General features: G+C 47.9%; 1 protein-coding gene and 1 pseudogene across 6 annotated transcripts; both read left to right on the plus strand.

Annotated features, from left to right (window-relative positions):
• The first annotated feature begins 22,809 nt into the window (after positions 1–22,809).
• On the plus strand, positions 22,810–120,695 carry Pli (E3 ubiquitin-protein ligase pellino). Of its 6 annotated transcripts, none has more exons than XM_084583032.1 (8): positions 22,810–22,914; positions 89,790–90,005; positions 92,418–92,547; positions 93,583–93,684; positions 96,941–97,321; positions 98,532–98,849; positions 100,850–100,965; positions 111,559–120,695. In XM_084583032.1, the coding sequence occupies exons 1-8, from the start codon at positions 22,892–22,894 to the stop codon at positions 111,683–111,685; spliced, it is 1,413 nt and encodes a 470-aa protein (XP_084439158.1). In that variant the 5' UTR covers positions 22,810–22,891; the 3' UTR covers positions 111,686–120,695. The 6 variants fall into 6 exon arrangements, with proteins under 6 accessions (XP_084439158.1, XP_084439161.1, XP_084439159.1 ...); XM_084583035.1 differs by lacking the exon at positions 22,810–22,914 and adding an exon at positions 24,395–24,413; XM_084583033.1 differs by lacking the exon at positions 22,810–22,914 and adding an exon at positions 32,512–32,531.
• Positions 108,186–110,933, plus strand: LOC146176913 (uncharacterized; annotated as a pseudogene).
• Positions 120,696–122,885: the final 2,190 nt, after the last annotated feature.

The following is a 122,885-nucleotide window of genomic DNA, read 5'->3' on the forward strand; positions in this document are numbered from 1 at the left end:
GCACAAGTAAATAAATTAAATGGCAAGTACTCCCCGTTTACAGTTCCTCTCCTTACAGACCCAAATACCCAGACAAGCATTCAAGAGCAAGCGGAAATTTTAGGTGAACATTTTTTCATGGTATCTAGCTCATCACATTATTCAGAATCATTTTTAAAGTATAAAAGCCAAGCAGAAAGACAGACATTACCTACTACTGGCAGCGTTCACGAATCATACAACAGTCCCCTTACACTACAAGAAATAAACACAGTTCTCTCTTCTGGCAAACGTACAGCACCAGGCCCAGATGAAATACACTATCAAATGCTAGCCCATCTTTCTGAATCCTCAGTTGAAGCACTCTTAATATTTTTTAACAAGGTATGGATGTCAGGAGAAATACCGCAGGCCTGGAAGAAAGCCATTATTGTTCCGTTACTGAAACATGGAAAGCCACCAACATCCCCAAGCAGTTATAGGCCCATAGCACTAACGAGTTGTATCGCTAAATCGTTTGAAAGTGTTCTAAATATCAGGCTTATGTTTACACTTAAATCTCGCAAACTTCTCGACACCCGCCAATGTGGATTTAGAAAAGGATGTTCGTCAACTGATCATCTTGTGCGCTTGGAAAATACGGTACGAGAAGCATTTATACGCAGACAACACTGCCTTGCCGTATTTTTTGATTTAGAAAAAGCTTATGACACGACGTGGAGGTATGGAATCCTACCTGACCTGGGAGACCTTGGCATCCGCGGCAGAATGTTAAAATGCTTGAAAGAGTTTTTGTCCGACCGTTCTTTCCAAGTTCGTCTCGGTGCTACTCTGTCAAAACGTTTCACTCAGGAGAATGGTGTCCCTCAGGGGTGCATCTTGAGTACCACGCTGTTTATAGTAAAAATGAACTCCATAGTAAAAATAATCCCCACGACCATCATGCATTCAGTCTATGTCGATGACCTACAAATAGCATGTACATCCTCTAATGTATCAACGTGTGAGAGACAAATTCAATTAACAGTGAATAAACTAGCGACATGGGCAGATAGAAATGGTTTCAAGTTCTCTGCACAGAAATCAATAGCCGTTTTATTCTCACTTAGACGAGGTTTGCAAGTGGACCCTACAGTTTACCTCAATGACATTGCTCTCCCAGTAAAACAAGAACATAATTTTCTAGGCATTACTTTCGACAGAAAGCTTACTTTCCTCCCCCACATAAACACCCTTAAAAAGAAAGCCTCCCAATCTTTAAATATACTTAAAGTGCTGTCACGTAAACACTGGGGATCCGACAGGACATGCCTTCTGCAGATTTATCGTTCAGTTGTACGTTCGAGCTTGGACTACGGTTGCATAGTCTACGGTTCCGCAAGACCCTCATACCTAAAACGACTAGACCCAGTCCACAACCTAGGTCTGCGTCTTTCGACCGGGGCATACAGGACGTCGCCTGTGCGAAGTCTGTATGTAGAAACCAACGAACCATCTCTTGAGGACAGAAGAACCATGCTAACTTGTTCATACATTCTTAAGATCCGTTCGCTACCAACACACCTCTGCTACCCCATAGTAACAAAGTGCCCGTCCAGAACCCTGTTTAACAACAAACCGCAAGCAGTCAGACCCCTCCTCCTCCGCTTTGAACAGATGTGCGAAGAAATAAAAATACTCGATACACTCCCCGACATTGCACAATGCCCTGATCCATTACCCCCTTGGTATAAATTTCCCTGTGTATGCGACCTTACTTTAACACAGTTTGACAAACAACAAACTCCACACGAACACATATTACAAGAATTCCTGACATTAGAGGAAAAATACAAAGACCACAATACATTTTATACCGATGGTTCTAAAACGACCTCATATGTTGGTAGTGGTGTCGTAGAAAACAATCGCCAGAAAACAGTTAGGTTGCCCAATTGTGCATCAGTGTTCACTGCAGGAAGTTATGCCATATCCATAGCTGTGCAAAAAATAATAAAATGCAATATTGAAAAGAGTATAATCTACACTGACTCCCTCAGCTTAATCACAGCATTACACTCTAAAAATGAAACAGAACCTTTAGTGGGAAAAATAATACATTGTATAACATCAGCCGAAACACGAGGTTACAAAATTAAATTCTGCTGGGTACCTAGCCATGTCGGAATCGTAGGTAACGAGACAGCTGACGAATGTGCAGCAGCTGCCCGAAAAGCAAAAATAGAAAAAGTAAATGTACCACGCGCAGATGTTTTGAAGTTCATACAAAAAAAGCTCAGGGAGAAATGGCAAGCCTCATGGAAAAATGAAATAAACAACAAACTACACGTCGTGAAACCAGTTGTCGAAGAATGGAAGTCATGCAGTCACCAGAAACGCTTCATGGAGGTAATATTATGTCGCCTTCGAATAGGACACACGCATCTTACTCATAGTTTCATTCTCAAAAAAGAAGGTGAACCCATATGTGAAGACTGTGGACATGGACTGACGATAAACCACATTTTAATTTCATGTAAAAAACTCGAAAAGCTACGGAAAAAGCATTTCACTCAATTTTACACCGAACAGATACCATTCCATCCATCACTTCTCCTAGGAGAGAATGCAATTGTAGACATTTCATGTGTTTTTAGTTTCTTAGAAGAAACATCTTTCCTGAACAAGCTATGATATCTTAACACTTCATTCCTTCTCAAAAAAAAAAAAAACATAATATACCTTGTGCTTGGCGCATGATAGCCTGAGTTGCTTATGCGCCATAAAACACAACACAACAGAACACAACACAACACATGATGACGATAACAACTTTATTCTTCCACTAGATAAGGAGGCCGACAATCCCCGCTCCGGCGCGCAGGCCTAAGGGACGGGAACCGAAACCTCCGCGTTCAGAAGCGGGCAAAGAGGTCTTGGTTCTTCGCGGCTTCTTCCGCCAGGCGGATGGCTTGTTGCTGTGGAGCAGGGACCTCGCTCCGCAGCAGGGCTTCCTCGGCTTCTCTACAATTTATATTATCTTTAACCCCTGGGGAGCTAGCACATTCCCAGATTATATAGTCGAGGGTCCCATTCTCCCCACCGTGCTTACATTATCGTTTTTTTTTTTTTTTTTTTTATCGTCCATCTGCACATATGCCTAGACCGGGTTTACAAAGTTCCCAGCTTGCAGGCGCCGCCATGCGACTGCCTCCCTATTATTTAGACTTTTATCCGGTGGTGGCACCAGTGTCCTGCTTAACCTGCAATATTCAAGAATCTCCGTATAATTTTGCAGACGCTCGTTCATGTTCCGGCAGTCGGGCGGCTCCATAGTTACCCGGAAGTAGAGAGCTCGGGCTAACTCGTGGGCCGCTTCGTTGCCATGAAGGGAAGCGTGTGCAGGGGTCCATATTAGGCGAATTTTTCTGTTTAGTCGTCTACTGGCCAGAATCCTTGCCGCTTCCGGCGAGACCCTACCTTTTCCAAAATTACAAATGGCCGTTTTGCTATCGCTGATTATGAAATTGGCTTGCGTTCCGACGCAAGCGAGCACTATTGCAACTTCTTCAGCCGTTTCCGTTTGGCTACTTCTATAATGGTGGCGGCTGATACCGGGGCACCTCGACCGTCGACCACCGAGGCGACCGCCGCCCCCGTTTTGCCACTTGCCGCATCCACGTACGCAACCGACTTGCTGTCCATCGAATCGAAGCGTCTGATTAGTGCTTCTGCTCTCTTCTCCCTCCTCTCTGTGTTGAATATGGGATGCATGCTACGAGAAGGGAGATTTTCTTAGCTGTCCTGTGGGATGCTTGATTTTCCTCGTAGTCCCCAATCTGTCTGCAGGCCTACCATTTCGAGAATAGTTCTGCCCGTGGTCGTTCGACTTAATCTTTCCAGCTGCGAAACTCTGACACTCTGCGCTATTTCGTCCCAGCTATTTGTTGATGTAATAATTGGTAAGCCCAGGGCCCTCTTTATGCACCGTCGAATGAGAGAGTCTAGTCTCCTCTTCTCCTCCGACCTGATATTTAAGAACGGCGTGGAATAGCTCACGCGACTTAGTACGTAAGCTTGGGTTAGTTTAAGCAAGCTTCTTTCCTTTAGGCCCCGTCCTTTCAACGCGATCCCTCTAAATATGCCGATGTCTTGCGTGGCGAATCCCTGTAGTTGCTTGATTGTCCCATCATTATATCCATTCTCCTGAATTATTAGTCCTAAGATTCTGATTTGATCTACCTTTGGAACTGCTTTCCCTTCTACTTTAATGTCAGATTTCCAGCTGCGCTTGCATCGGATTGACTTTTGAGTTATAGATGAATAATTCCGATTTTCGCGGCGAGCATGATAGACCCCTAGTGGCAGCGTAGTCTACGACAGTGTCCGCCGCCGCCTGCAGGCGCTCCTCAATGCTCGCATCACTACCCTGGTTAATCCAGAGATTGATGTCATCCGCATAAATATTGAAATTTAGCCCCTTTATGCTCATCAGAGCTTCTGGAAGGCCCCTCATCTCCACTTTGAAAAGGAAAGGGGAGAGAACCGAGCCCTGCGGCGTCCCCCTGCTCCCATGTCTTGGAACTTCATGCAGGCAGTTCTGTTTGACAAAACGTCCTTGATGCACTCGTATGTTCATGCACCTACTCCGATTTCTTTAAGACCGCGGAAGATCGCTTCGTGTTTAATTTTAAGCCTTTGTCAATTCCAGGCCGAGAATCACTTTGGCGTCTCTAGAACGCGAGTCGATTATGTCGTATTTTAGTCGGAGCATCAGGTCCTGCATGCACAAATCCCAAAGCCGGGAAAATCCTTGAAGCTAGAAGAATCTAAGACCTATTTCTTTAACCTCATGCATGGGAAAATTGATGGAGCATGTAGTCCAGACACGATTTGAGCGCTTTATGGAGAAAAACGACCTGTGGCAGCTCAGGAGTAGCTACGATTGAGTGACGTAATGGCTGTCACGTGACTAGGCAGAGGCGAGTGCGCGGTAACCTCGGTTTCGGCGGTGGCGCTCGGGTGACGTCACAGCTACCACGTGGTTTCTCCTCAGTTCAAGGTCAAACACGCGAACACGACGAAGAAGTTGCGGAGGGGAGTAATAAAAGGTTTCCCTTTAAAAAAAGGAGGCATATGTCAGTGGGCCTGGTTCGAACCAATTCACTTTAAAAGTAATTCGCCAAGGTAAATAAAAGTGTCCTGAAAACATGACCGACGAAAAATGAGCTGGTATGCGCGTTGTCAATTAAAGATATAGAACACTGGCTAAAATATGTCTTGAGATTGTGGTGGAAATGAAAAGATCATGTCTCATAGTAATGTCGAGCACGACAATATCAAAGAAAAGAGGCTTTAAAATTTTAATTTGGCATTGAAAATCGCATAAAAACAACCGAGGTGCCATCTTGCGGAGAATCCCTATTAGTGTCGCTGTAGTATCCCACGTGACTACACACTGTTTTATATGAGTGTTTGTGACGTGTTATTACATTATGCGCTCTCTCCAGTACGCCCTTAAAAAAAAGCTACCTTTCCTTTCATTCATTCATTCATTCATAAACCTTTATTGATGAGGATGACCTGAGGCCTAGAGGGGGAGGGGGTGGGTTAGGTGAGGTTGAGGGCGCCAGACTCCGACATGAAGTCTAGCAGGGCACTAAGCTTGCGCTTGGCGTTGGTATTGGGGGCTGTCCAGTCTTCGTAGCTCTGAATGTGGTGGGCAGATGTGTAGCGTGCGCGGAGGCCAGCCGTGCCAGGACACGTCCAGACCAAGTGCTGCAGGTCAACGGAGTCAGCAGGGCAGTTGGGGCAGCTGATCTTGGTTCGGCGCCATTGACTCAGCATGTCCGGTGTGTACGCTGCACCGGCTCGCGCCTTGTGAGTTAGAACTTGGGCTGGACGAGAGAGGCCGGAAGGGATCGGAGGATTAATACCGGGGACAAGGTCCCGCAACAAACCCCTCCGCTCATGTTTAAGCCGCGTGATGACAGAGTCCGGTATGATGAAGGAGACGGGAGAACAGTAAGGGTGGTCCGAGTTGGACGGGCCCACATCAAGGCTATGCCGGCGGTCTTCCTCTAGCTGCGCGCCAGCGGCCTCGTGGGCCATTCTGTTCCCGGTTCCTTGTGCGTGATGTCCAGGTGTCCAATGTATTCGTACCGAGACTTGTGAGGTCTCTCGCAGGTATCGGCAGCGCTCTTTGATGCTGTGTTGTACCGAGGTCTTGTAAGAACGGGCTTTCAGGGTTTTTATAGCCTCTTGACTGTCGGTGTAGATGTGGATGAAACGATCTGTTCCTTTGGTGCAGTGTTGAAGGGCCTCGTCGATGGCTGTTAATTCGAGTTCAGTTGCGGACCAGTACCTGCGACCACTGTGGCTAGTGGCGTGCAGCTGTGAACCCTCTTGGTAGCAAGCAGTGCTTGCAAACGTGATGCCGGTGTCATCGTCATGATATAGGGCGGCGTCGGTATAAATGCGGAGACCGATGTGCTGGTCTTGTGTATCAATTATGTGGCGTTGTCGGTGATCTCTTCCTGGTCCTTTGGTGTTGGTTGGAATGGGTTTTGGATCTGTTACCAATGTTTCTGTCCATGGTGCTGTAAGGTGGTCCAATATGGGCAAGTGTAGGTTAGCTTCGTCAAAGATTCGAGTGAGGAGGCGATGCCCGTTGGGTGTGTGACGCAGGCGAGTTTCGTGATTGGCTCGGTGCGTAGCAATAATTGCATCCACTGGTGGGAGCTGAGCGAATCTGTGGAGCTCCGTGATGCGCGTGTGTACGGGTAGACCAGTTATAACCCTCAAGGCAGAGTTATAAAGTAAGCCAAGTGTCTTGTAATTGGCTGCGGTTAAGTCAAAGTAAGGGGCACCGTAGCGGAGCTTAGCGAGCAGAATAGCGACGGTGAGGCGACGCGCTACCTCCGTCCCTGCGCCCCCATTCTTGCTGCTGAGCCGTTTGATTAAGTGGAGCGTTGGCCTCCATTGAGATTTTAGCTGAAGGATCCAATCCTTAGCAGTACCATGCTGATTAATGGGAACGCCAAGTATCCGGAGATAACCTTCGGGGGGTTGTGCGATGTTTTGACCGCCGAAGTGAAGGTTGACGTCCACGCCGCCAGGCGGTGGATGTATGACCAGAAATTTAGTTTTTTCTGGGGATGGACGCATGCCTGTAGAATGAAGTTCAATCTCGATTGTATGTAGTGCTCGTTGCAGCGTCTCCGTTTGTTCTCGAGCCGTATTACGGTACGTGGTCCAGAGCGTGATGTCGTCCGCATATATTGTGAACCATAGGCCATCGATTTTGTCTAGTTGCCATGCGATTTTCGCCATGACGATGTTAAATAAGGTGGGGGAAATGACTGAGCCCTGAGGCACACCCGTGCGGTTTGTAAAATGTTGTGCCGTGTGATTGGTATCGATTTGAATTTCATAGGTTCTATTACTCAGAAAGGACTTCACAAAGTTGATGACGCGGGCTCCAACTCCAGTGTGGATTAGCGCGTCGACAATGGCTTGATGGCTGATGGTATCGAACGCCTTGTGTAAATCGACAGCTACGAGTATGTCAGGGCGGCCTTTGCACCATCGGCGTGCTCTGTTCAGGTTGGTGTGTAGAAGATAAAGGCTGTCCTGTGTTCCTAGCTGAGGGCGGAAGCCAGTCTGGAACGGGTGAAAGTAATTTGAGGTCTCAAGGTAATGTGTAAGTCGATTGGTGACCATGCGTTCCATTAGCTTACAGACGGTTGATGTTAGAGAGATCGGTCGCAAGTTGGCAAGTTGCGTGGGGTGTTTCCCAGGCTTGGGAATGGGGACGACTACCGAGTGTTTCCAATGTGGTGGTAGGCAGCCCGTATCCCAGTGCTGGTTGATGAGGTCAAGCAATTTTTCCTTAGTAGGTGTGCTGGAGTTCCGGAGCATGCTCCAAGTGATGCCATCTTTGCCGGGAGCGCTGTTCTTTTTAACTTGTGAAAGAGCATATTCGAATTCAAATGTGTTAAAGGGGGCGTTAATGCCAGTAGAGTCTGTGGATGGAACAGGTGCATAGATGTCAGGTGGGGGTGGTGAGGCGGGTTGCGGAAAGAAAGTGCGGGCTGCCTCCTGTTCAAGCTCGGTAGCAGTCTGACTAGTGCGGAGGAGAAGGGTTTCTCCGGTATTTGCGGATTTGCTCTTGCCGTTCATGGCCCGGAATACTCTCCACAGCTTGCTGGTGTTGGTCCTATAGGATAAAGTGCTACAAAAGTCAAGCCATCGACTTCTGCTAAGGCGTTTGCTATAGCGGCGTGCCTCAGCAGTGAGGCTACGAAGTTTTAGAAGCTTTTTGTATTCTCTTCCAGATTGGAGATAATCGACCTTTCCTTTCGCATCGCGAGTGGAATGCCTTCAGCTTTTGTCACTAGATGGCGCCACAGTATTTTGAATTCCGTGGATAAAGCGGCGATAGTGCCCCATAAAACTTTCGTCGACGAGGCGTACGTTAATGTGCCTTAAGAGCCTTGAGTGGAAACTGAAAGGACGCTACTCTACGCTAAAATGTCTAATTACTGTCTGGCAAGTGAAATTATTATTTGTTTTCGATACGTCTTTTTTGTCGACCGCCAGTCGTCATCGCAGTTGCTGATCATGATTTGCAGCATAAGACTACAAAAAAAAAAAAAAATCGGGCGCAAGCACTGATTGAAAAACTCGGGAAAACTTTTGTGCAGCGTTTCTACCAAGCCCGCCATGGAATCGAACACTTTAGAAAGCAATCTTTCCCTTGCACCAGAAAAAAAAAAATAAACGCAGAAATTCAAGTGATCTGTCCTTTTAAATGGTCGGCTTCGTGCACACGTTGGTTGGTTGGTTCAGAATAACGGCCTGGGGGGCGAGTTGGTGCATGATGGAATTGAACGGCGGCGCAACACGGAAACGGACACAGACAAGAAGAGGACACCACATGCGCACTAGAACACATAAAAGGGTCCACTGTAGAAGAAAGGTACTTCAGAATAACGGCCTGGGGGGCGAGTTGGTGCATGATGGAATCGAACGGCGGCGCAACACGGAAACGGGCACAGACAAGAAGGGGACACCACATGCGCACCACATGTGCGCATGTGGTGTCCCCTTCTTGTCTGTGTCCGTTTCCGTGTTGCGCCGCCGTTCAATTCCGTTGGTTGGTTGGTTGGTTGGTCGGTCGGTCGGTCGGTCGGTCGGTCGGTCGGTCGGTCGGTCGGTCGGTCGGTCGGTCGGTCGGTCGATCGATCGGTCGGTCGGTCGGTCGGTCGGTCGGTCGGTCGGTCGGCTGGCTGGCTGGCTGGCTGGCTGGCTGGCTGGCTGGCTGGCTGGCTGGCTGGCTGGCTGGCTGGCTGGCTGGTTGGTTGGCTGGCTGGCTGGCTGGCTGGTTCATAGGAAGGGAAAGGCGCAGTATCTGTCACACTTGCTCTGTGGACACCTGAACCGCGCCGTAAGGGAAGGGAGGAAGGTGGGAGTGAAAGTGGAAAGAGGAGCCGTAGTGAAGGGCTACGGAGTAATTTCGACCGCCTGGGGATCTTTAACGTGCGCTGACATCGCACAGCACACGGACGCCACTCACGCACACGTGAGACCAATGTGCTGCGTTTCGTGACAGGGGTGGCACTGATGAGTGCACCTGGGGCAGGTGGGTAACCACCGCTTGCGGCGGAGGCTTGCCTGCCACCGAATTTTTATCTGTTGCAGGCCGTCATTGCACCCGCCACCGCTTCGGTGGTGGACGACGGTTGTTGTTGCGGCGCGCGTCTTTCTCTCCCTCTTCCTTTTCTTACTCCTCTATTTTCTATTCTGTCTGCATGAGGCAGCGGGTGTGGCTCAGCTACAGAGCCAGTAGCAGACCGCGCATTTTCTTTTCGGTCTTCCTACAGCCACAACAACAAGAGCTTTTTTTATGGGATGTAAGCAGTGTTCTTGAACAGCTCCTTGGCATTTCCGTATGTATCCTATAGTTTATACAAAGCGTAGTTAAATTGGTTCACAGGAAGGGAAAGGCGCAGTAACTGTCACACTTGCACTGTGGACACCCGAACCGCGCCGTAAGGGAAGGGAGGAAGGTGGGAATGAAAGTGGAAAGAGAGAAAGAGGAGCCGTAGTGGAGGGCTACGGAGTAATTTCGACCTCCTGGGGATCTTTAACGTGCGCTGACATCGCACAGCACACGACGCCTCTCCGTTTCGCCTCCATCGAAACGCAGCCGCCGTGGTCGGGTTCGAACCCGGGAACTCCGGCACAGTAGTCGGGCGTCTTACCACTGCACCACCCCGGCGGGGCGAAAGCGTAGGCAATTTAGATTTGCAAAATCTGATTACTGCACATATCTTCGTAGAACGCCGCGTAGTGCAATTCCTGTCCAGGATCGCACCAAGGGCAGCAAAAAAGCTTTCGCCTTGGTACACGTGAGGCGACTTAAGTGGGGCCCTAACATTTTTATCATACCCACCTGCTTTTTTTTGCGGTCCAACAAAGCCGACTATTGTATATCACCGCTCTATCACCCGCAACACTTGCAGGCCATAATCAAAGAACCAGACCGTGCCGCCGTTGCCACTGATAAACCAGCGACGTCCACGCCTAGCCGGGCCCCGAAGTCTTGGTGGACAGACGAGATGCGCGAAAAGCGCAACCGGTCGATTTCCTGCCTGCAGGAACTGCGGCAACGCCTGGGCTCTGCGACGTCACCAGACAATTCGTCAATGAGTACGCCCGACGAAGATGCCACTCTGTTTGCCTGGGCGTCGGGACTGCAGCTCGCGTACCACACCATGCGCAAACGATTTGAGGAGGTTGCCGGCGAAGAGGTGCGTCGCCCGAAATTGCTTTAAAGGACATTAGAAAGGTTCGGCATAGCGCTATTAGAGAGATTTAGCTTACCGTGATCCGCGATCCGCCACCGTGACCCTCTAATACGCGTGGGCGGGGCGCACAAGCTGGTTGGTCCCGACGCGGCAGGTCAATGTGCCTACATCAAGTATGTGGCGCCAATCTATCAGCATAAGGGAACCTTAGCACGCGCAGTGGAACGCGCAGTGGAACGCGCGGTGGCGGATCACGGTAGCGGATCGCGGATTACGGTAAACTAAAGCTCTCTATTAGCGGTTCGCTAGCGTGATCCCTTGCCATGGACCCCCAGTGCGCATGTGCAGATCACTTTCAGGGTTCCGAATGGCCACTTGCTGGCAGCGCTCATGCTTGCCACGTCGGGACGAATCAGCGCGTGCGTACTGACGGCACGTGGTAGCTGATCACCGTAGCAGATCGCTGACCAGGCTGTGCTATAACTCTTTATGGGGACGATCAGTGGTGTCGTGTGATCGCGGTAATATCGCGGTAATGTTCCTGCTCCTATTTTAACAAGTGTAAAACTTAAACCTGCCTGAAAGAACAGACCGCATCCGGACCAAATGCTCTACAAAAGAAAGTCCAATAAACTGAACACTGGTGTCGCCATCCACCGGCCGATTTCGCAAGTAAACTGGAGCATGTCAGGAATTAAGTGCAGATCCGGAGGGAAGCTTATCCTCCTCCTTTGACTACGAGACGGTAATTACGGGGCCATATTTGCTGCAAGAAAGGTGTTAGGCAAGAAAAGTGTTTCCCATAAAGAAAGGTGTTAGGCAAGGAGACACAATCTCCCGAGTACTATTAACAGCTTGCTTAGAGGAAGTATTCAGACTTGGAATGGGAGCAGTTAGGGATAAGGGTAGATGGAAAACAGATCAGTAATCTGCGATTTGCTGATGACATTGCCTTTTAAGCAACTTGGGGGATGAACTGCTAATAATGATTGATGACCTAGACAGGAAAAGTAGAAAGGTAGGCTTAAAAATCAATATGCAGTGGACTAAGGTAATGTTCAACAGCCTCGGGAAGAAACAGCAGTTTACATTAGGTAGCGAAGTACTGGAAGTAGCAGGCGATTATGTCTACTTAGGACAGGTAGTAACCGCAGATCCGGACCATGAAAAGGAAATAACAAGAATAAGATTGGGATGGAGTGCATTTGGCTAGCACTCGCAGATTATGACTACAGGTTACCGGTATCGCTCAAGAGGAAAGTATACAACAGTTGCATCTTACCTGTACTCACCTATGGGACTGAAACGTGTAGGCTAACCAAGAGAGTTCTACTTAAGTTGAGGACAACCCAGAGGGCTATGGAACGAAAAATGGTAGGGGTATACCCCTACCATACATTAAGAGATAGGAAGCGTGCAGAGTGGGTTAGAGGAATGACTCAAGTTACCGACATTCTAGTGGAAATTAAGAAGAAGAAATGGGCATGGGCAGGACATGTAGTGCGAAGAGAGGATAAGCGATGGTCGCTTATGGTAACAAACTGGATTCCAAGCGAAGGAGCGTAGCAGGGGGCGGCAGAAAGTTAGGTGGGCGGATGAGGATAAGAAGTTCGCGGGGGTCAAGTGGATGTAGCTAGCACAGAACCGGGTTAAGTGGAGAAATATAGCAGAGGCCTTAGCCCTGCAGTGGGTATAGTCAGGCTGATGATGATGATGATGATGATGATGATTTGCTGCAAAAGTTACGAATTTAGGTCGAGGGGCGGGAAAATGTTGAAGTGAATTTTTTCTCAGCAGTGCCTTAGTCTAATGTCCAAACGTGAGCATGCTCAGAAACAGCCATTTGTGTCCCCAATTTGTTGGCGGAGAACACTTTGACTCTTTGTGGCTACGCTGATGCGCGCGGCAAAAGACGAATTTATTGCCAATAAAACTAATGTAAGGAGGAGGTGGGAGGTCATTTTGATAAGCTTGCAAACGGGATTAGGGAAAACAGCAGTCCGAGGTTAGCGAGCCCTGCCTGGAGCGTGCGATCGGCGTTCACCAGGCCGCTCATACGTACATCTGTCATCTTTACAATGGCCCTTGGCAGAAGAGGAGCCCCCCTGGCGGCTGAAGTGGCGGACGAGACAACGGGTTTATATTAAGTCTTGTGGCGCTAAACATTCAGAGGCTAAAGGCTGCGTCGACAACAGTGGCTCAGCAACATATATAGGCCACAGGAGATGTCCGCTTCAAGACATGATAGGGACCTTGATATCTTGCAAGAAGTTTTCTGAAGAGACGGGGTGCAGTAGGAAGGAGCCAAGGAGGTTATAAAGTTCTATTATAATCTCCTTAGACGAAGCCACGGCCAGACAAAGAAGCCAGGCGGAATATGTGGGGCAGACGTATGCAGGCCTGTTGGGTGCATTGGATAGCTACTGCGAGGGGCCGTGCTACCTGGCGGTAACATTCGGCGTGCCTGGCAGCTTGACAGACTGTGGTGCACTGAGATGTGTCAGGGGGGTAGGGCAGCACAGTGTCGGTTGGAATTAAGGGATGTCGACCGTAAAAAAAATTCAATGACAAAAACCAATATTACAGCTGCATTCTAGGTGAACGTATTATAAGGGAAAACTATTAAGGTTCCAGTTCGTGGGGCTTAGGCCGTTATGTCTGAGGGTGGTCCGAGAAGTTGCGTTGCACTCGCGGAGCGGAGCTTGGATCACATCAGATAAGAGGACGTGGCATCTGGCGCTGAGCAATTCACGAGGTGCACCATGTCTAAGGACGAACCGCCGCAGAAGAAAGAATGCCACATCGCTAGCTGTAGCAACAGGGAGCGTGTGCGTTTCAGCATATACGTGATCATATGATCAACTGCAACAATAACCCATCGTTTGCAAAAAGCAGTACACGGGAAGGGCCGACATAAATCGGTGTCAACGTGGTCGATACGACGAGACCGACAAGGTAGCGGTGTAGCTCGTAAGCAGTACGGCAAGTTGTCGTTTTAAGGCGTAGGTAGTCGAAGCAGGAACGCACTTACTTGAAAACAAAGTTGTACAGCCACGCCAGGGCCGTATTCCGAGTTTGCGTCGTTATCGAAGTGTCGCTATCCCACGTGACCTCGAGTCATCTAATTGGTCGAAACGCCGGAACTGGGTGTTGCCAATACGGAACCGGAAAAGGTGGACACATCATATTCCGGGGTTTCCTCCAATCAGATAACTCGAGGTCGGGGAGATAGCGACACTTTCGATAACGACGCAAACTCGGAATACGGCCCTAGTGGTATCCAAAACGGAAGCTCGCATGTTCACCTTGAAAAGACATAAAAAAAAACAGTATACGAAGAAAAGAGGACGCATCTAAAATATATTGCTAAAGACGTTATTGCTCGGATTCTGAAGGGCAAACCGGTAATTGGTTGCGCGGGAAATATTAAACGTCAAAGAGTAGACAGAATATTAGAAGCTTTTTTTTTCTTACTAAACTGAAGTTTATAGCAGATTTTGGTTGGATTTAAACGATGTATGCATAATTTTCGTGTCCTTCTGTATTTCGTAAAAATCAGGGTTACATACGTCGTTCGGTGCATCACGGTATCGTGTTTCTTTTAAGGCAAGCGAAAAATAATTTCCGCGGGCAAATTCTTTCTGAATGCTTGATGGCGGAGGCATATATGCAGTGATGCTGGAAACGCACTAATCAAAACCACTGTGGCATGTGGACTTTAGGACAGATTGGATACTATGGTTTTTCTATGGCTGGAAGAACTGGCAGCTGCTGAAAATGTGCAGTGCAGAGCAGGAAATTCCTTAGTGAAACGTCCTATATAAGGACTGCCGTGTTGGCCGCACGGCTCGTATGGAAATAGTAAGAAACATACGGAGTCCTGAAATGGCTTACACCCTATAGAAAGCATATAGAGACGTGATTGTATCATGTAGAAACCAAAAGAAACGTGCACTTTCGTAACGTGGCCCATATGAAATCCATAAAAGACATTAAGGCATCCTAAAATGCCTCACATTAAAAAAAAAAAAAAGACATGCAAAGTGTTTACAGTTTCTCTTGTTCTGCATATCAAATTCCTGAAATTCTGTGATGGTTTGTGGTACGTTTTGTTGTCAGGCACATATATTGTCATTTATGCGTACAGTTCCGCACTTCAGTTCCTTCTGATAATTATGGTTTTTGTACTATCGGCAAGCATTTAGATAATTTAGCAACATGGCACGTTTCCGGTATTCGTTTATATCGTGCATTGAGATTGCGTTTTCTCTGTATTTCCCTTTCTGCGTGGGCCTACGTTTCGGTCTACAGTGTCAATAAATACCTACGCATAAAACGTAGCTGAAAATGGGACTTCCTATTGTCGCACTGTGACTCAATGAACTATTATAGAATTTATCCGAAAAAATATACCGAAAAGCGTAGAAATGACACGCTAAACAATACGGAGCATATGGATTTCTTTTCTTTATATCTACATATCAGAGGAGTTTCACTTTAACATGTCAACTCCTAAAGTAATATAGAAAGTTTTATTGCAGGGCCGCAGTTGGCGCTTTGCTTGCTCATTGTTAACTCTCATGTCTCTCTCATGACTACGACTCAAATTCTCCTTGTCCGCGCAGACGGGCTATTGGCACCAGGCTCAGCGCACATTCTTCGTGCGCTCCTGCATGCTCTGGTGCAGCTCCGTTGGCGCGAAGGGGCCACTCTCTGCACGCGAGCACTGCCTCCTGCCGCTGCACGACTCTGCGGAGTTTGCCGACGTGTACAGCTGCTTCGTACAAACTGACTACGTGCAGGGCAAGTGCAGCGTGTAGGAGCCCCCAGCACAGCGACAGGGAACTCCTACTACGGTGCTGTCGCGTGCGGCCTATACGTTTAAAGAGGTTGCACGCAACGACTGGTGATCAAGACGTGGTGCTAGCCTCGTATCAGCAGCACAAACTACAGTGACACGGGGCGTTATTTTTTTGGCGTTCCGCAAGTTTTAAAAGACTATCTTTAGAGACTCTGTTCAATTTCTGCTTTCATCCTTCTGCCCTTCTCTTGCGTTTCTGTTGCATTGTTTATGTTAATATGTGCGAATCTGCGCGGTTCTGTGTTAAAAACCGCGCCCTGTGTATTGGACGTTTACCGGCGCGCAAATCTTAGCGCTAAACATTGGGAACTTCGTAGTGCCTCAAGTGCCTTTATAATCTACCTAATGCGTATATTTAACCTTTTTAAAGAACCCACTAGGATTTCACTTGGTTTCTCTGGCCTCCCTTACTGTCTTTTTCGCTCCCGTTTCTTTCTAATTTCGTTTGGAGTAGAATTTTCAATGCATCCATGTAGTTTGCTCTTTAACCTTGTTCAGAGACGTTCACGGGAAAAGTTTTATGAGTGCCTTTGTCTTTTTCTTTTTCATGAGTATCTTAATCGCTCGAGCTTACAATCTTTTGACTTACAATCTTGGTATAACTGGTGGGAGCACTGTAGCCGCATGGAAGTCCGCCTGCGGTGAGTACTTCCGACCCATGATGGCCTTAGTCGTGGGAAATGCTGGCCAATTTTAAGTTATTTAGGCATCGAATTGAAAATAAACGTCCGAAGATGTAGAGCATGACCCACTTGCATGACGCACGCACACACGCACGCGCGCGCGCACACACACACACGGGCACGCGCGAATTTTCTATAGCTGACCATAGAAAATGCTAAAGACTGCAATACATTAGGACGCAAGAATTTGCCCACAGGTTATAGACATCTATAGTAGGCATAACTTTTTGGGCCAGATATTTATAGCCAGCCATACAAGGAATTTTCTATAGCTGACCATAAAAGTTTTTACGCGAACATAGAAAATGCTAAAGACTAGAGTATATAGCCAACTATAAGTCTATAGAAACGGTTAAAGACTTGTATAGCGCAGCCTTTAGCAAAACCTAAAGACTGCCATAGGAACGGCTATAGCTTTTTGGGCCAAATATCTATAGCCGGCCACACACAGGATTTTCTATAGCTGACCATAAGAGTTTATACCTGACCATAGAAAATGCTAAACATTGCAGTACATAGGGAACCATAAGTCTATACAATAGGCTATCTACTTGTGTAGAACAGGCTATAGAAAAACTTAGACAACCATAGAAGCGTCTATAGATATTTGGGCCAAATATCTATAGCCGACCATACAAAGGATAGCTGACCATATGAAATTTTTGTATGGGAGCTCCTGTCTGTAGCGATCGCAGCAGCTGAACATCTATGGAACGGCGCAGCTGGTTGCCATTGTTACGGCGTATGCGCAGTAGCGGCTTGTGCCACACACGGCGACCTTGGCTTACAAAGGGTAGTGATGCTATAGCCTAATAAAAAATAAACCTTTAAATGGCGCAGTAGCAGGAAATCACACCCGATGTAAAAATAGCGATTGCAGCGCCCCCCCCCCCCCAAAGAAAAAAAAAGAAAAGAAAAAAAAAAGAAAAAAGAAAGATGCAATTCACCATTTCCCACTTTCAAAACCCACGAGACCGAATGGCCTTGCAAATACAAAACACCTTGTCCTACTTAAAATTCGTTACACAAATATTCAGTACACGAAAAAAAAAAAAGTCTTCAAACAGTGCAGTAGCAGGAACACAGTAGCAGGTCCGACGTAAAATGGCCAAAAGTTCAAAGATGCAATTTATCATCATAATCATCACCAGCCTGACTATATCCACTGCAGGGTGAAGGCCTCTCCCTCATTTCTCCAATTAATCCGGTTTTGTGCTAGCTGCATCCACTTGACCCCTGCGAACTTCTTAACCTCATCCACCCACCTAACTTTCTGCCGCGCCCTGCTACGCTTTCCTTCCCTTGGAATCCAGTTTGTTACCCTAAGCGACCATCGGTTATCCTCTCTTCACACTACATGTCCTGCCCATGTCCATTTCTTCTTAATTTCCACTAGAATCTCAGTTACATGAGTTATTTCTCTGACCCCCTCTGCACGCTTCCTATCTCTTAATGTTACCTCTGTCATTTTTCGTTCCATAGCCCTCTGCGTTGTCCTCAACTTAAGTAGAACCCTTTTGGTTACCCTCCACGTTTCAGTCCCATGGGTGAGTACAGGTAAGATGCAACTGTTGTATACTTTCCTCTTGAGCGATACCGGTAAGCTGATAGTTATAATTTGTGAGTGCTTGCCAAATGCGCTTCATCCCAATCTTATTCATGTTATTTCCTTTTCGTGGTCCGGATCTACGGTTGCTACCTGTCCTAAATAGACATATTCGCTTACCACTTCCAGTTCTTCGCCACCTAACGTAAACTGCTGTTCCTTCACGAGGCTGTTGAACATTACCTTAGTATTCTGCATATTGATTTTCAATCCTACCTTTCTACTCTTCCTGTCTAGGTCACCAATCATTCTTTGCAGTTTATCTCCTGAGTTACTTAGCAAGGCAGTGTCATCAGCAAATCGCAGATTACTTAGGTATTCTCCATCTACCCTTATCCCTAACTGCTCCCATTCCAAGTCTGAATATTTCCTCTAAGCAAGCTGTGAATAGTACTGGGGGAAATCGTGTCTCCTCGCCTAACACCTTTCCTTATAGGAATTTTGTTACTTTCTTTATGCAGAACTATGGTTGCTGTGCAGCCACTATATATATCTTCCAGCACTTTCACGTACGGCTCGTCTACCCCCTGATTTCGCAATGCCTGCATCACCGCCGAGGTTTCAACTGAGTCAAATGCTTTTTCGTAATCAATGAATGCTATGTATAAGCGCTGGTTATATTCCGAGCATTTTTCTATCACCTGATTGATGGCATGGATATGATCGATAGTAGAGTACCGTTTCCGAAACCCTGCTTGATCCTTTGCTTGATTGCAGTCTAAGGTTGTCCTGATTCTATTAGCGATTACCTTAGTAAATACCTTATATGTAACAGACAGTAAGCTGATTGGTCTGTAATTTTTAAGGTCCTTAGAGTCCCCTTTCTTATGAATGAGGATAATGTTTGCATTCTCCCATGGTTCCGGTACCGTCGATGACACCAGGCACTGCGTATACAGGATGGCCAGTTTTTCTAGCATGATATCCCCCCCCCCCCCGTCCTTCAGCAAATCTGTAGTTATCAGTGGCGTCCGTGTGCTGTGCGATGTCAGCGCACGTTAAAGAACCCCAGGTGGTCGAAATTTCCGGAGTCCTCCACTACGGCGTCTCTCATAGCCCGAGTCGCTTTGGGACGTTAAACCCCACAAACCAACCAACCAACCAGCTGATTTCCCCCTTTTCATAGTTTCTAGTGCTTTCTTGACCTCGTCCTTCGTCACTGATGGAACTTCTGTTTTTCCCTACCGCCAATCTCATTACGGCCCTGACTACTTTGGCTACTGTATAGATCTGTATAGACCTCCTCGGCTACTTTGACTATCTTTTCCATATTAGTGATGACGTTGCCCGCCTTGGCCCTTAGCGCATACATCTGATTTTACTATGCCCAGTTTCTTCTTCACCGCTTTAAGACTTCCGCCGTTCTTTACAGCATGCTCAATTTTCTCCATGTTATACTTCCTTATATCGGCCACTTTGCGCTTATTGATTAGCTTTGATATCTCTGCCAATTCTATCTGGTCTGTTGGATTGGATGGTTTCATACTCTGGCTTTTCTTAATCATGTCTTTCGTCTTCTTAGACTGCTTACCGGTATCCTCTCTAACTATCCTACCGCCTGCTTCTACAGCGCACTCAGTAATGACATCTCTGAAATTATTTATTGCTCCTAGGGTAATGTCGCCATCCTCGGTTAGAGCAGAATATCTATTCTGTAGCGAGATCCTGAACTCTTCTGCCCTCCCCCTCACATCTAATTCATTGATAGACTCCTTTCCTACTAATCTGTTGCGTTCCTTCTTCAAATTTAGACTAATTCGGGGCCTCACCATCCTGTGGTAACTGCATCGTACTTTCCCGATTACCTCTACGTCTTGCATAATGGCTGGTGTTGAATACAGTATGAAGTCCACTTCATTTTTAGTCTCCCCAATAGAACTTTTCTATATCCATTTCCGGTTCTTCTGTTTGCTGAAGAAGGTATTCATGATTCTTCAGTTACTGCGCTCTGCAAACGCAACTAGTAACTCCCCCCTGCTATTCCTAGAACCAATGCTATAGCCAACTACTGCCTGGACTCCTACCTGCTTTTTCCCTGCCTTGGCATTGAAGTCTCCTATTAGTACAGTATAATGCGTCCTTACTTTTTGCGTTGCCAATTGTACATCTTCGTAGAAGCTTTCAACTGCCTGGTGATCATTCCTACATGTAGATGCATAGGCCTGTACAACCCTCAGTTTATATCGCTTATTAAGCTTAATTGCGATGCCTGCATCACCCTCACATTAATACTATAGAATTCATCTATATTACCCGCTGTATACTATAATTGACAAGGAAGCCTACGTCTAGTTCTCGCCTCTCTGGTAAACCTCGATAACACAGTATATACCCATCCTTCGACATTCAGGCCTCCTAGCCTCACTAAGGACTCTGACATCCCGTTTCATACCCTCTAGTTCCTCTAACAGCACTGCTAAACTAGCTTCACTAGCTAGGGCTCTAGCTTTAGACGTTTCCAGGGTCAGTTTCCAATGGCGGCCTGTCCAGCGGAGCCAGGCTTTCTTAGCACCCCCTGCTGCGTCACAGGTCTGACCGCCGCCGTTGTCAGTTGTTCCGCAGCCACTGGTGATTGTGGGCCGGGGTTTTATAGGACTAATGATGGGAGGTTGCGGCCAATTACTGCACCACGGTGGCCATCTCCTGTTCTGGTGAGGGAGTGCGTTGCCAGAGGTGTTCACCGCCATCAGGTCGCAGCCTGTATTTGCAATTCCATCGACACGCGAATTTTTTGTTTCCTTATTCGGTGGAGAATTGCGCGGCACCGGGATTCGAGCCCCGGTCCTCTTGCATGCTAGGCGGATGCTCTACCGCTACGTCACCGCTGCACTAAAAAAACTAATCAACTGCAACTGCAACTTTCCAACCAACTACAACTTTAGAAGACCCCGAGGCCTGACGGTCTTGCAAACAAATTTTACAAAACATTTAAATCGGTTTTATACCCTGTCCTACTTCAAATTTTATTGGTTAGAATTGGAGTTTCCCCACGCTCATTAATATATATATATATATATATATATATATATATATATATATATATATATATATATATATATAACCAGTTTATGGACAGCTACCGACCTATCATGCTTTCGACTGTCGATCAGTCTGCGTTTATTGGAACTCGTAAGGAATGTGGCTTGAGGTATTGGTCAATAAAAACTAATTTACATGGGATCACTGGAGGAAAACGCTGAAACATGTGAAATGTAAATTGGGTTATAGGCAAGGGAAGACACAGTGGCTGTCACACTTTCTCCTTGGACAGTTGAACAGAGCCGTATGGAAAGGTCGGAAGGTAGAAGACAGAAATAAAGAGGTGCCGAAGTGTACGGCTCCGGAATAATTTATACCACGTTTGAATCTTTAATAAGCACTGACATCGCACAGCACACGGGCGCCTTTGGGTGCGCCTCCATCAAAACGCGGCCGCCGCAGTCGGGCTCGAATACGGGTACTTCGGCTCAACAGCCGAGCTTCTTATCCATTGAACAACCTCAAGGCATGCAAATGACGTCCGGTTGAGGCCGGAGGATGTTTCATAATTATTCAGGTAAAACTACAGAACACTGTATATGTATCATACCAAGCATTAGGAGATTTTCTTGCTATTTTCTCGTTATAATGCCACTTTTATCCCACCCTTAAAGACAAGCTAAAGGGAAAACCATATGGGCTCGACAGTATTGGGTTCAATCATCTACCTTGCAATGATTACTGCGGCAGTGTCCATACTACTCGTACTGTGCAAGTTTCCTTCGTTGTCATATTTTTGCACATGTGAGAGAAATTGAGCGGAGGAAGTTAAGCACGCAGCTTTCTATCTTCGGTAAGCAACGAATGGTGCTAAACAAAAGTGTGTTTTTTTTTAGCTAAAAGTATGTTGAAGTCTGAAACACCACAAATTGCTTTATAATGCCGGCCGGACACAAGAAAGAGAGAGAGGGGGGAGAGAGAGAGGGGAGGGAGAGAGAGAGAGCCCTTTTGAATGACGTTCTGATCATTTTCTGCAACTTCTCTACTTCACCAGGATCGAGATTAATAAAGGTAAAGGCATAAGCGATTCTGCTGATTATGGCACGAATCAGTCTTATTAGGCAGTGTTCACTGAAGCATTTGTTCCTGAGAGAGATTCGCCTGAATATCCCCGTTACCTGGTCGACATACGTCTGAAGCTTTTTAAAGATGTTGGTGTTTTTTCTATTTAGGAAATACCCCAGGATCCTAATGGTGCTGATTCTCGATACCTTGCTCCCTCCCACGTATATCTCCACTGGTTTGTGTAGGTGCGGTAGGTGGCATTCTCGGGTTGTGCTTTTTTTAGGTCCATCAGTACTGGGGGCAAAGGAACGCCCCAGGATTCTGTCCTCTCCCCTGTACTTTCAAATTTGCAATGAAATATCTTTCGTCCCATCTTAATAAGATAGCATCTATGCAGACGATATCACAATATGGACTGATGGAGCCTCAAGCGCCGGCCGGACACAAAAGTGCGCACGTGCATACTATTCGAATTTGCCGCCTTTAGAAGACAATGATGAGCGTTGTAAGTGAAACGACTAATTTATCACAAGGAACGTGGGAAAGTCATCTTTTAAACGAAACGTCTAATTATCACAGATACTTTACAAATGCCTTGTAAAGACTGCGGCAGTAACGTTGGTTCAGACGGTTCAGAGATCTGTCATGGTAGAAGGATCTGTCGTGTTCTCTTAAACAAAGATAAACTAAGCCTTATTAAACGATGACTCCTAGGTGTGCATGTGTTGCATTCTGCACAACATTAACACTTTGAGAGACTGAACTTTTTAATTCGCCGAGTTTCTTCTTCGGCAATCATTTTTCAAAAATTTAGAATGCGATCGTGGCGCGCCACCAAGCGGCTGTATGACGCGCTCTCTGGCAGCTGTTACAAAACATAGGTGGCGGCACTCGTAACAGCGTACGCAGACATTTGTGTTGATAATGGATGATGCCTGACCACCAGAAACTGTAAGTTATCGCCTCGTGCGTTTTTTACCTGCTTCGAATCGCACGCATTTCGTCGCCGTGAGCTTGCGCAAACGTCCGAGCACTCGGTGCAACGCGCGACACTGCCAATCCGCGCTCGACCGGTGCCGTAGCAACGGCTTTGCACGCGAACAACGACTCTGCTTGGGCTGCTAGCAGCAGCCGCGGCGGCACAGTCGTTTGATAATAAACCGCTCCTCGCTGCGTTATTCACCTCTGCTTGTTTCGTTTCCGCTGGAAACACCGCCGTATCTCCCTTCATGTGAATGTGGTAGTGAGCTCTAATTCAACAAAGTGAGCAGTGCAATCCCTGGCCGTCCTTTCTTTTTTTTTTCGGTCTCGTGTGGCAACAAACAAAAACATTCTCACTCCCCCGTGGCACATCGTTTGGCACGGTCGTTTCGACGCGCGCACAGCTCTCAGCTCGGTTTCTCACTTGGCGTTGTATTTCACTCCGCGGTTGCTCTTCAGCCAGAGATTTTTCTTTCGCCGCGAAGTGATATCGGAGCTGTCGTTTTTCTGTATAGTCTCGCGACCCACGTTTTTGTCGGGGTCCCCCGAAAAACGCGTGTGGGAGACGTCGGTTGTCGGGGCACGCGGGCGCGTTGAACAGGTTTGTATAATAGTCTGGCGAAGGCAGGCTGGAGATCGCAAGCCGCCGCCGCTGTGTTGCTCGCAGTCAACGACAGGTCTTGTGGCTGCTGCTCCGAAAAAATCAGTCAAGGCTGTCCTGACCGGCTCACTTTTTTTCTTTGTATTTTTCGCCGTTCCGAGCTCGCTGTGAGAAAAAAAGAAAAACGCGGGCACTACTCTGAGGCGTGTTTAGCACTCAGCACGACGCTGTGGAGTTGCTAACAAAGCACCTTTCTCGGAGCCGCGGGATCCCTCTCGCGAAGGTGTTTTCATGTGTCGGCGGTGTTGTGTACGCGTGTTTTTTCCCACGAGCAGCACCAGTGTTCCAAAGTCCGTACCCGACCCTGGCGTGTTTAGAACATGCGCGCCGACTGCGACAAGAACAGCTTACATTGCGTCCATATATCTTGCTGTGGGCCTTGTTCGGCGTCGCTACTCGGTTTGGGGCGTGTGTTTTGGTCATCGAACTTGGCTCCACGCCGAAACGTCGGCCTTGCATGTTCGCCCGCCCTCCAGTCGTGACGGGAAAAGTAACGGCCTCGGAAAAACGACGACGACGCTGTCGCCTTTGTTTCATTTTATTTTTTTTTTTTATTTTACGTTCGGGCGTTCCTACTTTCTCGTGGGACGGGTGTAGATGCGCCCCTGGAAGCCTTTCCTTTCGTGCTTTGTGTTTTTCATATGTCTGTTTCGTACCTTGTGGGGAGGGAATTTCCGAGAGTTATCACACGGTTCTCGGTAACTGCATGTCTCGGCATGGCTGGGCACGTTATCACTTTGTAGACCGCGCTGCCAACGACCAGGTTTTTTTGAACCGAGATGCTTGAAATTGTATCGTAGGAGGATATGTAATATGTGCCGCCGTCTTCCAGCTTATTCACGATTCTTGTGATTTTACACTTGTTGCTGCCCTTTGTAGAAAAAAATACAAGCAGAGCGAAAAAGAAAAGCAAGACAATTCGCCCACGTTTGTCTGCTCCAAAGGCGAGGCTTTGTGTTTAAAGAAAAAAAAAAAAGACAGTCAAATTTAACCTAGAGTCAAATTGTTTGCCTTCCTTTGAAATCTTTAGTGTGTCTGTAGCTGACTGGACACTTTGTTAGAAGAAAACAGACAGTGTAAAACCATTCTACTGTGTGCAGGCTGTCATGGCTGTAGCAAGATCTGTGTATACTAGCATCGCTCATGAGACCTTTCTGGCAGCAATTTTGAACATTGCCATTTTTAGTAGCTCTCCGACAAGTCATCTAAATGTTAGACTTCTCAGTTGATGTTTCTCAGCCACAGGCAACGTCTATTTCATATGCTGCAGCTGCTGAGATATATGCAGCTGTTGACCTTTGCTAGGGTCATTGATATGGTGGGACTTGGGCAGTGTCAAATATGCTCTGGTAATTTATGGATAAAAGGTCTGCAATGCACAGCCGTCTCACTTTACTTGGAGTCATTTGTGGCTGGCCCAGATACCTTTATGTTAAATCCTTAATTTATTTGTTCACAGTATGTTGTAGCCTTAAGGGTAAGCAAAGCAGGGAAGCCAAGGCCTGATCTGAAAGCAGTAACAAGGTGCAGCCACAATTGATTCCCAGGTATGATCCATCTGAGAAATGTAGAAAATATTTGTACAGTATACAGCTGCCCGCAGGTTGAGCAAAGCCTCAACTTCTAAAGAGTCACAGAGGACAATTCTGTCAAATTAATTGTTTGGAATAAAGATTGATTCTCAGGCTCCTTAAAGATCTGTTAACGATTTAATAGCAGCAAGAGACTGTGCCTGAGAAAATTGTTGCACTCCATTCAAAACATCCACCGAAAATGCAGATAAGGGCTAGGGATTTAAGGTAATGTGGAACAGCGTCTTTGATTTGTGGAAAAAAGAATGCTCCCAGTACACAGAGTTTACTCTCGAAATCTTTTGATGCGCCTGGCAACAGCTATGTTTCATATTTTCGTCTTCCTCTATTTTAGATTAGAGCGGTCTCTCTTTTTGTTAGAATGCTGCCATGTGTCGATACAGGCAATGTTCCTGTTTTCAGTGGTCCTTTACGCGTAAGTCTCACTTTGACCCCTGCTCGTCCGGTCATGTAGTTGCTGTGACATGTATTTGCAACAGCACAGCTGCTTTGGCACCCTTATTGGGGCTGCATCAATTGTGCTGAAGCGCAATCTAACGGCTCTGCTTTTTGATGGAGGCGAAAAGCAAGGTGCCAGTGTGTTGCGCGATGTCAGTGCACGTTAAAGAATCCCAGGTGGTTGACATTTACGGAGCCTTTTACTACGGCGCCTCTCATAGCCCGAGCCACTTTGGGGCGTTAAACCTCATACACCAAGCCAAACCAACCAACTTCTCGACAAGTTAAGTGCGTTAAGGGACGATGTGACACGTGCATGTGTGCTGCTGATAATGTTGGCAAGATTGCATGAGGGTTTTTGTGAGAGGTTTGAAAAGTTAGTGTCAGCCTTTGTAGCCGGTAAATATTTTCTACACAGATATATTAGATTTTATTGACCTTCTCCATGTCCTGTGGCTCATTTATGGCATCCACATTTTTTTTACATTTCATGAAGATTTTTTACGTTATTGGAGATTAGGCATGTAGGGCTTCAGTGTCCCGTTTTTGCTTGAGGAGGCTCCGAGAAATTTCAGTATGGGTGCACAAATTTGAACATTTCTTTTTAGCAAAGATGTGTGAGAAAGTCACTGTTACAGAACAGGCTGAGTTCACCATTAATAACGCAGGGCTGAGTTAGGGTTGTATAGATTGCAGACATATTTAGAGCGATACAAATTCTGCAGATGTGATTCTCATTCTGAAGCTGTAGCGCGCAGTCATGATAATACAAGCGTGTGTAATAGGAGTGCATGACTGCTCTGCTGGGAAGTTGAGTGGTGCACTATGTAAAACATTCCATAAGCTGGTTATATATACATAGCTCTGCTAGCTTGGGTTGCTATGTGGCACTGGTTACACTTTGGCGCACTTCTGTCGTGGGTTGAGTTAACCCCAGCTGTGTCCCGTTGAAGCGCTTGCACTGAGGTGTCATGGAAGGAAAAGAATGTTCCTAATGCCTTGTTTCAAGCATGTGCTTGTGGTAGTGGCGACTAAAAACTTGCAGTTTTATGTTCGTGACCTCCGAAGGTTGCGTAACAGTGCACAGAAAAACCCTGATATGTGATGACTACACTTGTGTCTCAGTGCCTAAAATCTCCCTATTCTCATTAGTGTGAAAAATTGTGCCAGAGTTTTTTCATAAGCCACTACTATATGTGTAGTTTCTTGGAATGGCCCTGTGCCCTTTGCCTCGTAAGTGTTGTAGGAGAGTTAAAATGTGCACTTTTGCCTTCCTTTTTTTTTTTTCTTTTTGCAAAATTAAATGATGTGTTCTGAGGCAATGGGGATGAAATGAACACCACAAGCAAAAAGGTTTGATTTTATAGCTGTGCAATTGCAAGCTTGTTCAGCTGCAATGGTACGATGGGCACAATAATAAAGTCACTCTCTTAATTCCTTTTTGTTAAGGCTATAGAGAACAGAAGTTAAAGCTTTAACCTGCTTCATTTGTACGCGCTCTTCAACATCATTGGTCTTTTCATCAGCACATGGTCTAGGCTGGAAAGCCTCAATCCTCCACACTGCTGCGGTTAAGGCTGCTCAAACTACATCTTTGCCTGCTCCCATCTCCTTTTCTCTGCCTCTGTGCGCTCATTCGGTTTCAAGAGTTGCTCACTGTCAGTCTTGTCGCATGAATACCTGGGATGCTTGGCAAGAATGGAGCACTCCTGTGACACGTTCTGTCACATTATGTGCTTGTGCTCTGGAGACTAAGTTTGCAGTGTTCACATCCCCAGCCTGTGTGAGAACTTGTGCAGCTATCTCGTTAGACTTTGCACGATTGTTGAACTGAAATCTTCCGTTCGGTATTGTTTTCTTGCAGTACACTTTGTCTCCTTTCACTGGCAGTGCGCTGCATAGATTTTTCGTGTTTCATTCTGAAGTCTTGTGGGAGGGTTGCCGTTTCAAATGGAGGTATATACTTGGTTGCTATCCCTCGAACAATGTTTCTCATCATCATCAGCGTAACTATGTCCACTCTAGTCCGATGTCCTCTCAGTGTCCCTGCAAACAATCGTGTTTGATGCCGGCAGTGGCCATCTTATTTCCCCATACTTCTGATCCCATCTGCCCAACTGAATCACTGCCGTTGCCTGCTTTGCATGCCTTCTATCGTTACTTTTATTAATTGATAAAAGACATGCCTATAACTAGTAGCACCTCACCAGAGACAATCAGGTGGAGATCCACGGCTCACCTTACCTGTGCCAACTGTCCGAAATCGATTGGGAGGCTTCCGATTTTCTTTCTTTTTTTTTTTTTTTTTTACTGAACTCTCCGATTGTGTGGCCTGCACCGTGAATCTCCCGATAAGTTGCCTCTGCCCTCACAAGAATTTCCTTTGTGGAAGAGGCACCGGGGGGGGGGCCGCCTGTGTGCAGTACACAGAGTGATATTGGAATTCTCGTTTGCTTGAAGCCATGGCGCTATCAAATCCAAATAAAAAATATTTGTAGAAAATCATAGGGAAAAGCGGAACACTTTGCATTACTGTTCTGAAATCTAGCAAAGGTCTGCTACTGCAAGGCTTATGCAGGAGGACTGATTGGACGCAGATTGAAAATTTGATTGTATTACATCCCCCTCCCCCCAAGTGGATGGAAGGAAAAAAATTCTGATTTCTGATCTTGCCACGTTGCCAGGTAGGGGATTGTATTCACAGAATCTGATGGATGGGGTTGATGCGATGAAAATGACATCTTATTGAGTGCATTCTGCATATTGAATGCATGCATGCTCAAGCTCTAAGGAAGTTCAGAGACTTCTGTGAAGTGACAGGACTTCCAAGATCCTTTCCAGTATTGTGCTGATGAAACGGAGAACACTCATGTCCATTGCTAAGGTGCTGTGTTCGTGGGCACTCAGAAGAGAGATGTACCATACCAGCTGCCATCATCTAGGCAGCATGACAATAATGAGGCACTTTTTTTGTTCCCCTTATTCTGCTCCGTACATCGCAAACATTTATACTTATCTGCCATTTCTTTCACATTGCACTTACGCATTTGTTCTTGATATTCTGCTTTTGTCGGGCTCTTGGCATTGCGAAATGATTGGTGTTGCCACTCTAGAAAGCAAACTCTGTCGTGATATGCGGTCCGTCACCTTTGTACATAATGCTCGGGCAGTATGTGCAATCAGTGGAAACCTAAAAGCATCTGATACTATTTCTAAATTTTGCACAAATGGGCTCGTACCCACCTGTCTTACTCTTTGTAGCTTTAACCCTCTAACCTGCCTGTAAAACCTAACAGGTGGGGCTGGGAGGCATCAGTGTTTTCAGAGTAGTGCTCTGCTTGTGCACATACACAAGGGTGGTTGTAGTTTTACATGTCAAGTGTTTTTAGGTGAGCTTGAGGTGAGGGCGCTATTGCCACCCATAATTTCATTCCCTTTTTAGATCCAGATGTGCATTTTAGAGCCCTTGTGCAAGATTTTCACTCCCTTTCATGTCTTCGTTTTGTCACAAAATTTTTGCATCAACGCCTTGTAGCTAGCCTGGATATCAGTTTTAATCAGAGCTCACCTGATGGCAGTAAAGAGTGTAAAAGCACTCATGGTGTGCCTGCCCACATATTGTGGCTGTTTAGTGCTCTTTTTTTTCTGTGTTTCATTTCCCCAGGTATATGGGCTGTAAATCAGCTCAGTTTCTTTAGCAGGAATTAACATACAGATAGTAAAGATTTCTATAACTTTCTTTTTTCCCTGGTCACTTTGCAGCATAAGGCCATTTACTATATATACGTTCCTTTTTTCTGTTGCTTAGACTACCATTCTTTTTATTAATTATACACATTACGGAAGCAGCAGGTTGCACTAATGAACTTTACATAGTCAGATAATTCTTGTTCATATTTTGTAATTTGTTACTGTTTCATTGCGTGTATAATTACAGTCTCCAATGCAGCTTCTTTGTATTTGTGCAAGACCTGCATGCCTTTTTTTTTCCTTTTTTAGTGCAAAGACTTACACTCTGCATCACTGTGACCTCTGTTAATTGTGCTATAGCCTTGCAGCGGTATGTCGTGTACATGCATACCACATTATAAAGTGAAAACCTCAGTACTTCTGTATTTACCTTCAATCGCCTCTGAAGCATACTTTTTGAGCTTCTACTCAAGTTAAGTCACATTCATAGAGGCTCAAAGCCAGAAAATGCTCCCTGTAATATGTTAAGCATATTAGGAAATGCTTGTGCAGCTTTTTTTGCTACCTTCTTTAGAAGGTGAGGTTTGGGGTGAAAGTTTTAACCCAGCAAATCTGTTCGGGGGTGCAAGGCCTGGGTAAAGCCACGAAAATATCAATGTGCAGTCATCCGCAGTATGACCTGCAGGCCTCTTATCCAAGTTTGTGCTTAATAGCGATTGAACACACCATGCTACACAGCACCAGAGGAGTGGGCTCACTTCTAGGCAGCTATGTATAGAACTCTGCAGCAGCTCCTGGCTTGTCTTTGCTTTGTGACATGAGCTGGTATAACCTGCTGTGTGTTCCATGTTGTACTGAGTGCAGTAGTGCATTGCATACATGACTGTTTCTTTTTACATTGTGCATGTTTGCATAAGTGAGAGGCTAGGTTGTCTGTAGTATGCAGGTGAGCTTGCAACACTGGGAAATATGAGGAGTTTTTTTTTTTTTTTTTTTTCGAGAAGTTGTGTTAATGTGTGTCATAGCATTCGCTTGAATGTTATGCGGATTGCGAGCATGGCCGCAAATCCCATGCATGCGCACAGGACATGGGTACTTTGAACAGAGCAGATGTATGGACTGAGTTATCTGGCATGTGAGTCGAACGGCCTTAAGCTGTTTAAGGGCAGTGAGAGAGTCGGTATAAAGATGAACTGCATTGAATGTAGGAACGGGTGGAAGGGAATAAATGGCATTGTAAATGGCTTGAAGTTCCAGTGCCAGAGGGGTGCACTTATCCGCGGTATATGTCATGTGAGAGTTCAGACGTGGATGGGAAGGGCTATACACAGAAGTAACTGCTGTGCATTATGTGATGCATCGGTATACAATATGCACCCTTCAGGCCAGTGAGCTGGCAGTACAACCATGGAGGCAGAGAACAAGAAAGCCTCTATAGAATGTAGCGACTTCTGTAGAAGTTGATTTCAGCAGTTGGCCAGAGCGTTTCATGTCGATAGCTGTATGATTTCCTTATTACTTTTTCATATTTGTTCACAGACTAACAAAGGGTATACGTTGAGCACTTAAAGGGATATAGTTCTGTACTTCAAACGTACAATTTTTTCAGTGGAACACAAAGCTTGCTGTTTGTGAGGATGGTTCCACTACGGTTTTTATTAGAAATACTGTAGAAATACTGTAGTCGCTACTGGGTTTTCTTAGTGTGGACGTCTTAAGTTCTAGTTCAATGGTGGGGAAAATATTGTGTTCAGTTTTCTCAGCCTTAACTATCTTTTTTGCCAGGCTTTTACGTTGACACAGTGAAGAGCAGCCAGAGAATCGTTTTTTTTTTTTTTTTTTTTTTTTTATTGAGAACAATAATCGGATACAGAACAGGATTGCACTCTTCCTGTTCTTGTGCCCTTCTCTTGTTTGTCGAGTTTTTTTAGCACATTTTCTCCATGGCTTTGCAGACGAGCACAGACTAGCTCGACAAAACGTATTGTTAAATAATCTGATTTTTTTTTTTCTTGCTGTCCCTCTGATGTCAACAGGTTGGCAGTTCAGTTCTTTGCTACAAACTGCCAGTGAACGTTTTTATTTGCTTGTCACAGGGTGACTGGTGAAGGGTAATGTTCTGGGGAGGCCGACTGTCATGCTTCGCTAGATTGCAGCAGAATCTGAGGCCTTTTCTTGAAGCCCTCATCTCTGCTGGAGGTGCAGCAACCGGCCTGGGCGCTTTAACGGTTTGTTTAGGAGAGCAGGAATTTTATTTGTAGTTCTCGGGTGGATTACGCTGCCGACTTGGCTAACCGCGCTTTAGCTCAGCAGATTTTTTTTTTTTTTTTTTGCAGATTTTATGCGAAGCTGTTATTGCATGTTAACACTGCGCCCGTCTTAGTGTGATCATTATCATTTTCTTTTTTCTCAGCGCATATGTGCACTGTAACCTAGTGTGGCGCGACAGTTGTTCGGGCCTACGAGCGGATGTAGAACCGCTTTATTATTATTATTATTAGGCCGACCGTTGAAGTATAAATCTGTTTGAAATAAAGCACGATGTCGTTGACATGCGATTCGATTAGAAAAAAAAAAAGTATAAAGATTGCACCAGAAAAGTATTACACGACCTTGGGCTCGGTCTGACATCATGTTAGGCGCATGCGGTGACATCTGTCGCGGCTTGCGTGTGTCGTCTCGTAGCGTGCTGTCTGTAAACGCAGCGAGCACCTGCATTGTGACGCACTCGGCCAGCAGCAACGAGTCGGTAACCTGTACACTTTACGGTGATAGCTCGCTGAAACACGACGCAATTTTGTTGGTCATTCTGCAATTCTTCTCTTTTTTTGTTACCTATTGATTTGCGTACCGCAGCTGCTCCGAGCTTTTGTTGGCTTGGGAGAAAGGACGGTGTATATGTAAGCGGTTCACGTTATGCGCGCGAAACGCATGGGCAGTCACGGGAAGGGCAAACGCAAGTGCCACATCGCCTTGCATTATTGTATGGGGCCTTGCATTCTGTGTACGTGGGGACAAATCTTACTGAGAACGTCGGCGCTCAGCTCTTCCGGACGAAATCCTTGCTGTTTGAGGTCGTTGCCAGGAATGACGTCATTCGTTTGACGCAGTCTGGTATCGTTGGTCTGGTCGTCGTCTTGGCCGCCTACCGCTGAACGCTACACTCCTGGCCGCTGCACCACCTGATTAGTTCGGCGCACAATGACGTAAGATCCGTTCAACTTTTCGTACGCATCATCGCGGGGCAGCTCACATACGTGATGCGGGAGAAGGCGGGGACACATGTGCCAGTTTCGGAAACGTGCCTGTGGTCCTGATTGTCTCGGCGTACGATACCCGGACACCTTTTAAAGCACTGCGCAGTTTTAGAATTGGGTCGAAGCGTATGGGGGACGCTAACCACACTTAGTCACACCATTTGCCTTTTCAGCGCATTGTGTGCATGCGCCATAGCGCACTGCTGTTCCCCTGTGCCCCTAGCCGATAGATATATATATGCAGAGTCACCCTATTCCAAAGCGCGATGTTATGTGCAGGTGGTGTGACGCCAGCCTCACGAGAGTTTACCGATTTGTTCCTTGATATGCTAGCGTGTATTGTATATGACAGGGTTAAATTAATACAGTTGTAGGTTAGTCGCCTTTGTGGTGTGGGGGACGTTGATGACGTGACCTAGTAACTTAAAGTCTGACGAGGACGTTGCTGCTGCTTACGCGCCGAAAGGCCAGAATACTGAGCCAACGTTGTGTCTTGTCGCTACCCAGGGGTGATCTATAATGAAGCACTCGAAATGCGCTGAACCGGGCTGCTTGATTTTCCTGTCTATTGCGGTGGATAACGCAAGATACCGACTGTTCTTTTATAACGTCGTAAACGGTCGATCCGACGGGTGGTAGAGTGCAAAAGTGCGCGAAATGCTTTAACTAGCAGCCGATGAAACAGATCTCAGATGTAACGGTTTCCGCTTTGGGTAGTCTTCGGCGTAAGTTGCACAGACTGTACTAAGAGAAGCGGGGCCGCTTCTGCAGTGTAAGTGTACGCTGAGTTGGCACGAATGGATATCAACTCGCCTGATTATCCATGCTATTGAATCGTAACGGCGCCTATTATCAACATTGTCCCTCAGTTCAGTTCAGTGCAGTCGTTCAGTCGTGTCCGACTCTTCGTGACCCTATGGACCATGTCACGCTGCGCTTTCCGGTCTCTCACTATCTTCCTAACATCACATAACTTCATCTGCAGTGCCTCGAGGATGCCATCTAGCCATCGCGTTCGCTGCCTACCCCTTCTACGGCGACCCTCAACCTTTCCCAACATCAAATCTTTCTCCAGCGACTCCTCATCAGATGACCAAAGTAGCTGAGCTTTAACTTTAGAATTTTACCCTCCAATGAGCAGTCAGGATTTATGGTCGACAATATCGACTGATTTGATCTTCTAGCCGTCCAAGGAACTCTCAAGAGTCTCCGCCAGCACCACAATTCAAACGCGTCAATTCTTCGGCGGTCAGCCTTCTTCACAGTCCAACATTGTCCCTGGGGCATTATAAAACGCTGTGTCGATGTTTCGGCGAAAATGAGCAAGACTTTTTAAATATTGGCTTTTTTTTTAATATCGAGTTTGCTTTAATCGGCATTGAGAATACCACGTGCTGACTGGTATGAGAAAAACAGACGAATCGTACTTGGTTATCTAAATTATACTTGACTTGGCCACCCTTTGGTGCTTGAGAATGTGATTCGAGTTTTGTAGCTGGCTATATTAGTATTAGTTGGTAGGTGTAACGTCAAGAGATAGGAAGCGCGCAGATTGGGTCAGAGAAATAACTCGTGTTAATGACATTCTAGTAGAAATCAGAAAGAAGCAATGGGCAGGACATGTAGTGCGAAGAGAAAATAACCGATGGTCGCTTAGGGTAACAATTGGATTCCGAGCGAAGGAAAGAGTTAGGTGGGCGGATGAGGTTAAGAAGTTCGCAGGGGTCAAGTGGATGCAGCTAGCACAGGACCGTGCTAATTGCAGGAATATGGGAGAGGCCTTCGCCCTGCAGTGGGTACAGTCCGGCTGATGATGATTAGTATCAGCCATATCACATCACGCTTTAAAATTTCGAAACCGCGGCTTCTGTCGACGCACGTCCTTTTCGAAAAGTGCGCTCCGCCAAGCGACTGCGCCTCTCTCCGTGAAGTACTTGCTACGCGATCTGCCCTGTCCCGCCCGCGATGCAGTGCTCGTCGTCGCAATCTTCGATGGCGCGCGTCTCCTGCAAAAAGTGCGTAGCGGAGAAAAGGTGTCGCGTTATGTCGCCCGGGAAAACCGCATTCTTGACAAAAAAAAAAAAAAAGAAAGAGAGAAGATACGACTCTGGCGCCTAACTGCAATAGGTAAAAAAAAAGTTACCTCCTATAAATCAGTTAACCGACCTACAAGTTAGCAGAATTAGCAAGTCTGATGTCCGCCGATACTGCAATTGCAACGCTAGAGAATCCACTTTATATCTGAAAAAAGTCCAGTAGTTCGGGTTCACTTTCGCTGGAACAGTGCCTAGAGGAAAAAACGTAAGGCGTCGCATTAGAGCCGACGGGGTGTTGCGTAAACGACGGCAATAGCTGCGCACTGTGTTCCAGAGTACTCGCCTCGTCGGTGCTCTCGGCGAGCGACCCACTGTGCGCCCGCGAAAGCGAATGTGGGCCAAGGAAAGCGAAAGCGTCCGGCCCGTTGGCGTTGAACCGGTGGGAGGCGCCGCACTGAGCGCGCAGCCGCCGCTTCTCGTGCTACGACGATATACGTCACTGTGGAGGATGACAGTGAGTTTGATCCCGGAACGAGTGGAGCCTGGTGTTGGCCATTTTATATTGTTCCTCTCCAGCAGAACACACGCTTTCATTAGCGACGTATTATTATTTTTTTTTTTTGGCGTTCATAAAGTCTTGTTTCTCGCCCAGCCGATGTGGCCCTGCTACTTTCGAACGTGAGTGCATCGATGCTCTTGTTCCTTGAAAAACCCCGCGTAGGCGTTGTCCGCGGAAGGTAGCGAGCCTCCCTGTGGCAGGTCTTAGTTCATTAAACGGCCTGGCCTGGCGCTGATTGGTTGATCATGATGATGATAACTTTATTTTCCACCAGATTAGGAGGCCCCCAATTCCCGCCCCCGGCACGCAGGCCTAAGGGACGGGAGCAGAGACCTCCGCGATCAGAAACAGGCAAAGAGGTCTTGGCTCTTGGTTAATCGACTACGTGACGTCACGCGGCCACGTGATAAGGGCTGTACTTGGCAGGAGTTGGGAATCGAACCCTCCAGGACCCTTGAGTCCCCGGTCAGACTTGCTACCCCATTAGGAAATTGGTTGTGTATGACCGATGGTTTTGATCCTCTGCCATGCGCAAACTTGCATGTGACGAAAAAAATGTGAAATTATAATACCGGCTCTAAGTTTTTTACGCATAATTCTTTATCATTTTATAAATGTTCTCCAAAATTTAGAACACTTTTTTTTTTTTTTTGGGGGGGGGGGGGGGGGGGGGTTGATGGTTTGCGGGGTTTAACGTCCCAAAGCGACTCTGTTTTAAGAGACGCCGTAGTGGAGGGAGGACTCCGGAAATTTCGACCACCTGGGGTTCTTTAACGTGCACTGACATCGCACAGCACACGAGAGCCTTGCTTTTCGCCTCCACCGAAAAGCGGCCGCCGAGGCCGGGATTCGATCCCGCGTCCTTGGACACAGTCGTCGAGCGCCCTAACCACTGCGCCATCCCGGCGGAGCAAAGCTTACAACTGAGAATTTTTTCCATGCTCTGTGAGATTAAGTAAACGTGCATATGTGGAGGAGAGCATTAAAATAGCTGGATTTTGGTACATGCTACTCTGGGATTGGTTAAAGCTTGCATATTAAAAAGTTTTTTTTCCAAGACCCCTCAGAACCACCTCTTTTTCACGGGTCCCAAAATAAAGCGGGACCTTAAATTTATTTCGTGTGGCATTTCTCATAAAGAGGTAGCTTGCTACTGTGCGGAATAATAGTTGAACATAGAATAATAGTTGAACTATAGTTGGTTTGGTTTGGTTTGGTTTGTGGGGTTTAACGTCCCAAAGCGACTCAGGCTATGAGAGACGCCGTAGTGGAGGACTCCGGAAATTTCGACCTCCTGGGGTTCTTTAACATGCAGTTAAACCAGTAACAAAGTGTGTGTATGCTAACGTGCATCCGCAACGGGAGCCGGCAGACAGGAGCATTTGACGCTCTCTCGTCATACACTTAAAGACGGAGCTGAAGTTTCGCTAATTTTTTTTTCTAGTTTTCGTTTTTCTTTTCGTATTAGTTGTGGGGTTCAAGTACGTTAGCGATTGCGAAATAGTATTCAAATGTTCATTTTTCTCTCCTAGGCAAAGAGTAATAAAATTGTGAGGGTTTAAGCATGGCTTGAATCTTGTGATAGAGCAAAAGCTGTGTGGGTTGCAGCGATAGCCCCCGCAACATCGCCTTTTCAATCCTCGATTTTTTTCATTATATTTCATTAGTTTGGGTTTTGAGGAAAGGAGGGCGCATAATACTTTCGGGTGGACAGAACGGAATTTTGAATACGTTCACTTAATTAGGTCAAGGTCATAGCACCTTTTTGAAGGTCAAGTGGCCAGACAGGTTGACCTTGGCTGACATGTCATAGGGAAGAAAATCTTTCGACCCCCCTTTCTCAGTGTTTCTTTGGGGCTTTAAACTCCTCACTTCTGCTGTTATGACCTCATTGTGTTCTGGCCCGCCACGGTGTCTCGCAGTGGATAGGGCGCGGGACTACTGTGCCCAAGGATCGAAACGTACTCGAACAACTCGAATCCCAACCCTGCGGCCCCTTTTCGACGGAGACGAAAAGCAGGGCACCCGTGCGCTGTGCGATGTCAATGCGCGATATGAATCCGAGGTGGTCGAAATTTCCGCAGCCCTTCACTATACGGCATCTCATATAGCCTGAGATGCTTTAGGACGTTAAACCTCACAAACTAAACCAAGCCTTCTTGTGTTCTGACCCATTCTATGTATTGCCAATCTGGTTAACTCAGTTTGAGCTGTCATCGCGTCGTGAGGGACGTCACACTATTCTAATCAATCAGAGTCCCGCGCTGTCATGAAGCCGTCGGTGAAGTGCCTGCTCTGACCAATAAGCATGCCGGCTTTTATGACGTTCTGTGTGATGACGCTGCATCATGTCGAATCATCGTGCCGCTTTGCAGCTGATGGGGCTGCGCAGCGCTCCAGTGACGCGCAGAGCCAGAAAATGTGCCACGGGTAGTTCGACAGAATGCGTGAAGGCTCTCGTGAGAGCTTCAGCAGGAAGAAAAAAAATTAGGTGGTGGTTTAATTTTGGTTAACCCTGGAGGAGGTGAAATCTTTTGGTACATGGCACCGCTCATTGCCAAGCTCGGATTAAACACATTGTGCGTTTCTGCAAACGTGAAGCCCGTTTTTCATTGGTCTCTTTGGCATGCCGCCATTTCAGGGCACCATTCCGACGTGCCTTCTCGTTCAGACGTGCTACTGTAGCTGGATGTCCGTCTTCCTCCATATCGCGCAGTGATGTAACCTAGACAGCAGCCCGGTATTTGTGCACGTAGCGCCCTCTACTCCCACGTCACGCTGACGTCGCCTCACGTGACCTTGACAGTGGTCATGGGCTATTGATGGCTTACTTGACTATGCCCAAAGCCACATGACGACCACCAGGCAAGTTTGACCTTTATATCTCGTGACCTTGACAGTGGTCACGGGCCACTTGGGGGCCAATGCCCGTCACATGGCGACTACTAGGCTTAGCACAGAATTTCGACCTTTAAATCTCAGTGACCGTGACAGAGGTCACGGGCTACTTGAGGGCCTACGCTCCAAAGTCACATGGAGACCACCAGGCTCAACGGAGAAGTTTGACCTCTATATCTCGCGACCTTGACAGTGGTCACGGGCCACTTTGCCTACGTGACTATGTCCCAGTCACATGGCGACTACCAGGCTTACCCTACTAAAAAATCCTGTATAAAATTTAATAAGGAAATTGTATATAGGTTTACTGTACAGGATCTGGGATACAAGATTGTGGGCTGTGTCAGGAAATTCCTGTAATGCCCTGGAAAGTCCGGAATGAAACCGCGTGGAGCCCTTGATTGGAATGTACTCCACGTCGGGTTGTGGTTACAGTGGTTATGATTCTGTATATGTAGCTAATTTTGTTTTTTCGTACTTTGTATATTTTCCTTGGCTGTAGAATTTGTGGCCGTAATTAACCGATCGCCCTTTAAACACGCTGAATCTTTTAAAAGGCTATCATGAGGGTACACAAATGTCCCGTATCTTTGTAATGCGTCGCTTTATTGCAGGCAAACCAAGATATAATTTACTAGTGCTGATGTGTTTTTCATTGTCTACGAATGCTTATAAGTTTTCCTACATACAGAGATATCCGGTGCACTAATACTGGTCATGCTGAGCGTTTTAGCTTCACGTGCTACCAGCGGAGCAGCGACGTCAATAAATGCACTTACTACTGAGTGGTTTCAATATGTGTACATTCGAGAAAGCGTCGCCCGGTGTGCGGCTATCTGTGCATCTTTCGATGGTCAGTGATGTTTATTTTTTTTCTCGAGCATATTTTTTGTCATCGCTAGCAGAGATATGCGGTGTACCAACACTTGTAATACTGCTTGTTTTAGCTTCACCTGCTGCCAGCGGAGCAGCGACGTCAATGAATTTGCTTCCGACCAAGTGTTTTGCATACGTAAACACTCGAGGAAGCGACTCCCGACGTCCGGCTGACCTGTGCATATTTCGATGGACAGCGAAGTATTTCATTTATTCTCGAGTGTATTTTTATCCTAGCTAACGAAACGCTACGTTCTTGGTTTCACTTTCGCGTTGAAGATGGCATATCTTCAGTCGCAGATATGAAGATGCACAAGCTGGAGCGACTGTTGCACACGCAAAAGAACGCGATGCGCATATTTACTTGGTAGCGCGCACATCCATGGCTTCATATCTTCTAGGTATTTGTGAAGCAACGCGTACTCCACATATGCAGAAAGGTGGTAACGTATAACATGTATGGTTTCATGCTTGTTTAGAGCGCAGGCATGTTCCGCTGTGGTCAATCTGGTTGAGCTTCACGATCCGCCCGAATTGTGTTGTGAAGCGGAAATACTGTCCCGTATCAGTTGCATTCATGTCTAGTTTGTCCGGTTTCAGTTAAACCCGACATGACCTGTCCTGTATATGAGCTCAATACAGGACTGGTCCTCCCTTTTCATATCCATACCGGTATGGGATATCCTGTTTGAGATTGAGATTGATACTTGAAATGGTCTGTCCTGTAATAACTTTACCGGTCGAGACCGTCCGGATTGAGATTCATACTGGACATGACCTGTCCGATATAAACCTGTTTACTCTTATACAGGACTGGTCACACCGGTATAAAATTTATACGGGATAATACAGGACCGATTCAAACCCGTTCGGCGCGATACGGGATTTTTTCACTAGAGTAACATAGAAGTTTTACCTCTACATCTCCCTCAAGGGGAAAACCGTGCATACCCGATGGCTCGAACCACCTGTCTTAGTGAGGCTTTCGCTTCAAAAAAAAAAAAAAAAAAGGAACGCGCGGAAGGCGTAGTTGCCCGTCATTGAGTATGTTGCTAATGCGTTTCTGCAGCACTTGCACGCCCGGCGTTTTCACAGGTGTGAACGCTTTCTTTGCTGTTCGGCTTGCTGAATTTGTCTTTATTGTGTACCTCGGTCAGCCTGGCTGACAGCAGTGACTTTCGCGCCGGCGCCTTGCTTCAGGAGCCTGCGTCGACGTTCGTCAGGGATTTGGAAAAAAATCCAGGTTTGGGGGGGGGGGGGGGGTCGCTTGACCGACTGCCCTGAACTTCTTGAGTGCTTCGCGGGCCGCCGTTTTCGCTTTGCTGGCGTCCGTCGAGCGACGACGCGGTCGCGTCCGAGGCGCTCAGCTGCTGTTTCTGAACGGCCCACGTTTGAGGGGGAATAACGGTTTCAAACGAACGGCGGTAAAAGAATAAAGCCCCGTTGTTGTCCCCAGCTGGCCCGTATCTCGGTCGTCGTGTGCGTAACGGAAGATTGCGGCGCTTGAGCTGTTCCGCGCTGACGGACCGCTGTTGTAAGGCAGCCTTGCGAATCGCGCGTGGTCGCTGACTCGTGTGTCCATTTGCGCGCCTTTATTCATGTCCGAGGAAGCGAGACTCGGACACCGGTGCTCGCGTCCACGTTGTCGGACCGAACCGGTGCGACACGGGCTCGCAAGCAGGGCCTGTTTCGTGAAGCTCTTAAAGTGGACGACGACGACACCGGGTTCCTTCTCTAAAGGGAGATAGATGGGAGTGCGTCGCCACTCTCAACGAGGTAGAGTTAGTGCGCACGATCTTCCAAAACCACCGCGGTCTCTTGATTCCCTGATTGGTCACTGTAGCTATGGCGTCAGAGGTCGGTACGTCATTAATTCTGCTGAGAAACACCTGCGGAAAATATTGCCAACGTACTATTCCATTCAGCGGGGCCCTCGCGGAACATACCTCGATACTTCGGACTGACGCTGTTCAGCTTGCTAAAGGAAGGCGTCGGAAGTCGAAGGCATTTTTCCTCTGTAATCTGCATTTTTTGCATACTCTCCAGTTTTTCCGTCTCTGCTTTTTATTCCCTAGGAAAGTGGTCTTTGTGTGTGTAAGTGTGCGGCCATACGGAATGCCGTCGCCGTTGACTCAGTGACCCGAAGTGCGCATACTTTGTGCTCGCATGCCTTACCTTTTCTACCATTTATTTTTTCGTCGCGTTATATTTTGCTTGCGTCTGCGTCTCTTTTCCAGTTTCTCCATCGCCGAGCACTTCCATGTCTTTCGTTATTTATTGTTTTGGTTTTCTTTGTAGTTGGGGGGCGGGGAGGGGGGGTATTTCGTTCCGCCGCGCAGCACTTCGTGGTCCGCAGGATCATGATGACTCGGTGTGCTGCGTGCCGCGCCAAGCACTGATCATCGCGCCGGTTTGGAGGCTAAGGAGGAGGAGGAAGAGGGATATGACCGTGGGGCTGACACCGGACGCCGATGGCAAATGGTCTGCTAAGAAAGTTTGGAGAAAACGCGACCGCTCACATTACCCCGCTCTCTTCCGGCGAATGGCTGTTATGAGAGGCTGCTGTACTGCCCGAGTCCATTTAAACATTGTTTAAAACTGAGAAAGCGAAGAGGGTGCCGGGGAATGTAGATCGTCTGTTTGCTCTCTCTCTGCTCACTGTCTCTCTCTCTCTCTCTGTCTCGAATGCAGTGCGAGCGTCTTTCACATGCATGAGCCGTTTACGGTGGTAATGGACGCCAATTTCCTGGCGCGAATATTTCGCTGTGTGGGTCTTCCGGCCACAGAGCGAGGAAAGAGAGGCGCTTGGAACGCGGAGGATGCGATATGGAATGTCTAAACATTCTGCCAAGCGCGCTGCGGTACTGCCTATGTACTAGTCACAGTCGTGGCTAATTTTCAACCGCCATTCGAACCAGCGGCGTCGAAAAGTCACGCCTTATAGACCCACCATTCGGTCACTGCCACAGCAAGGAGCGCTGCATGCTGAAGCACACGGACGGACGCCTCTTCGTTTGCTGTGCGATGTCACCTGAGATATGGCCCCGCCGCAGTGGTGCAGTGTTTAAGATGCCCGACTACTATGCCGGAGTACCTGGGTTCAATCCCGACCGCTAGCGGCTACGGAGGCATCTGTGGGTGATGCCAGTGCAAGTTGTTGTGGCTGCGGGGAGAAGGAAAAGAAAATGCTCGGGCCTACTACTGGCATGGCGCTGTACTGGCTAGCTGAGCCACCTCCGCTGCCTCGTGCGGACAGAGAGAGAAACTGATTGATTGATTTATAGGGAGAGAAATTTATAAAAGAGGGAGAGAAAGACGCGCGCCGCAACAGCCATCGTCCACCACCTAAGTGGTGGCGGGTGCAATTACGGCCTACAACAGATAAAAAATTCGGTGGCTGGCAAGCCCCCGCCGCAAGCAGCGTTGACCTAACTCCCAGCCCCGTAGGGCCAGGAATCCGAACCCCAGTGCACGTTGAAGATCCCCAGGTGGTGGTAAATTACTCCGGAGCCCTCCACTACGGCTGCTCTTTCTCTCTTCCCACTTTCACTCCCACTTTTTTCATCCCCTCACACAGAACAAGTGTTGAGAGATACTACGCCTTTCGTTTTTGTGAACAAATTATTATTAATCCCCTGAGGTACGAGGCATTCACCGCTTAATTCGCTGTTGGGCGCACAAGAGTTATTTCTTGTGTGGAAAATGGTTGTTCCCTATCTTGTTGGAGATATGCCGAGCTTTACTGTGGTGGCAGGAAATTCTCTCAAATTGAACGCTGTTTCACTGTGGGACTGGTGACCGGCGGAAAAAAAAAAAAAAGTCCGAGAGCTTACGAACGCGCACATGCGCATGCGTGTTTCTTGTACGACCGTGCTATGGGCCTCTATACGTAGGAAGCGGAAGGCGGCCGCGGTCCGTCCGCCGGGCTGTCTCTCTTCTTGGCCAGAGGTCAGTTATTTTAGTGATTCGCTCAGGGATGTATGCGGCTTGGTGCGCGGTGTGTTAAGTTCTTCCGTTTCGCCAGCACTTTTGCTGCGAACGAACTCTGTTCCCTCTTGTTTTTCGCGAGAATTTTCGCCTTCCCAGAAGACGTCTCCGCCCCCGGCCGTCTTTCGCGCGCGATGCGCCGTGGCGCACGCCCATTTGGACGCTCCGGCGTTGCGGAAGGACGCGAGAAGCACGAATTTTCCTTTTCCGCCTGGCTACGCTTCGTCCAAATTTAAGCTTCATGAGTGGGGACAGGATTTGTGCGTTCGCGGACGGTGTCGCACTGTCACTGCCAGGAAGGGAATTGATGAGTAAAAAGATGGTCGTGCGTGAGGTAAAAGGGGAACAAATGTGTCTGCGTGCGAAATTTCATTCATGTGGAGTAATTAATCACAGCCAAAAATTCAGACGTCAAAATAACCAAGGATGTCGAATAGGGTGCAGTGCAGACATCAAAACAGCCACGAACGTCGAAATTATGTAAAATGCATCAAAATCACGGTGATCAAAATTGTGCAAAGGAAAAAGGAACAAACAAAAAAAAAAAGTTAAAAAGCGGGAAATGAGTGCCTTAGAGTCGCAGGAAAGTCCTTCGCCTTATCGCACTTAAGAGAGATCTAACTTATATAATTCGCATCTCTGTAACCGCTGGTAACGGCCACAGGGGCCTATATTTTGGAACTGTCCTCAATGCGGGCATGCGTGGTGGAGAGTGGGTGCGTTCTTTTCTTTCGAGAAAATTGGTTGAACGCAAGAACTTCAATGCTCACCAAGGAGATTCATCAAAGCGTAATCCCCAACTGCCATGGCGATCCAGTTCAGCGAAGCGCCAACTGCGTATGCGCACTCTCGGAACCATCTGCGCATGTTCAGATATATCCGCATGGTAGGGTTGCTCTCCGCGGATTGTGGTTGCGGATCACGTATTTGCGCTGTGCTCTAAAGCTGCATAGGAGGAGGAGGATAAACATTTATTTGACGAGGAAGAAGTCGGGCAGCAGGGGCTACCGCTCTAGGTGGCCAGGAATCCTTGGGCTCTGGCGACCTGGGTTGCACGCTCGATGGCGCGGAGTTGGATTTGCGGGTCAGAGCTGAGCATAGCGGCCTCCCACTGCTCGCATGTGGAGAGCTGCAGATCCCGCGGAGGGCTATCTTGTGGACAGGCCCACAGTATGTGGTCTAGGTTGGCCCTCTGTTGGCATAATTTGCAATATGGGTTGTATAATGCAGGATATGCATGGGCGTATGACAGGATTTGGGAAGGAATGTGTCTGTAATTTTCGCCAAGTGACCTCCTGCGCCTTCGAGAGCTGATCTGAAGCCATACGGTCTCTCGCCGACCTCATGAGGGGTTGTCCCACTGCCCGGCTGACGAGTCCTGAATCTGCCAGCGCGCCTGAATCGGGTGAAGCCGCCGATTCGTGCTTTGGAACGCTTCAACGCCAGCCGTAATCAGATACAAGCTCATATTCCATGCTCGCTATTCACTTCTGCTTTACAATCGTTGACGCGTCCGAGTTGACGCAACTGAGAAAACGAGTCTGATGCTGTCACGCAGACGGGACACTTCGGTCCTCGAGGTTGCAGGCGAACGTACAGTCTTTGCCAAAAGTGTAGAGCCCGTGAGGTCTTCTTCGGAGCCACTTCGTGTGACTCGAAATGCATTTTCAGTGCTCTTAAATTCTTTATGGTAAGATTTTTTTGGCCTACCCTCTCCAATGGGAAGGACCTTCACTATTGCTAAAGCAGCGCCACTGCACGTCTCAGAAGCACATCCCCTGGACTCTACACCTTTGACAAAAACTGTACATGCATTCACACAATGGGCGCTTACGGAATGAGGGCTTCGGCCTCGCGTAATAGCCACGTCGTATCCGAAGTCTGCTTGTGGCTAGGCCCACAGCGGTGGCGCAGTGATTAGGACACTCGGCTGGCTCAAGGTTCCGGGATCGAATCCCGGCCGCGGCGGCCGCGTTTCGATCGAGGCGAAACGGAGAGGCGCCAGTGTGCTAGTAGGAGGAGGAGGAGGAGGAGGAAACAACTTTAATAAAACTGCGTATTAAGCTTGGCTTTTGGTTTTGGTTTTAGGGTATTTAACGTCCCAAAGCGACTCAGGCTATGAGAGATGCCGTAATGGAGGACTGCGAAAATTGCTACCACCTGGGGTTCTTTAACGTGCACTAGACATCGCATAGCACACGGGCGCTTTGCTTTCCGCCCCCATCGAAAGGCGGCCGCCGCGGCAAGGACTAGATCCCGCATCCTTGGGCAGTCGAGAGCACTAACCATTACACCACCACGGCGGTGTCGAGAACGACCTGGGCTAGGGTCACCATGGCCAACTCGTCTTTCAGCTGGTCCGAGGCTAACCAAGCCCGCTACATTGGGGGAGAATGGAGTGAAAAGTAAGGTGACTGAATTGCTACAGGGCAGGAAAACATGCAGTGTTCTAAGTTAGCATAGAGTTCGGAACAATTAGGGCATGTGGAAGAACGTTTGATGCGGTAGTGAAACGATTGGGCTGGAGTGTAGGAGTGTGTTAGGCGTATGCGTCAAAGAATGCGTATTTGCGTGGTGGTGAGGGATTTATGCGGAAGAGTAAGTGTATGAAGAATGTCTAATGAAATATTTGTAGGATTATCTGTGCGTGTTAAAGAACCCCAAATTTCCGGAGCCCTCCACTACGGCATCTCCCATAGCTTGAGTCGCTTTGGGGCGCTAAACCCCATAAACCTAACGTGTGCATATGCCTGAGAGAGTAAAAGGGTGATGGTGTTGTTACGTGCCTAATGGCCTGATGTCAAACGCACGCGTCACGTTCTCTTGCGCTAGCGTGCGTGGTGTTGTTGGCTGACAGCATATTGTTTAAATTTGTGGAGTAAGAAATGGGATGCTTATTTCTCTCCACTCGGCGCCTAATCGAGTGCAAGCAGGAAATGATGGAAACGTGATACCGTCTTTAGTGCCCTTCAGACCAAGTATAGTAGCAGAGGTCGCTTAACCTCCTGTGCCATTGGTGAATGAAACCGAGGTCTCGATCTCCTCTCCACAGCGGTTGGGGGCCCAGTTGAACTCGAGAGGTGTACGGGGCCCGGTGTTGAACGTTGAAGCGAGGACAGGCGCGGAATATATGTTCTATGGATAGCGTCCGCACTTGTATGTTCGTAGTGGGCCTATCGGCCGTGCCCGGTCAGTCGCGTGCAGGAATAGTAGAGTAGATCTCCACCTGGTTAGCGGCACATTGTAGCGGGAGAGAGCGAGTAGAGGTGTTCTCCTTAATCGCATGTAATGAGGTCCTACATGTGCCAGAGTAACACTGGTCTTTGAGACGTCGGGGGTAATGATTACGGATTACTTTCTTTGACGTGCCGCACCCATAATGCACATCACCAACCGCGGTGGGTCAGTGGCTGGAACGCTTGACTGCTGATCCGGAGGGCGCGGGTACAAAACACGTGCAGCTGTTTCAAGCGTACGTATAAGAAAAAGGAAATTGCAAAGGTTTGACGCGGCTAAATTGAGCATAACTTGCGAAAGCACTACGTAGTTTATCTTGGTAGGCGATATGATGTATTTGAAGCTGTCGCTGTTTTCTTGCCATCACCGGACAGAGGTCGTGAAGGAGAACCGCGGTATATGTACCATATAGTGCATATACCGCGGTTGGAACCCTGGGCTCTGAACACGTGCTCTTCGACGATTTCGAACGCGAGAACAACGCATTCGCACTTCGTGCTGCGGCCACGTGCCCGCTGCAGCCCGAATGCGAAACTACGGCGGCGCACTGAGGGCGCTTCGCGGTAACGTGCGCCAAAGTCGCTGGTTCTCTTTAAGGTGTGCAGTCGGCGACCACGCTTGCACGTTGGCCTCTGCTTCGCACCCTGCCCGTTTGTTGTCTTGCTGCGTCGGCGTCGCGTACCCTCCACGCGCCCTCTTGCCTGTCGTGTCTGTGTGGCGGCGTAAACAGAAATGTCTCGGGTGTTTATGCAACACGAGGGATGGTCGCGTGCGCGCACTCGGCGTAGGCCTAGTCACGAGGCTGAGACGAAGACCCACGGCGTGAGCGCTCTTGCAGACCACGCCCATCCCTCCATCGGCGCATGGAGAATGGGGGCCGCGCAGATGCGCGCCTGCCTTGTACGCGGCTTCGCCGAGCGTGAATCGCTTTGCGTGTGAGTAAGCTTGTTAACTCGCCGCGCCCGAAAGCGTGAGCAAGATATTGCTTGCGCGTGAACTGTGCCGACGAAAAAAAGAAAGCGAAGTCGTGGGCCCGTTTGGTTACGGAGGTCCTGTCCTGGTACAAGCCTGCTGGCTTTTGTTGAACCACGAACATCTCGTGTTTTCTCCCGTCTCGCGACCGAGCCGTTTCCATGTCCCCTCTTTCTCTCTGCCTCCTTGCCTTCGAGTACTGTGGCGTGTTTATAAAGCGCCGATTAGCCCGAGGCGGCGCGGTTCTTTTGTTTGTCTCGGCTGGCGGCGTGGGCAGGAACCTCGGCTGTGATCATGTCTGGTGTCCCGGGACATTTGGCGTGAGCGGCCGGTGTTCGGCGAAGTGGCAAGTGACTTGATTGACGAGCCCCACTTGTCGGAAGGATCTCGTTTCGGTAGCATACAGCAGCAGCGGGGTTGCCGGCGCTGAAGCGGAAGTCGTGTGGCTGGCTGAGGCTGTCCAGGACAGAGGGACATCGGCCAATTGAACAAGGTTCTGCGCTATCGGCGTCGATCTTCGCTTCCAACTTGTCACGGAGCTCGGTGGAAGTTGACAGAGTATTTGCCTTGCGGTTTTTCTGTCTTCCTAAGCAGACACATCCGCGGATGCTGCCATAGCTTGCGTTTGCTACTGTTTCCTCGAGTCAGACTTCCTGTCGCCAATAAACTTGGTCTGCATCATCGTTGGTTCGCCAAGGCTGACTAACCGACAGGCCGCCTAAATCCAAGGAGCTGTGCAGGAGCGAGCGCGACGCTTTTGAAGACGGACAGCAGCGCTTTGATTCTTCAGTACTTCGTGCTGTGTGGGACGGACAAGGTTAGACGCGTGCTGTCTTTTTTGTGCTGAACGAGGACCGCCTTGAGAACTCCGTGCGCCGGGCTGCTGCATAGACGTCGGTGCCCTTTGGATAGTGCGTTTCATGGACCACTTCACCTTGACTGCTTTTACATAGATGTAGTGCTGCCACCAGCAAAGGATAATTCCCAACCCCACTAATTCCGCAGCGGTCCCTCAGCCCCTTTAAGCTGTGCGCCACCGAAAAAGGATACGTAAGCCGTCTTGGTGCCTGTAGGACTGTGTTGGACCGCTAAACAGTGTCATTTACTGTCGTCGTAACATTTATATTGTTCAAGTCTTTGCTGGCTCCAGAGCTGCGTCACTTGGAACGATAAGTTGATCCTGCTGGCGCATATATGGATTAGAGGTTCTTGGCACTGTTAAAATGGCGTTGCCTCACTAGCCAGCTGCGTTTGAACTGGCCGGATATCTTTCGTGCGTGTGTATTCGGGGCGTTGTGGACAGCCGGACAACCTTCCGTGCTTCTAGCCGCTGTCGCTCAGCGCTGGAAGTGAAGCAGACGTACACATCAAGCTGTGGGCGCCACGAGGCAAGGCCGCCGCCACGTCGCAGCCGCTCCGGAAGACCTCGGACCGCAGTCCTAGCATCTCCGCCGCGTGTTCCAGGTCGGACCGGCACCATCACCACCAGCGCCGCTGCAGGCCGTACTGGAATCCGAGCACGTCGCCCAATTCTACGGGCGCCGGCGGCGCCAGAGGTGGGCGCCAGTCCCGCACCCTGGCTGCTCTGGATCGCCAAGCTCCGACCGAGCCGTCAGCGGCCGCGGAACTGCGCGCCGCCGCCTTGCCCATGTGGGAAGAGCTAGTCGCGCTGGTCGCCAGCGTCTTCATCTTCCTCGGCGCCGTGGTGCGGATCATCTGGAGGCGCGTTGTGCAGAGAAGCCGCCGCCCCGCCCAGGGACCTGCTACCGCTGGTGACTCGTCAGCCTCTGCCGGCTCGAAGGCGGCGTCGTCCTCGTCTTCGCCGGCTGCGGAGAAGGTCCGGTCTTCTGGCGGCGGGGGTCCCTTCGGCAACTCCGAAGAGACTGGTAGCGGTGGAAGCGCGGGGTCTTCCCCGACGCCGAGGCAGCTCGCAGCGTCGTCCGACCTGGGAGAGGAGGTGGGCCTGGGCGACATTCCTCCGGGGGACTATCCCGAAGACGTCCTCGAAGGCGGCGGCGACGGCAGTCGCGTCGTGCGTCGCGGTTCCCTCCGGCCCACTTACAAGGACCCGCCGCCTGTCTACAAGGAGCCGGTAAGGCGCGGCCGACGCTATAGTTACCTTATACTACGCGCCCTGGCCTGTTGGGTTGTTATAGTTAGCGAGAATTTCAAGTTTCGAGGCGTTGAGCTCACAGAATTGGTCTCCTTAGCAGAACCGCCTTTATCGGATGGTGCAGTCAAGCATGCTGGGCTGTTTTACCGATGTGCGATGAACCATCGTGTGGGGGCTTGTCCTGGTCGTAAGTGATCCCTATAATGCCGCTCGGTAATGATACCTAGGCGTGTCTGTTAACGAAGTGGATGTTGCGCGGGATGCTGTTCTATTGCTTCAACTCATTTTAGGCATCCTTGTGTATAATAGATAGAGTAAAGCATGTCGGCTGCCTACGTCAGTCAACGACCGCGCGTCATTGTCCCTTTGCGACGGATAACGCGGTGCGACGTCAAACGAATCGTGATTGGATACGAGGGCGTTCAGTTGTTGGAAGTAGGGGATGTCGCTGGTTCCTCTCGCGAGTTACGTTTGAGCTGCTGGCGCCCTGTGCATCCACCCGGCGAGCTCGGTTTCGCGCACGGTTTTCTCTAAATTCTTCGCGCGCAGTCTGTTCATACGCGAAAGAAAGGTAATCATGCACTCTATCGGGCCAACCGCACTTCCCAACCTAATTGCCCTCGATGTGTGCCACCACCGATTGTATTTCATCTACCTCGGCATCTTTGGATTACGTATAATATAGTAGGTGCCTTTGCGTGGGTTCTGAAAGAACGCCTGCGCAGTGTGTCTCACGACAAAGCATGGATGAGGATGGTATTCTGCGCGCAACACAGTCTCCTTCAAAGGTCCCGCGGATTTGCTTTGCGCGCAGAATTGGTGCTGCGTGCGTCTGTCCGAAGATGCTGGGAAAGATTTCTGTCTTTTTTTTTTTTTTTTTACTTCAAGTAGGCTTCTGCATCGTCTCTAAAAGACACCCCTTCTCTCCCGCCTTCATCATTTTGGTCTAAGAGTTGCTTGTGTTAAAAAAAAAAAAGAAAAAAGAAACATAGTGTACGTTTAGTCACTGTCTAGAATTGCGCGTTGAATGGAGAACGGGCGTGGGCGCAAAAAAAAAAAAAAAATCAGTTATTCTGTCGCGTGGCGTTTTTTCGTACACGCATAGCCTCCCTCAAAAGTAAAGAGGCCATGGAGTTTGGTTCTAAGTCCTGCAGCATTTCTCTTTTTGCGTTCTCGGGTACAATAAAAGCGGAAAAGCCTCGTGACCCGAATCCACCCGGGCTTTCGACTGCCAGATATAAGTGAACCCCTTGGCACTTTTGACGTGGCCTATAGTACACTACTCCGGTGTCACTTGTTAGTACTGGCGATCGTCGGTGGCCTCACAACAGCCGCGCACGCACGGTCACGTCGAAATGCGGCATTGCTGTCCGCGACCACACCGCGACATGCAGCACGAACCATTGGCCAAATAGCAGTACTGTGTTGGCGATGTGCGTCCCAACATTAGACCAGTACATTGCCAGTGCAGTGCCAATGCTGGGCCGATGTTTTGTGCCGCCTAGGGCGCCTGAAGCGTGCAGAGGGCGACGGCGCGGTACAGCAACAGCGAGGAAGAAAGAACACGTTGGGAGACTGATACTTTCCGCGGACACCGCAGCTCCCTTCCCTCGAGTCGGATCAGGGTCACGCACGCTCAAATTATGCACACGCGTACAGTTGCGCAAGCAAGCACCCTTCGAGGTTGGGACGTGTCCTTCTTCCCCTCCCCGGCGGCGTTGTCTCTGCTCCTTCGGCCGTCGTGTGTATCGGTGTCGGCATGTGGGGGATCGCTTGGTTTCTCGGCGTGCAGTGTAGTGTGTCGCGACGCGTGTTTGCTCGCGTGGTCGCGCCCGTAATCAGGCTAATAAGCGTTGCATTGGCCCCGGCATTGCCGCTGCGTGCAGTGCTGCGCCTCTCGCTCCCCTGCACCCCCCCCCCCCCCTTCCCCCCTCCTTCGGGGGAACATTGCGCGGCGAAAGTGGCGGCGCGCTGACACGGCACGTGCGTGTACCGGGTTGAGCAAACATGGCTTATAATCGATTGCAGCTGTTGCGTGTTCCGGCGCGCGAGCATTTTCCCGTCCTCGCGCGTGGACCTATGCGGCAGGACTCCTTGTGACGAATATGTGTACTTGCGTTTTGGTATACATGTTCGCTTATTTCTTAATTTTGAGGTTTCAGTTCAAACTCACGACGTGGGCGCGGGAGATCAACACAACTGACTTGGGAACGAAGTGCAGTCCTGCGGGACAGTAAAGAAGGAAGGACGGAACACGGGGTGGGGTTGCTTCCTGTTTTTGTTTGTTTGTTTGTTTGTTTTTGTTCGAACGCTGCACTGCATGCATACGTGCATGTATCGGCAATGTTCTTTTTTTTTAATCCCTGCGTAGTAGTAGTAAATAAATTCAGTCAAGTTCGCGAGGATTCCCCCCCCCCCCCCCCCTTCCACTTTTTTTGTTAATTGCTGGCTGTCATGTAATGCGCCCGCGAATGTTGAGGCGTTAAGGCGCATAGTTTACTTACTTTGCTATAGATGGCAGTCACGGGTGTGCGGAACGTTTCCTCCGTGCTGCTTTTTTCCACGCATATTATGCTTTCTCGAGCTTGCCCGGCTCGCGTGTATGTGCCGCCGTCACTGCTTTTGGCTCGGTCAGCGTAGCCGCCGTGTACCCGTAACGGCGGCACATTTATCGCACCTTCCTCGCCTTTGTGATTTCTTCCTCAGAGACCTCTCTCGACTCCATATAACGGGCGACTGTCCGCAGGGTGTGTTGCGGTATACATGAGCGCTGCGAACGGTCGCTTCGCTCCCAGGAGGCGTCAGTGTAGCGACCGGTGTACCAAACGTCAAGCTTAGCTTGTTGGTTCATCTTGGAACGGTCTTTCTTTGGAGAAGCGGGTCGGCGCGCAGAACACGGGCAGAGAGCTAGGCAGCGCTACTGCTTTCTGCTCGTGCTTCTATGTCGTCCCATTTCGCTTCGAAAGACGTTTCTAGGTTGTTGTTACATGGCGTGTATGGTTTAAAGGGCAACTCCGGGTTTTTTTTTTTTGACATTCGAATATTCTAATAAAAAATTTTACTTTAGATTCTCCTGTCCGTCTTGACGCATTCTACAAAATTTGGGCGCCGTACGATAATCCGTTCGCGCGCAACACGACTTTAATGCTGTTTTCATGGCTTAAGCTGAGACTATTTCTGCCGGCAACACTGAGTTTCTGACGTCACAAACAGTATACCGGCGTTACTGTCCACTTCCCGCATGATTATGAAATTGTGAGGCTTATATTGAACTACCTCAGACATTTTATGCAATGCTTCATGATTTCCATACTTTATTTTCACCATCCAATGCACGTACGAGTGTTTCTCTAATACTGAGTGTGACGTCACCATTTCGTCACCCGGGACGTCGTTTCTGGCCGGGAAAGCAGTTTCGGTTTCGATTTGCTGTTTTTTTTTCTTTTTAAAGATACTTCTAATTGGAATTTCGAAAAACGGTTTTTTTGTGTTCGAGTCAGGACGGTGCCGAGGAATGTAATTCAACCAAAAACACAGAATGATGGAAAAACCACCGGAGTTGTCCTTTAACGTCCCGAAGTCGTGCATGCGCGATTTATGAGACGCGCCGTAATGGCGTACGCCGCAATTGGTTTCGACCGATCGGAGGTTTACATGCGTGAACGGAATTCAGGTGTCTGCTGTTGGCCGCGCACATCTGAATACTGTAGTATGCGCCGCGGCCGGCATTCGACCCCTTCACCTTGGTCTTTAGAAGCGGCTGCCAAACGCAGCCACCGTGGCGGGTGCCCGAACAAACGCGAAATCTCAATATACGCTGCGCTGCGCTGCTGAAAGATATTCGCTGCGTTCGGCTCTGGGCCATCTTGACAGCCGTCCTTTCACAGAGAAGAAAATCCTCGGCCCATGGCCACAGAAGGCGTCTAACGGCAAAGCCTTCAAAGCACTTATGTGTTTTATGAGAGACACAAACTTGATTGAGAAACTGTGGCTGTGCTCCTCGCCGCCTTACCTTTCCTATCATTCTCTTCTATCTTTCTCCTTTAAACTCCTCATTCCCCTTCCCCAGTGCAGGGTAGCAAACCGGAAGCTTTCCTGGTTAACCTCTCTGCCTTCTCTCTCTTTCTCTCTCTCACTCTCTCTCTCTCTCGCTCTCTCTCACTCTCTCTCTCAATATACGGTTGCTCTGACGACGGTCTACAAGGAACGTGAAGAATTGTCACGGTACACGGAGAAGTCGGGATAGAAGAGGATTTTAGTTCAGCGCTGCCGCTTCCCGCGGCCGTCTACTGCTACCGCGAACCGTCAGCACAGCACGCGCTGATTGGTCCCCGCGTGCGGAGTCCGTCGAAATTTGGCAGGAACGTGGCGCCATCTGTCGCTCTCGAGGTGATCTGCGCATGCGTATTGGCGCTTGCGCGGTAGCGGTAGATTGTAGCGGTAAGCGGTAGCGCTAAACTACCTTTGCATCGGGCGAGGAGGTTGTCGAAACGCCTCCTCTCTGGACTGTTGCAAACCGGTTCTCATGCCGCCTCCACCGTGTTGACGTCAGGCGCACACAATCATGGAGGAAGGAAACAACTTAGGAGAGGCCCTTGCCATTCCCAATGCATTGGAGAAAGTGTGGCGGAAGTGACGTTAAAATTTAGGGTTACCCAAGTCGGGCCATTAGCAACGGCGACGCTGTTGCTATGAAAACTCGGGCCACTAGCAACAGCGTTGCTAAGGGCCCTAGGTACGTGAGCGTCGCGGAGAAAGGGTAAAGGAGGAGGAGAGACGTTGCAGCGCCCGGTCGCAAAAAAATGACGTCAGGGCCTCTCCTAAGCTTTCCTTCCTGCATGCACACAACAGCCCAGCGAGCAATATGGTGGCGCCTAGGAGGCCCTTGTTGCAAAGGTCTATAATCGCGTTCGACGCTGTAGCGGGTCTCCGACGCACGGAATGGCGGCGATTTTTTGCGATCGAGTCACAAGCGTATAGGGATCAGTCACATTCGTGCCTTGCACTCTAGCCCTGCGGATACCCACCTGACCTTTCATCTGCTTGCGTGCGGCGACGAAAAACCGCGCACATAACTGCTTTCGCTCGTCGTGTGACGCATCTAGAAAAAGCCTTTTCGCGTGACCGTGACGCGTGCGTTGTGTGAGGTCATCACACGGAGACAGTCGCAACGAGTGCTGTCACAGACTGCAAGCTGCGGTGACGAAGCATATCGTCGGCAAAGCCCTCAGGCTTGCAAACTAGGAAAACTATTAAGAAGCACCACACCTTGCAAAAACTGTCGCCGCGTGTAACCGCTCTGAAGGTTCTAGCCGACGCCGAGCAACCTTGGGGAGGTAGCAATGTGAGGAAGTAGCTGACAAGCTGTTAGCAACAGCGCCCGAGTAGTGCGCGAGGGTTCACCTGGCAAAGTGCACTGCGTAGGCTGTCCCCAGGGGAAGAAAAGAAAGAAAAGAAAAATACTGCTTCTGCCTGAACCTTGTCGTGGGCAAAACGAAACAACCGGAGATTCAACCTGGCAAAAAAAAAAAAAAAAAAAAAAAAAAAGGAATGAACGCAGGCCACACAGAAGACATTAATTGGATGTGCACGGTTGTCTCTGCGTCATCTGCGCCGGAGTGGAAATGTAGCGATTCCAACTGGCCCAGTTATAACTGCCTCTTTCGTAGGTCCTCGTGCCAGCTATGTGACATTATCCTTTTAATGCCGGCTCTCTCGCATTCACGTCGTACCGTTCGCACGCCGTTGCTGAGTGGAACTTGTACGCGCTTGTTACTCACATTTTTTTTTTTTTTTTTTTTTTTCAGAGCTATCGTTGTCCGGTTCAAATGCCGCTATTGTCTGTCGCCAAACTGAGTGAAGTAAACGGGGCTCGAATGTCTACTCCTCTCCTGCCATTTTCCGAGCACTTTTGCGTATGAATTGGAGAAACATTTGGTGGGTGAAAAAAAAAAAAAAATCATCTACTGTTCCTGGGCATTCGAGTTAGTCGTTCATGAGCGATTCAACCTATAGCTGTGCAAAATGTAGCAAACACAAACTGTTCCTTAACGTCATTTTTGCCGCACTTAGAGAATTTTGCTCTTGAATACCTGCACCTTTATTTGTCATGACGCGAAGGTGACGATTATTTTACTCTGATTTGTCCGTAATTTGGTAATTATAGGACTTCAAAAGTAGTGTTATTCATGAAATCAGCTTAGAGTCTAGGATCGAACAGCGAGGCGCTCTATACTCAGGGCGCCCCCTTGTTGCGTCAGGTTCGCGAAGCACCGAACGAGAACTCTGTTGTGCCCTCTCTCCCCTACCCCTCTGCTTCGGAGTGCGGCAATCGGCTCCACCCTCAGGTCGTTCTAAAGGAATCGGCAAGGATACATACTTTTTGCCCGACTTGCTCCTGCGTAATCTGTAAATAATTATAAATTGGTTCACAGGAAAGGAAATGCGCAGTTTCTCACTTGTTTTATAGAAGATGGGAGTAAAAGTGGAAAGGGAGCAAGGGCAGCCGTAGTGGAGGGCTACGGAGTAATTTCGACCACCAGGGGATCTTTAACGTGCACTGAGATCGCACAGCACACGGACGCCCATTTCGTCTCGCCTCATCGAAACACAGCCGCCGGCGGTCGGGATCTATTTGATGTAGAATCTGTGCTGCAGAATTTGCTATGACGTTCGGTCGAGCGGCGAGTGATGATGGTATGGGGCTGTAGTTGAAGAGTGACTATTTCAAATTATTAACGGTTGGCATACCAGTTGATTTTCTGATGGAGAGGCCGTTACTTAGGCAGCGTGCAAAGTACGTTCTCTTGGGTCCATCATGGCGCATATTTCTCTCCTCATGCGGCAGATTTGCTTCGAATAGCCGAAAACAAAGATTGAAGTTTTCGCCGTACGAGCGACTAGGTCGCGGGGCGCCAAGTCTACGCGGCCGTGGCCGGGACGGTCGCCGACGCTTCCTCTTCCTGGCGACTCGGAAACGTGCAGCTGGAAATTGAATCGCTAAATCATACCCGACGTGCGTTGGCCGGAGGTGCACCGGAAACCGGTGGCCAGCGGCCTGTCCCCTTCGGGGAGTCACGTCGCCGCTTCCCAAGCGTTAATTACGGGCCATGCCAATCGGCGCCTCGCCGGGGCGTTCAGTTGGCGTCGTGCTGTGCACCGTGCACACTACAGCCGCTCATTACTGCGGGCGTGGCCGCGAATAGAAAAGGAACGGGGAGGGGAGATGCTGAGGAGAGTGCGGGTGACTTGGTGTGTGGCGATCATCGACGCACAGTACTGTTGTGTGCCCTTGCCTTGCGTGACCTATTGTGCGCGTTGGCGAACTGCTTCCACCGCATGTAGGATCGTTCTCAAAATGAAATAATGAATTACATAAAAGATACTACATTATGGCGGAATCGATGAGGAAATCTTGGGAACGGCCACTACGACTGCTATTCAGCTCGTATCGAGGAAGACGCACAGAAAGGAGAATGCTACGGATGTAACTCGTCACACTCGCCAATTCACGCGAACTTTTTTTTTTTTTTTTTGTATATTAAGCGTATGATATGCTGCCGTGCGTAGCAGCTCAAATGCAGTCAGAACGATCGCCCACAACTCCGCGTGGTTGATGCTTACACGTGTACATGACGAGGAAGCTTTAAATTCGTTTCTGATTAAAAAAAAAAAATAACGCCTTTGTTAAGAAGTGGAGAGGCCAGTGGCGCGTGGACGGACGTTGTTAGACTGAAGTATCAAACAACGTAGTTTCCATTCCAGCGTGGCCCATTGTTAGTTGCCCATTTTCGCTTCGTAAAATATGCCGCTCGATTATGCCACGATTATGCTACGGCCACGCTTCGTGACTTTTGCAGTTCTTCTAAGAGGCTGGCTATGTGCGGGTGAAAGCGGTGGCTGCTGCATCCTGCTGCGTCACTTCCTTCCGCTTCCGCGCCTTTTCGCCGCTCCCGCACATGGCGCGCACGTGGGGCTTTAGGTAGGGGGGATATCTCCCCCTTCCTCCAAGTTTCGGTCTCTCCGGGCGTTCACGTACGCGTGTTCCGCTTGCCGCTAGCGGTGCGTGCTTCTTTCGCTGAGCCGTTGTTGAAACGGCTCGGCTAGGATGGGCGTGGTGCATTACGCGCAGCGTCCAGCCGCGACTGGCGCGTCACGCCCTGCTCTCATTGGAGCCACAGCTTCCAGCAGCGCGCCGTGTTCGTGACTGTGCCCCCCCCCCCCCCCCCCTCTCCCACCTCAGCCGCTTTTGATTTGGCCACAGCAGTGCGACGCTGAATGCGAGTGCCGGAGCTGTGCTTCTCGAATCGTGCCCATTTTGTAGAGGTTAACGTTAGGCTCGTCACAACTCTATCCTGTTGTTGATGTCGATGTACACGGAGTTTGGCCTCCTGGAGCGTGGGCCACGCGAGACCCGCAGTGCAGAGCTGCTCTAGGTTAAAGCTCTTGGCCATTAAACCCTTTTCAGTACCGTTTTTTTTTTTTTTCACAGAAAGTATTTCCTTAATAGTATAAGCAGTTCTATAGGAAGAAGATCCTACTACTTGTGAAATCCTGTACTATCATGGTTAGCGGCAGTAGCTATATTGAAATGCGGCGACATGTCTGAGTCTTCAGAAATTGCGGAACAGGTGCCCGCTCACTGTTTTGCGCGGGACATCGCACAGCACACGGACGCATTGCTTTTCGCCTCCATCGAAAAGCGGTCGCCGCTTTTCGATGGAGGCGAAAAGCAATGCGTCCGTGTGCTGTGCGATGTCAGTGCACGTGAAAGAACCCCAGGTGGTGGAAATTTCCGGAGTCCTCCACTACGGCGTCTCTCATTGCTTGAGTCGCTTTGGGACGTTAAACCCCACAAACCAACCGACCAACCGTTACCCAGCAAACCACCACCAAATATGTCAAATATCCAAATAGAGGCTCGTCACAGGCCGGCTGTTATCCGTGTATCTGCTTACGAGCCCAGCTGGTCATCCATTTCGTCTGACCCACTGTGCGGTTTGTAAGGAATATAGGGCCCGGTCCAATACAAATTTTAGTCGAGCCTACAGTTGCTGTTAAGGGCATCGGAAGAGTATTTTGGTTAAAATTTCATTAAAAACATGCCCTTCGGGTATTAAGACAGGTGCACAAGCTTAGTAGTTGCTAGCACGGCAGCTATAGCGTATTGTCGTTCGCACTTCATCATGCCCTGCAGTATCTCGTGGAAGACAGGCTTACTGCAGTGGCTTCGGCTTAAAAAGGAGAGGTGGACAAACGCACAGCCGCCTAGCATGGATCATCTGTATTCTGCCTTTACTGACGAAATAAATGTTTTGCAATCCAATTATGCATAGCACACTGCGCGGGAAAAGTAATTTTTCGATTGCTGTTTTATTCCCAGTGCAGAACCGCGTCATCACAGTGAGGTTTTACGAGTCGGAATGCTCTCGCTGCAAGTGACATTGTGTTTGCCCACTCGTATCAGGCACGCGTCTTCCCATCGCTTTTTGCTAACTTCCATCGCAGATTTTCGTCGCCTCGCCACCGTCATGTCTAAACCTTAAGGGCTCAGCGAGAGTGACTGCGCCTGCATCGACATCTGGATGAATACCGTCACATTCGAGTATAGGTGTTCAATCGTTTCTAAGTATTTACCGCACACTGCACACGTGTCATGTTCCTAGTGAAATTTTTTTTTTTGTAGCTGCGTGTTTCTAAGGCACCCTGATCTGACTTGAAAGAATACTGCACTGTCTCTTGAGTTATGAAAAAATATTCCTCCTGATCTGCTTTTTCCTGTTTCGTTCTACACTCTACTTCTCTTGCGTTGAACTTATCCAGCTTTTACTTTTTTGTTGTTGTTGTTTACCCGTGTGTTTAACGCTATTCCTTGCTCCGCCCTTGTGTATGTCCTACATGCTTACTAGTTAGCTTCGCAGTTCTTTTTCTCCATTGTGAATCAACACTTTTAGGTATAAATATTTACATATTGGAGCGACTGGAGCGTCACCTCTAGGCTGATTTATCTCGTGGTGACATGAAACGCATATTCGGAAGCGGCGACTGCCGCCATCCTAGCGGCAAAGAAATCACTCCCTTAAAGGTGTATTTCCATGTCTATAACCCACACCCTCCAGAAAGGGTGCATCGTGGTACTGATGCGCCCTTTTAATGGCTGAATGGATGCTGTGCTAAAATGGGGCTACCTCCAATGCGTCCTTTCTGGAGGATATCAGTTATATTTACGAAGTGCACTTTCTAAGGGGGCGACTTTGTTTACTGTGCTATATAGAGTGTGAAAGGGTAAACGGGACACGTGCGTCGCGCACTCTTTCATCGAGATGCGGCTTGGATTTGATCCCGCGACCTAGCCCAAGCTGAACACCGCAAGCACCGAGGCGGGTTATTAATACAACGCGACAGCCGCGTCTTTCGCCACTCTTTTGATGTTTCGTTCAAGGGACGCTCCGAAAATTTGGTGCGTTTCCAAATATATATTCTGTTTCGCCATAGTCGCTCTATAACGCGAGCGCATGCGTGTGTCGCGCGTCGTCTGCTTCACTCTTGCGCGCTTTGTTCCTGTTTTCTTCGCGTGATAGCGGCCCACTAGTGGAAACGACTTAGAAGTTGCGTTTAATACTCAGGGGCATGCTTCTTCTGCGTTTTGTTTTCTGTGCAGGAAATAACTCCGATGCGTTGCCGCAGCTTATAGTGGAGGCGGTTGGCGAGACGGCGACATGCATCATGGCTATCATTTTGCGCTGCTTTCTGATTTGTTTTTTTTTTGTTTTTGTTGTTGTTGTTTTTTTTTTTTTTTTTTGATCGATAGCTTTGTGTTTCAAAAGCGAAAGTGGTGGCCCTCTTCATCGTGAGAAAGTCGTGCTCCATCATTCCGGGCTCACTTCGATTTGCCGTCGGTGGAGAAGAAACGAAAAGCGGTATAGCGTGATGGGAAATAATACGAAAACAACAACAAAAGTATAAAGCCTGAGAAGACACATGAGGCAAGCGGGATTCCGCGCCATACACTGAATCGAGAGGCTGGAGTAGCGGATCGTCTCATCTTCTGAACGGAGGGACGACTCGTTTAGAGGAAAAACCTGAAAAGAAAATTTGAGTTTTGGAAGTGGGCTAATGGTGGAGATTTGGCGACTGCGGGAAACAGGACGGGGCCCGTTTAGAACGGTTACGACGTTGCGCCGTGGAAGTTGTAGCCTTACAAAAAAAAAAAATAAATAAAAAAAAATATGATGACGATGATACGTGGGAAAGGGCAGCAGATGAATACGAATTTTTATACTACACGCTCCGTATATATCTCGGAATTACGCGTGGCAGTAATAAGAGTCCGATTTGCACGGTCGACGTGTTTGATCCGGTTAGGAGCGGCCATGCTGCTCGGTCGCTTGAAGGATGACCCGAGTCGAGCTTGCTTTTCACCCGATGGTTTTGCCAGAGCAGAGAGCCAAATTTCACCATCTATGTACGATGCTTGGAACGTACGTGTACTAACTTGGTTTGCAAATTCCATATTCGATTCCTTGTCAGTAGTGGTGTCTTTTTTCTTTTTCTTTTTATCTTTGCGAATACAGGTTAGGGAGTGTGTTGTTATAATGGTGGCGGCCTTTTCCCGCAAAAAAGCTACGGCACACGCGTCGACGGAGACGAGAAGCAGCGTGCATGGGGCTGGATGCCAATTGTGGCGAGAAAGCACTGAAGGTAGTCCCGAACAACTTTGGCAGTTTTCGCCCAAAGTAGATTCTCTGGTCGCTATCAGCCCTGTTACGCCACCTTTGCACACCAGTAAATGATGCCTGCGACCAGAAAGTGTATGCAACTCCCCTCCCCCCCCCCCTCCCCCCTTTTCCTCGCTGTTCGATTTAACCTTCTCCAAACCAGGAAATGATTCCTGATCACTGTACGTTGAATGTGGGCTGGCGGTTCTGCCTCTAACGGCTGGGATCTCTCGCTCAAAAAAAAAAAAAAAAAAAAAAAAAAAAAAAAACGCTAATATCGTCACACCGCAGTGTTGGCGAAAGCGGCAGATGGCGGCGACACGTTTCGGTCCCCCCCCCACCCCCCACCCCCCGATAAATTTTCTAGCTTGCCTAAGCTCCGTTTTTAGCGCATGTGAAATGTATGTGGGATTGGATCACGGTAAGCTGTTCACACTGGCGAATTTCACGATTTCTGTTTTGTTTTCTCCTTTTCTTTCTTTTTTTTTTTTTTTTTTTATAATGCTTCGGCCGGAACGTGTGATGCAGCGAGAGCGTATAACATGGTCTGTTGGCACCATTCCCTAAATTGCGAACTTTGGCCAGGTGAGGGAACTAAATGTATAGCGAAGATTTAAAAAAAAACAAAACAAAAATATTGTCCCCGTCCTTGCAGGAGACGGGGATAAAATGATCCGTTATTGAGAGGAGCTTTGGTGCTGGCCTCTGTTGGCGTAACCGATTCTTTTCTCTCTCTCTCTCTCTCTCTCTCTCTCTCTCTCTCTCTCAGTGGGGGTGTAGCGGAGAATAATGGGGACTGCATTGACTCGCGGTCTACGCAATAATGCCACTGTGGCTAGCCAGCAAATTTTCTCTTGCGTACCGAGCAATCCGACTGGCAAGGTAACTAACTGCTTGATAACCACCGCTTGCTCGAGATCCTCGTTAGCTGTATTTTGTCCCCCATTCTTTTCTGCGTATATCGGCGATCAGCGGAATCGCTTACCTGGCGAAGTGCAGACGAGGGACATAGTACGTGTTGCGCGGAAATGTCAACGTCAAGGACGAGGGCTTGCTTGCTCCCCATCTTACAAGCAGACCCCTTTTTTTTTTTTTTTTTTTGGTACATGTGCGCTTTCTTCCGTTCGCGTGTAGATCCGCTGCCAGACTGCTTTTCTTGTTTTTTTTTTTTTTTTTTTTTGTAATTTTCCCTGTACTATGGCGCGAGGGAAACGAGCGTGCTTCGTGCGTTGTGTCGCGTCCCGAGGTAACAACGCTCGACTTACTTTTTTTTTCGCTGTTCTCACTGGAGGCGTGCGGCGTCGTTTACGACGAGTGGCCTATGCGAACGAATAGTTCGCAGCAAACTTCTACGTCGGGGTGATAGTGAGCGCAAGTATATTTGCCTCTGTTTAGTCCACGGTTCAATATAGTCGCGCCATTCGCTCGACCTATAGTGAATAGCTCGACCGATAAAGCTTGCCGCTGCTGCGTGGAGGAGTCTTCGATGCTGCAGCCTTGGGCCACCGTTTCTCCAGACGTGTTCCGGTCGCGAGACGGAGCTGAAATAAAAGTTCGTTCTCGTATACTCACGCCTCTCATGCAATCTTTTTTTTTTCTTTTTTTTTTACGGACACTTTAAGTAGGGCTCAGTGAGCTGCTCCGCGTTTTAACTCGATGCTCTCTGTAACCTTTACCCCATTTTTACTGTTTTGTGGTGGTATGTCGACATAGTTAAGCGGTATTTGAGAACGAAAGCGTTTTGTTCTTTTTCTTTCGTTTTGCTGGCGCATGCGCGACCACAAGTTGAGATTGGACCGAAATGATTGCTTGTGCAAACCGAGCGAGACTAATCTCGTCGTTATCTCTCCACGCGTTCGCGCTGTCTGTGCACGTATACATGCAGTGTTTGCTCAGTGTACAGCGTAAACCGACCAGAATATGCGTCGTCGCTGTCAGATTCCGCCTCCCTTTCCGTGCACGTCTCGGGTTGATTGCTGTTGACGCTGGGATCGAAGTTCTTTCTCTCCGCCCGTGTATGTTCCACCTCCACGATATAAGCCGGTTGTGAAGCAGACAAGCGTGCTTTAATTGTGCCCACCTCTGGGCCTCTCCATTGTGTTCTGAACGTTTTGCGCGAAGCTTTCCTTGAAAAGCCCTGTTCCGTTCTCGGTCCGAAAATGCGAAGACAAGAGCAGCGTCGTCGGCTCAGGAGGTGTTGGCTCAGCCGACAATACGGACAGCGGTGCAACTTCGGCAAACAGTCCAACAGAACACCAATCGTTCGGCGGCATATTCTGAGCCTCCCAGTCCGTTAGTTCGGCGTTCTCGGCGATCGGGTAGTTATATATCGCCAGTTCTTTTATTGCACAGAGGGCCCAGATCACCCGCTGGTACCCTGTATATAATTTTTTTTTCTTCAGTATTTTAGGCTAGAAGCAGTTATTTGATGCCTCACCGCGTGTTAAGACGTGATTTACAGGCAACTTTTCACAGTTAACGAAGGTATTTGGTCGATTAAAAAAAAATTTGCTTATCTTTTTGTTTTTGTTTCCCGCGTCCGTCAGTGTGGCTGAGTGGCGATGGTCGAAGTAAATGAATCCGTAACACGTTACTCTCTTCTTAAATCGTAAGATGTTCTTTATGCGCAAGCCGCAGTCAATATATTGTGCCTGCTGTGGAACGAAGTTTGGACGTGCCCACTCTGAACCGATTTCTCAAAGAACGCGTCGTGCTTTACGCCCTAGCGAATCATTTGTTCCTAAACCGGCGCGTTTGTTTTTCTTAACCAGCGGCATTCGTTGTCTTCCGGCGAGAAGGGGCTAGGTTTCCCGAGGCTTTGCCTTCTTCCTCCGCGACGGCGTCCAAACCGAATTACACGAACAGTGTCTTCGTCGCGCGCCGCTAAAGTTTAGAGGAAGACGCGCAAATCCGCGGAGTCCCAGCTTCGTTGTTGAGACCGCCGCTGTCACGCCTCGTGCTGTCGCTTGACGCCCCATTCGTCGCGCTTACAGCGGGACAATTAGTGTCTTGTACGGGCGTCGTAGCATGACATATTTGGCTAACATTACATCACCACAGTTCCCCAGCCAGTCGGCGTATGATCAGAGCGGTGGATTCTTGCGAAGAGGTTTCCTCGACCCGAGTAATTTTGAGTCCTGGGGAATTTACGATGACACGTTCTTCTCAGCTGTGGTGCTTACACAAGGGACGGATGGGGGACCTAGCGAGGGGCATTCCTATCGCTCCTTCGCCTTTGCGGATTGTTGGAACGGAAACGAAGCACCCTTTCTTCTTCTTTGCCTAGTCACCATTGTGTTGTGTAAAGTGGAGCTTGTCAGTCTCCCGCCGTTGTACGTCTCTAGTTTCCAAGAGGCGTCCGCACTCTCCTCTAGCGCCGGAAATTCCCTAGACGCACGTGTGAACAGCCCAGAGCCGGAAGAATAGCGCCACGGGAGGAAAAAAAAGAAATGTTCCCGAAAAAAGAGGTTCCCAGATAAAAAGCGAATGGCGTCCAGATAAGGTGTGTACGCACTTCCCCTGTATCTGTGTTTGTATGCGAATACGACCTTGCGGTTAGCTCGTGATGGTCCTCGGCTGACGACGATGGGATGCTCTTTGATGGCCTTATTTGCCGCGCTTCGCGTCACTTCTCCAGCTTGCTCCATCCCCGCGCTCGAAGAGCGCCCGCACGACTTTCATCGGCTGTTGCTCCGTCGTTTTTATAATGTGTGGATCATCGTGACGTCATCAGTCTTGCTGTGGCTCCGTTGTTCGATGCTAAATGTGGGTATTTCACTCGTTCTATCGATTTTGCTTTCGCATTAACACCGGCTTGCGGCATTTTGTAGGGAACGGTGAACTCGCTGTATGGCACGTCATATGTCAGGTCAGTTGTTGCGCGGAGTATCGGTCGATGGTATCCCGTCGCGTTTATCCTCCGGTTTTCTGAACTCTCACGAAATAAACACAGCGCGAAGAAACAGGACACAGGAAGAAGACACAAGACGGGACTGGCGCTGTCCCGTCCTGTATGTGTCTTCTTCCTGTGTCCTGTTTCTTCGCGCTGTGTTTATTTCGTGATAGTTATGAACCAACTAGCCCAGACCAAGATCCTAATTTCTGAACTCCTCGCTGGTTTTAGCCGAATTCGCTGTCGGCCGTCTGCACCCATTCAGTGCACGTTAAAGAACCCCAGGTGGTCGAAGTTTCCGGAGTCCTGATAGCCTGAGTCGCTTTGGGACGTTAAACCCTACAAACCAAACCACCGTTTGCGTGCTGCCGCGGCTTATGCGCACCTAACGCAATAAGCTGAACGTCGTTGGCGCTCTCTCTATTATTATTTTTTTTCACCGTGACGAGTGTTCGTGCGTATGTAAATACTTCTGGCGTGGTGGCGCACGGCGAAGTGTTGTGCGCGGTGGAGCGTTTCCTGGCGGAAACTTATACCCGAGGTCATTTGCCCGAAACGAGTGGTCTGAGGAAGCGTTCCTGTCAGACCTGCGCGTTTGGTGACAGCGCATGCGAGAGCGAGCCTGGCAGCTCTTTGTGTCGTTTCTCATTGCTTATCTGCCGCGCAGATAGCGCGAGGAGCCCGTGTTTACAAACCTTGTGAAGCACGTGCAACGGTGTTGTTTTCGTCTAGTCCAGTGCTCAGCGTGACTACGTAACCAGCCGTTGTTTGTCAACTGGAAATTGCAGTGTACAGAAGATGTCCCGCCCTTCCACTCACGCACAATTTTTCAACAAAAAAAAAAAAAACAAAAATAAAACGCGAAGTGTTCTAGGCAAGTGAAACGAACTCAGCAGTGCTGTTGAGACTTGTGAATCGAGTCGAACAACGCTTATTAACGTAAATGGGTGGGTTTTAACGGCATTATGCATGCCTACATCTCTCTGATGTCCCTTGGACATCGGAGAGATGTAGGGGTGAAGTAGGGGTGAAGTAGGGGTGAAGTAGGGAACTGATTGATGTGTTCGTTTATAAGTTATTCAAATGCCTGCTTCCTCTAGTAGGCGCTGGTTTTGGAGGGGCCATAGATGCAAATGAGTGAAAACAAACCGCCAACTGCAAGCCACAGGGTGACGTGGTGAAGCGACGACGCGGTCAAAAACACCGTATTTTAAACATGTTTCAATCGCGCGTGCAGGAAGTGTGCGGCGCCCTCATTCGCTGCCATTTGAAAGCGTCAGGCGCGGAATAGCGAGCTGTTCTCGTTTACTTTTTTTTTTTTTTTTGCATTCGTTCCCGAGTTTTGACGCTTTCCGTTTCGGGCGGCTTCGGTTTCTCGATAGGGTCCAGTGATCAGATTATAGATAGACTTCGATACGCGTGCCCCGTGCACACATCGCGTAAACATTCATCGGGGTTTCTTCCGCGGCACACCGGAACACCGAAAATTGGCAGTGCCGCCGCAACTTGTTTTGCCCGGTCGTGCGCGACGAGACGCGTGTTCTCCCCCCCTCCTGCCTTCACGCGCACACTTCCGTGACTCTTCTGTTGAGCTTTTTGAAAGCCCACCCACAGAGGATGTACCTGTTTAAAAAAAAACAAAAAACAAAAAAGGGTCTTGGTCTTCTCGTTGTGCAGACGGAATTCTTTGTCGCTGCACTCAAGAGCAGAAGACGTGTTGCTGCGTTGACGCAGACGACGCGTCTCCTGGGGGTTGGTGTCATCGAACTCGACTTGGGTGGCTGGCCAGGGTGCACTGAGTACTCGAGAAGTGGAACTGGGTGAAAGAACAGAAGTTTGTTGCACTGTTACGGTGCAGTTGTTTAGCTGGTGAGACACGGTGATTGTAAAATTGGATTCGAACAAGGCACCCACCTGAGTGAACATTTGTGAGATCGCTTACTGTAGTTTCGAGCGTGGTTAACTGAGGGTGTAGCTGTAACGAGGGTACGTGCGTTTGAGTACTCTTGGTTCTTTTTGAGTATACCTTCGTTTATTTTGCTTTTGACATTATATTTTGCAGCCGTGATACCGTCATTGCGAACCCACCTGAGAAGGATCTGTAGTTGGATAGAAATTAAAAGAAGAAACAGCATCTCGTAACAGTGGGCCGTTCCGTTCATTTTTTTATAATTTTTTTTGCTCTATCAGACATGGGAGAGACATCAAAATTGCACAGTTTACAAATTCGCCTGCGAGTTGGTTTTTCTTTTATGCAACAAGAGGAGCTTTAACAAGAAGGGATTACGTTTTTGTTCGGAGTGATTGAGTTGCGGTCACTGCAGGCCTGCAGGGTATAGTGTCCGGCTACACGTCAAACACAAATTACCTTGTAAGGGATTAAAACGACAGCAGCATTTCCTCTAGTGCATTCCCTTATAGGGGCGCATATTGTTTGCAGACCCTGGAGTAGATCTGCGTAATTAAAAATGCGGAATACTTGCAGCTTGCAACGGAAGCTGATCCTCATTTCAAAGTAATAATAGTAATAATAATTGGTTCACAGGAATTCGGGAAAGGCGGAGTATCTGTCACACTTGTTTCTGTGGACAGCTGAATCGCGCCGTGAGGAAAGGTGGATAGAAAGAAAGGGGAGCCGCAATGGAGGGCTGCGGAGTAATTTCGACCACCAGGGGATCTTTAACGTGCGCTGACATCGCACAGCACACGGACGCCACTTCGTTTCGCCTCCATCGAAACGTAGCCGCCGTGGTAGGGATCGAACCCGGGAACTCCGCACAGTGGTCGGGCGCGTCTTACCACTGCGCCACCACGGCGGGCCACTTGAAAGTATGCTACAAGTTCTTGCAGTTCGCAAGATTTTGAACTGTTTCAGTAGCCGACGCTCGCTTACCTCGAAACGTTTAGTGCTGTGATTGGCAGTCTCCTTCTGTTGCTAACTGCACCAAACGAAATGATTTGAGGCAGGAATACGCCTATGGCTGCAGTGTAGCAGTATGCCACGTATCTGAAGGTCGAGACCTACATCCGCAACTGGACAGCATACCTTGCCCATGATAGGGAGTTGACTAGAGGTCACTGTAAAGCTATAATCGCAACATACGTGGTCGGCCCGTTGTTCTTAAGTCCTGATAGTAGTAGTTATCAGAAGGGAGTTTTATGAAAAAGAGAGGGGGGGGGGGGGATCTCGCGTGTCTACAGAGCAAGAAACTTTTTCACGAGAATATCCTTCCGGAGAACCAGTGTACATTTTTTCGGTGATTGCATTGGAAGTGTTTTTATAAAGGTGCCGATAAGCTATTCGTCTTGCTAGATGACCGTCGCACAATACAGACATGTGCTCAGATGCCCCCCCCCCCCCCCCCCCCCCCTTTCTTGCGCACGCACACACTCACTCACTCTCTATCTCTCTCGTGTTCAGTCGCCTCGTCTATGAAGAACCAATAAATTTGCTCCTGACGTGCGACAGTGCCGAAGCAGTGTGCCTTTATACTCGTCACTTAGTATAAACGACGGGAAATTAGAATTGGGCGAGTTGGAATTGATTATCCCGCACCATGGTTCCTCTCCTGGCTGCTACTTTTGTCTGAGCTGCAAGTAGAGGTCTGCGAAGCTTCTTCCGGCGTGCTCGTTTTATTGCTTCTGGGCTGTCTTTTATTTTTTTTTTTCTGTGCTTTCTTATCCCGAATAAGAAAATGACGATTCTCTGAAATGTCGCGTGGCAGCTTTCTCTCTGCCGCCACAGCTGCCGTTCGTGTGCTCGTCTGGGCTTCAGTTGAAGTGATACTCGGAAGTTGGATTTCGGTGGAATGTGGCAGCTTTTGTTGCTTTTGCACCTCGCTTTGTTCGTTTTTATTTTCACCCTCTCCTCGTATCGGTCTCCGCTGTTTAATTTCTTGGCCACCCGAAATGCGAGACCGAACTGCGCCGATCGTTCACTTCAATGGGCAGCCGTCACGCGACACAGTTTCGCGGTGCCTTATACCCCGCTCCCCCTGTCGTTTTTTTGTTTTTTTTTTTTTGTTTTCTTTAAATATTCTTGCGCTCCGCAGCAGAAGACATCGTTGCGTGTCGTCTGCTTGGTCTTTTTTTTTATTTTCTTTGCAAAAGACGACTGCTCTACACTAAGCGCTATATTGCCTCGATTCTCCCTTCTCTCTGGTGTGCGTTCCAGGGACGCCATTGAGTTGGAGATAGACCTGTCACGGCACGCGGTGTGTGTACTCACGGAGCACGCTGGCGTAATATCGCATTCGCGTTTCTCGCGCGACTTTTTTTTTTAATCACTTTCTGCTCGGGCCGCAAGCATCGTTTCGCAAAGAGAGAGTGAAAAAGAAAAAGCGGCGTCCCAGTTTTCCCGAAAATTTCACGTTTTTTTTTCTTCTTTTTTTTCTTATACGAGTGTGGCTGTCTACCGAGCGTCGTTTAGAAGGCCGCGACGACCGGTTCGGCGCGTGGTTAGAATTCCCGAGTGAAGAAAAAAAGAAAAAAAGAGACGTACGCGGAAGAAAAAGGTACCACTTTCGCTTTTCGCGACCTTTCGTTGGTGGCGCCGGCGTGGTGGAGTTGCGCAACGCATTTTCCCGGAGGACCTTGCCCGCGACGGCGGTGGGAAGAGGAAGCGAGCCCTGCTGGCGACGACGTCACGCGTTGACGTCGCTCTCTTCCGCTGTCACGCGCATTGGGGAACAGTAGGGCGCTTTCCCAAGGACGGAAGGAAGTGTGTGCGTGCAGTCGAGCTTTTAATGTAGGATGCCTTTTTTTTTTTTTCTTTTTTAGGTTGAACCCGTTCGGCGTTCTAGCGTGGAGAACAGGTCCACCCAGTTTTTTAAGGCGAAATCCTTTAAAGGGCAACTCCGGGGTTTTTTTGACATTCGAATATCCTAATAAAAATTTTACTGTAGATTCTCCTCTCCGTCCTGACGCATTCTACAAAATTTGGGCGCCGTACGATAATCCGTTCGCGCGCAACACGACTTTGAAATATGTTGTTTTCACGGCTTAAGTTGAGACTATTTCTGCCGGCAACACTGAGTTTCTGACGTCACAAACAGTATACCGGCGTTACTGTCCACTTCCCGCATGATTATGAAATTGTGAGGGTTATATTGAACTACCTCAGACATTTTATGCAGTGCTTCATGATTTCCATACTTTATTTTCAGCATCCAACGCACGTACGAGTGTTTCTTTAATACTGAGTGTGACGTCACTATTTCGTCACCTGGGACGTCGTTTCTGGCCGTGAAAGCAGTTTCGGTTTCGATTTGCTGTTTTTTCTTTTTAAAAATACTTCTAATTGGAATTTCGAAAAACGGTTTTTTGTGTTCGAGTCAGGACGTGCCGAGGAACGTAATTCAACCAAAAACACCAAATGATGGAAAAACCACCGGAGTTGACCTTTAATGGCTCGTACTGTTGGCGTTCGTTCGGTCACACTATAAATGTCAATCAAATGACGTCATCAGCCGAAACCGAAACTGTAGTGTCATCAAAAAATAAAAATCCGGTATCCAGCGGGAATCGAATCTCCATCGCTTGGATCCCCAGCCGAGCGCTTTAACCAACTGCGCCCGTGGACCGTGAAACACACATCGTAATTCTCCTTGTCTACCGTGAGGATAATATTAATTGGCGATAGTGAGAATGATAACGATGGTGGATTTAGTACATGAGAGAAAACATGATGCACTGTGCGCACCATGCAACGCCCCATGCCTTCGCTTATCGGCAGTGTGGATTCCACAGTGCTCTAGGACTTTGTTTTCTTTTTTTTTTTTGTTGTTGTTGTTTGTTTCCAGGTCCACACGTTGATTGCTGCTTTTAATTGGTTTAAACACCTTCCTTCCCCCATATAGCATCCCTCTCGGTTTCTCCTATTTATCATGCATACTCACCCCTTCCGGGCGTGTTCCGGTTGCGATGTATCCCTTAAACTATGAGGCATTTGCAGGACCATACCCCTGCCACGCCTATTCAACCACCCCATATAGTAAGCTTGTTATTCGTTATAAATAATCACTTCTCTAAATCTTACGGCAGAAGCGAGAAATACTTGCTTATATGACGCGATGCCTGAAGTTGGAAATCTGGTGTTAGCTCTTGACTTTGATGATGGTGATATGTCATCGTCATGCATATTTGCGGCTGGTGATGATGATGCTGATGACAATAATTCTGGGTGCATAGGGGACTGCGTGATTGGTGAATGTGCGGCATGTGAGGTCATCAAGCTTACCTCGTCAGTGCCCTCGAATCTATTCAAAATCGTGCCGCTCGTTTTATTCATTCATCGTTTTCTTATGACGTCAGCGTTTCCTCCTTAAAAACAGCATCCGGATTATATCCCCCTTATCGCTCCGTCGTCGCATTGCCAGCCTATATTTATTTCACAAACGTTTTCACAGCCCTATGCGCATCGCACGTTATATTCCCCCCCCCCCCCCCCTTCCCCCGCACGCATATCTCATCGCACCAGCCATCAGCTACAAGTTGCCAGTCCACGTTCACGTACCGTCACGTTTCCAAATTCCTTTTTTCCTCGAACAGCTGCAGACTGGAACGGCCTTCCGGATAACATTGCTCTCATCACTTGCACACCACAGTTCACCGAAAATGTCAAAACTTTCCTGTTATTGTGATTATATGTATTTTTACTCTTGCCACCCCTTATGTAACACCCCTTTTTAGGGGCCTTTAAGGTAATAAAATGCAATGAAAAAAAGAAAAAAATGAATGAAGCAGTGCCTCTGCCACATTTTGAGTGGGAAGCACATTTTTAATTTAGCTTTTTTCTTTCTTTTTTCTTTTTTTTTGCAACGTTTCCGTTCTCGGCGACCTTGCCTAGGCTTCCTGACGTAGTTTCTTACGTCATGGAACACGGAAACAACAGCGTAGGAACAGGACGGTAGGTTGAGGTCGTAGTTGGGCGCGGGGCACGTAAACGTATGTGCAGTTGCCAAAGTGTTTCTGAGCTGTATAAGCCGTCTGACGAAGTCCCTGCGTCGTCCTTGCGTATCGATATCTTGACCCCTTTGACCTTCCCGCACTTGACGCGATAAACCAGTGGTCAAAAAAGAAAAAAAAAGAAGCCCTTGTTGCGAGCGCATTGCGTCGCTTATAGCTCAATTAGTATACTGCGCCGAGGTGCGAACGATCGCAATAAGCTTGTGCAGCCATGCAGCCGCGCAACAGTGCTTGCGAAATTGCGGAAGGAGTGTGTATGGGCACCACATATCGTTGTCGTGAGGGACGTGCCAAGCGTGCGACGCTTTAAAGCGGCACCGCACGATGGCGAAACGGGAAGCTGTCGGCCGCTGCGCCGTTAATTATCGCCGGCTCGAACGGAGCTCGGGGAAGAAATTGTGACGCAAAAGGTTGCCTTCCCTCGTGGTCGCGCGGCTAATTGCTGTGCTTATTTAAAGCGATAGCCTGGTGATAAATTCTGTCCTGGGTAAACAGAGGCTTAGGCTTGTGTCGTGCGCGAAATTTTCCGTGTCCACCCGCGATCCACGTGAGAGCTGTTCGGTCATATAGTAGTCGCTAAACTCGGTCATAAGAGCCAGAAACCGGGAGTTAGCCGACTGCCGCGACGCCTATCGGTACTAAATTAAACTCGTATTATAAGTTGGAAACAGGGAAAGGTTATAGTAGAACTGCTGGAGCGGAGGAGGTGGATCCGTGAGCTGAAGCCGCACGCCGCCATCTTGCCATAGATACAAAATGCGCCGGTTTCGCTTGACACGCAGTCGGTTCATTCGCTTGATTTTACGCTCATAGGTGATGACCTGCGGGAATTGTGGCGTCATATGCATTGCATTGAATACGCTGATGGATCGAAAATGGTTGGGGTATTGTATTCCGTCTGTAAGTATATATACTCTAAAACTAATAACATTGCGTGCTGCTGTTAATAATATATATGCGTAATATATATATATATATATATATATATATATATATATATATATATATATATATATATATATATATATATATATATATATATATATATTACGAGGTGCGACGCTAATGGAAGCGAACTGTTCGAAGAGAACACTGGGAACCAAAAAGATGGAGACAATTTGGAAGCCTTTATTCCGAAAGTGGCACAACCCGACCGGGACACGCGGAATATACCGCGCGTGTTTTTGTTTTGTTTTTTCTTTTTGTTGAGCTGCGTATTCTTTGCTCTAATTGTTCAACTTGAGCATTACTATCGTAATTGAAAAATTAGGCACAGGCAGGAACATTTTAAGGGTTTTGCGTTGGAAGTCCCGCGGACAGTTAGCCGCCATTCGCTATTGCTTATGCTCAACTTGAAGATGAAAAATGCTATCTGCAGCTCAAGTGTAAGCATTAGCCAGTTTGAACTAACTGGCTAATTGATACTTAATAATAATTAAAAATAATTGTACTACAATTGTTTATAATAGTTCGCTATCATTTTACTTTCCAGCGCACATTAAACGGCCTTGTATATACATTTCGCTGTTGCTTCATGCATTTGCAGTCTGCATAAGCATTTATTTTGAAGCACTAGCTTGCGATTTGCTTATTTCAAGTGAAAACGAAGCGACCGCCCCTGAAACAGAGGATCGTATCCTTGACTGGGATGCCCTGGACAGCCACACCTTCAACTTGTGCAAGAAAAGAGTGGAACTGGACAAAAAAATCATGGTGTACCACATGATGACTGAAAAATTGGCAGGTGTTTAACCATGGTGGAACCAGGTTAGATAATCGATAGCGATCACTTTTGCTTGATTTAGCGAGGTCTAGCGGCTGTTTTCGGTTTATTATCGTCGATATGTTTTCAAGGGTGTGTAACGGTGCTTTAGCGTAAAATCAAGTTCGAATTTTAAGCACAATAAATATTTAAATATTTAACGGTAATAAGGACCTACATTTAGCCCAGTACAGTAATACTCGACAGAAGCTCTCCAACGATATATGACGGATGTTGTTGCGGAGAGTTTAATTTTCAATCCAAGCTTAATTAACTTCGAATAATTGCGACGCGTAGTTAGTAAAGGTCTATTCTTAGCTTAAGCTATCCAATTATATAACATAGCACTTTGCTAAAGCTTGACCAGAATCTTCATTATTGCCTATAACTGCACATTCGGCGTCCAGAATGATTATGCGCCTCATAGGAATACATGTAGACAGAAGTCTTAAATGCATTTTTATGATTGTACAGTGCAAGTACAGTGTCGACCCTTCGAAGAAAAGCCCAGTATACGCTAGAACTTATATTGCAAAATTATGAAACGTCATTTCAAACGCAATGTAGTCTTAAAACACTGCGATACTTGCGCGTGGTAGTCTGCGTTTGGAACCGCAGGGGTGCCTGACTCAGAGACGCGTCATTCAGTTTTTTTCTCGTTTCACTGAGTAGGCTGCCATTCGTTCACAGTTGGCGTGTACTTTGAAGAGCACTGTGGCAAAGTATGGACCGACATTAATACGCTATATTTTTAAAACGGCGCGATAAGTGTGTGTGCTGTGAAGCCAGACGTATCCTTGACAGGTTCTTTGTGAGCTGGTCTCCGAATCTCAGTTTCTCCAGGAGTCCGGTATGCTGTTACGTGCGCACCACTGGTTCATAGTACGGTCGGTGAAATTTGGCAGCTTAGATTCTCTACGCGAAAAGTAGCTTTCAAACGGCATGGCAAACGAACGACAACGAATTGCGCACCGTTGCAGACGGTACCCCGGCTGCTGAGGTTGTTCGCGCGCAGACGGCGGAGGCGGCTCGGGATCTCGTCTGCGTCGTCGTCTGCACAGTGCTAGCCGCCGCAACGGCCCGGTATCGCCTGCAAAGGTGCGCAGTTTGTCTTCATTCGTTTGTCGTGCCATTTAAGAACTGATTTTTGCGTTGAGCATCTATGCTGCCCACCTTTTCTTAACGACCGTACTATATGAACCGCTGGAGGACTCCTGTAGAAGATAGTGCGATTCGGATTGATTGATTGATTGATTGATTGATTGATTGATTGAAAACATCTTTATTTATTCAGTATTCTCAGAACATGTGGGTGGGCCGCCTAGTCCGGTAGTCCATTGGCTGCTGCTGCTGCGCTGGCCCTCCCCACCAGCCAGTGCTGACGGTCAGGATCATCGCTGAGCAGAATAGCCTCCCACTGCTCCTCCGAGGGGTTGGGAATGGGGTCAACTAAGGGATTAAATTGGCATGCCCACACCATATGGTAGAGGTTAGCTACCTCTCCACAGTGTGGGCACTGCGGAGAGTATAGTGTAGGGTACCACAGGTGTAATTTAGCTGGTGTTGGGTATGTGTTGGTTTGTAGTCTCTTAAGGATGTTCTCTTCTAACTTATTGAGGGATTTGTGTGGTGTTGGGTACTCCTTTCTGGCTGTTCTGTATGGCGCGAGATTGTCAGCATACACTGCTAAACCTATCAGGTCACGGCACCCTTCATGGTCATCAGGGGGAGACGCCCGGTATAGAAGAGCTCGGGCATGCCTGTGAGCGGCTTCGTTTCCTCCTGGTAGTTCCAGGTGACCGGGAAACCAGATGATTGATACTTGGTTGGGTGGGTGCTTAGTTAGCAATGACAACCCTGACTTATGAATTAATCCGTAATTGAAGTTGCGACAGGCGTTCTGGGAATCAGTGAGCACAACGGCGTTGGGGTTAGATGCTACAGCTAATGCAATAGCTGCCTCCTCTGCGTGAGTGGGGTTAGATGTTTTCACCGAGGCGCAGTTCACCATCGACCCCGCAGGCGTTGAGACTACAATAGTCATGACTCCATTCTGTGGTCCTGCTGCGTCCACGTAAAGGGTGTTAGTCTGCTTGTCCCATTTCTTCTGCAGGGCTTCCCCTCTAGCTATCCTCCTCTCGATGTTATATGCGGGATGCATATTCCGCGGAATGGGGTACACGTTGATGCGTCTTCTCACATCGCGTGGGACCTCTTCCCTTTGGTCAATTGTATAGGGCTGATTAACATGGATCTTCTCGAGCAGTTCTCTGCCGGGTGTTGTAAGTGCGAGCTTATTGAGTTGTGAGAGCCATTGTGCTTCCCACATCTCTTCGAGGGTATTAGCACCAGCTGTCAGAGCGCAGGCCTGTTAGGGGTATGCCCGGCTTCGCAACATACTTTTTGTGCCTTTTAATTTAACAGTAGATTCTAAATTTCACAGCATACCTTGTCGCAGTGTTTTCCAAAGCATATGCTGCCTACACGAGTACACGATCAAAGGAGAAAATTTTTCGGAAAATTTGGTTCGAGCGAGCATCTTTATGCATTGCGCTTCCGTCCAGTGCCGTCTGCTGGGTGACTCCCACGCTCATGTATCGCGCTGTTTTAAAAATACAGCACCTTCAAAATAAGGCTTCATAACTGTCTTCATGAAGGACGGATATCCTACTATTGCGCTGTGAAATAAGAAAAAAAAATGTTTTTAAAGCTTTTATGTGCATGTATTCTTATGGGGCGCTTTCCCACTCTGGATGATGAAGTGGCCACCAGTACGTGGTGCTGAACGCAGCACCAACCGTTGCGCCCCTGGCGGCGTGCACGGAGCCAATAGGCGACCTCCAGTCCAGCAGTTATGTTATAATCTTCTTGGTTGGAAACTACGAGATGGTTGATAACGGCGGTTGCGCCTGCCACAAAACCAACAAAACAGGTGCAGCAACAACAAAAAATGCATCTGGCAGCCCCGGAATATTGGCTAAAACAGGCAATGCCTTTCAGTACCTCTCAAGTCCATGGCAGTGATTAAAGGCAGCAATGTTCTTTGCCGCATTCCACTTTCTGTGGCAGCGAGTTTAGGCAGGACGTGCAAAGAGACGGGACTTTCTCCTTGTGCGCCGTGAGGAGCGTGTCGCCCATTAATCGGGTCAGCGGTGCGGGTAAGATGATAGAGCTCCTTACGACAGGGAAATAACGGCTTAACGGCTCCTAGCCCCCCCCCCCCCCCCCCCTCCCTTTTTTTTTTTTTCCTTTCCGCGCCTCTGTCTGCTGTCGTCCGCGAATGGACCATCGAGAAAAGTCGGGTTTTAGAGGAAGAGCAGAATTCCGTATCTGAAACCATTGATCACCGGGTGAGACGGCCTTCGCGTATTTTCCGCACCAGGGAGAGGCTAAAGCTGTTTTCTTTTTTATCTTACAATTCTTTATAGAGGCTACAAATAGCCTTATAAAAAAATCTGGAAAGTAAACAGTGCGCAAAAACTGGCGCAAAACGCATTGAACACGGACTGTGGAATAGTGTTTGTCTGTTAGGAGCTGCCTACGAAAGCACCTGCCGCGCCGGATGCTGGGCTTATCTCTGCGTGTACTTAATCATCGCCGTTATCAGCTTAACGAAGTCGTGTGCAGGAAGAAGGCCTCTCACATATGGAAGGATATTGCATCCAAAAGTGAGCTGGGCAAGAAGTGCAAATGTGCCCCAAACTGCAAAAACCCGCGCATTCTTTTGCGCCACCAGGATAATTTACTATGAGAGATATTGGAGGCCTTCCTCGTTTACACCTACTGCAGTACATGCATCAGCAGTCCATTCTTCCATCGGAATATCTGAGAAGGAATTGAGGTATCTTTCTTCCCACTTGCAGCGTGGATAACTTTCTTCCTATAGTTTTTTTTTTTTTTTTTTTTTCAATAAACCTCTGTTGATAGTGCTTGTTTGTGTGCAATCGTATTCGGTCTCGTTGGCGTGCGCTGTGGCCAAATGGTGCCGTGCCAGTTAGCACAAATGTTTTCTTTACTCGATGTCTTCATTCCTTGAGGGGTCCTGGTAAGCTGCTGCTGTTCACCATCTCTGAGCACCTGCCATATGTGCGAAGGTGATGCGAACTACTTTGTGGCTTCGCAAAGACAAGTTGTGGGGTCCGCGGCTCGTGGCTTGGCGGGTCGGGAGGGATCGGCTGCTGGTCTTGAGCCATTCGAAGATGGCCACTGGCGAAAGTTCCGAGCCCACGTTTGGTTAGCGCCCGTTGGTGAAGGGACCGACTCTTCGCGTCATTGTTTCGCCGATAATGTCGCGCGCCCGAGTAGATAGATCATCATCATCAGCCTGACTGTACCCACTGCAGTGCGAAGGCCTCTCCCATATTTCTCCAATTAACCCGGTTCTGTGCTAGCTGCATCCACTTGACCCCTGCGAACTTCTTAACCTCATCCGCCCACCCAACTTTCTGCCGCCTCCTGCTACGCTTTCCTTCCCTTGGGATCCAGTTTGTTGCGATCATCGGTTATCCTCTCTTCGCACTACATGTCCTGCCCATGTCCATTTCTTCTTCTTGATTTCCACTAGAATTTCAGTAACTTGAGTTATTTCTCTGACCCACTCTGCACGACTCCTAACTCTTAATGTTACCCCTACCATTTTTCGTTCCATAGCCCTCTGCGTTGTCCTCAACTTAAGTAGAACCCTGTTAAGTCGATGTAAGTACTTAAGTAGAACTTAGGTGTGTGCGTGCGTGCGTGCGTGCGTGTGTGTGTGTGTGTGTGTGTGTGTGTGTGTGTGTGTGTGTGTGTGTGTGTGTGTGTGTGTGTGTGTGTGTGTGTGTGTGTGTGTGCGTGTGCGTGCTTGCGCGCGCGGGAGGGGGGGGGGGGGAGTTGTCTTCCGCGGAACGAGGTGCTATGTGTGTTCCGCTGTTGGTCATCACGTGGCCTTCTTATATTGAGACCCGCTTTATTCTAACTGACGTTCAGATAGCTCAAACATATGTTCCCCCTCTTCGAATTGCCGCCATTTCAACAGCAGTTTGTTATTGTTTTCGGCATCAAAGTTGAAACGTTACTGCTACGTGCCGGCAAAGCCTGCGCCTGTGCACCGCACCGTGTTTGCCAAAGACGCAGATACCACGTGGCTCGCGGCAGTGTCACGGAGGGATGCTGCTTTCGCACCTGCGGCCGGGTTAGTATTGAGCACGACCCAGGAGTATACAAACTGGGTAAACCGTGCATTTGTGAGAGAGTCCGGGATCCCTCATAGCCTGACCGTAATCAGTTTGTAGAGATGGCGTTGTTTCTTCTTCGTAGTACCATTATAATAAGCGCGTATTTTGGACCATGCGTTAGGGAAAGTAATAAGCCCCCACGAACGTACCACGGAAGCGCGCCGAAACGCCCCAAACCGGCCGGGCAGCAACTTTTTTTCTCTGTCGTGCAGCTCCTCAGCGTGCGGCTGCGACGTCCATAAGTGGTAGCACACCCCGGAATAAAAGAAAGGCCGGTTGGCGCTCCCCTGGGAAAGTATAAAGAAGCGACGAATCGCGATAGAAACGCTGCCTGCGCGCCTTAGTAGTGCCGCTCTATTCCACCGCCAAGTGGTGCTTTCTCGCCGGGCGTTTAGGGCAGAACCACTTGTGTTGTTGGCGGGGCCCCGCCGCGATGAATGCGCTGCGCGTCGGCGACGGCGGAAAGATTTCCGAGACGGCGGGGCTGGTTCTTTTGCTGTTGCGTTGGGGGGTTAAAGAAATGAGTGCGCGGTTGCTTTGGTCGTCGACGCCGCGCTGAAGAATGCCGCCATGCTAGCGACGTGTGCGGAGCGGTAGTGGTTAGCGTTGCTGCTGCTGACGGTGATGGTTTAGCTGTGTGCCGGCCGCCCCTGAGCACTGACAATGCATGCGTTAACCGGAAGTTCGCTTAGTTCGGCCCAAAGTTCTCAATTTCGGGCGCCTTGTAAGGCGAAAGCCATACTTGCCTCATGAAGGCATGAACAGGAAGCGACACCAAAAACATGACGTGGTTTCATATAAAAACTGTAACGCAGTCGTTCTTTACGCAGCGTTGTGACTAGTGTCGTACCATTTCTTTTCCAATAAGCGTAGTACAAGTCCGGGTGGTTTACGACGGAGATCCGAAACGATGACATATGTACAGTCTTTGTCAAAAGTTTACAGCCCAGGGGGCCTGCTTCTGAGCCACTTCGTGCAACTTGCAATGCGTTTCCAGTGTTCCGAATCTCTTGATGGTTAGAACAGTTTTTGTCTTACATTGGGAAGGACATCCACTAACGCTATCAGTGCCATTACACGGTTCAGGAGCAGACCCCCTGGGTTCCACACTTTTGACAAAGCCTGTACATGTACTAATATTGCAAGCGCAGCAACGACAATATTAGTAGCTATGCACCAACATGCCCCGAAGAGTGTTTTACTGAAGTATCTGTACATGTGCTCCAGTCATATAAATGAATTAAATTTGGGCAGGTTACTAACTTAAATCAAATGTAAAATGAGTTATGAAAAAAAAAGACGAAGTATGTTTTTTTTTGTTTTTTTTTGTTCCGTGGGCACCTGAACCATGCCATAAGAGAAGGTAGGAAGGTGGGAGAGAAAGTGGAAAGAGAGAAAGAGGAGCCGTAGTGGAGGGATACGGAGTAATTTCGACCACCTGGGGATCTTTAACCTGCACTGACATCGCACAGCACACGAACGCCTCTCCGTTTCGCCTCCATCCAAACGCAGCTGCCGACGGTTGGGTTCGAACCCGGGTACTGCGGCACAGTAGTCGGGCAACACCCCGGAACAGTGGTCGGACATCTTAACCACTACGCCACCGCGGCGGGGTAAAAATTGTATGCCGCTCATTGCAAGTGTAGGTGCCCACCGAGAAATGAGGCCAGTTCGGCACCTTTCCTTTCCCCTTAAACTTAACCAACTAAAGGCGTTTAAACTTTGCGAAACTCTAGCAGTCTCTCGATGATTGCCGGGCAAAAAAACCTGTCAAACCAACGGTGCTTTCATACGCCTTATCAATTAAGGCGGAGTTATGAAACGGTTAATTATTCCCTTCAGCAGCTTGACAACTCCTCAGTTAAAAAAAAAAAAAGCGGATTTTGGTTCTTGAGATTCTGTGAAACTCCAAAAAGATTCATTTCAGCAAATTCTTACCCCTCGGGTTTTGTAGGTGCTATTCAGGCAAGGCATTTCGCTTAATCTACTCCTGATCTCGTCGTGATCGTCGTCGACGTAAAATAAAAAAGTTCATGTGGCAAACTCACATGACCCGTTAATGTAGCCATACGCCCCGCCCCCCTCCGCGCGCGCACGCACACACACACACACTGTTACGACCGTACATCCGCATTTGCGCGCTCTATTGTTCGCCTGTGGGCATGGAAAAGTATTGTGAATATGTGGTGATGGTCCAATGGCTCTAAGTGAGCCTGTTTCCAGGAATCCTGTTTTGTAAGCCTGTTTTGCTTTGTGGACAACCTGCAAATGCCAAATTGACCCTGTCAAGAGAACGTCTGGAAAAACACAAAGAAACGTCCCCCTGCGGGAAATGCAGGAAGTGCTTTCTTTTGTTCACCCTTCCAGTCGATAAGCCCTATCGTCCAGTGAGGAATGCCTACTTTCCAAAGGAGACGACAGAGTGACATGTCCGCTGACGTGCAGGACAAGAAAGGAGCATGACGCATACAGCCATTAAGTGATTTCCCAGGAATGCAGGAAAGATTTGCAATTGTCGAAAACGGACAATGCTGGGAGCGGATGCGGCGCCACGTGCACTCGGGTTTCTGAGAAGTAAAACCACTTGTCAGAACCAGCCTGTGGTTTCTTTGCTGAAGAATAGAAATGTACCTCCTCTCCTCGCCGTTCCCAAGCTTTTCCCGCCAACAAGTGATCACGCCCAACGAATGAATGCCGGACCAGTCAGTGCTTCAGACCATCAGTGCAGTGATGTGTTCGATTGGATGCCGATACCTGAGGGGCGTGCCCTGGATTTGGTTGGTCAGCATCTTCAGAGAGGGGCTGGACATAGGGGATTTTAAGGACGCTGCAGAGCACGAAATGTCGCTCTGAGCCCTGGGTAAACGGCTCATCCAGTCGCTTCTCGCTATGAACTCTTAACGCTTGCCATTTTGCTGATGTACCCTTCTCTTTCGTGTAAATAATCTTGTAAATAAGTTTCTCAAAGTGCCATTAAACCTGCTTGTACATATTTCACCAACTTCGAAGATTCAATCCTACTTCAACCCCGAGTCTCTGCACGCTACCAAGTGAAGGCCGGGTCGACGTAGCCCCAGCGTCACGACAACTGGTGGCAGCGGTGGGATAAAGCCCCAACACTGGTGACCAGCGTTGGGATCTGAATCTACAAGCACAACGACTGGTGACCAGCGTTGGGATCTGGATCTACAAGCTACAACATCTGGTGATTCGAGGTGGGATCTGAATCTACAAGCCACAACATCTGGTGATCGGAGGTGGCATCTGGATCTACAAGCTACAACATCTGGTGTTTCGAGGTGGATCAGAATCTACAAGCCACAACATCTGGTGATCGGAGGTGGCATCTCAAGCAACAAGCAGGAGCAACAATCGGCCAACAAGAGAGCAGCTCGGAACATCGATCGCATGTGTGGGTGAGTGCTTGGCTTTTCGTCTGATGTGGACCAGGTTCTAGAACAGGGTTAGATTTTAGAACTGGTAAAAAGTGTTGAAACGCCTTTAGGTTTGGTAGTTTGCACTGTTGTTTTGGAAGTAGCCGACACTCGGAGCGATCATGGACCTACAAAAGCTGCAGAAACCGGACCTGTTGCTATTGTGTGAGGAATTGGGAATTGATACAAGTGGTTTGGCACGAAAACCCTTGATTATAAAGGCAATCACTGATCTGGGAGCCGATGATGAAGAGCTCAGTGAAGCATGGAACCTCATCGAACAAAAAAAGGAGGAGCAGCTCATACAGCAGAAAGAGCGAGAAAAAGAGGAAAAGAGGCGGGAGCGTGAAATTGAGAGAGAAGCAAAAAAGCGGGAGCTAGAAATTGAGCTCCGGAAATTAGAAGTAGAGTTGAGCAAGAGGTCGGGCAATTGTCCCCAGCTAGCGGTACCTCTTCTCAACAAGGAGGCAGATTTCAAGATGTCAAAGTACATGCAGCCATATGTGATATCAGGGGATATCGGTCTGTATCTGGGTAACTTTGAGCGAACTTGCGAAGAACTGTCCTTCCAGCGAGACACGTGGTCTCAGAGATTATTGACGGTTCTGCCCTGCGAGGCAGCGGAGGTTGTCGCGCGGCTAAACAAGGAGGACGCGGACAACTACGAGAAGGTCAAAGCTTGCCTTCTGATTTTCGGAGACAGAGATGTGCAGGCCTTAACACGTTCAAAGGCGCGAGAACTAGCTACACTGCTCATTTCAGAAAAATCAACAGCGGAGGAAACGGCAGTTAAAACAGTGGTAAATGCGGAAAATAGCGGGTCAGAAAAGTTTGAGAGCGAGGCATCTCAGATAAGTCAACTTGAAAGTGAGCTTGATGAGACGCGGAATGAGGACGTTCTTGAGAGTAACATCTTGCCGCCAGTGTCTAGTAATCTCACAAGACTTTTAAGTGGAACCCGAGAGGACTTAGCTATGGAGCAAGCCGTGGTAAATCTAACGTTAAACCCCGAGGAGATGGGGGACAACTTGATTTGCCTCAGCGAAAAAGGAAGCAACGCTCAGGAGCTTCTCAAAAAGACGGAGCAGAGAGGAGAACTAAAGAAATCCCAGCTGTCCGATCTGGGCGAGATAATAACTGAGTTTGAGGCCTGCTTCGTGGACAGGCCAGGCAGGACTGATTTGACTGAGCACGATATTGAGCGGACTTCAGACGTGCCAGTGCGATCAAGGTGCTACCGATTTTCTCCAAGGCAAAGAGAAATTCTGGATAGGGAAGTAACTCGCATGCTGGAATTGGGAGTAATAAAACCCTCGGAAAGCGATTATGCTTCGCCTATGATCTTAGTAGAAGCTCCAGGTAAAGACCCTAGGCCTGTGGTAGACTACCGAAAGCTAAATTCTCTCACCAGGGATCAAGTGTATCCTATTCCGAATATTGAGGAGAGAGTAGAACAGGTCAGTAGAGCGGCATATGTGACTACGCTGGACCTTACTCGAGGATACTGGCAAGTACCGCTCACTGAACGCGCCAGCAGATACGCGGCTTTCGTCACTCCGACGGGCAGCTACCAGCCAACAATGATGAGTTTCGGGCTCAAAAATGCTCCATTTTGTTTTTCCCGACTCATGGATAGGGTTTTAAAGGGGTGTGAAACATTCGCGGTGCCTTATTTGGACGACATTGCGGTTTTTTCCGACTCATGGGCGGACCATATGGTACACCTAAGAGCTGTACTGAGCCTTTTGCGTCAAGCTGGACTAACCGTAAAGGCCGAGAAATGTTGCCTGGCAAGGGCGACCGTGGACTACTTGGGTCACAATGTAGGTCAAGGTTTCAGGAAACCCAGCGAGATTAAGATTTCTGCGGTAGCAGACTACCCGCGGCCGAGCACGAAGACGGAAATTCGGGCATTCTTAGGGCTGACGGGATACTACAACCACTACATCCCTCACTATTCATCTTTGGCTAGCCCTCTGACCGACGCTCTCCGCAAGACAGAACCGACAAATGTAGTCTGGGACGAACAAAAGGAAGCCTCCTTCGTAAACCTGAAGGCTGTGCTGATTAGCCGTCCGGTATTGCGAGCTCCCGACTATGACCGAGAATTCACGGTCCAGTGTGATGCCAGTGATCGAGGGCTAGGTGCTGTTCTCTCCCAGAGAGATGACGACGGTAATGAGCACCCCGTGCTCTACCTGAGCAGAAAACTGAGTTCTAGAGAGAGGGCTTATTGCGCGTCAGAGAAAGAGTGCGCTTGCATTGTATGGGCCATTCAAAAATTGCAGTGCTATCTTGGAGGGGCCAAATTCACCGTAGAGACGGACCATTGTCCCCTGGCTTGGCTGCAAACTGCGACATCGAAGAACAGTCGCCTTCTTAGGTGGAGCTTGATTTTACAGCAGTACAATTTTGAAATAAGATACAAAAAGGGGAAGTTAAATGGGAATGCGGACGCGCTTAGCCGCTCTTTCTAAGCGGTCCGAGATGTTCCTCACCATGTATGCAAATTGATAATCAGGTTTTTTTTTTTTCGTGCGCTTGTATATGTGTGGCTATGTAAAGCAGCACGTTTGGTTTTCTAGGAATACGTGGGTCCTGAACGTCTTGAGAGTGGGCTTTTCTCGAACAACAATGGCAGTTTTCTTTTGACCTGGTCTCTTCAGACGGGAGCCGAGTGCTTGTTTAGACATGTGGTTGAGTTTCAGACAGCTCGAGCAAATTGGCCTACAACAATCAAGACAACGCGACAAGCAACAGCGAGCTTCAAGCATTCACGTGCAGGCCATTAAGTCGTCTCTTCATGCAGCAGCGGCGACTGCTGCCCTCCGAGACTCTTCTGGTGGGGGAGGAGGCTGTTACGACCGTACATCCGCATTTGCGCGCTCTATTGTTCGCCTGTGGGCATGGAAAAGTATTGTGAATATGTGGTGATGGTCCAATGGCTCTAAGTGAGCCTGTTTCCAGGAATCCTGTTTTGTAAGCCTGTTTTGCTTTGTGGACAACCTGCAAATGCCAAATTGACCCTGTCAAGAGAACGTCTGGAAAAACACAAAGAAACGTCCCCCTGCGGGAAATGCAGGAAGTGCTTTCTTTTGTTCACCCTTCCAGTCGATAAGCCCTATCGTCCAGTGAGGAATGCCTACTTTCCAAAGGAGACGACAGAGTGACATGTCCGCTGACGTGCAGGACAAGAAAGGAGCATGACGCATACAGCCATTAAGTGATTTCCCAGGAATGCAGGAAAGATTTGCAATTGTCGAAAACGGACAATGCTGGGAGCGGATGCGGCGCCACGTGCACTCGGGTTTCTGAGAAGTAAAACCACTTGTCAGAACCAGCCTGTGGTTTCTTTGCTGAAGAATAGAAATGTACCTCCTCTCCTCGCCGTTCCCAAGCTTTTCCCGCCAACAAGTGATCACGCCCAACGAATGAATGCCGGACCAGTCAGTGCTTCAGACCATCAGTGCAGTGATGTGTTCGATTGGATGCCGATACCTGAGGGGCGTGCCCTGGATTTGGTTGGTCAGCATCTTCAGAGAGGGGCTGGACATAGGGGATTTTAAGGACGCTGCAGAGCACGAAATGTCGCTCTGAGCCCTGGGTAAACGGCTCATCCAGTCGCTTCTCGCTATGAACTCTTAACGCTTGCCATTTTGCTGATGTACCCTTCTCTTTCGTGTAAATAATCTTGTAAATAAGTTTCTCAAAGTGCCATTAAACCTGCTTGTACATATTTCACCAACTTCGAAGATTCAATCCTACTTCAACCCCGAGTCTCTGCACGCTACCAAGTGAAGGCCGGGTCGACGTAGCCCCAGCGTCACGACAACACACACACACACACACACACACACACACACACACACACACACACACACACACACACACACACACACACACACACACACACACACACACACACACACACACACACACACACACACACACACACACACACACACACACACACACAACACACACGCACACACACACGCACACACACACACACACACACACACACACTACTTTCGAGACGAGGCAGTACTACCGAAACGTGCTGTGGTCGTCAAAAGGGTCTGGTTCAGCCACGAATTAAGAGGGCGTGGCGGGGGTGGAGGCACAGGGGCTTTAGGAGGCACTTTCTATTGCGCGATGATCGAATAGGAACGAACGGAATGGTGCCGCGAACTCTATGCTCCAGGACCGCCAAGGGATTGCGATATAAAGGAGGGAGCACTAGAACCTTTGAGGGAGGTGGCTAGAGAGCGCGATACATTCATTGACGATCCGGATAAATGCAATGCTGGAGGACGTTCGACAGAAAGACGCGAGCAACGAAAAGGCTCATTTGGCACCTTATACGTGCTGCTTTGGAAGCTTCGTTTAGTTATACCGCGCTAGGAGTGGTTCTGCTATCCGTACGTCATTTTTTTTTTTTTTTTTTGTTTATGCGCAGCAGTTCCATCGTTGCAGAGAAAAATGTAGGAAAAAAGAGTCGTGGCAGGCACAGGAAAAGCGCGGGCCGTTTGGTCACTGCCTGAAACGGCGCTGTGTGCTTTATGGCGCGCGTAATGCACATGTAGTTTTTTAATAAGCGTATTTCTTTTGCTTTTTTTTCGCGTCTACGTCCGCTAAATCATTTGTTGTCTGCTCGTAGCGCGCGCGTCGTCTGCTATCGACGTCGCCGGCGGCGTTTTCGCGGTCGGTCGCACGGTTCCGCGCACCGTCCGCTGTCGCCGCCTTTTCCTTCCGCATCTTTCCCTCTCTTTTTTGAAGTTCTTTAGAGCCGCTTTCACTCTCTCCATTTTATCTCCAACTTCGTTGGCGCACTGCCCGTCTTTGTGAAGAACCCGATACGTGCCCAGTTTTTTTTTTTTTTCTCATTTTGCTTTCGCCGTCGTTTCGCCTCTTCTCGGGGCAGAGGCGGGGAGGGAGGGAACGTAGATACCCGAAAAGGGAGAGGGGTGATCAAGCCCGAAGCCGCCTTTGCGGTGGTCGTCGTCTAAGTTTAGGTCGCATTTCTTCTTTTTCATCCTCTCCCGCCTAGAAGACCGGCCCGCGCAGGCGCCTGTAGCAGACGACGCCGAAAAAACCACTTTCATTTCTGTGTCGTCCAGTACGGTGTGCGTCCGCGAAAGTGCGGTCTGCGTACGTGAGCTGTGGTGTGCCGTGGTCGCCGGTCTCTGAGCGCGCCGGCTGGACCAACTACGTTTCACGCCTACCTTGCCGACCCCCTCATTGGATATATACGCACCTCGTCGTCGATCACGATCGGCTGTGCTTTTTTGTCCTGCCGCTGCCGTTGCTGTTTGCAAGCCATCGGGACGGCGTTAGTCATTCCAGCGGTGACGGTGACGCGGTTAACGAGCCGGCCCCTGTCGCACTCCTGCGGAGCGCGATATGTGAATGGCTCCCGATTGTGGAGGTCTGCGACCGCGGACGCAAGTGCAACCTCTACCTTCTTTCGTTTGTTTCGTGGTTTCCCCCTCCATTGTTTCAGCCTTTTCCGCTCCCCTTATCTGCCGGATTTCTCCTCATCCTTTCTTGGACGTCATTGTGTTCCGCGGTATCGTCGTAGTTGTAAACATTCGCAAGGTCTCTGCCGGAGCATTTCTCGCTTGGAGGGTCGCTTTGTAGACCGAAAGCCTGATGTGTTTGTGTAGTGCATGAAAGCCTAGTGCCTGAAGTGGCTGAGCCATGAAAGGGGCCCATCGCGATGGGAGGCTCAGGTATGCAAGGTGCGCGATAAGGCTTCAGATAGCCGAGATTAACTTCACTAGGCTGTGTACAAATGTGTAATTGTTAATGTGCCATATTAGTGCAAGAGACATATCCTCATGTTAGTTAGTTTAATATGCCAAGGGATTCTTGGCAAGAAGTACTTGTTGCAGTATTTGCTGCCTACATCCCTTCTGCTTTTCACTGCTTTCATGTGTACTTGGAAATGCCATAGCTTTCAGGGTTGGTGCTTTCCGGAGGTGATGAAGTATTGACGCTAAATCACAGAAGATCATTTTTCCAGGTAGTTTTTCACCACAGTGGACCACTTGAGTGTAAACAGCCAGCTGAATCAGCATAACTCGCTGCTGCATTATATGGACTAAACTTTCAGGCTGTTGTTAAAAATTTACTCCCCGTATTGAAAATTGTTTCACAGAACTCAAGACCATGCAGTTTCTGCAAAGAATATACTGTTTCTTACGTGAGAACAGATTCCACAGATCATAATGCAGACAAAGAATGTCTGAGTGGTGATGGAAAATTTTCGTGCTACTTTTTTTTGCTGGGCAATCTTTGTTTGCAAAAATAAAGCCATCATCTTAGTACCCCCTGCTCACTTGCCTATACCTTTGTAGTAAGGGAAAACAAAGAAGAGGGGACAAAATGATGCACCTCAATAGTGTCTTGTGAAGCTTAGTGGCATTAATTTAGCCGCATTTGGTGGCATTGATTGCCGGCACAATTTTGATGCGTTTTGCCATGTGTACAGTCTTAGTCTTTTCGGCACATGCATAAATGTGTAGTTAAATGACCCATGGTTTAAATTGGTGTTGCTGTTATGTTGCAGTCACATGGCAGTAGCTGACCTTTCAAACTGTTAGGTGGGTCAGCTAGGGCATGCTACAAGCATTGATCTGTTTAGCATATTTCTGTGCATTACGTTGTGCTGCATAGGTAATGGTGTTTCCCTCCTCTCATGCAGTTATGTTCAGCGTGGTGTGAAGCTTGTGGGTTGCTGTTAGGGCTCAGTTTCTTGAGGCACAGCACATTCAGCTATTCTTATGATTGATGAATCAATGAGAAAACTAGAGGGGGGGGGGGGGGGGGGGGATACTTGCGCAGTCTATCCAGTTTGTCAGTTGTATCCTGCATGTGGGAAGTAATTAAAAGGGTGGAAGTTTGAAATGAGGTCAAGGACAGTTTATTCATCTGTGTAAAAATAATAGGGGTGAAAGGATGAGACAGAATAAGGCTAGTAAGTGTTAGACAATACTCGTGGTAGTGATATGTTGACTGAAATCAAGAAGAGGGATTGAACACGGGTAGGGCATGTTATACAGACGACGCAGTTGTGAAACATTATTGTAGCAGACAAAAGACACACACGGACGGAGGTGGAGAAGACGCCACATATGCTGGTGTTCGTGGCGTCTTCTCGACCTTCGTTCGTGTGTGTTTTTTCTGCGCTGAAATAACTTCTCACAATTGTATTCAAAACCAACTAGCTCAACTTTCTACGCTAATGATATACAGAAAATACCTGGGAAAGGTAGCGTATCCAAGGGGAATTGATGTGTAGCTGGCTGTAGTAGGGAGTCAGGTCTGTATGTGTGACCAGCAGGTTTGCTCTCCTTGTTCTGCAGTGGATCTAGGCTGGCTGGTGATGATGGTAATAACCACACTGTGTCCTTAATTGATGGTGGTTTGCTTTTACAGCATGTGGAATACAACTGCTCCGCTTTTGTGTACTGCTGACAAGATGTATTTTTTGTGTAATGTTCTTGACTGTTTCATTTTTTTTTTTCTTTCTAAATGGCACAGGGCCGACAGCAGTACTACCACCGGCGCCAGTGCCAGCTGCCTCAGCAGCCGGGGGGGAGGCCAGTCGAGTGACAGTGGCGGATCGTCCGGCCCCTCGTCACCTCACCAGGAGGAGGCCGAACCCCTCAGTGACCGCCTGCTGCTCGGACCCCCCAACGACAGTCCAGCACCCGGTCACCATCCTCCTGTCAAGTTTGGAGAGCTTGTATTACTAGGGTGAGGGTGCCATGGGGTGTGCTAGCATCCTATTTAGAGTTTGCATCATTTTCAGAAGGGTCATTTTTGCCCTCATTCGGTTGCTGGAAACGGCGGAAGCGAAAGGGGAGGCATTCGGACTGCTGACATCCGGTTCTGGTCTTTCCACCAATCGGGAGACTCTGAAGTGAGGGTGAAAACGATACCAGCTCGAAAGACAGGTCCTGATTTCTGCATTTGAACGTTCGAGCCATACTGTGACATGGCTTCAGTGATGGACCATAAAAAAATTAGCTGGTGTTTAGCTTTAGTTAAACTCGATAGATTGCATAAGCAAAGCTGACGTAGCTTCTCTTTCTGTTCTTTGTTCTTTTTCTTCTTCTTCTTCTTCTTCTGCGGAGCGGTGTGGCTACCTACCTGGTTTACCCGACGGCTTGAAGAGGGACCCCATCTGCGGTTGCTCTAATGATCAAATGTTGCTACCAGCCGGGTTTATGTGACGGGCTGAAACCTGGCGTAGTATTGCTTACTTAATAAACGGAATATGAAATGTTGCTCATATACGAGGTGTATGCCTGCACCAGCTCGTGAGATACACAAGGAGGCCCCCTGAAATACTGTGTATACTCTTTGTGCAGCCAGGGCAAACAGCTGTGCTGTAATTCTTGAACCCTTTCACCATTCATGAAGCTTCTCTGTAACTCAATGTGGGAGCTTTGTACACCACCACAGAGGACGGCGCTGCAGCGTTAGATGTCTAGATCTAAGGGTGCTGGGTAGACGAAAATGTAGCTCAGTGTTATTGTTGCTTAGTGATAACGCTTATGAATTGACGCATCATTTTTGGTCATTCATTATGCGTGTTGCATTGGGCATGCTGGTTGTAAGTGCCACAATGGATATGAGCACCTGCTGTGTACCATTCCAGCTACGGACAAAAACATGTTTATCTTGCCCCTTGACACTTCTTCTTAGTGGTTCATTTCCGGCAACAACGTAAAATAAATGGAAGGAACAGATGACTTGCCATTTGCAGCCATTACTATCTACTTTGTAAAGCATTTCAGCTGTGCCTGGCAGAAATAAAGGGAGCAGGGAGGAGCATGGTGAAGTGAAGTACAGAGGGCAGCAGCGAGAAAAGACCAGAAAGTGCTATGTACGCTGTTTACACAGAACGTGAGAAATGAACATGTTTACTACACTCCCAAGCGAGTGTCCAGGTATCATTCAAAATTGTATTGTCTATGAACAATCACTACATACTGTGAAATCGTTTACACAAAAACACAACGCTTTTCAGCATAATGCTTTTTTTTTTTTTAATTCCCAGTTTATGCTTTTTAAAAGGCAATGTGCATTTACCTATGGCTAATAGTTTAATATCTAATAGATCATATTTTCCTGGCAAATGTTTTTGTGCTGCTTGCTCTGCTAATGTGATGACCCCCACCCCCCTTTCCCACCTGTTTCACGCGCCCATGTTGTTGTGGCCCCCAACAGCCACAGTGCTGCCAAGGCACTGTGTGCAGATAACATCTGGTCTTTTCTTATCTGTGAAGTTGGCAGAGCACCAAGCTTTAGACTCCCTTAGCTGCTTGCTGGCTCGTGGAGTTAACCTATGAAACTGTGACTTGTTTCTTGACTGGTTTCTGCCTTTTGGGGCCTCTTTTGGATGACATGTTTTACTATACCCAAGTTTACCGTAGCAGGGTTCTACTGTAGTAAAATGTGGCAGGACAATGAGTGTTTTGTGTCTGGCTCCCTGCTTGCAAATCTGTGTATGCGACGTTGTGTCCATGAATGGGTTGCTTTAGATGCTGCTGTTAGATTGCAGTGCATGAAATAAGACCGTGCAAATGCTGCGCAATGCCTGTTGTCATATCATGATCAGGGGCCAAAGCAAAAAGGCTGAACTGAACTCTTATTTAATAATTTGCATGGGTTTGATTGCATACTCTAGAATAATTGCACAAGTCTAAGGCATTTAACAGGCATGCAAATTTGGCTTATAGCTTGCATGCACTCGTGACTTAGATTAGCTCGGCCTGTTGTGGCAGGCGAACCACATTTTGGCATTTGATTTTTGCCTGGAAATAATGTGCTATTGATACCTGTATAAGGTACAAACACATTGCTTGCAGCAATTTGGTAATGTTTGCGTTAGGGATTGTCTGCACAGATGGACTGGAGTGTGCAAACCATTGCATAAAAGCTGGCGGCCCAAGTCACTTGCAAATGTCCTTTTTCACATGCTTCTGAAATGCCACCCATAGTGCCATTGGTCACGCGAGGGAGAAAATGCCAAGTGTGGTTGTAACACTCTACTTGAGAAAGAACCTCTTAACAGGTCACTTTACATGGCTAAACTCTGTCGATGGTGGTTTCGGTGTGTCTGTTCCACAGCTGCATTACTGTTCCTTCCCCATCCTGCAGGTACAATGGGTGTTTACCACATGGCGAGAAAGGCAGACGGCGAAGCAAATTCTTCCTCTACAGGCGACCCTTCCCCAATGGCATTAAGAAGTCTAAGCACTACATCGTCAAAACACCGCAGTCTTCGAAGGCAAGTGTTCCTGTACTCCTCCCATTTTGTTTCCTTGATGCAGGAGCAAGTAGCCTGTTTACTTGTTTAATAAGGGGGTGAAGGGTACTTCTTATGTTACCTTTTCTTTGTACCGGTTGGTTACAATTGCACGGAGACCAAATTTTTTAGCTTCTGCTTTTTTTTTAGTTACATGTGGGTAACAGTGTGGTATTCCCTGCAGCTGGTAATAGATTTATAATTGGACTCTCCTTGATCTTGTTTGGTTTCATCACCCAGTGATGAGTGTGACATGTGAGAAGTGTCTAGATCATATGTGGTGTGTAAAAGACTACAATGTAAACAATGCTTCGCATAGCGTGCTTCAGTAGCTGGAAGGGCAAGAAGTCATTTATTGTCAGTTACATTTGCAGTTTTCTTGTTTTCTTTTCACGCCTCACACTTGCTGATCTGGCCTTGCTTGTTGCAGCCATGGTTTGGTCAGTGAACCCAAAACTGAAACAGATTGAGAGAAGAAATTCAGTCACAAATTTTTTAGTGGTTGTAAGTAAATACCACTTGGCGATCTCTGTATTCTGTGTGTTATGCATCATTACAGAGGTGACAACCTTGAACTAATATTCGATCTCTGTACCTTTTAGGTGATCTGTTTACCAGTTGCCTGACATGTTTGTACCGCATAATGATGCTGTGTACTTCAGTAGCAGTTTCAGGGGACTTTGGGCTTATTCCCCAATATTTGTGAATTTGGACACAATCACTGTCGCACAGGGTGATTGGAATGAAGGCTGTACAGGCAGGTGCTGATCTCATGATGGGGTCAGTAGTAGAGATATTCATTGCTGAACCACTGTACTGGGTGTTCTCTACGAACAGTGCCAAGCACAAGCTAGTGCTTGTGATGTGTCTCCTCTCGTTGGTGTCTGTGTTGTGCCTGATTGTCTTGAGCGGGTGTTTTGTCGAGCCAACAAGCTTGCTCCTCTCGTGTCAACTTTGCTCATACACCGAGGCCTCTTGTTGTGTGCTCATTCTCTCGATCTCTGTCTCTGGCGGCAGGCTGTTTTGGACAGCAAGCAGCACTCCATTTCGTACACGTTATCGCGGACGCAAGCAGTCATCGTGGAGTATGTACTCGACGAGGAAACGGACCTCTTCCAGGTGGGCTCCTCTTTGTTGCTGTGTCCCCGTGCTGTTGCAAAATTAGTGGTCTTATTTTCAACTTGCAAAGTGCGGATCTGCTGAGCTGCACAGTCACTGAACCGAAGGGAAAGCTGAGGGTGGGTTCGTGGTCTTCTATTGCTTGCGCTAATGGTGGCAGATGTATTGGCTGCCTCAACCAGTGAACAAAGTCTGCCACCTTTTCACACAAAGGCATCTGTTGTGGTACCTGTCATGGTCATGCTACCCATAACAGCAGCTGGGCGTAACCTGCGATGCGGCTATTCTTGCTCTGTTCCTGTGGTGAACTTGATTTTGTGCAACACTGGCTCGTGCTGCTTCCTTTAATGATGTGTACATTAACTATAGGTTTAGGTTAATGACATTTCAATTTAGGTGGTTGCGTAAAGTCTACCTTACTTTAGAAAAGTGACCATCAGAAATTAGAAGAACTTATTAGCACGGTGTAAGGTAGCTTTGGATGAGGAGCGAGCTGCATGCGCCTTGTTCTTTGTTCTGGTGCCTGTTACTGGCAGGACGCATGAGGTTCCATGCATCAAAAATAGTAGTAAATTTGTGCATAAATCAGCTACTTTAAGAAATTGGTACTACGCACTGTTTGCACATTTGCAGTGGAATCCAAAATTATGCGGCCTTGTGGATTTGCACAGGCTATTTGGGCCACCCCTAAGTGTGGGAGGCATTGCAGCATGTTTATAATTCGTTCAGTGCAAGCTGCGATCTTATCTCTAAGAAATATTCCAGAAAAAAAGCACAACAGCGGAGCAAAGCAGGGGCTTGTTTGCACAGTGCATTCTCGGAACGAAAAATAATGAGCAAGGTAGCTGGCAGCTGATATAGCCGAGCACTCACTAGGCATAAAGCTGCCTGGCGTTACGTTCCGCAGTAACTGCCTGGCGTTACGTAACGTCAGTTGGATCGGTTAACTCGGACCTCTCCTTTCACATGGGAGGGTGATGTCAGAATTGGCCTGCCAGGATTCCTGTATTCGTATTACCCCTAGGGCGCACAGGCACATTCATACGGCTTGGTTAGAGCGAGGCTTTATATGTGGGATCCCACGCTGTTGTGTCATACCCTTAACCCTTTAACCGCCAGCCCCGAGCTGTACTCGTCATGGCATATCGTAGCAAAATCGCCAATGACTAGTTACACGCGTCCGGCCCGATATTGCAGTGCTGCCATCTTGAAAGACGAGTTACGGTCATCAGTTGCATTGGTTGTGACTTTGAACACCAGCAGAAGCTAGTCTACCATAAAAAAACGCATTTTGCGCCTTTGGCACCTAATTGAAGGCTCAAAAGAGTCATTTCACCATGCACATGCACTGTAGGAAAGCCACCCTCGTGAAGTTTTTTTTTTTAACTTTTAGTGTTAATTTTAACCACAAACCATTAAAGTAATATATTTTCAGAACCATAATTACATGGAGAAAATTAGTCACTTAAAAATGTTGCCGATTTTGGTTCGTTTTTCGGAAAATAAATTGGTGGTTAAAGGGTTAAAGGCGAAGCTTAAGTGTCCCCCATATTTTGTTGTGCCTGGGCCCATTTTTTATTTTTGCTGCATTTGGTTAACTCAAACGTTTGCGATCACAGTGGCTTTAAATTAACAAGGTTTTGCTGTGCTGTCGGCGAATAGTGAGTCCGTTACGCATTGAGGTTTGCCATGACAGTCTCTTGCAGTTCCTCATTTGGCGTTTTGATGACCATGGTTTTGTCTCTCACTGCTCCGTATGGCTGATGTCGCTCTTTTTGGAAGCTTATTGGACAGGCCTTGGAAAAATTACAAATTCCTACTCAGGCTCACTCACAAAATTTTGTTCAACCTGCGTGTTCACTCAACCTCACTCACTGATGCTCGAGCTGACCAAACTCATAAACTCAAACTCATTTAGACTCGCAGCTGACTCAGGCTCACTCTGTCCCGCGACTCAGTCAAAGTTAGCCGCTCGTTGCGACTCGTGACTCATCTGTACTCACTCACTCGTCTTCACTTGCGACTCATGACTCATTTAGGCTCACTCACTCATCTTGACTCATTTTGGCTGACGGCTCATCAGGACCCACTCACTGAGCTGAGCAATTTCTTTAGTCCTGCGTGGCCTTGACCAAGGCAATTATATCTTTAGGTAGGAGACTTCGTATTTCGTGCTTTGGTTTGATTGATCATTTTTAATGTGTGTAAAGCGTCACATGAGACTTTTAATTTGTCAAAAACAATCAAGTTTTAATATTGTAGGCTGTTAGCAGGCATAAATGAAAAGTATGAAAGGGCTTGACTAGGCCAGTGTCTAGTATTAGTGGCAAGATTCATCGTGGGCGAAATGCACAAAATTTGCCAAGGTCTATATTCCAAGAGTGTGTTATCGAAAGTGCTGCTACCTCCCTGACCATGTGTCACCCGATCGGTGAAAGCAGCGGAACCAGAGACTTCTGGTTCTAGCGTTTCTGCCGATCAGATGACTCAAGGTCCAGGACATAGCGGCAATATTTCCCTCGTTAGCTGACGGTAAATGGGGAAGAAAACGATTGTTACTATTGTTACGAAAACACAGATCGTGCTCTGAGCCAGGACTCACTCATGACAAAAATTATGATTTGAACATGCATCTGGACTCGCAGCTCAATCGTGATATGAATACGGGTCCAGACGCACTCGGAGCTCAGCTCATGATCCGAATGCGAGTTCGGACTCGCTCAAAACTTAGCTCACAATCGGAACGTGAGTCCGGACCTGTTTACAACTCAGATCATGATCTGAATGGGAGCCTGAGTGAGTCAACTCATGAATGATTCTGCTGACATATATTGTTTGATGATCAAGAAATCATTAACCTTGCACCTCTTGCTAACCACTTGGCTCACTATGTATAAATAAGTCCTCCCTTCGCAAAGTTTGTCCCTGCCCACTTTTACCACATCTTTATCTGCTTTCCTTAAGTTTCCTGCATTACACTCACGCACTGTCATCACTGCTACAGTTCAGTGTATGGCAAACTTGCAATACGATCCGCCATTGTGACAAAATAACGCTGCACAGCTCACAGTTCGCAGGTTTCTTAATTTCTGAATATGTTGAAACAGTTTCAGCGGGGCTGAGTTTAATGCCAGCTAGAATGCTGGCCATGCATATGTAACCATCTTTCACCATTTGTCACATCTTGTGGCAGTGCCATCAGAGGTTGGAAATTCATTCTCATGTGAATTTTTCTCTCTCTCCCCATTGGTCACAGATTGGGCGCTCCTCGGAGAGCCCCATTGACTTTGTGGTAATGGACACTGTGGCCGGGGACAAGGCGGGTGCCTGTAGGGTCACCCAGAGCACCATCTCCCGCTTTGCCTGCCGCATCCTGGTGGAGCGCAACCGCACCCACAGGTCGTACGTGTTCGCCGCGGGCTTCGACTCGTCCCGCAACATCTTCCTCGGGGAGAAGGCGACCAAGTGGCAACACGAAGGGGAGATAGATGGCCTGACGACCAATGGCGTCCTTATCATGCACCCCCAGGGTTCCTTCTGTGGCGGGGCCACGCCAGGCATCTGGCGGGAGGTCTCCGTCGGCGGCAACGTGTACGCCATCCGCGAGTCCCGTTCGGCCCCCAAGAAGGGTGTCAAGGTGTGTATGTGTTCTGAGAAGCTTTTCCCTGGTGCTTCGGGGGACAGTGTTATCAGCACAGGAAGGATGAGGAGGAAAAATAAGCTGACAGTTGACCTCAAGAAGGACAGAGAGGCGTCCAAGGAAAGAGATGTGTGAAGTAATGGATGAATGAGAAAACAGCTGCGTAAATGGCTTTGATTGTGCAACTGTCAATGCTTTTACTTTTATAATATGGTAAACTCCATGAATACCTCGGTAGAGCACACTCATATATGCCCCCTTGCTGTTGATGATTTCCCTGGTGGCATCATGCCATCACTTTGTAGTTGCCTGATGCCATATGTCACCATTATTATATTGCACCAATATTGCTACAAAGGAGCCATTAACAGCTCCTCAGGAAAAGGGTAGTGAAAAGACACTCTCGCTATGTTTGTGTCGGAAGTGTGTGGAGGGGAGTTTCCAGCCCATGAAGGGTGAGGGCTGAATTAGAATGGAGGTTCTGCGAGCTTGCACCATTCTACTGAAAGTTTGATTTGGCCTAGCCCAATTTATGCTTAGATTGACAAATTTGGACCTGTTTTTGTGCTTTTGCATTATAAACATTACGAAATCAAACTATAGTTTGCGTTGAGAGTCCTTACATGCGGTAATTTGATTTGCCCACGGGTTGCAGGTAACTGCAGCTCCTCTTGAGCAGTTCTGAGCATTGAACTTGCAAGTCTTTCCTAAGGGTGGTCTGCCAGTCGTGCACCTGAACGACAGCTTTGTTCTCAGTTGTTTGCAAGCTGCGAAAAATTTTGTACTTGACATTTTGCTTTGAATATGGAAATCTGGAGCACTCATTGCTTGCTTAGTGAGCGGAATTTAATAAGGTCGAACAGCTGGACTCTAGATCAGGGCATCTACATGTTCAGATTTCAGACTTAAATGAAAAAATTATTATTTGAATAAATCGATTCATTTATCTAATAATTTGCACTCTGAGTAGTAAACCATTCATAACGTGGCCTCCAAGGTTCCCAGAATCAATGTTGCCACGGTGATGTTAATTGGAGCTGAGGGTGTGCCCCGGCAGAAGTATGACTTTTCTCCCGACAACCGTGCAAGCAAGGATTGGGTGGAGTTGAATGCTTTGATACAAACTGTAATGCTGGTAGCACTGAAAAGGACGTTTGGCTCCTGATGGTGCAACCTCCTTGCCTCCTATCCCTTACATATCTGGCAGATTGAAGACGAGACCAACGTCCTGCGAGACGGCTCGCTCATTGACCTCTGTGGAGCCACACTCCTCTTTCGGTCAGCCGAGGGACTCCTCAAGTCGCCGACGAAGCAGCACCTGGAGGCTAGTGTGGCGGAGCTGAATGCGGGCCGGCCCCAGTGCCCCGTGGGGCTCAACACTCTGGTCATTGCCAGTCGGGCCACTTTGAGCCAGGGGGACAAGCAGCCCTATGTGTACCTGCACTGCGGCCATGTCCAGGGACTGCACCACTGGGGGCTCCCCGAGGGGGCCTCCAACGTGCGCACCTGCCCCATGTGCCTCAAGGTACGCGTTCTCCGTTCTGTCTTCTCGTACCGGAGAAGCTGTTCAGAAAGTCAATCGATATTGGTAGCTCTAAGCAACAAAGGTGTTTGGTTTGCTGCCAAGCGCACGCCAGAGGGCTTGTGTGTGTCCTTGAAGACCTTGAAAAACCCTTTAATTTGGAAGAAGCATTTTCAAGGGCCTTGAGTGTTGGGGTATTTTTGTGCGATCCTTGGAAATACTTGGTAGAATGAGAGAAAAAGGATGGCTACACAATATGAAAGAGCACTGAAGAAGGGTAGAGATGGGGGAAGCCTCAGTTCGCAAGTCGAGCTAACGTTTCGACAAGGGGGACTTGTCTTCGTCTCCTTGTCAGAAAATTAGCTCAGCTTGCGAACTGAGGCTCCTCCTCGACCCTCGCTGAGTGCTCTTTCATACCTTGAAAATGGTGGAATTCCTGTGTATTGTAAGAAAGCTGCAAAAGAATGCTGGTACGCTGTATGTACACTCTATCTGTTTATTTTATTTTCTTCACGAAGTTCTTACATTGAGACATCCACTGCCTCCGGAAAATGTTGGCATGTAAGGCTAGGCTCCCATTTCCCCCACCAAGAGCTGGGCATGGCGTGAAGTGAGAGGAGGAGACACGTGTGCGACCCTGGTTGGGCGTGCCACAAGCCTAGGGAGCTCGGAGTCTTGATGCTCCGATCGTGCTGCCACTAGGGAAACCATTTCTGTGTCATTTCTTCCAGCATGCCGCTGTGTCCTAATGCAGTGTACACGACCTTCGTACCAAAAACAGAAGAAAGAAGAGCTGCCTTGTTTATTAGAACAATTACCTACTTAACTTGGACAAAGACAAAGTGTACCTGCTCAAGTGAAACGCTTTGAGCAATGATGCCACTGCCAGGCATACTGGGCAACAGACTGAACTGCTTCTTGGCTGTCATGGTCGAGGCTAGGCCTAGCCTGTTTTCAGCCGAAGGCGCAGTTGCTAGCGCTAAATGAAGGGTGTACTGTCAGCTTCGCTTGACTGTAAAATCCTTCTTCTATTAAGGAAACGCTAAAGATATGGCCACTGTCTATGATGCTTTCAGCAGTTAATCTTACGGAGTTCGAGTCACGCTGCACTGGTGGGGACTGGTGGGTGGAGCTGCTGGCTGCTGCATGGCTCAGGCTGAAAATATTTGCTCATCACAGTTGTCACTTTTTTTTTTTTTGTGTACGCAAACTTGCCATAAGGCATATTATATAAACTCATGTAAATGGTTTTCCGTGAGGAACCGGAGCAGGCTCCCGCTCTTAGCGTTGTCGGTGAGCCATTTAGAAAAGTCCTCTTCCCTTGTCACTCTTACTAGCAACTCTGGATTGATGAATAAATTCAAGATTTGAGGGAAAAGAAAAGGGGTTCCCAGGTTGAGGGCTTCAACAGATGCTTATGCTGAGAAAGCAGAACCTACCAGTTGCATGGCGTCAGTCATAAGGCCTAACAGTTGAAGAAGACCGCTAAAGAAAAGGCAGATGTCGTCAACATCAGTGCTGAGCTTGGAGAAAAGAAAAGCTTAGGTTTTGTGAAAGACGGAAGAAAAATATAGGTGAATGGCATGCTTTGTTCCTGGGTCTTTGAAAAAAATATTTGTGGAGTCTTGAAAGCCTTTTGGAACTCTTTTATTTTTGCAGCTAAAAACAGGTGACATCATATCACAGCCCTGGAGTTGCCCTGCATTTTCTTGTCTGAAGGAATCGTTAGTCTGTGCACGGTGGGCTCACTGGATTCCATCACTTCGGATCGGGCTATTTCGGATGCCTTGGACTTGCAACGCAGGATGCTCATATGTGCCAGTGCACACAATGATAGCAAAGAATACTGTTACTGATACCAGGCAACAACAAGATGCATACTCGTATAATTGGTGCACGAAGGAATGAAAGGAATATCAAATTCCAGTCACCTTTTTTTTGTGCCTCAATAGTGAAGCAGTGGGGTCCGTGAGTGAAAGGTCTTTTCCCTCCTTTGTCTGCAGAAAGGCCCTGTGGTGAAGCTGTGCATGGGCATTGAGCCAGCCTTCTATGTGGACAACGACCCACCGAACCACGCCTTCAACCCCTGCGGCCACATGGCCTCCGAGAAGACCGTCAAGTGAGTCCCACCCTTCCTCGCTCTCTGAGGAGCCTTTTCAGCAGAATTAAATGCCACAAATTGCTTCAGCATATACAGTGAAAGCTCGTTAATTCACAACTCGTTAATTCGAAATTTTGGATAATTCGAAATAGTCATCGTAGTCCGGTCCGCAGTGCATAGAAGTCTATGCGCGTAACAGCTCGTTAATTCATTCAAAAATTGGCGCCGCCACCCATAATTCGAACTGCGCGTCGCCAAGCGGCGCTGTTAAAAACCATCGTTGGAAGCTTTCACGGCAGAACGATAGATAGCACAACCATCGGGGCGCCGCTAGGGTGCTGGAACAAGTACTAAACAGTCTTTCCTGCCGCGACTCCTTCGAGGAACGACGTTTTAGTGTTATCGACCACGGTTTCGTGTTGCATTTCGTGAGCCCTCGTTTTGCACGCCGCTTGTTGTGAGCTTGTGTCCGCGAGATGTGTTCGCGTGGGAAATACTGTGCCAAGACGGTGAAGGAGAAAGTGGCTATTTTACGCGAGGTGGATGAACGGAAGGCCAGCAAAGTGGAAATCGCGAAAAAGCACGGGATTCCACCAAGCACGTTGTCGACGTACGTCCGAAATAGGAAGGCCATCGAGGATGCCTATGAAGCCGAAGATTTCGCCAGCAACAGAAAAAGGCTTCGGTTAGCCAAGTATCCGGAAATTGAGACCGCTGTGATCACGTGGGTGAAAGAAATGAGAAGCGCTGACATTCCACTGAGCGGCCCAATTATCATGGCGAAGGCGGCCGATTTCGCCCTGCGCCTGAATGTGGAAGATTTTGTCGCCTCCAAAGGATGGTTTCACCGCTTTAGAGACAGACATAATCTTGTCTTCCGGGTGTTGTCTGGAGAAGCCAAAGAAGTGGATGCAGAAGCTTGTGCCACGTGGCGAAGCGGTGCTCTGCAGCAGTACTTAGAAAGCTACTCGGCACATGATATATTCAATGCTGATGAGACGGCTTTGTTTTATAAGCTCCAGCCCGACAGAACAGTAACATTTAAAGGGGACAGCTGCGCTGGCGGCAAGCGAAGCAAAGAGCGGATTACTGTTCTGGTCGCCGCTAATATAACCGGGACGGAGAAGGTCCCTCTTTTTGTTGTCGGCAAGGCACATAAGCCTAGATGTTTCAAGAACATTAGGACGCTGCCGACGGAATACTCCGCCAACAGAAAGGCGTGGATGACGGGCGAATTGTTTAAAAAATGGCTCTTGAAATTCGATCGGAGGATGGAGCTAGGGAAGCGTCAAGTTCTCCTCATTGTGGATAACTGCTCGGCACACAAAGTCGACGCCGAGCTGAAAGCCACAAGGCTCGTCTTTTTGCCCGCCAACACGACTGCGGCCTTGCAGCCGATGGATCAGGGGGTGATCAGAAACATCAAATGTTTCTATAGGCGCCACATGATCGAGCGCATGACTTTGTGCACTGGAAACCAGAAGACCAGCACCATCACATTGCTCACAGCAATGCACATGTTGGTGCGTGCATGGGAGCAGGTCACGCCGTCCACAATTGCAAACTGCTTCCACCACTGTGGCTTTGCTGCCGGAAGTATGAAAGAAAGTGGCGACGATGGGAGTCCGGAGCCTCTGCCTGCAGCTGTGCGTGCTGTGCTGCAGGACGTCAGTTTTGATGATTACGTTGGAGTAGACAGCGATGCAGCAGTGTGCGGTGCCCTAAGTGATGAGGACATTGTCGCTGAAATTGTTGGGGAGCAGTCTGTCCCAGAAGAGGCAGAAGACGAGGACGACGACTAGGAGCAAGAGCCCGTGCGTCCATCCGCGGCAGAAGTTATGGGAGCGCTGAATGTCGCGCGCCTTTTCTTCAGCTTTGAAGAGGGGGAAGAAGACTCCCTGCGTCGCATTCACATGCTAGAAGACCGAGTGAGTACGGTAGCCCTCAGAGAGAAGAAGCAGAAGATGATAACAGACTTTTTTGCTAAATAAATGTTTTTCGTGCCCTCCGGGCATCAAACGCCTTCATTTTTGCTCACTTTCATTAGTTCGAATTTTAGTTAATTCGAACTGGCCTGGCGGCCCCGTGGAATTTGAATTAACGAGCTTTTACTGTACTGGCTGTCTCTTGTTGCTTGTGGGAGCTAGACTCTGCTCATTTTGAACAGTGAAACCCATTTGCATCACAGTAACCTTTATCTCACAAATGCCTCGAATATGGTTTGCTGTGCATCTGAGGTGAAAACTGTCACCATGATCATTATTCGCAGTTTGGTCAGGTGTTTTAATTTGTGCGTACTACAGTCGAACCCGGATATATCGAACTCGAAGGGGGGGGATCGCGAAATAGTTTGATATATCGATAATTCAATATACAGAAATCGGCTTGGGACGGCACTTATGATGCGAAAAAACGATACCGTATTTGTCGCATAATCATCTCACTCACATAATGAACCCACCCTCCACTTTTGCACTGGAGAATTTGGGGGGGGGGGGGGGGGGGAGCGTTAAGGCCAGCTCGCTCACATGCAAACGATTAAGCGATCTCAGCGACGAGCGGCAGCAACAGAGCAAAAAATTTCCAACTTGTTGGAACTGCGTCCCTTTGCCGTTTGGTTTGAGCCACCGCGGCAGAAATCGCCAACGTTTTCGCTTGCATGTTGCACTCCGTTTCGGTCGTCTCATCCACAGCTCATTTCTTGGCAGCGTGCCAAGATGCTGCGCAGCGATAATTTCTATTTTGATAGCTCCTGCAGCGGCGGGGAGCGAACTTGGCAGACTGCCCGTGATGGCTTGATTTCACAAGCCTGGTTCGATTTATCACTCCGCGCTTGGGGCGGGCATAGTCCACTGCCACAAAATCATTGGAAAGCATGATAAAGCAGCTGCAAATGCTGTTTGAAGTGAAAAATGCTAGAAGCCGGTGTCATGATCGCAGCTGACCGCGTGCTTTCGTTGATTCATACATGCAAGGATAAAAGACTCCTGCAAAAAAAAAAAAAAAAAAGCCGCTTTGTAATGTTATATCTTACGCTACGCTGCGCGTACAGCACAATGATAAGAATAGACGACTCTCGCAAAAAAAAAAATAAATAAATCTGCCGCTTCTTAACTTCCGCAGGCGCCATAGCCACGTCAGCCGCCGCGCGCAGAGGGTTCGCAACACACGCTGGAGAAAGCGTCCGACGTTCTGTGAAAGCGGGTTGAGCTGGCTTGGCGCATGCGTAGCGCGTGCTGCTGCGAACGAAGGCCAGGAAAGAGGAAGGAGAGAGATAGCTCGGCGAAAGAATGTGCACACCCTTGCGCTTTGCTCTATCGCGTTTTTCCCCTCTCGTTCCTACCAGTTCTCTCTGGTTTATTCGCGCACATGGCTTGCAAATGTCACGTGCTAGCGTGCGGAAAACGATAATCGCAGATGCGCAGGTCTTTGGGGAATGGGCGCGGCGCAGCCCTAGCCGAACTTTCTTGTTCCCTCTCATTCTTTCCGCGCTTGGCTTGAAAACGTCACGCGGCAAACGGCCGAGGGTGATGCGATCGCCTTTGGGAAAGGCACACTTTCCAATGCGTAGTGCGTAGTTCGATATCGAACGACCGGCGAAATTGAGTTCGATATATGACGTGGCTTTCCTATACTTTTACATGGGATTTTCAAGGGGATATTCCGTGAGTTCGATATATCCAAGTTCGACTGTATTGTGTCGGGAATGGCGAAGGATTGCTACAGAATCAAAAGTACCTCTGCGGGCCTTTACACAGTGCTGGGCAGTTGCAGTGGGGTCTCTTCACAATGGCTGTGGCAAGCTTTGAGGATGTCTAATCTTGTGGAATGTGCATCTTCCAAGAACCGAGGCAAGATAGAGAAACACAGTAAAACTTCGGAAATTAGAACTCTGTTGATTTGAAACACCAGATCATTCGAAAAATTTCTGTAGTCCCGTAATTTCTATTGCAAATTTGATCGCATGATTCAAAATGGTGGCTATGCCTAGTTAATTCGAAGATTCGGGGTGCTATGGGGGAATGCACAATCGCAATTTTGCCACAAGCTAATGAAGTGGCAGGCCTCTTGGAGCTGCGGAGTGATTCCCGATGCTTGATGTACCGTAGTGCGCAAACTTCCACGACTTGGAGAACAAAACGAGCACACTCGGGTGTGGCTTGGGGATTGCCAAAGCATGTGCTTGCAGAGAAGATATGCTTGGCTGCAACTCGGCCGTGGATACCAGTTTCATGCTAGCATGCTCTCGGGGCTTTGTCAAGACATGGCTATACTGGAGTCAGCAGTGCTTGCATTCATGGCTTGTCTCTTACATGGCCAAAGTCAAAGTGGTGCATCGTGGAAGCACTGGCGTCATGACACCTCTCACCAATAGCAGCGGCAGTACTATGTGTTCCATGACACAGCCATTCTTGTTTCGACCTCGCTACAGTGGCGCAGTGGTTAGGGTGTTTGATGGTTAAATCCAAAGGATGCGGGATCAAATCCTTGCCGTGGCGGCTTCTTTTTTGATGGAGGTGAAAAGCAAGGCCTCCGTGTGCTGTGCAGTGTCAATGCACGTCAAAGAATCCAGGTGGTGTCAAAATTTCCGTAGCCCTCAACCACGGCGTCTCTTATAGCCAGAGTCACTTTGGGACGTTGCACAGATCACATTCTTGTTCCATGCCCACGGTGAGTGCTTGCACCGATTCTTTCAGTGCGTACCACAGCTAGAGGGTTAGGGATACTAGCATCTCAATTATTTTGAGTGTTGTTGTGTAAAGTCCACCTTTTTTGGAAAGAGCGACCATTCGAAATTTGGCTGACTTATTTGCAGGGTGTAAGGTAGCTTTGGTCGAACGTTGTGTAGTACAAGCCCCATGGGGATGCCCATTGCTGACAAGACACATGGCGTTCTATGCATCAAAGAGTATATAATTTGTATGCCATTCGGCTATGCTGTAGGAAGTTTGCGTTGCCCGGCTTGTTCACGCTGGTAGTCAGTCTCTCAGCGATCGACAGGTAGTGTGAGAGTTGTATCCTGTGATAATGTCTGGAGTGTGCATACAGCATGGAATCTGAAATCACGCAGCTGTGCAGATTTGCCACAAGCCATTCGGACTACTCTGTATTGGGGAAGGCAGAGTGGAGCGCCTTTTCACTTTTGATCTCTACTGGCATCATATTGTGTTTATAATTTTCGTTTTAAGTTAGGCACAAGCACATATCATTCTGTAGGAAACAGCAGAAACTAAGTGCGATGGCAGAACGAATTGAGGGTTGTGTAATGTGCGTCCTCGCAGTGATATTTTTGCCTGAGCTCAATTTTTTTGTTACGTTCTGTTTATTCGAAAACTTGGTTTATTCGAACCTCTTTTCCCCATCTCAATGACTTCAAATTATCAGAGCTCGTATTGCATACATAGGCATTAGAATAGCGTGATGTCATTCCCAGTGACGTGCAGTGCAATGTCTGAAATTATGCGACTGACCGCATGCCTGATGCATGCGAGGGGTGGATGACTTGAACAGAAGCAAAAGTGAAACTATGCTGCTTGGCTATATATAGGCAAAGGGGGATTTCTGACTATCATGATGCCTTCCACAGCGCATGAGCCTGACGTCTGAAATTCAGGTTTGGGGAAGTCTATTTGGTCAACGCTGGCTTCTCGGGCGATACCACGATGTGGTCTCTTGTGCGAATTGACTAGCATCCAACGCCACGAACTTATGAGGGCATCGACTAGGACCACGCTCCTTGTTTGAGTTGTCTGAATTTCCGAATTAAGGGAGTAGAATTCATGAGATTTTACTGTAATCCAAAACTTCAGGACCGTATTCAGTTTGGTGCCAGAAGTCCCGGGTTACTGTCACTCTCAGCTGATGCTTTAGAGAAAGGTTCGGTGCATCCTTGTCATATCTTCTATCATGAAAAGTTTGGTATACCGGTAGAACGGATTCCACACAGCGAGCGAGCGATGCGATGTCGGCCATGTTTACAAGCGGAGTGGTGGTCGAGGAGCGGCCAAGGTAGCGTCGTCGCAGACTCGAGATTCTCGAGAAAACTCAAGTTTTCTCCGCCGCTGGAGGAGCGATTCGAGTGGAGATTGCTTTCTGAAACGAAAAACAGGCCTCGAGGGCCGCTTGGAATAGCAGTTCGAGTGAAGGCGTGTTTCTGAATACGGCGGTTAGTCTAGCTTGCTTTTTTACTATTGGATCTGTCTAACTCTGTCCCATAGTGGCTGCTATCGTTGTGGGTTTTCCAGGTTTTTTTTTTTTTTCTGTCATTCCTGCTCCAACTGTATTTAAGATGTCCAGCTATTAGCCCTGTCTCTCTCTCTTTCCTTGTCTCGCTCCACCTGCAGCGTAGCTGTTACCCACTCTGTAAATGGCGCTCCTTTCTGTACACTGCAGGCAACGCGCCCAGTGTTGCTGTATAGCCATCTGTGCACCACGTTAACGCATGTTGTGAGGCCACGTCAGTCAAATGTGCGGATCCGGAATTTTAAATGGTGAATTGCAGTTGCAGCAGGGAGCACTTCTGGAGCAACGTTCGTGCTCTTTTCGGAGCAACTGTATTTCAAATGCAGATTCGGACCGCGGGTCACTTCTTCCAGTCGCAGATAGAGAGGGATCGCCAGGCTAAGGTAGTGCAGTGGAAATTGGCAGATCCTACCGGATATTTGCGCAACGTCTTTCTTCAGTGACGCTTTCCATTTCTGGCAGCTTCTCATCTCAGCTTTGCCCTTTACACTCCATAGAATACTATCACTATCAGTACTTGCGACCACTATGGTCTCAAATTCTCGCCATGAACTGGCACTCACTCACTATTGGTGACAAGAGCAGTAGTATAACCGGAAAATTTTTTTTGTAGACCTTTTCTCAGAGTGTAACTGCAAAGCTGCGCTTCAGTATTGCTTTTGTGTGCTTCTGTCTCATAAATTCAAAGCCATTAAATTGCTATTCTGCTAGGGAAGACTTGAGAACAGTGAACTGTGAGAACGGTTATTTAGTTTGAAAGAAGTGTCAATACGATCTTGTCTGTGCTCGGCTGAGTGAGCATGAATGAAAGAACAGCATGAACTCAGTGTCAACTCCGTCTCGAGAAGCAGTTGGAGCAATGTTTACCCATTGCAGGTTTGAAAACGGGTACTTCCTCGGTCTGTCTGCGAAAGCAATCTACTTGCTTCTGCCAGAGCATGAGTGTTCCAAAACTGCAGAGTCTGCACACATGTTTTACACCCGATTCAGGTGCTATGTCGCAGAGTGTGTGGACTGCTCTGGTTTTCTGAGTGACATTGACCATAAGCCTCAAGTCAGCCAACAAGTGCTCTTTGCATATGGGTGCCTTTTAGTCTGGGAGGAGGAGTGGGATATGTGACGCACTAGCGATGAATATCTGACCGTCGCTGCTGGCTAGATCCAGTAGCGCTGGTATGATAATGTCTTGCCTTTACTGCGCCTGTAAGAAAGCTTCACCCTGCACCAAATCGTCATTGGTGTCGTTGCCGGTGTAACCAAGCCACGAGAGAGTCAGCAGCTGAAGGGAATTTCTCAGAAGAGAAATTAGAGGCACGAGCTCTTCACCCCTCGCCTCCTCGCTCGTAGCTCCTCTTTCTCTTCTTGTGAGAAATTCTCTTTGGCTCGTGCAAAAAATATAGAGTGCTTTGTAACTGCTGATACATACATACAAGAACCTCTGAAATTCTTTTTATCAATATATCACCAAAATGCTTTAGACAGCTGCAATGAAATTTTGCATTGGGAAGTATTGTAACCGTCCTTAAAATTTATTTATTTATTTTTTTCTGACAGAGCCACTCGGACGCTTCCGTGTGTGCCATTGCACAGGGTCGCTGTGGTTCGTAGTTATTGTGAAAGCTTTTCTGAACCGAAAAACTCATGGAGCAGTTCATTTTCCGATTTTTTTTTTGTTTTTACATTGAGTCTTACGGGAAACAAAACAGTGGTTGTGACTCTTCTGTGTATGTCATTTGCAAAGTTCTTTCAGTAAAGATTGGTTAATTTAGTAACGTGGTTATTTCAAATACTTTTTGCGACCTCAATGTCTTTGAATTAACAAAGTTTTGCTGTGCTCTTGCTGACACTTTTCTGCATTGCGTTCAGTTCTTCCATAATGATCTTTCTTTTTTTTTTTACACCAAATAGAAAATTGCACTGAGGTGAGGGTCTTCCCATGTGTGAGAGAGAGGCAGATACTAATCAGAGTGTCTACCGACCTGGAAAACCGGGAATTGTCAGGGAATTTTAAGATGCTGGGAAAAGTCAGGGAATTCTCAGGGATATTTCTAAAAAGATTGCAGAGTCAGGGAAATTTCCCAATGCTCGCTCGCCCGCACGTACCAGTAGCCGTAGGTGCAGCCAGGCGTAGCCATGAGACACCACGAGCGCAATGAAGTTAACGCTTTAAAAGCGAAGTGTGGCTGTGACGGCGTGGTGCCGTGTTCGCACTGGCCTCCGCACTGGCCTTCGAAAAAACAGGCCACTCTGCGACGCACTGGGATCTGGTAGCGTTTCTTCGTGGAAGCTATAATCTATTCAAGTATGTGCCAGCACGTCGTGCAGACTATATCCACTTCACAAGAAGTGCCCTGTTTCCATTAAAGTTCTGCCCGGTAAGGTGGCTTGAGAATAGCAAGGTGATTTCAAGAGCGCTTGCTATTATTCCGAACTTGGTGAAATTCATGGAATGCTCTAAGCAAGCGAAAAAGGCGCCAGCGTGTGCTAGCTACAGCATTGTTGAAAATGCAGTCGGGGACAAGATGCTGCCTGTTAAATTAGCTTTTATGCTATCAATTGCTGAAGGCCTGGAACCATTTTTGGCTGAATTTCAGACAGACAAGCCTATGGTGCCCTTTCTAGCTCCTACACCGGATCGCCTGTTGCGGTCATTGCTTGCTAGAATCGTCTGAAAGGAAGTCCTGCAAGCTGCCAACTCGTCCACCAAGCTACTTAGGATTGACTTGGAGAAACCTGATAACATGATTGCTTCTACTACATTCAACATTGGGTTTTCTGCAAAAAATGAGCTTCGCAAGATCCCCACACCATCGCAACTGGCTGTGCTCAGCTTCAAAAAAGACTATTGCATTCATAAAGAAGTGTTCACAAAAAGTGATGGAAAGGTCACCTTTACAATACAAGTTGACCAGAGGAGCGAGCCGCTTGGATCCAGCTATCGCATTGTCTCCAGAGGTTGGTGCAAAGCAACTGTGCATTGCCCTGGAGGTGCTAACAAAGCACCAGTGGCTGACTGGTTTGGAAGCTGAGCGTACCCACCGTTCCTATGTTGAGGTATGCTCATTGAGCTCTGCACAGGTGGCATTGACCAACTTTGACAGAAACGAGCAGGGGCTGGACACGCTCTGGTTTGAATTGTGTTCACGCAACCATAAGGAGCTATTTTCCTTCATCGAGATCATTCTTAGCTTGTCCCATGGAAATGCAGCTGTGGAACGAGGGTTTTCAGTCAACAAAGAGTGCCTTGTTGAAAACCTGAAAGACGAGTCTCTAATTGCGCAAAAAGTAGTGTATGACACAGTCTCGGCTATTGGAGGTGTGGCCAAAGTTGAGGTCACAAACACAATGATGCAAATGGTCCGCAGTGCCAATGCCCGATGGAAGGAAGACCTGCAAAGAAAGAAGCAAGAAAGGTTGGACACATTGGATGCCGAAAGGAAGAAGAGAGTGGCTGTTCTTGTAAAAGAGCTTAAACAAAAGAGGCAAAAGGTCATCGACAATGCACAGTTGCAGGCTGCTTGTCTTGAAGAAGAAATTAATTCTCTAAAACAGGGGTTCTCAAACTGGGTTCCGCGGAACATAGGGGTTCCGCGGGCTGTCTACTTGTGTTCCGCGAGAATCCTCAGAGCTCAGGGCAAGCACTGCTCTCAAAGAAAAATTTAATGGTGAAGGCTTGGTGAAATTTTGGATGGGGACTGCTCCGTTGTTTTTGCCTCTTCACTGCCTCTTTGAAAGGGCAGTGAACATTTTGCTTCCCTTTGCAACTACATATGTATGTGAACAGGCATTTTCAGCCCTCGCCTATCCGAAGAACAAGCACAGGAGCCGTCTTGACCCGGAAGCTGATATGAGACTGGCTCTGAGGGGGAAGGGGGGTTCCCTGGAACTATTTGAAGGCTTTTGGGGTTCCTCCAAGCAAAAAAGTTTGAGAACCCCTGCTCTAAAACAAGGTCCCTAAAGCAGCTGACCAATGTTTTTTTCTCTCTTTGACAGAAGATCAGTTGTTTTGTACACCTGAATAAAATATTTTGCATTGTGCATAATGTCTATCAATGCAATATATTCGTTTTAATGGCATTAGTCGAAACTATTTTTCAGGACTTCGGTCAGGGAATTTAATAGAAATAGTCAGGGAAAACCTGGAAAAGTCAGGGAATTTTAAAAAAACACTTTGGTAGACACCATGACTAATGAAAGGGTCTGATTGGGTGTAGGTATTTAGAATGGTACGTCTTGATTGGCCAAGCCATACTGGAATTGACTGGTCTTGCCTCTCTTACCTTGATAGATTGCAAGGAAAGTGGGTCAAACCTCTGTTTGTGCAAAGTAATTCACCATTATGTTGCTTCTTTTCCTTCCCCTGTCCAGATACTGGGCATCAGTGTCCATCCCACATGGCACCAATGGGCTGCAGGCCGCATGCCCTTTCTGTGCCACCCAGCTGGAGGGTTATCCGGGGTACGTGCGCCTCATCTTCCAGGACCACATCGACTGACCGCGCACCTGCCCCCCCGTAGCTCCACCGTGTTGTCCGGCTTCCGAGGGTGCTGCTACTGGTGATGAGGGAGACAGTTGCCACCGGCAGCAGTTACTGAGCGTCGGGAGAGAGGGAGAGTGAAGGCTGTGCTCATTTCCCACTTCAGTCTCCTCCTCCTTTCCATTCCATGAGAGACGGCTACTGGAGTGTTTGCGGAAGATGGGCAGTTCGTGGGCAGAGGTCGATTGTGACCATGGCTTGTGCAGGAACTACAGGATGCCACCCTCTTTACTGGGGTTTGTCAGAACCGGCATCATCAAAAGGGTGCTTGTATAATGCCCTTGCATTCTGGCCGAAGTGTTCACGCGTGCACCATTCCACCTAAGCACCCATCTCCTTCTCCCCCCCTCTCTCCAAGGTTTTGTACGCCTGTGGCGCATGGTAGGTGGTACCGCGCGTCACCGTTTGGTGACCGGTGGCGGCCGAGCGAAGGGGACGGCGCGATGGAAGCACTCGCTGTTGGCAATTGGTTTGCCATTGGGCCGAGGCTCTCGGTGGGAGGAAAAATGAAGAAACCACTGTATGTGTTTGACGTGCAGATGTGGAACCGGATAGCAATGTTGGATTAGTAGCAGCCCATTGCAAATGGTTCCATTGGTGCCACTGGTGCTTCCTTCCATGCACCTGGGATTTTTCGTCTTTCCTTCCCCTGACGTGCACCACAGGTGTCCATTCCTGGTTCTACCTGTTAGTTGGCGAAAGTGTTGCGTGAATGGAGAGGAGGCGAGCTGTTATTGATGCATGACTATCTTGTTCTATCATGCCATGATTTGTTTATGAAAGTGCGCCAGTTCTACCCATATTTAGGGCTGGCATGAAGCTAGTTGTAACGTTGTCACATCATTTTGTCACGCCATAACTCCAATAACACTGCAGCATTTTGAAAATGAAACTCAAGCGGGGCTTGCACCAGTAGCGTTGTCGCCTGTTTGCGTCACGTCAGAGTTGGACTGACGTTACACAAGCCCAGACTGAAGCTTGACATAGGTGAAGGAGATGTAATTATCAAGTCGTTGGCCCCTGTTCACTAAACGGTATGTTAAGGGGTAAGCAGGATTACATTGAGGGCATCTCACATTACGCTGAACAAAGTGCGTGTACATGTTGAAGGAGATGTCGCTTCAGGAATATGTAGTGCATTTTCCCCTGGGTTTGTAAGCTGTCTGTGGCAGTGAAAGGGATCGATGTACAATGCTTTGCCCCTGACAGGCTCTGTTGGGGACATCTTGCTTTTAAAGGACCAAGCAAATGCGACGTTGTTATGAACTTGCCAATTTTTAGAAAAATAAAAGCTAAAACAAACAACACAACACGGCTACCAAGAACAGTGTGGTTGCAGTTTTTCTTTGCGTGCTAGAGGGAATTTGATTTGTGTGCTTCACGCAGTTTCTTGGTGAAGAAAAAGGGTGCATAAAGTCAAAGGAAACCGAACAGGTCCGCTTGTTGAAATATTGGCTGCCTGACTGAGGCTCCCTTCTCGACCCTCGTTTGGTTTACTTTGTCCCCACACAGTTTCTTGCTGCTTTTGAAATGCAGAATCTCTAGCTGTGCCAACTTTAGCATGAATTTTAAGTCACCAGTGGGTTGTTCTTGTTGTGGCTTGTATGTTTTTATTTCTTTTGTGCTCATGTTCAACAAAGTTTTGTTGTAATTTTTTTTTTTTTTTGCGCATTCATTTAGCTGGTCTCGTTCCATGTGGCATCTGTCTTGGATGGAAAAGCTACGAGCTTGTTATTTCATATTTCAGTTTTTGAATTAGTGCCTTTAGATGAAGCAGTGGTGATGCACTTATGGCTTGGTTAAGTGACAGCCTCTCTAAGCTGAAGATTGTCGAACGCACCACCTTAAACTTTGATTAGCTTCCTAAATGAAGGATTCATGACATCGAGTTTTCTAAGGCCAAGTTTTAAGAGGACCCTTACCCTTCCTTGAGCTTTGTGAGTTACCGTAAATATCTTGACCAAGTTGCATGCTAATATGCAACAGGAGGCGGACAAAAGTAAAGCGCAAAATTGAAATCGTGTTTCTTTTCTTTTATTTGTCACGTTTTAGCAGTGTGGTACACACTTGGCATTGGTGAGGTCAGCATCGGCAGTTACCAACTCTGCCACTCGAGGGAGCATGGTTTTCGTGTGCAACGATGCCACCTGCTGCTTTTGTAAGCGAGTTGGTGTTGTTGCCGACAAAGGTAGCAGATAGGAGAAGTCCGCTCAGGAGAAATGGCAAGACCAGAGTAGTGTACGGTTCTCCTCATACCTATCTAAAGTGCTCTAGGCGGCTTGCAAAACAATGCCTCCACTGCTAGAGGCAGGGGTTGTGTCAGCTTTGCCAATTGCACCATTTGGACACAGCTTTCTGCGCCATGCGGCACCAAAAGCACTAAATTGGCCGAAATAGCTCCAAATTGGGCCAAAAAGGCCTGGAAATCACAACACAAACTTTTTTCCTCGCTTTGCATGGCTTCCAGGGGTGTCCGAGAATTCGGGATGGTTTGTGATAGCGATTTATTTCATTTGCACTGCACTTGTATGTATTCGATAAGTGTGAATATTCAGAAGTTTCGGGATTCTGTGCGTCTGAATCTATGGCCAGCCATTGCAGATTCCAAGAGGCATTCATTGGTTGCAGCATTTCACAAGAGTAGCATCAGTTGCTCACCTTTCATGGAATTGGCATTTGTGGTAATGCTGTAGTTTCTCTAGAAAGTGATGCTTTGAGTGCATCGAGAGCCGGCGCGGCTGTGCCGCAGTATTTTCAATCACTGTGCCACGAGAGACACAGCACCTGAAGAGCAGGTTTCGGGAGTGCCGTGCAATGGACAGAGCATGCATGCACTGCTCTGGTGACTGCTTTAATCGTATACACAAGTTTTGAAAATTTTCATGTAAGTCGTTCATTAAGCTGGATATGGTCGGACTCGCACAGGTAAATTTGGGAGGCGGATCGCGTCTAGGTACGACCCATACATCCTGCGATAGCAAATGTTCGAACGCTACGAAAATGCGCTGGAGATCACATTTACTTATTCCAGGTCGGCAGGCAACACGACCGAGTGCGCACTGTTTGAGCTGTGTTAATGAGCCATGGTATTCCTGTGTTACATTTCAATGCAGAAGTATTTGAAGCAATATCGGTGCGTCGTTATTAAATTTTCTACATTCACTAACATTCACATTTTGGTGCTGGCAACGAAATAATGATTCGGTTGCTGTGTAATACTTTAATAGTTCACTTGTATAATGCAGTACTGCACATTTCTGTGGCACTTGGCTTAGTTAACTATTGTTTCATAGGTCTTGAGGCAACGTTTACCACTAACTCGTGGGCCACTGTGATGCCTTTCCGAGGCATCAGAGGCATCATCCAAAAAAATGCACGCGCGTAGCAGGCTACTGCTCAAAGCTTCATAGCATGCTGTTTGTGTGCTGTGGACAAGTCGTTATGGCGGATCGAATCTCTGTTGCAGCAGCTCTGTTCCGAAGGACAAAATACAGAAGGAAAAATGAAAGGAAAATGAATATAAATAGAAAATGCCATGATCTCAAGTAGTTGAAAGTAATTGAGAGCATTGGCTGCCCTTTATGTGCATTGTGCAGCTTTGGAACACTGAGTCCCGTACTGAACTTTGGTTCATTCGCCCCTGTTGTGTATTCGCGACAAACTGTATCGGGGGACATTATTGTTACATGCCTCGTAGCCTCCAAGGCGTTTTCAAGGATCAGCAAGGAGGTGGCTCAGGGTCCCTTTAAAGAGTTGGTGAATGATATGTAAAGCTTCATTTTTAGTGTCGAATCAACTGCGAACACCTTTTTTTGCACTTAGTTTCCAGTCCGAAGCTTTTGGCTTGTTCATAAAGTTCTTGGTCAAAATGTCGGCGTGAATTTGTAATAATCGGCTGTCAGGGCTATTTCTGGCGAACTGCACGCGGCTGAAAAAACAGACCTGCAGAATGGATGTATCATCCAGTACATATGAGTGTTGAGTAACCTTTAGAGGAGGGTGTTTCTTTTTTCTTGCGTTGCCTTAGTGTTTGAGCCTTTAGAATGTTTTTTTTTTCTTGTGTTTCACAGCTGTGCCAATTATCTCCTGTTGGATAACCTTTCTGCAATCGCGACATTTCCCATTTGCGAGACATTCGCGATAAGACATTCCGATATACCATTTCATGTCGCACTGGGGCTGTTCATGCCTGCTACATTTTTTTATGCTGAAAACATCATGATCCACTTTTTCATTCCCTCGATGTTTCTCATTGAGTGTCAATCATTGGTGGGGATTCAAGCTGGCTACTATCATTTTTGCTTTCTCTGTTGAAGCCACACAGTGGGCGTCTTGCTGGGGTGCTTTTGCGAGGGTGCTCAAGTAACTTTGGCACAACGTACCTTAAGCACCGCTGTTCTTCTGTTTCTCATGTTTTTAGAACACTTTTACGCAATCCATATGCAGGTACTTTCTTTTGCATGCATGGAAGGAAGGAAAAGAAAGGTACAGGAACGTGTTTGGAAACCCAGGCGTATATTATTTATTCCATTTACTAGGGAATGTGTCTCCTCACTGTCTTCAAGCTTGCCACTGGGTAGAAAATGAACAGTGGATGATGCAGTTGTGTCGGAAATGCTTGGCTACTTTGTGCAATGTATAACGAGCGAACCATGTCGTGGGATCTCTCATGATTGCTGACAAAATGTCCACGAAGGAATTACCAAGTCTGGCACACATTTGTGCAACTTTGCACTCTCAAGAAAGGAGTAGGCAAGCCATCCAACACATGCTGTCTTTTTTTTGTGTGTGTTTACTGTTCCAAGCAACCGGTGGACACTGGCATTTGTGGTGCATCGTAGGCATAAAGGACAACTAGAAGGGTCTGTTCAAACCTCTTAGAATCTCCAAAAGATGGCAGTCATGGCTTGCTGTGCTTTCATGATAAAGGAGCTGCTAAGTGGCATACACACTTTATAAGAGGGCTGCTAAGGTCACAGCACTTCAGTTATACTTGCTGATGACTACAGCCTGGAAGGAAGTCTGTGCTGTTTTAGGGTCAAGGCAAAGGGCAGCAATCCAGCTTAGATTTTCCACCTTCATTCTACTTGGGGCTCTGATTCAGTTCACGTTTGTAGTGAACACAAGCAGTGGTATTGCTTCTAACAAGGATATAAGTATGCGTGAATGCTCTTGCTTTTCAACAAAGGAGCTAGGCTTTTAAGATGCAATGCCTGCCACTTGTAGGACGTAGTTTGTGCAGTTGAAGTAGAACGCTTTGGGGCCCTCCCCCTTGTGGTCGTGTCTAGTGTGCGGACAGTTCTTTTTTTTTTTTTTTGGTGTTGCTGGCCTGCCATGACCATTGCTTCTTTTCTTTTTTTTTTTATCCTCCTTTCCTGATGCCATGCCTTCTTTTCAGAGTTGCTTGTTCATAACATTTTCGTTTATGTGGGTCTATCGGCTTTGTACAGCAGAATTTAGTTTCGTGGAAATGCCAAGAGTGGTGCTGGCTTAACTTTGTTTTTTCACGCTGAAGAAAAATTGAGTCGGTTTTTCCTTCCTCATAGTCAGCTGCACTTTCTTCTTGCTCGAAGAGTTCTGGAGTGAGTGGTGCAGTACATCCACATAAGTGTGCTTTCGAAAGACACACTCGGCTTCGAAAGCTACCATTGCCTATGGAAGGATTTTTCAGTCCAACACTTCAAATAGTGGAAGTTTCATAGACTGAATGAAAAGTCGTGCAGCGCTTCTTGGATGTTTTTGTGGGCATATTCCAATAATTGTAATATTGCACTTGGGTCTTCTGGAACACCTTTGGTTCAGCGACAAACATTTTTATTATTTGTATTAGGCACTGATATGATGTAGTTCCCTTAATCTAATTGAATTGTGCTTGCGTCCAAGTGGGCTACGCATTGGGCTGCATTGTATGCGAGGTGTTTTGAGATTTCTGATTCATGTCTCTCACTATCTTCACTTTCTGCTGCTTAGTGTATGCCCTCATTTGGTTCAGACTTGTTTCAGGCGAAGGAATGTATTGCCTCTCAACTTGCAGGTTGTTTGTATCAATACACTTCTGGATCATGTGTACGCTCGCGCCTGGCATGAAAAAAAAAAAAGCCTTTTATGCCGTAATGAATTTTCAGTTTGCATGTTGATTGCTCTATTTCAGTTGTCTGTCAAACCAAAATGTTTTATATTTTGGGGCTATCTATTTAATGCATGTGCTGGCTTATTTTTTTTTATCTCATTTGCCTTGTGCGTAATGTAAGCGGTCTTGCCTCTGGAACAGTGATCTTTTTTGTTGCCAGTTGTCTTGGTCTCAAACTATGAAATTGTGTCATCAAAAAAAAAAAAAAAAAAGAAAGACAGTCATTCCATGTTCAAGTTTTGTTATGGTGGGCTTTTCTTCTTCCTTCTTGTTCTTTCACCTTTTGCAGCTGCCATTTCTTTTGTTTGTTTTCTTGGGGGAGGGGGGAGCAGTTTCTGTGTTTATGAAAAGGTGTATGCAAGAGATTACCCAATGTTTAATGAAACCTACATTTCTTTTACAATGATCGTTCATGTGAAATTGTTTTACGAGCACCTTTTGATACTTTAGGATAATTTGGTGTGCGTATCTCCTGCAGGTAGCTAAGAGTTTTCTTTGTGCTATCTTAGCCATTTCAATGACGCATGAAGATAGCTAATTTTTTTTTTGCTTCATACGAATGTAATGCGTGCTAGTGTGTTGAAATCTGATGGAAATGTTTCCAGCTTGCATTTCCCGTCTAAAGTTATTTTTCTTTGTTCACTGAGCCAATCCGCGTGAAGTATTTAGTTTTCACTCATCATTCATGCGGAGGCACAGCAAGATGATAGTAACAGCACAAAACGCTCTTTGCCACTTGAAACAACTTGGAAGTGGCTGGGTTTACAATGACCGGTTGATGCACGAGACTCCACACTCTTTCAGGGTAGCTTATGATACCGGGGCTTGTAGGGTATGAAATGCAGCCTGTCTACATTGAGATGCAAGGCTCTTAAAGTCATAATTCTGAAGGTGACTACTATCATTTCTTAGTAATCTATATTTAGGAGTATTTATGTTCAGTGCATGTCGTTAATAACTCCGATGATCATGTTTTGGAGTAAGAGCGGAGTGCAGTTTCTTGCCCTCCAAGTGTGGATGTTCGAACATGGTCCTGCCATGTTTTTGTACTTACTTGACTGTTTTCATTTCTTTTCCATGCTTCTCTTTTGTTACTGGTAGCACAAGCTTACTTGCATATGAAATTCCCCCTATTTTTTTTTTTGTTTTTGTTTTTTTACGAGGAGTGTGATTTTCCAACATTGCAAATGCTGCACTTTCAGGCACTGATGGGAAACATAGAGTTGTGCTATAACAAGTTCCTCAGTTTTCATGTGCCATCAGCTGAGCTTTATGTTTTGGTTACTGGTTTGTGCAGTGATATCTAGAGGACAACCCATTGATTTATTGTGCCAACAGTAAGAGATCTAGTTTGGGGTTTGGAGACAATGTGTGAGGGAACACATTTTTTGGGAGCTGTTACAAAACGTGTATGAGAACAGCACCAGCTTTGTAAAGTCATGCGTGGCTTCTTATGATGGTCACAAGTTGTGGCAATCTGTTTGTTGCTGTCCCCCATTTTTTTATAATCAAATTTGTTCTTTCTATTACAACCTTTTGAAAATCTTCTGAGAATGTAGAACATCGCTTTAGCACATGTCAAGCTTATGAAATATTTTCTTTAGAGACCTATGCTTCAGGAAAATGGCGCAAGGCATCTAGGTTCGTGATGCGACAAATTCGCTTCCAAGATGGTGACCTTTTACAGGCACGAAGGAAATTCCACTGTGTTTCAGCCATTTTTTTGTTAATTTTCATTTTTCCGTGATTTTCGAGTTACGCAGTATAAAATCGGGGATAGCACAACCGTGGATACCATCTTAAAGGGCATATTTGTTTTGCTAACCTATTCTTTTGGGTCGTGGAGGTATGGTGAGCACTTAGCAGAGCTGTTGTTTTGGATGTTTTGGCAATAATGGAGTTGGTGAAAGCAGAGACAGTACATAGATTAAGGCATTTTGTAAATGTTTATTTCCATAAACTCCTCATTCGGGTTGCACAGTGGCACCTCTATTCTTTTTTTTGGTCAGGAGGGGGGGGCTTGTTGTTGACACAGGGAGACTTAAAATCTTGAAACCACTTTCCAAGTTCAGCACTTCATGACAGTGCTTACATATTTGCTAATGCTCTATTGGTTTTTTGTCTTTGTTAAGGAACTGCTAAAGCCTTACACCAGCACTGTATAAGGCAATCTGCTTTCTTGTGTCAGAGTTTTTTCTTTTTCACGATCATGGCTAAAAATAAGGAACATATCAGAAGAGGACAGTGCCTGAACGTGATGTTTGAACCCCGCTTTTCTGGACGGATAACTTGTACAGGTATGTTTTTTTTTTTTTTTTATCATGACGAAGCAATAGCTCTCACTATTCCTAACCTTCATTTGTGAGCCCTATGGATGAACTTGGTGATATCATATGCCCCTGCACCACTGTGCCACTTTCCGGGCAAACTTTTATTTAGTCGGTGGAATGTGGTGCGACTGCAGTGTAGAACAGCAGTTGCTTTTGGGCATCACCTGTACGTTTCTTTGCGCCTTGCGCTGCTGCGTGTTTTTAATGACAGATGTTGGGAGCACCCTAGCAAAGAGAGAGAGAATGCACGCTGTTCATCATTAACCTTTTTTTGGCGATGTACAGAACATTTTTCACATGCACACACACACACACCCACTAAACCCACTTTTGTGTATGATAATGTTATGCCTTTGCCGCTCGTCCCCTCTGCGGTCTGTCGTTGCGTTGGCGCAGACCTATTTATCGAATGTGTGTACGAGTGTGCATCCGAAGATGTGTAGATACGATACCTTACCACCACTGGTATTTCTATGTACCATAGGAAAATAAAGACCATTTTCAACAACACTGTTGTGGTGTTTTTCCGTGCAGGCAGGAAAACGAAGACAGCAGCCGTGAAGCACGCGGTGGGAATTTCTTTATTCCCGGAAACAAGTTACTGGCGAGCGCCAGCAGAGCTGGGCGCTGTCCGTGATAAGCCAGGGCGAAGTGCGCAGCAGCACGCGGCGCGGCGGCATATATAGCCGTTATAACTGAGGGGCGTGGCGCGCAAGACAAGTAGGCGCGCAACTACTACACTCCCCCAGTCTTATTTGAATAGGGTGCATACAGTCAAAGAAAAATCACCACAGACTAGTTCAAGGCACATAGCGGTCTGGAGGGCGGCGCTGCCTTTCCGGATACCGCCGTTGTGTCGTGGATGGAGGACGGGACGATGTTGGCTGAACCGGCGTCGTCGCTGGACGTGGCTGCTCAGAGTTACCCTGCTCTTCAGGAGTGTAGCGAGAGTCCAAGCCCACGGCCTGAATGATGTGGTTCTGGTGGCGCTTCCAGATGAACACTCCTTGACCGGTTTCCACTTGAAGTCGGTACGAAACAGGTCCCGTTCGCTCTAACACGACAGCAGGCAACCACTTTTCACCCCGCCTAAAATTGCGCACTAGGACACTGTCACCAACAGAAAATTCACGTGTGCGCTGCTTGCGACGCACTGTCTGCACAGACTGCCTTGTCGAAACAGTCTGCTGCAGCGAGGGCTTGACTGCGTCCAGCCGGGTGCGCAGTCGCCTGTTGAGCAGAAGAGTAGCCGGCGCCTCGCCCGTCGTCCGGTGTGGGGTGTTTCTGTAAGACAACAAAAACTCTCCCAATGTTGAGGTTAAACTTGCAGCAGTACGTTTCCGTAGTGCCGCTTTCAAAGTTTGGACAAATCGCTCAGCTTGTCCATTACTACTAGGATGGTAGGCTGATGTTCGTACATGCCGCGTGCCAACGCTCTTAAGATACTCTGAAAACACCGCTGAGGTAAATTGCGGCCCATTATCAGATACCAAGACTTCAGGGTAACCAAACCTGCAGAAGAGTTCGTGGAGTCGATTGACTGTGCTTTCCGCAGATGTGTCGCGAATCTGGCACACCTCCGGCCACTTGGAGTGAGCGTCAACAACCACCAAGAACATGCTTCCTTTGAAAGGTCCTGCAAAATCGATGTGCAGGCGCTGCCATGGTTGGCCATGCCCATGGGTGCAAAGGGGCAGGACAAGGCATTGCGCTTTGCGTTAAACAAGCATTGCACGAACGGACTTTAGTCTCAATGTCGCGATCAATTCCTGGCCACCAGACGTAACTGCGTGCTAGCTCTTTCATTTTCACGATTCCAGGGTGTCCCTGATGCAACTCATCGAGCATCTGAGGCTGGTGTTTAGCAGGAATAACGACACGCATACCAAGAACGAGACATCCTAGCTGTGGCGAAAGTTCACAGCGTCTGTGAAAAAACTGTCATTTCTTCACTGTCAACGCGCTCAGGCCACCCGTTCATTACGTGCTGCATGACTCGTCTAAGGATCGGATCTCTGGCCGTTTCGCGTGCAACGTCACGATAGTTGATTGGCAAGGACTGCAAGCGTAGGAGATAAAATTGATCATCCGAGCATTCTTCGCTTTCACTTTGCAGAGGCAGTCGAGATAAGCAGTCTGCGTCGGCGTTTTGACACGACGGCTTATACTTCAGAGTGAAGTTGTAAGCTGACAAAACTAAAGCCCAGCGTTGCAGTCGTGCTGCGGCGATAGTTGGTATGCCCGTTTTGGGACCAAAAATTGTCTGCAAGGGCTTGTGGTCCGTAACTAAAACAAAAGAACGACCAAAGAGGTAGTAGTGGAAGCGTTTCACGCCAAAAACTAAAGCTAGTGCCTCCTTTTCTAGCTGACTATAATTGACTTCTGCTGCAGATAAGGTGCGAGATGCGTACGCCACACGATGACACTGACCGTTTGGCTGCACATGAGAGATGACAGCTCCTATACCGTATGCCGATGCATCACACGACAACTGCAGGGGCGCACCGGGGTCGTAGTGAGTGAGAACTGGTGGCTGGGACAGCAGCTCCTTGATGTTCGAGAAGGCTTCTTCGCACTCGTCATTCCAGGACCAGGGAACATTGAGGCGTAGCAACCTGTTGAGGGGCAAAACAACTCTTGACAGGTTAGGAACAAACTTCCCGTAATAGTTGATCAAGCCCAGCAGCGAACGCAATTG

The sequence above is a fragment of the Amblyomma maculatum genome, chromosome 10, assembly GCF_055883805.1.
Source record: "Amblyomma maculatum isolate TAMU_Amacu chromosome 10, ASM5588380v1, whole genome shotgun sequence".
In the NCBI taxonomy this organism is placed as follows: domain Eukaryota; kingdom Metazoa; phylum Arthropoda; class Arachnida; order Ixodida; family Ixodidae; genus Amblyomma; species Amblyomma maculatum.

Coding starts and splice junctions, on each gene's coding strand:
- Pli (XM_084583030.1), top strand. CDS start 87,654: ATGGCTCCCGATTGTGGAGGTCTGCGACCGCGGAC. Junction 90,006..92,417: donor GGAGAGCTTGTATTACTAGG/GTGAGGGTGCCA, acceptor CCCATCCTGCAG/GTACAATGGGTGTTTACCAC. Junction 92,548..93,582: donor AAACACCGCAGTCTTCGAAG/GCAAGTGTTCCT, acceptor CTCTGGCGGCAG/GCTGTTTTGGACAGCAAGCA.